Source organism: Martes martes, assembly GCF_963455335.1.
Source record: "Martes martes genome assembly, chromosome: 2".
NCBI lineage: Eukaryota > Metazoa > Chordata > Mammalia > Carnivora > Mustelidae > Martes > Martes martes.
The window spans coordinates 195,206,202-195,317,796 of NC_137889.1; the positions used below are offsets into that span (position 1 = coordinate 195,206,202).

Genomic DNA, 111,595 nt, shown 5'->3' on the forward strand with positions numbered 1-111,595 from the left:
ACCATTACTACTTCTTTGAGCATTAAAGAACAAGTAAAAACAAGCTACTTCTTTTGACAACTTCAGTCATCACAGCCTAGTCTGTGACACTGGCATTAAAAGTAAAAATGCATTTAACTATTAGCTGAAGTACACAAAGCCATATAATAAATATTTGATGTTTCAAATGTCACTTTTAAATTAAAAAAAGGGGGGGGCACCTGGGTGGCTCAGTGGGGTAAGCCTCTGCCTTCAGCTCAGGTCATGATCCCAGGCTCCTGGGATCGAGCCCCGCATTGGGCTCTCTGCTGGGCAGGGAGCCTGCTTCCTCCTCTTTCTCTGCCTATCTCTCTGCCTACTTGTGATCTCTGTCTGTCAAATAAATAAATAAAATCTTAATAAATAAATAAGTATTTTAAAAAGGGGGGATGCCTGGGTGGCTCAGTAGGTTAAAGCCTCTGCCTTTGGCTCAGGTCATAGTCTCAGGGTCCTGGGAGAGAGTCCTGCATCAGGCTCTCTGCTCATCGAGGAGCCTGCTTCCTCTTCTCTCTCTGCCTGCCTCTCCACCTACTTATGATATCTCTCTCTGTCAAATAGATAAGAAAATCTTTTAAAAAAATTTTTTATAAAGCTGCTGATGACTAGAGAAGCACAAAAGACACGGAAATTCATTGTTAAAGGTTGCCGTTTTCATATGCTGACACTGAGTTTAGAAACATATCTACTCAAGTACTGACCTAGATCCTGGGGATTTAAAAAATGACCACATGGATCCAGACTGAATGGGGCTCATAGATCTAGTGGAGGGAAACAGAGTAGTAGAGCACATAAATTAGAACAAAATGTTTCAATAGGGGAGGGATCAGAGGTATGGCTGGAAAGGTTATTTTTTGGCAAAACTGAGGGAGGGTCACATATGCCATGAGCTTTATCTTGATACTGAGAATCACTGAAAGTTTTTAAACAAGGATGTAGGTTGATAGAAATCATATTCTAGGAGGATATATAAGTCCTCCTAGATATATCTGATATATCTGATGATACTGAATCGAACATACAGCAAAGACTGGAAATAAGACTTATAAAGAGGATATCTGAAAGCCAGCCCTAACTAGCTACGTGGTTAGCTAGAGCACAGTGTGGATTCTGAAGCCAGATTACCTGGGTTCAAGTTTAGTTCTACTCTGACTAGCCTTACAACTTCATTTAAATTCTGTGTGTCTGTTTCTTCCAGCAGAGATTATTATAGTGCCTTCCTCATCTAGTTGAATGTCAAGAGTCTGTAACAGTCTTGGCACATAGTAACGGCTCTCAATGTTAGCTGCTGTTGTTGTTGCTACCACTATTGCTCTTGCTGCATAGGCCATAATTGAGATCAATTTAAGCAAATCTGGTGGTAGAATACCTTCAACACCCAGAACTCATGTCCTGAATAAAGTATCCTAATACCACCTACTTCGAGATTCAGAAAACCCTACCTTCCCCCGTAAGAAAATCCCCCAAAACTCCTAGACTAAGGCAAAAAGCGTATTCTGAAAAAACAAACAATCAAAAACCTGTTGGCCCTCATTACCTGTAGCTTGCTAATGCCTAAGGCAGGCATCACAAAAATGTAATAAATATTCAAGTTGATGATAAATTATAGTTGCCACAAATATAATGGTTAAATGTCCAATGTTATTCAGGATTTGTTCATTTTCTCTGGGGACTATTTTTCACTTTATTTTTTTAAAAGATTTTATTTATTTATTTTAGAGAAAGAGATAGAGAGAGGGTGTGTGTGAGTGGGGGGAGACACGGAGGGAGAGGGACAAGCAAACTCTGCACTCAGCACAAGCCTCATGTGAGGCTCCATTTCACCACCCTGAGATCATGACCTGAGCCAAAGCCCAGTCAGATGTTTAACCGACTGAGGTCCCCAGGCGCCCTGTTCTTCACTTTAATTGCCATAGGCTCATAACAAAACTACAAAGCTGTCTTTTCAGACAAACAAATTGTTGACCAAAAAAATTTCCTCACCTAAATGGTAAATAATTCTAAGATTAAGCCATGGATGATCAGACTATGGGAACTTCTGGAATTGAAAAACTGGCTTCTGAATGGTTCTTTATCAAAAAGATCTGAGCGTGTTGGACTACAGCACTCTCTCAACACACACAGGATACTGTAAGTCTTTTCTAAATACTTAGCCAATGTAATCTTTAGTATAAATAATATTAGAGCAATGTGATCATTCCCATTAAAAATATCAAAAATATTTTTCTAACTTCTCTATAAAAATACATACATTCTGGTCCTAAAGTATGGCCATAAATTCTCAAATAATTCGCAATAAAATTAAGCAGAAAAATTGGTATAAATAAAACTTAATTTTTATATATAATGAAAATTTAATACATTTAAAGCAAGGTTATAATTACAGTCCCACTTGGATGCAACATTCTTGAAGCAGTATTTCAGAATAACAATCTAGAGGCAGTCTCTCACCCCTCTGATCTCTCACAGCATGGGGCTTACATCACACACTGCTTTGTATTTTAATAATCCGTGTGCATGTGTTCTTTTATATCTGATTATAAATTCTTTGAGGGAAGAGACTCTGGCTAATTCATCTCTGGATCTACTACAGCATGTAGTATGCTGCTACAGTTAGTATGTAGTTAATATTTTTAAATAATAAAACCTATTAAAACTTACATTCAAAAATGAATTCTGTGCTTACCATCAGGACATAGGACTTTTACCCACATTTTTTAATTCATTAAATTGTATTCTATTTAAAAGGCTTTAAAATGCTTAAGATACCTTTGGCATTTTAAAAATATTTAGTTCAAAATATTACCTTTCTAAAAATTTGTATGATTTTTCTAAATGACACTATTTGTTCTGCAAAGAAATTGTACGTCACCCTTAATTTTAGCATCATATTGAAAGTTTAGATTCTAAGCCCCTACATTTGAAGGTGTCATTAATACTCTGAGTCTTTCATATGTAATATCTGAAAACGATAACCTTGAACTAGTCTAAGATTATAGGGCAGTCCTTTCATACTTCTAGCCCTAATAGTACTTCTAAAGACAAGTTTGATTAATTCTTCCCTATTCCCACCCTCTTCCTCAAATATTTTAATTTATGCTCTTGATTTCTGTCATCCGCCCAGCAAAACCTACCCTCTGGAAAAAGTCTGAAACTAATTTACACTGAAGAGGTAAAGGACTGATAACAGCTCAATGTGAAAGCCTGGTACGGGAGCCCTGTCCCAGGTTTCTGTGCCAGGCGTATGCTAACGGAATCTCCCCACGTCTCTGTTTCCACATGTATAAAACTAAAGTAGTTAGAATGAATGATTCCTAAGATTCATTCCTGCCCAGATTATCGCCTTTAAGGAATGTCTGCAGCCTCCTGCATCATTCATTTAGTTTTATGCAGCATGAGACAGACACGTAATCAAATACTGTAATTTCAATACTTATGCATTAAACGAATATTGATTAAACACGTATTCTGTGCCAGACACTGTACTGGGTGCTGGCAATACCAGTGTTTGCAGAGATCTACCAGGTGATGAAGGAGGAGGAGGAAACGACAACGAAGGACGTGAAGAGATGGACGAAGCAACGCTTAAGCTCGTGCAATTCAGCGAACACGTCCCCGATTCGGGCAGGAGTACTAACCCCGTCCTAAGTAAGGGGGGTGGTGTGTGCAGAGGCACGTCGAGTGTTTCAGTGTTTGGGCCGCTGAAGGCTGGGGGACAGGCTTACAGGTCACGTGCTCGCAGCACTTACCCCGATTAGAATTTGACGCACTTCGTGTGATTTGATTAACGCGTGTCCCTCGCTAGACCACAAGTTCCTTAACTGCGGGACAGCGTGTGCGCTTGTCCACCATCTTTTCCCAGAGTCTAACACACTGTCTCATGCTTAGTAAATGCTGAAGAATTAATTAAACAAACAAGACCCCCGCGAGCGTGTCCCGTCCAAACATCTTCAAGAGTGAGCTGTCCGTTGTGTACATACACCACATCTTCTTGATCCATTCATCTGTTGATGGACATCTAGAGGCTCTTTCCACAGTTTGGCTATTGTGGACATCGCTGCTTGCCATTTGCGACGCCGTGGATGGAACTAGAGGGTATCATGCTTAGCGAACTAAGTCAATCGGAGAAAGACAACTATCATATGATCTCTTTGATATGAGGAAGTGGAGATGCAAGGCGGGGGGGGGGGTTGGGGGGAGGTAGGAAAAGAAAAAATGAAAAGATGGGATTGGGAGGGAGACAAACCATAAAAGACTCGATCTCAAGAAACAGACTGAGGGTTGGGGGGGGGGAGGGGGGACGGGAGAGGGCGGTGGGGAAATGGACGTTGGGGAGGGTATGGGCTATGATGAGTGCTGTGAAATGTGTAAACCTGACGATTCACAGACCTGTACCCCTGGGGATAAAAACACATTATATGTTTATTAAAATAAAAAAAAATAAAAAAAAGAGTGAGCTGTCCGCTAAGAAGTCGCAGCGCCCTCTGCAGCCAACTCGAGCTGCAACTCCACCTGCGCACCGACACCCCTCGGAGACCCCCCCCCGCCCCGTCACAAATCACCACCATCACCGAGCCCTGCGGGCGCCTCGCCGGAGGTGGGTTAACAGCCTCCCCGAGGCCCGCCAGGATTCTCGAGGCCGGCGGTGCCGTCCGGGCCTCCGGTTATGGTGCCCAGAAAGGCAGTATTTGGACCCGCGGACGGAAAACCTGCTTCGCTTCCAGACAGACGGGCGGAGGGCATATGTAACAAGCGCAGTCACTGGGGAGTCCCGACACATCCACTCTCGCTCCCGGCCAGAAGCGCCCGGTACAGTCACACGACAGCTCACCGGACAGCCCCCAGGCCTCTCCGAGGCGTAGAGACAGAGCGCCCTCTAGCGGCCCCGGGCGACCGCGCCTCCAGATTCCCGCAAGATCCCGTCTCCCAGCCACGCCCAGACTCGCGAGAGGAGGAACAGAGGTCTCAAAGGGCTCCACGGAACGGAACTTCCTACGTCTAGTGTTTCTACACGGAAGGATCTTAATTCACCGGAATCGTTGGGCGTTAAAGGGCAAAAGCGAAGAGGGAGGTGCTCTTAAGGGGACAAAGCCTACCGGACGGAGCGGAAGTCCTGGTTCACACGCCGCACGGAGAGGATCCTGGGCGCCGGAAGGAGGTGGAAACTCCTGCCGCGGAGCGATTCGCGGGCACGCTGTCCTGGGCGGAGAGCGCGTGGCTGTTGAAAGAGGCGTGTGGCTGGAGCGCGTGGCCGTTCGCGGCGGTCGGAGGTTACCGAAAGCCTGACATCGCTGTGGAACTTGAGACCGTGAGTTATGGTGGGGAGATCCCGGCGGCGCGGAGCGGCCAAGTGGGCAGCTGTGCGAGCCAAGGCTGGTCCCGGCCCAGAGGACGAAAATGAAGACGATTCAGAATTGCCACCCTCGCCAGGGGACTCCAGCTACTACCGGGATAAGGTAGACGATTTCCATGAGGCCCGATCCCGGGCTGCCTTGGCTAAAGGCTGGGGCGAAGTGGAGAGTGAGGGGGAGGAGGAGGACGGTGATGAGGAGGAGGAGGTTCTACCCCTCGATATTGCTGATGAGGACGATGAAGATGGAGAGAGCGCGGGGGATGACGCGGATGACGATGATGATGATGATGGTGGGAGCTCCGTGCAGAGTGAGGCCGAGGTATCCGTGGATCCCAGTTTGTCGTGGGGTCAGAGGAAAAAACTTTACTATGACACAGACTACGGTTCCAAGTCCCGACGCCGACAAAGTCAACAAGAAGTAGAGGAGGAGGAAAGAGAGGAGGAAGAGGAAGCGCAGCTCATTCAGCGGCGCCTCGCCCAAGCCCTGGAGGAGGATGACTTTGGGGTCACCTGGGTAGAGGCCTTTGCAAAACCAGCACCTCAGGTAGATGAGGCTGAGACCCGGGTCGTGAAGGATCTGGCGAAAGTTTCGGTGAAAGAGAAGCTGAAGATGCTGCGGAAGGAATCACCAGAACTCTTGGAACTTATAGAAGACCTGAAAGTTAAGCTGACTGAAGTGAAGGATGAGCTGGAGCCGCTGCTGCAGTTGGCGGAGCGAGGGGTCATTCCACCCGGAAAGGGAAGCCAGTACCTGAGGACCAAGTACAACCTCTATTTGAACTACTGCTCCAACATCAGCTTTTATTTGATCCTGAAAGCCAGAAGAGTCCCCGCGCATGGACATCCCGTCATAGAGAGGCTCGTCACCTACCGAAATTTGATCAACAAACTGTCCGTTGTGGATCAGAAGCTATCTTCTGAAATTCGTCATCTGCTCACATTTAAAGGTGATGCTGGAAAGAAAGAACTGAATTCGAGAGCAAAATCCACCAAGGCCAAGCCAAAACCCGTTTCAGAGAGTACTGCTGCCTCTGCTGTTGCAGATATGTCTGATGATTCCGATCTTGAAGAAGAAGCTGCGCTGAAATTCTATAAAGAAATAGAAGACAAGCAGAAGTTGAAGAGAAAGAAAGAAGAAAATAGTGTTGATGAACAGGCTCTTGAAGATCAGAATGCGAAGAGAGCCATTACCTATCAGATCGCTAAAAATAGAGGACTTACACCTAGAAGAAAGAAGATCGATCGCAATCCTAGAGTGAAACACCGGGAAAAGTTCAGAAGAGCCAAAATCCGCAGGAGAGGGCAAGTTCGTGAAGTTCGTAGAGAAGAGCAGCGTTACACTGGTGAACTCTCTGGCATTCGTGCAGGAGTTAAAAAGAGCATTAAGCTTAAATAACGTTTTCATTTAGCTTAAGTTTTTTGGCAATAATTTTAGATCAATAAATTTTTGTCTTTAACTGGTGAAGTGATTGGATTGATATATAATACCTAACCTTAGATTTAAAAAATTTTTGTCAGCAGGGAAATTTGGTTTGTTGCTCAATTTTTTTGTTGTTGTTCTTTAATTTATCTTGAAGTCATACTTGGAATTTGGGGAGCAATACAAAAGTGCTTGGTAAGAGGTGGTGTGGAACAAAGTTCTCCAATATTCTGTCAAGTAGTAGCCTAGGAAAGTTTCCTGGGTGGTGAAGGAGCAACTGTCAAACTTAGAACACTTTTACAATTTTTCTTGTGAAGAGAATGCACCTTTGGAATCATCTTATTTGTAAGATGGCCTATAAAATAGTTCTGACATATTAATTTCATTTACCTAAGTGTAATTCTTGAGCAGGATACTTGTAACTAATAGGTCTAATGTCTGCTTAAGGATTTTGTACATTGTGTGGTAAAAGCTTAGGAATGAAGAGGAACTTTGGTTAAAAGTAGAAAAAGACATGACTTAATTATATTAATTGTGATCATTTTCTGATAGTCCTTAATGTGATAAATAAGGTAAAAATTTCATTTTCAGTACTGTACTGGTGTTGCTGTTTTACACTCTACTTGCAGAAAATTTGGTAGGATTACTGTGAGGTATGTGACAAGTTCAAGTGGTAAAAAAGAAAAAAAGTTCCATCTTCCCTTAGTTATTCTGGTCTTTAAAGTAGGAGGGCGATGCTGAGGTGGTGAACTTGAAAATATTTGGGATGACGCCAGGGAAGAAAATGACCAGCCTAGTGAAGGAAAGCATAAAAGATGTTGTAACTATGTCACTGTTCATTAGCTATTGTTAATTAAATATCTCTAGCTGTTAGAGAGAAAAGATGATCAGTGGATAATATTTATTAAACAATCACCATGTACCAGTTGTGTATCACCTCATCCAACCTTTATAGTAACTTTGTGAGGTGTGGTACTGTTTTGGGAATTTCCCTTGGGAGGATGCTGAAATTCCAGGAGGTTAACTTTATAAAGGACGCAGGCTTGGGATTTGGACCTAAACCATCTTAACTTGAGCCTTATCTTAACTTCTGGTTTAAAGCTGCTTCCTCAGCAGCACACATGTCAAATTATTTTATCTTTCGTTTTCTTATAAAGGGGTAGATTGGAAATAAAAGTCAACAGTAAGTGCTAAGGTACTTTTGTAAGCACTTTATTTATACTTAACATCCTTACTCCTCACAATTTTGGTGCAGTAAAATCTATTAGCCATATTTTAAAGATGAGGAAACTGGAAGAAAAAATAGCTTTAAAGATCATGTAGCTATTAAGTAGAGTCACGATTTCAATCCAGCCTTTCTGGCTTTCCTTTCCTGATACATTAGGAAAAGTACAAATTTTGCAGTTAACTTACTCGGGTGCTTTTGAGTTAATTACTTGATTTCCAGCTCATGTTCTTTATGGTACAACTATACTTACCTTGGAGAGGTGATGTAACAATGGTTAAGAGCTCTGAGACAACAGAAAGTATGTATTTTGGTTCTGCCCCCAATTCTTGGCACAGAACTCCTAAACCCTTGTTACTTCCTAAGTGATAAGAGCACTCGGAGCATTTTTTTGTTCTAATGAGGTGACTGGGTGGGCTCCTGCTTGGCTCTGGGATGGGGGCTGGTGCCCAGAAAGTTCAGGCCATAATTAAAAGCTTGGAATTTTCAGCCCTACCCCCATTCAACAGAGAGGGGAGAGAGGCTGGAAATGGAATTAGTGATTGATTATGCGTATGTGAGAAAGCCTTCATAAAATCCCAACAGTGTGAGGTTCAGGGATCTTGCAGGTTGGTGAATGCATCCACACAGACAGGGTGATGCACTCCAACTCCACGGGGACGGCATCTTCTGTGCTGGGCACCCTCTCACACTTCACCAAATGCATCTCTTCGTCTGACTGTTCATCTGTATACTCATATCCTTTAACAGGCGGTAAATGTTAAGTAAGTGTTTGCATGAGTTCTATGAGCCACTCTAGCAAATTAATTGGACCCAGGGAGGGGGTCATGAGAACCTCAGATTTACAGCTGATGGGACAGAAGCACAGGTAACAACTTGAACTATCCAGGTAGAGAATGTCAGAATTTAGTTAAATTGTACAATACCCAGCCAATGTCACAATTGCTAGGGGGAGGAGAGGGACTCACATCTGGTGTTAAGAAATACTGTGAGTGTGGTAGTATAAAGGAAAGAGATGTAAAACAGTTTTCCCAATTCGAGAGCAGACTAGTCACCCCGGGTTTATAACCCATTTCCATCACTTAGTCTATGAGTTGGGGTACATCTCTCTGTTCCTTAGTTTTTTTCATCTAAACTGGGAGAATTAGTAGCAGTGTCTGCTTCATAGAGTTTTTGTGAAAACATTAAATTAATAATTAAAGCACTTAGAACAATGCCTGTTACACAGCAATCACCTAGTAAGTTTTGGCTCTTAACTACAGGGTTGTGACAACACACCTCAGCACATAGGTGCCCAATGAATTGTAGCTAAAACAGAAACAGAGAATAAAGTATAGTATGTAAAAATGATTGAGAAATTAATATCCTCAGTTTGAAAGAAGAGGGGAGCATTCGTGAGCACATTAAGGAATGCAGAAAACCTAGCACAAGACAAAGGAAATGCAGTTGGAGGTTAAAAATATTTGATGTTCTATGTCAAATTTCTGCCAGATGTATAAAGTCATGATGAGGGGGAAATACTTTAAAGGAAGAAAAGCTTTCCATTTAGGAAAATGGAAAAAATTATGCCTGTTCAGTATTCCACCAAATACTCCTTCAGAGACCTCACAACACATTGTAAACATTAATTCATTCTGGAATAGCTAGGATATAGATGGTGCTATCCTAAGTACAGACATAAAAAATGGCCTTGCCTGGTGTGAATTGACAGTTAATGAAGTAACAAATTGCTGGATATAATGTTTACATCATCCAAATTTTGTATATATTTAAACATTTAAAGGGCACTGAGATGTGGGGGGTACCTCCTAACATGGGAATAACTAACTACTCAGTGTGATCACTTACCATAGTGACTCACTTTGTGAACTCAGGAGTGTCGTGGGTAACAGTTCCAATAAAGTAGATTACTGGTTTCTGGCATCCATCAATACAAAGCAACAACCTGTTAATTTTATGTCAGCATGTTAAGCTATGGGTAACTTAAAAATACTAAAATACAAGGAAAATACCAAATTAGCGATCCAGTGCTTTACCACTAACCAGCTGACTAGCTTTGAGTAGTCAATTTCTCTCAGCCACAGTTTCTTACCTATATTCTTGTGAAGGAATTAAATAAAAATAAATGTATCCTTTTAATTTTTGTGTAGAAATAAATTTGCTTCTCAGGCTTGTTTTTTTGTTTGTTTGTTTGTTTTTGACAGACAGAGATCACAAGTAGGCAGAGACGCAGAGAGAGTGGGAAGCAGGCTCGCCACTGAGCAGAGAGCCCAGGACCCTGAAATCATGGCCTGAGGCAGAGGCTTAATCCACTGAGCCACCCAAGCGCCCCGTAAATCAGAGTTTAAAAATTCTTTTAGATAGTGATCCTTTTTAACACATTTGCATTATGCCACAGAAACAAATTTAAAAATTTACCACCACCCAGGGGCACCTGGGTGGCTCAGTGGGTTAAAGCCTCAGCCTTCGGCCCGGGTCATGATCCCAGGGTCCTGGGATCGAGCCCCACATCAGGATCTCTGCTCTGCAGGGAGCCGGCTTCCTCCTCTCTCTCTCTCTGCCTGCCTCTCTGCCTACTTGTGATCTCTGTCTGTCAAATAAATAAAATCTTAAATAAATAAATAAATAATTTACCACCACCCAAATCAACAAGTGTTAACATGTATGTTTTAAATTTTGCCTAAAGTATATTTTCTTAATATCAAAGTTTTTAACTTAGTTACTTCAGCTATGCATTCCAGAGGTTTTCTGGATTCCTTCAGCTACACATTTTTGAAGAAGAAAAAATGATTTTTTTTCTTACATTTGCTTCAAAGCGAAGCTTTAAATGAGAGTAAATATTAAGAATCCACATTTTTGGGGCGCCTGGGTGGCTCAGTGGGTTGAGCCTCTGCCTTCGGCTCAGGTCATGATCTCGGGGTCCTGGGATCAAGTCCCACATCGGGCTCTCTGCTTGGCAGGGAGCCCGCTTCCTCCTCTCTCTCTCTGCCTGCCTCTCTGCCTACTTGTGATCTCTCTGTCAAATAAATAAATAAAATCTTTTAAAAAAAATCCACATTTTTTAAAGTATAAACAAAACAACAAAAAAAAAAACCTGGAGGAAATGAATAAAATGGTCTGCCTTAAGGCAAACAACATAGGGTAGCAAATAAAAGTTTGACCTCTGGAGCCAGACTGAGTTCAAATCCCAGTGTCACCACTTACAATGTGTCTTTGATCTACTTAATCTCTCCCAATTTCCTCACATTGAATAATGTATGATGTTATAGCCATTTAAATAGTTAAACCATACAATATACGTTTAGAACAGCACCCAGCAGGTAAGTGTTTAGTGTTAGTTAATATTAATTTTTTTTATTATTAATCCTAAAAAAATCACTTCCTCCACTTGAAAGAATTAATTTTCTCCTTGGTTCGCTCAGTACTTTACAAACCAGAGCACCTAAGGACGAGGCAGTAAGTTTAAGAAGCAGATTTCTGTGCCCTACCATCACAGACTTGGATTTAGCAGGCCTGGTGTTAATTCAGGGATCTGTATTTTTGACAGGCACCTCAGATGATGCTGATCCAGATAATCTATAGGATACATTTTGGGAAACACTGCCCTGGGCACACTGGTTTTAGGTTTCTCTTAGCCAATAACAGAGACATGAATGAAATTAATTACAAGAATGAAAGATGGGTGGTATTAACATGGGACTACAGAACCTCAATTGTAGTCCCATGAGAATCTGTTGACAGCAATGGACCGCCTGGCAGAACAATAACCTAGGCTCAACCACATTTTACATACCAGGAGTGGGTTCCTGGACTCTGAAGCGAGGAGTCCTTGGGCCTCAGGAAACCTTACACTAGAGACCTGTTCCTTTTATTTACCCTTAAGCGTTGCTTTATATGGCCCATGCTAATACATACACTAGGAGACCATCTTATGATGGGTGAGAGAGGGGATTATTCAAAATAAGCAGATAACTAAACAACTTTATTAGCACTCATAATTCTTTTGTACTTATTACATGAGCTCTTTTAGACATACAGTTGACACTTGAACAATATGGGGATTAAGGACACAAACCCACACCCCCATGCAGATGAAAATCCCGTATCACTTTTGACTCCCCCAAAACTTAATAGCCTACTCTTGACTGGAAGCTTTACTAATATATAGCAGTATAGATAGCAGATTAACACATTTTTATGGTATGTGCATTATATACTGTATTCTTTTTTTTTTTTTAAGATTTTATTTATTTATTTGTCAGAGAGAGCACACACAAGCAGGCAGAATGGCAGGCAGAGGCAGCGAGAGAAGCAGGCTCCCTGCCAAGCAAGGAGCCCATGTGGGACTCGATCGCAGGCCCCTGGGATCATGACCTGAGCTGAAGGCAGCAGCTTAACCAAGTGAGCCACCCAGGCGTCCCTATATACTGTATTGCAATAAAATAAGCTAGAGATAAGAAAATGTTACTAGGAAAATCCTATAGAAGAGAAAATACATTTACCAAACTGGACTGTTAATTATTGGAAAAATCCACATAGACGAGGCCCTGCACAGTTCAAACCCACATTGTCAAGGGGCAATCATACTTACATTTCTAATTACATCATATTCAAACCTACACATAAAGGGAAATTAAGGCCAAACAAATAAGTTTATTCCTTAAGCTTCACTTAAGTCCAACTTGTCACAATCACTTCTGTTCAGGGTCCCAATGGCACAGAGTTTTTATAAGATTTCAGGAAGAGGAAAAGGATTTCTGAGAACTACTAGAGGAGTAAATCTGTTATGTATTTTAAAATCGAGAAACTCAAAGATGTCAACTTTGGGAGAAGACTCATTGGTGAAAGAGATAGACACATTGAAGTTGGACTGATTAACTGCTTAGTTAGGATGCTGTGGGACCTCAAAACAGGCATGTAGCTCTTACCTAAGGAAGGCAGAGAGTTCTTTTTGAGTAGAATCTGGGAGGAAGAGTGAGTGTGGCAATATGGGGAATGCCAAACATTTTAAAGTTTATCCAGGAGCACCTGGGTGGCTCAGTTGGTTAAGTGTCTGCCTTTGGCTCAGGTCATGATTCCAGGGTCCTAGGATCAAGCCCCATGTCAGGCTCCCTGCTCAGTGGGGCATCTGCTTGTCCCTCTGCTTCTGCCCTTCCCTCTGCTCGTGCTCTCTCTCACTCTCAAATAAATCAATCTTTAAAAAAAATAAAAAATAAAGTTTATACAAAGGCAACAAGCGCAAAACAAGGTTGGAAGATAATATTGGAAAGGTAGGGAGGGGTTAGATCATGAAAGACCTTAGGTTGTATCCCAGATAAGGAGAAGACAAGCAAGGTTTTTAAAGAATCTATGCAACATAATTAGATCAACCTTCAGATAAGCTAATTACTCATTCTAACTGCTGTAGAGCAATGGAATTGGAATAGATTAAAAATAGAGGCAGGAAAACCAGCTAGGGTTGCAATAATACAGGCAAAAAAGAAGATTCCAATTAAAGCAGCGAAAACAAATTAAGGAACAGATTTGCAGAAATTTAAAAGAGAATTTGATGAAGGGATGAGAAGTGGGAAAACAGTGAATAAAGCCATAGAAGGCCAGAAATCTGAACAACCACATAGTTTCAGCAACACTACTGAGGTATTAAAATTCCAAGCTGACACAAAATTTTATAAGCTTCTCTAGCATAAGCCTTTGAACTCCACTTTTCCACAGTAAACACAAGGAACACCACTTTGCTCTTTGCTATTAACAGAACTTCATAAAAAAATATAATTACCAAACTCTTAATCAAAATCATCCCTCAACATGTTTTATTATCTCTTATAAAGGTTAGGCCTTCATCATAGACTATTTTCAAATACAGGAAAGTGGAAAAATGGAAAAATGCATCCATATTTCTTCCACCCAAAGAAAACTGCCATTGCTTGACCTGGGTTAAGTATATTGCTGAAGATAAATATATCTTGAGTGCATTGTAATCTCATTAAGAATATTATATTAAGAGTAGTGCTTATAGGGGCACCTAGGTGGCTCAGTCAGTTAGGTGCCCGGCTCTTGATTTTTGGCTCAGGTCATGGTTCAGATCGGGGTCCTGGGATCAAGACCCTTGGTGGGCTCTACACTCAGTGGGGGGTTCGCCTGAGGATTCTTTATCTCCCTCTCCCTCTGCTCCTGCCTGCTGTGGGCTCTCTCTCTTTCTCTCTCTCTCTCTCTCTCTGGGACACATAAATAAATCTAAAAAAAAAAAAAAAGTAGTGCTTATATTTCTAAGAGTTTTACAGATAAACATGGAGAGGACATATATATATTGACTAAGTATTTTTGTAATTAATGTTTTGCAAAAATAAGTCAGTGACAGTCATCAAAACCTTGTGATTCAAAAGGAAAGAACAGTGGACTCTACAGAGAGCTTTCACACTGAGGCTTTATATTAACTAATTGGTGTAAATAAATTTCTGGATTAAAATCAGAAGTCAAACATGAAGTCTTAAATTGAGTGTATAGTTTTCAAATAAGTTTTTCCCCAAGTACCACACAATGAAAAACAAACTACTCAAAAAAAACAGGTTTTTTTTCAAGATTTTATTTATTTATTTGACAGACAGAGATCGCAAGTAGGCAGAGAGGCAGGCAGAGAGAGAGAGGAAGGGAAGCAGGCTCCCCGCTGAGCAGAGAGCCTGATGTGGGGCTCGATCCCAGGACCCTGGAATCATGACCTGAGCTGAAGGCAGAGGCTTTAACCCACTGAGCCACCCAGGTGCCCTTATTTTATTTTATTTTTTTAAGATTTTATTTATTTGAGAGAGGGAGAGCACAGAGGGAGAGAACAAAGAGCAGACTCCCTGCTGAGCAGGAAGCCCGATGTGGGCCTTAATCCCAGGACCCTGAGATCATGACCTGAGCTGAAATACCTAACTGACTGAGCCACCCAGGTGCCCTTATTTATTTTTTTAAGTTTTATTTACTTAAATAATCTCTACATTACACATGGGGCTTGAACTCATGACCCCGAAATCTTGAGTTGCCAGCCCTTCCCCCTGAGCCAGCCAGGAGCATGGAAAACCTTTTTCTCGGAATCGTTACAAGCCTATACACAACACTGAAAAAGAAAAAAAGCAAAAACAAAAACGTTCCATCTGTTCCCAAGTAGTTTTTTTCTCTCATCACAGTTCTAAAAAGCTTACGCTAAAAGTACATCCATGATATTGATTTCTAAAAAGTGCTGTCACATATTCTAAGGGTCCATCCTTAAGATCACCAGAGGATTTCAAAAAAACCGAAGAAGGATGAATAAAAACAAAATGAAGATAAGTTGAAAAGCATCTCTTGCTTATTTCACAAGAAAATGAATAAAGCTGGATTCTTACAGTAGCTTGGATTTTGTCCCTTTAAAACAGTACAGTAAGATGTTCTGTGAATTTTCAAGAAGCAACATGTTTAGGCTTGTTTTTATAATCTTGGCTTGCTTAAATGTGTGCAGCAGCTGAATCAACCCTTATTGCACTGAAGCTGATGCAGAACTGTGATCATATTATTGATCCAAAAGCTAAAAGCATAAGCAACTAGGAGCTTGGAGTACGATCCACCTTTAAAGAAAAGGCTCACAAAGGGCCTTACCTATAAATTTTAAAGAACTCATATTTCAGCTGGCTTTCTATATTCATCACACTGCCACTTAATTAACGACATAAAACATAAATAGAACTGCTTTTAAATGCAGAGAGGCACGCACACACACAAAAAAAACAATTAACACTGCAAGATTCCACAGCTTGTCAGTGTTTTCTATACCTATAGGGATCTTGGCTAACTAGAGAGGAGAAAGCTGGAGATTCAGACCAGATAACACTTTGTACTTCAACTCGATGACGTCCTTGGCTGATTGTGATTTGTGAAGACTCTGCTCTTTTCTCCTACCTTCAATGGAGTTAAGTGTATATTCTTGTTAAATTCTTTACTGAAACATTGCAAAACATCTCTGTGAAGGAGCTGTAATCATACTTAAATTTTTCTGCATGCAAAAACAAGGTAAAAGATCCAGTTAAGGATGGACATTAAAACCATATAACACACCTGGAATCTTTAAGTTTTTCTCTTCGAGGTATTTTGCAGTTTGTAATTCCTAAAAGGCAAACGTGTCTTTTATCAAGATTCTCACCCTCACCAAGACTGAAATAAAAAGGCCAAACAGGGGCGCCTGGGTGGCTCGGTGGGTTGAAGCCTCTGCCTTTGGCTTGGGTCATGATCCCGGGGACCTGAGTTCGAGCCCCGCGTCGGGCTCTCTGCTCGGCGGGGAGACTGCTTCCCTTCCTCTCTCTCTGCCTGCCTCTCTGCCTACTTGTGGTCTCTGTCTGTCAAATAAATAAATAAAAATCTTAAAAAAAAAAAAAAAGGCCAAACAACCTCCCCAAATGCTAAAGATATGATGAAAAAGGTTTTTTTCCTCAGTTGAGTTTATTACTGAAAGTTATATGCTGTTTTGCCAGGGATAAAATATAGCTAATAACATTATAGCTAATAAGAAGATGAAGATCTTGTCTTAAAGGCTTTACCCATGTTTCTTATTTAATCTCCACAACATCTCTGTGAGTAAGTAATATAATAATTTTTACAAAAGAGGAATCCTGGCTCAGAGCACAAGTAACTTAGTCAAGGAGGCTGCAGCGCTGGGATCAACAGGTCAGGGAAATGCCAGAAACAGAAAAAGCTACAAGAAAACTGTCCGGCTCCTTGAAGTTAGCTTCTCCTAAACATTTTTTAAAATAGTTTTTGCTTACAAGTTTTTTGGTGAAAGATAGTACTAGAAGTTTCATGTTAATTCCTTGTAACTTCAAGAGTGATTTTCAGAGAATAACAGTAAAAAGGTTTATTTTCCTAGAGAAGTACAGCTTCCTCTACGGAGGGAAGGACAGAAAGAGAAAAGCAGGCAGGCAAAAATGTTCCACAACAGTGATTTTTAATTATAAGTCAACATGGATCCTACGCCAGCATTTTGCAACCTGAACACCAAGCTAATCCGGTAGGAAATCCGCGTGGAGGTTCACAGAACCCAGCGTAAGAAATAACGATAATAACCGGAAATCGTCTTTATTAGAGAAAGAAGCGTTTACTTGGGGGGAATTACTGGATTCGTCATCATCGAGTCAAACACTGAAAATAAAGCAACAGCGGCCAATGACTAGCGAGCCACAGGCACAATGGAAGGGAGAACCGTCGACCTGTACCAGACGCTTGTCGCATAAATTCTCATCGGTTTGGATTAAAATGCACTCATGCGCACCCAGAACACCCGAAAAACCGGGAGCTCAAGTCCAAGCAGAGACGAGATGTCTACAGGGCGCACATGACAGGGAACAAAAGAGGTGGCGGAACGCAGACACCCCCCTCGAGTTTCTCCCAGAAGGAGCTCAGAAATGAGAACCGTGAATCAACGGTTAAAGTTCGCGTGTGTGAAAGGCAAATGGTACAGTTTAATGCCCGCGGGGAGGGAGGCTCCTTTTTCAAATTAGCTTCGCCCCCTCGCCCACCCCGATCGCGGCGCCTCCGCGCTCCGGCCGAAGTTAGGCGGCAACACCGGGAAACGCCGCGGGCTCCTTCGCCCGGTCTCCCACCTTTCAAGCCCTGGGGGGCGAACACCCCTGACGGCCAAAGGGGCCCGGGCCCGGGGCGGGTAAGGACGCGGCCCCGTCGCCGTCTCCTCCCCTAGGGTCGGGAGGGAGGCCCCCGCCGCCGGAGGGAAGCGGAAGGTGGGAAGTGGGAAGAGGAGGACGCCGCCCCCTAGGGGAGCCGCGCCGCTGGCTGGGGGCCGGGGCGGGAGGAGCCGCGCGAGGAGGCGGCGGTAGGGGGGCCGCGCCGTCGGGCGGGGCCGCCGCTCCAGCTGGCTCGGACCCCGGCAGGGCGGCCTGTAGACGGCGCGGCGGAGCCCAGACGCCGGCCCGCGGCCGAGGAGAAAGGTGGCGGCGGCGCGGACGGGACGAGGCGGCGGCTCGCCGCCGTGACCCTCCGCTCCCCTGCCCGCGCCCGGGAGCGAGTCGCAGGCGGCGGCGAAGGAAGGAGCGAGCATGGCTGAGACCTCGCTGCCACCCGCCCCCGGCGCGGAAAGTTGCAGCGAGGAGCCGGCGAGGGGCGGGGAGCAGCTGCCGGAGGAGCCGCGCCGCGCTCCAGCCGGAGGAGCGGACCGAGAGGGCGAGGCGGGGCCGCCGCCGGCCTCCCCCGCGGGGCAGTCGGAGCCCGGCTCGCCGGTGGCCGCCCCCTTCTTCCTGCTCTACCCGGGCGATGGAGGCGCCGGCTTCGCGGCGCGCCCGCCGCCGCCGCAGCAGCAGCGCGCCTGGAGGACCCCGCCGTCGCCGGGCTCCCCGCTGCCCTTCCTGCTGCTGAGCTACCCGAGCGGCGGCGGCGGCGGCGGCAAGCACCGTGAGTGGCGGCGGGAAGGGGGGGACTCGGCCGGGAAGGGGGCGGGGGGCGGGGAACTGCCCGGTCCGGCCGCCGGACTGTTTACCTCCGCGTCTCCCCAGGCCGCGGGCTCCCGCCCGGCCTCCCCTCCCCTCCTGGGCCGGGCGCTGGTCCTCGCCGGCCTCCCACGTGCTCGCCGGCTCCCGGCCCCGGGTCCCAGGCTGGGAGCCGTCCCCCGAGAAGCCGAGGAGGGGGCGGCGCCCGGAGACCCGGCGGCCGCGTGGGCCCGCCTTGGGAGGGCTCCCGGCGCCGCGGCCGCCGAGTAGGTGTGGCTGCTGCGCCGCCGCCGCCCGGGCGGCCTCGGTCGTACCAGTAAAATTTTTACGAGCGTTCACGCCACGGCCGTAGATCCCTCAGATTCGTCCCCCCGCATCGGGAAGAGAAATCGGGACCAGTTCCCGAGATGCCGAGAACGGGATGTGTGGCTTGGCAAGGGCCGCTCCCGAGATTGGAGCGTTCGGCAGGAAGAGGCCTCCACCTTTTGGCTGCACTGACGCGGGAGCCCTCTGACTGCAGCGGACCCCACTTTGTGCTTTGTCGGTCAACAGATGTTTATTGCTGCTTGCCGTGAGCGGGACCCTAGAGCGGGCGATGTGTATAAAAAGACTGGGAAGGAATGTGAAATCTGGTTTGACAAGACAGGGTCTTACAGTATGAAAACGTGGCTGAAGATACAAGGCGTGCCATAAATGCCAAATACTTTGCTGTGTGAGTTCCGAAAAGGGGGAGAAACTTGCTTAAAGGGATGAGGGGATCTCTCTTTCCCAGAGACAGAGCTGAAGGTTTCTTGGATCGCCGCAGCAAACCTTTTAACTGCTCCACACAACCTAGAAATCCCGACCTTGCCTTTTCTAACCCCCCATCCATCCCCTAGGAGAAGATTAACATTAGTCGAATATTTTCTGTGTGCATGTGCTGTGATTATCAGAGTTAATCCTCACATCTCTGTGAGACAGATAGGATGCCACGTTTTCAGATAAAGCTAAGGGCCAGTGTTATTGAGTGACCTGTCCCAAGTCACAGCCTGAGAGAAGGAATGTTGACCCAGATTCCCTGTCTACCAAGCTCGTGCTCTTGAAGCAAACCCCAGACTTTGGAAACTGATGGCGTGGTTCTCCTAGCTTAGGGGCCATTGGATTCAGTTGGAGGTAGTAGTCCTGTGGGACCTTTTCTGTATTACCTAGAAAGAGGGCCAACACTGACCACTGACTAACAGCCTTACTGAAACCATAGTTTGTCTGTTGGAGTGGTCTGTGCTGATCTCCAGATGGGAGTCTAATCGAGGTAGAAATTAGTCCTTTAATAAGCAGAGGAGGTGGAGATAAGAATATTGACCGCGGTACTTTCACTTTTCTAAGGAATCTGCTTTCTAGTTTGTTTATTTAAGCACAGCCCTTTTTTATCCTTAAAATTGTATTTCTGTGTAATCTGCCTATTAACTATCACTATAGAGTGAAGACAGTCCTATCAGTTCTTTATAACTCTCAACAGTTCTGGTACAAAGTTTGACAGAAGAAATTTTCACCTGTTGGCCATTGTCATTTGTGGGGATTAGCTGAATTTAGGTTAATTTATTTGATTCTTCCCCCTATTAAGGGTTGGCTTTATTTTTCTTTATTAGAAAATTAGGGCCTAAGGGGCGCCTGGGTGGCTCAGTGGGTTAAAGCCTCTGCCTTTGGCTCAGGTCATGATCCCAGGGTCCTGGGATCCAGCCCTGCATCGGGCTCTCTGCTCAGCAGGGAACCTGCTTCCTCCTCTCTCTCTGCCTGCCTCTCTGCCTACTTGTGATCTCTGTCTGTCAAGTAAGTCAAATAAGTAAATAAAATCTTAAAAAAAAAAAAGAAAGAAAGAAAGAAAATTAGGGCCTAAGCATGATCAAGATCAGGAATGGAAGACTTAAAACTGAAGTTTCATACCTGTGATCTCTTAGTCTCTACCTTACAGTAGTAGTAGTGTATTAAAGTAGTTCTTGAGTTTTTATTTTTATCTTGTTATTTTATATCTACTTCAGAACACAGTCATACTTGGGAAAAGGGGTACTCTGTATATTAATTACAACATTTCTTGGTGCTCAGTGCAATATTACTTTCTATGATGTACTTGAGTATCAGAACTCTGGGTCTCCTAAGGCTGTTGACTTGAGCAACCTTAGAACAGTTGCTTTTTTTTTTTTTTTTTAAGATTTTATTCATTCATTTCACAGACAGAGATCACAAGTAGGCAGAAAGGCAGGCAGATAGAGAGAGAGAGAGGAGGAAGCAGGCTCCCCACCGAGCAGAGAGCCTGACGCAGGGCTCCATCCCAGGACCCTGAGATCATGATCCGAGCCAAAGGCAGAGGCTTTAACCCACTGAGCCGCCCAGGCGCCCCCAACCTTAGAACAGTTTTAAGAAGATTTCTCATTTCAGTAGCCAGGGCAGTACTTGGATTCAACGTCGACACCCAGTGAATGTTTGCTTACTCAACACCTAGTTTTTAACTCTTGCTAATAATCTATTTGCCAAAAGTGCATAATATATAATAACTGTGAGGTATTGTATATTAAGTCAATGTCATCTTTTTATTTTAAAAATCTTACCTGTATTCAGAGATTTGAAAAATTAACCTTTACATTTGAGTTCAGAAGCTTTGTTTTGAATGACACTGATAAAGAAGAGCAAAAATGTGGGGGGAGGGGGGAGAAGTAGCCTAAACTTTTCAGAGTTCATGATGTATAGTGTTTCAGTGTAAAATCCTGCTAGATATAATGTCCATAAAATATTCAGCATGCTTGAAGCAATATGAAAGAAGGCTTCTGATGTGCCTTGTTGGATCATGTCCCTTTCTGAGTCTTGGAGTGCTAATCTGGTAAATTTTGATGCTTCTAGCTTTTAAATCTCGATGCTTTAAAAAAAAGTACTTGATTTATAAAGATCACAAGTAACGCATAAATCTTCTTATTGTTTAAATGTTTACCATGCAAGAGTACATTGAGTACAAAGTACAGTTTTCTCTGGGGGGGGCACCCCCACCCCCATTTCTTTTCAGAGGTTATCACTTCTGAGTTTGGTGAGTTTTCTTCGAGAACTTTTGTGTGCATTCATAGACAGGTATGTATTCATCTTGCATGAGGCCTTTTCACCCTTGTGTAGGAACTTCCATACAAGTTTCTCATAAACTGTATATGAAGGAGCTACTTTTGTGCCACGATGCAGTACTTTTAATGCCTTCCTTTTCCATCCCAACTTTTTTTTTTAATGTGGTCATGCATTTATAGATTTTTTTTTCATTTCTTTTCAGCGTAACAGAATTCATTGTTTTTGCACCACACCCAGTGCTCCATGCAATACATGCCCTCCTTAATACCCACCACCTGGTTCCCCCAACCTCCCCCCCCCCTTCAAAACCCTCAGGTTGTTTTTCAGAGTCCACAGCCTCTCATGCTTCACCTCCCCTTCCAATTTCCCTCAACTCCCTTCTCCTCTCCATCTCCCTATGTCCTCCATGTTATTCCTTATGCTCCACACGTAAGTGAAACCATATGATACTTGACTCTCTCTGTTTGACTTACTTCACTCAGCATAATCTCTTCCAGTCCTGTCCATGTTGATACAAAAGTTGGGTATTCGTCCTTTCTGATGGAGTCATAATACTCCATAGTGTCTATGGACCACATCTTCCTTATCCACTCGTCCCTTGAAGGGCATCTTGGTTCTTTCCACAGTTTGGCAACCGTCTCCCATCCCAACTTTTGAAGTCTTCTCATGGATGGCAGGATGAGTAAGAGACGGCTTCTTGGTGTTGAGGAAGAGGCACTCCCGCTGTGCACATAGTTATCAGCTTCTGTTGACACTTACTCGTTCCTTCTTCCAACTCCCAGAGCTGTAGCAAACATTGATGTTTATGACAGTGACATGCAAATGACCTGCATCTTGCCCTTGTCTTATCTAATTACAGCAGTGTACCAAAAAAAAGAAAAAAGTCCAACACAACAAAGAAGCAGCTTTCTTTCTGTATTTGTATGTGCTGTTTTGAGATGATGGAAGGGACTAGGAATAGAATAGAAAGAAGAAAAAAAAATGTGAAGTCCCGACAGCATTATTCTGATCACCCACTTGGAAGTTCAGTATACCTAACAGTGAATACCTTGGTTGGGCCCAGGAAAGTTCAGAGAATGAGGCTTCTGGAAACATCCACAGAGCACTTTAAGAATCCATGATTTGGGGAAGGAACTTCTCGTTTATGTATAAACGCAGGAATGAGTAAGGGAAGAAAAAAGTGTTATGTCTAGTTTATACACATACACACAATATAAAAATATATATAGATGTGCATGTGCATATGTTATTGTGTGTGTATATGCATATATTTATTCATTGATTTTAATTTATCCTCCATGGACACTTCTGGTTTTTTGTCTCTCTTTCTTCATCAATTAATAGTATTCCATAAAACACTACACATGGTCAGTAGTTGAATACACATTAATCGGTTCATCTGCTACGTGGTTTTTTTATTTTTTTTTTAATTTTGAAAAGACATAAGTACTTTATCCTATTTTGTAAGTATAGAGGCACCTGCTCAAACTCAGAAGCCCTGGGGGTAGGACTGAACCATCAGAACCCCAGCACTTTGAGCACTCATCTTTAAACTGGTAGATTTGACAATGGCAGATTGAGTTGTGACTTTTTTAAAGACAGCCTTTTGGTATAATGAACGTAGAGCAGAGCAGTGTCTCAGTTTACAGTGCTGTGATTCACAAGTCTTCAGCTCTTTTCCAACTATATTAAGAATGCTTTCCCTGAAAAAAAAAAATGCTTACACCTGTGTTAAGGATCACTATCTATAAGCAGATATAAACACCCGTTAAAAAAAAAAAAAACAACCTTCAGAAATGTAGCATCTTCTGACAGTATTTAATTGTAGGTTAGTGACTACCAGAACTGGAGTTTAGGACTCAGGAGTATTTATTTATTCATTTATTTTTAAAGATTTTGTTTATTTGTTTGACAGAGAGAGAAATTACAAGTAGGCAGAGAGGCAGGCAGAGGGGGGGGGGGGGGGGAAGCAGGCTCCCTGCTGGGCAGAGAGCCCGATGCAGGGCTTGATCCTAGGACTTGAGATCATGACCTGAGCTGAAGGCAGAGGCTTAACCCACTGAGCCACTCAGGTGCCCCAGGACTCAGGAGTATTTAAATAGCTAAGGTAGGTCCCTTCCACCCATAGCTGCAGTGACCTGAGCTGAGGTGGGGGAGCTGGGTCATGCCCCCATTTCCTGTGTCCTGTGGCTGCGGTACCCTGTCTGCTGCTTCCCCTTCCCAAATTGGCTTTTACCACCCCTGCTGCCTAAACTTTACCAGTTTGTCCTCCCACCCAGGTTCTCCCCTTCTCTCCTGCCTCCTTCCTTTTGTTTGCTCCTCTGGTCTGGCATTATCAAAAAGTCAGAGCACGCTCTGAGATTGACAAGGCAATGATTTCAGAATACTAGAGGTTATCTCTGAGACTTTGTTTTGACTGTTCCCCTCCTGATCGTCATCGGTTGAGTCTTATAGACAGAGTTTTCTTTTTTCTTATTTCTGATCTTAGCTTCATTCTGGATACTGGAGGATCCAAAAAGACTCCATTAGATGAAGTTTAACTGTAGTTCTCTAACCCAAACAACTTTAGATAAAGAATGTGAGTAGTAAGATAATAGTAGTACTTAGCAGCAGCTGCCATTTATGGAATATTTCTGTGTACCGTGCACAGAGCTAGAAAGTTCACATGTATCGATACTTACCGATTTTTTTTAAAGATTTTATTTATTTATTTGACAGACAGAGATCACAAGTGAGCAGAGAAGCAGGCAGAGAGAGAAGGGGAAGCAGGCTCCCCGCTGAGCAGAGACCCTGATTCGGGGCTTGATCCCAGGACTCCGGGATCATGACTGGAGCCGAAGGCAGAGGCTCAACCCACTGAGCCACCCAGGCGCCGCAATATTTACCGATTTTTTAATTTCATAATATTTCCAGTGAGTAGAAGTGCCAATACATAAAACTACTCTCTTAACAATGAAAACTGAAAAGAAAAAAATGGGAAGGAGGAGTAGTCCATGTAGAATTCATATACATAGATGGATACAACATGTTTTTCATCAGAATATTTGATTCAGTATCTCTAAGTAACTTTTCTAAATTATTATAAAATACAGAAATTCTGCTAGAGTTACCTTGGATTTAGAAGTTGACATTGTGGAGACACAGATCCTGTGGTTTTAGGGTAGTTCTTACCTCAAATTTTAGCACTTATCGGAATCACCTGGATGTCTTATTAGCACAGATTTCTGGCCTTATCTCCGGGGGTATTTTGTTTATTTTTTGTGAGGTATAATTGACATATGACATTATATTAGTTTTGCACATACCACATAATGATTCAATATTTGTTTATAATGCAGTTTTTTAAGTGAGGTACAGAGAATGAATTCATATTCCTGCATAGTATGATACTGTAGTTCATGTTCTTAATCATTGTATGCTCCCTCAAATCAGTTTAGGTAGAAGGCAGTAAAATTTGCTGAGAGAGAGCAGAGGAAGGGTGGCAAAGCAACTTTTAGGGCTAAAAGACTAGTATTGTCCTCAAAACATATTCACCTGACTTATTCTGTCTTGTATCTTTTTCCTTTTTGTTTGGCTTTTAAAAGAAATCTATGTTAACGAGGTAGAATCTTACAAAGAAGCTAAGGGAACATATTTTTCTAGTGTAGATTATAGATAGTAAAAAGTCTGGGAGGATGATGGTGAGAGTGTAGCAGAATTAACTGGGTGCTATTTCCTTGTTGTCTGGTATTTATGGAAAGTCCTTAAATAATTAAGAGCATTGCCCAAGAGATATACTGCCTCTTTATCATTGTACAAAAGGTAACATGTAGCCATCATAAATAAAGGAATCCCATTTTATTTATTTATTTATTTACTTACTTACTTACTTATTTATAAGTAAGCCCTACACCCAATTGGGACTTGAACTCACAACCCCAAGATCAAGAATCACATGTTCTGAGCCAACCAGGTGCTCCAAGGAGTCCCATTGTAATGAATTTTGCAGGATATCACACCTAAACCTTATTAACATGGAAACTTCTTCCTGTAGTGTGAAGTGGCTTAACTATTAGCTTTAACATTTATTTTGGGAAGTCAGTCGAGTATCATAAGCATGGCTTGAAATTAGGAGAAATGAAATGGTTTATTTTTTTTTAAGATTTTATTTATTTATTTGACAGACAGAGACTACACGTAGGCAGAGAGAGAGAGAGAGAGAGGAGGAAGCAGGCTCCCGGCTGAGCAGAGAGCCCGATGCGGGGCTAGATCCCAGGACCCTGGGATCATGCCCCGAGCCGAAGGCAGAGGCTTTAACCCACTGAGCCACCCAGGCACCCCAAAATGAAATGCTTTTAGAATTTTAAAAGCAGTCATATTTGAGAGAGTACCAATATGGTCCCCTCCTGTACTATAGCTACATCTGAATAATTATGAAAGGTTCCTGGTCTTCCTAAAACATCAGTCAAGGGCTTCTGGCCAAGCTGGTATCCCTGTTTGCAGGGCCCCTCTTCATGACTGACTGGTTCTACAGTTGCTCCATACCAAATAGACGTGACGGGCAACAGGTGTCAGAGGGAGAGGCATGGAGGTGGGGCAGAGGTGGGAAAGTGTGAAACGCTCTAAAACAGAGGAGAAGAGAAACTGTCACACACTCAGCAAGAGGCATGTTGAAAGCAGAAGTTGTTTGAGCAAGCTGCCTTTTAGAATGTGGTTCCTCTAACTTTAAATCTGTTTAGGGACTCTCCGAAGACATATGCATCTGTTTCCCCTGCCTTTTTTATGAACTTAAGAAATCTGGTCATCTGATACGAGTGGTAAAATTCTGACCCATCGCTTCCTTACTCAAGGCCTGAGAGATGCCCCAGCGTACCCTTTGCTCACATTTCCTTTTTGTTTTCCTCTACCTCAGTCCTGTGAGCATCCCACCCCCCCCCACCCCCTCCCCCTGAATTCTCAAGCACTTACAGTGATGGTAATGGCTGGTATTTATTGACTGCTTACTTTGTACAAAGTGCCATGCTGAGCATTTTATTCACATTACTTCCTTTAACTCTGAAGTAGTTAATATTACATCTGCATTTGCCATTGAAGAGGCAGGCACAGGTGGCGCCTGGGTGGCTCAGGTCGTGATCCCAGGGTCCTGGGATCGAGTCGGGCTCTCTGCTCAGCAGGCAGCCTGCTTCCCCGTCTCTCTCTGCCTGCCTCTCTGCCTACTTGTGATCTCCCTTTCTCTGTCAAATAAATAAATAAAATATTTAAAAAAAAAAAAAAGAAGAAGAAGAAGCAGGCACAGAAGCCAATAATTTGTCAAGATTACTCAGCTCCCAAGTGGTGAATCTGGAGTTTGCTGTGGGCCTTCTGGCCCTACAGTCCACATGCTCTCAGCTTCCTTCATCAGCTCCACTACTGAAATCCCATCCTAAATTGAAGGCTCCTTTTCAGACAGCAGCAACCCTCTAGTTTCTCATTCTACTCAGCAAAGCCCTGCTTGCTAAATGAATAAATGAATGTGAAATCCACAAGTCACCCGTTTGATAGAGAAAATAGTTATATATGTCAACAAAACACTGATAAGTCGTCTGTGTGTCAAGGACTTAGGAATTTCTTAAAAACCTATAATTGCCTGTTTCTTGTCTATTACCTTGTTCTTCATGTTTATAGTGACTAACACATAGTAGGTGCCCTGTGCATATTAAATGAATGAATCTATTATGTACAAATGAATAAAGCCTGTGTTAGAATGACTTGTGTATTGGGGCATAAATACAGCTTGATTTTGCAGAACTTGGGGGTTTTCATGGTTAAGGTGAAATAGGAGGGTGAAAACATACCATTGCAAGAATACAGAGTGCTTTGGAGGTCTATATTTATACCAGGTATCTATTGAGACTCTGATATTTGGTAGGTACTAGTTTTAAGCAGATGTATAAAGAGGTGTACAGAGCAGGCAAGGTTCTCAAGGAGCCCATGATCTTTGTGAAGCTAGTTATTTAGTTTTATTTTATAGCTGCGCAAATTGGGACAAGAGCAGGATGTATTTGCCGGGAATATCTACTAAGTTGCTGGCAGCCTTACATCTGTAGATCATTGCCTGTGGCACTTGGCCATGAAATTGGTTTTTGTTATTAAGGTAGGAGTTAGTTGGTCTTCGGCTGGTTAATTTTTTTTTTAAAGATTTTATATATTTATTTGGCAGACAGAGATCACAAGTAGGCAGAGAGGCAGGCAGAGAGAGAGGAGGAAGCAGGCTCTCCACCAGGCAGAGAGCCCGATGTGGGGCTTGATCCCAGGACCCTGGGATCATGACCCGAGCCGAAGGCAGAGGCTTTAACCCACTGAGCCAAACAAGCGTCCCATGCTGGTTAATTTTAACAAGTGAAAAAATTATACGTTATGATACTCCTGGTGGTGTTTGTTTCTAACAAAATAATGATAACTCAGCTTCTCAGTTATGATCATTTTATAGTACTTATTACCATTCTCGGTTAATACTTCAAAGTAGTACTGAGTCATTCAAATGTTATAAACCTAAAATTGTAGAAATCTCAGCATTAGAGGTGGACATAATAGATTTTTGTTTGAGAGGGGGAAGGAAGTGAGAGGGAGGGAAGTGGGAGGGAGGACGAGAGCATGTGAAAAAATCATGATCATTCAACTGAATAATCTTATAATTTAGGGGCGTCTGTGTGGCTCAGTCACACAGATCAAGAGCCTCGGACTCTTGATCTCAGCTCAGGTCATGATCTCAGAGTCACGAGATGGAGCCCTGTGTCGTCAGGCTCACACTGGACATGGAGCCTGATTAAGACTCTTTTTCTTTCCCTCTGCCCCGCTGCCCTTGTGCACTTTCTGTCTCTCAGGAAAAAAAAAAAAATCTTATAATTTAACAGAAACATCTGTACCTTCCACCAGTGTCATCGTGATGGTAATTTATCAAAGAAACCCTGCTGTGCTAATAGCAACTAGTAAAATGTGGGGGGCTTGGGGGTAAGATTTTTCTTCTTAAATTGTAAAACTGTGATCCAGGAATCCTTGGGAAGTAGAATTTGTGAGCTTTACAAACAATTTAGTTGCACAAGTTGATACATTTTTAAAAACACCGTTATGTGCAGTATAGAAACTAGATAATAGGAGGAGACAACTACCTATAAAAGAAGTAAGTGAAATGGTCTCTTACCTTCAAATCTTTTAAGAATTGACATACATGGGGCACCTGCATGACTCAGTTGGTTAAGCAGGGGCCTTCAGCTCAGGTCATTATCTCAAGGGTCCTCGGTTCAAGCCCTACCCCGCCCCCCCCAGTGGGGGAATCTGTGGGCTGTCCCCAATGAGGGACCTGTTTCTTCTTCTGCCTCTCCCCTCGCTTGTATTATGTCTGTCTCTCAAATAAATAAAATCTTAAAAAAAAAAAAAAGAATGTACATACCTACAAGGAATCTATTTCTGAAAAGTCGCTAAATAACATCATTTGAAACAAAAAAGATTAGAAATAACCCATATATACTCATCAGCGTGAAAATGGATCAGAAAATTCTTTACACATATACAATGGAATATTACCTCATAATACAGCAGCCAAAAGAATATTGCCTCATAATACAGCAGATAAAAGGATAGTGTGCACCGTAGCTGCACACTACGGTGTGGATGAGTCTTTAAAAATGCAATGTTGGGGCTCCTGGGTGGCTCAGCGGGTTAAAGCCTCTGCCTTCGGCTCAGGCCATGATCTCAGGGTCCTGGGATCGAGCCCCGCATCGGACTTTCTCCTCGGCAGGGAGCCTGCTTCCTCCTCTCTCTCTGCCTGCCTCTCCGCCTACTTAGGATCTCTGTCTGTCAAATAAATAAATAAAATCTTTAAAAATAAAATAAAATAAAAATGCAATGTTGACTGAAACCCTTTCTGTAAAGTTAAAAGAAGATGAAGCTAAATATATTGTTTAGGTATCCATATATTCATAATAGTATTTTTAAATTTTTTTTTCATAGTAGTGTTTTTAAAGTAAGATAATGATTTACACAAACTTAAGAAGTAATTGCCTCAAAAGTGGAGGCAGGAATTCAGAAGAGAGAAGAGCACAAATTCAGGTTGTTGGTTCATTTCATCAGTTGGGCGATGGTTCTGTGGATACTGGTTATGTTTTTTAAGAATTAAAATCATACATTGGGCGCCTGGGTGGCTCAGTTGGTTGAGTGGCTGCCTTCTTCGGCTCAGGTCATGATCTCGGACTTCCAGGATCGAGTCCCGCATCGGGCTCCCGGCTCCTTGGGGAGTCCGCTTCTCCCTCTGACCTTCTCCCCTCTCATGCTCTCTCTCACTCATTCTCTCTCAAATAAATAAATAAAATCTTTAAAAAAATAAAAAAATAAAATAAAATCATACATTGAAGTTGGCTATTTAAAGAAGTTCTGGAATAAGTCATTTTAGAAAATAATTTCCCCCTTCATTTACCTTTTCACACTACTGATTCTATCAAGTGTTCTTAATAGGCCCTATGTTAGCAGATGAGGCGGGAACTTGGTTATTTTCAGCTCTTTTCCTCAGGTGGAGGTACGGTCAGTAGTGTATTCTTCGTGGTGATCAGGAAGAATTTGGATTCAGCACACAAAAGGAGAGATCTGTGCTGGGTTCTCAGTGTCTCGGAAAATACTTACTATAAACCTGACCAGAATGTCAGTGGAATATATAGTTTGTAAAGTGTGAAGGCTAATAAAAATTTCCTCTTCCTCGAATCTTAAATTTGTTGAAATTAATATTTGGGAAATGTTATGGGGATGGTGCCTCGTATTAAATTGGTTTTGCTTTTTGTTTCGTTTTTGTTTTCCCTAATTAAAATTTAATCCTTGGGTTGGAGTGCTGCCATGTCAAGGTATGAAAGAAAACATGGACTTTGGTTTGGGGAACGCCTGAGGGGCACAGTTGGGGAAGCATCCGACTCTTGATTTCGGTTCAGGTCATGATCTGAGGGTTGTGACTGAGCCCAACATAATGGGCTCTGTCTGGAGCCTACGGCCTGCTTGGGATTCTCTCGTTCCCCCTCCCTCTGCCTCCTCTCCTCCGAAAGGCAGATCTTGAAATCTCAGATATGCTGCTTGCCAGTTGTGTGATCTTGGACCAGTGATTTGGCTCAGCTTTGGTTTTTTTGGTATGTAAAGAGGGGATACCAGTATCTGCTTTGCAGGGTTCTTGTGAGGCTCTGATACAGTATTTGTAAAGGACTTAAAGGAAAATAGAGGTTCAGTACATGATAGCTACCTTAAATAATAATTTTTCCACATTGTATAACAGGGACATTGAGCGTGACAAATCAGTCTTCCTCTTTTAATAGTAGCTGAGTAAATATTCTTTAAAAGGAATATGACTTCTGACTTTGACATGTGAATCTCATTTGCTTTGAATCAATTACAATGTGGAAAATTTGAGCTGTGTAAGCAGCTAGAACATAGTATTATTCAGATCATCACCTTGGATTTGAATTTCACTTAAGCCTGTTAGTTCCATTTTAGGGCCACAGGCTACACCTCAGTCCTCCTCACAACTACCTTACAAATATGTGCCTTTATTCACAGGTAAGAGCAAAAGAGAAAAAAGTTCCAAGGTTTGTCTCACTGATAACTTAACGGTACCTTTACATTCTAAGCTAAACAATGTTCAGAATTATTTTTATTAGTTTACAAATAGTGCCTGTTTTCATAGTGAATTCTTGGCTTGTGAACAATGAGAAACTGTTCATGCTGAAGATTCCGGGGTGTTTACCTGCGAGCGGATATGCTTTAGAGAGTGGAAATACAGGATTTCCTTCTCACCCACAGTTCTTATTTCTGAAATGACTGCTAATACCTCCTCCAACTGATAAATGGGGGCAACTAAAAGCTAGCTCACGCAGGAAGGCTTTTCTTTCCCTTCAGCCTCCCTCCTGGTGTCTTCTACCTGGAGAGAAAGACCTTTGGCAGGAATATTGACCAGGTTTCTCTGCTGTTGACCGAGAAGTTCTTGTTACGCTGGTGTGTTGTAATCCATCCCTCTGTGTTCAGAGTGACTAAATGCTTCCTGGTTGGTTGGTAAAAAGATTGTCATGGTTTGTGACAGGCTAAATGCAGGTATTGGTGGACCCAGGACATGTCCAAGTATTCAAATTTCTTCTTGCTTTCACCGTTCTGCATCTTAAGAATGTATCAGTGACCTACAGTGTTGATGTCATGTGTACAGATAGGCCGGGCTCTTTGGCATTGTGATTCCCGGAACTATTCAGTGTAAGTTTAATTTAAAGGTTCTAACGATTGCTTACGAGATTTTGAAGTATTGCATAGCTTAAAGTGAAACTATAACCTATTCGCCTTAAAGTTTTAATGTGTAAGGTGGAAATGTATATGGCTAGAAAGGAATCAACCCGTAATTAAATGTGAATGTGTTAAATGAAGACTTGTGTTCAGGATTTGGATTCATAACTCTGCCTCCTTGGAGAGGTGACCTTGTCTTACTGCTGCGCACCCAGTGCCTGGACTGCTGTCTGGCATGTGGAATACTCTTAGTGAATATTGACTGGAGGAATGAATGAATGAATGAATAGCTCTGGGTCCAGATGTAGGAAAATGGTGGAAGAGATTTAAATAGAAATGGACAAACCTAGGATATTTCGTTTTCCTTACTGGCTAATTTTCTTCCTAATTGTAAATGATCGTATACGTATATACATTTTGACATTTACCAGTTTGCTTTCCCTCTACCAGTATGAGAAATGCCTGTTTATCTACAGAGTCTTGTTTTTAGCATTACTTCTTTGAGATCAACCTCAAATTAAGAGGAATCATTTATGAAATTTTAATATATATGTAAATGTAATATATCATGCAGATATATTGTATATAAAATACAATTACAATAATATTCAAGGAGAATTTTTTTGAGTTTTCAGAAATCAAAGTATCCTTCTGATAAGAAATCTCTAGTATATAATAAATCATCTTAGGATATATTTCTTGAAGTTATAGGTTTCTCCTTAAAATCAGATCCTTAGGGGCACCTGGGTGGCTCAGTGGGTTAAGCCTCTGCCTTCAGCTCAGGTCATGGTCTCAGGGTCCTGGAATCGAGCCCCTCATCAGGGTCTCTGCTCAGCGGGGAGCCTGCTTCCCCCTCTCTCTCTGCCTGCCTCTCTGCCTACTTGTGATCTCTCTCTCTGTCAAATAAATGAATAAAATCTTTAAAAAAAAAATCAGATCCTTAAATAGAACAGACACTTGTTTTCAGTTGTCCAAAACATTTTCAAAGAAAATCTCAGGGCCCCTGGGTGGCTCAGTGGGTTAAAGTCTCTGTGTTCGGCTCAGGTCATGATCTCAGGGTCCTGGGATCAAGCCCTGCATCGGGCTCTCTGCTCGGCGGGGAGCCTGCTTCCTCCTCTATCAGGTAAATAAATAAAATTAAAAAAAAAAAAACTTTATCATGCCTTATCTCGTTGTTTATGTGGCTCAGAAAGCAAACACCTAACTTTGAGCTACCAAGGTATAAATGCCTCATTGGATAATATAGTAAGTAGATAGGTGTGTGGGTGGGTGAGTTGGCTGGCTGGTTTAAGAGAATATGATAATATGCCCTTGGGATATTCCAGGATGAGAGGCTTTTAAAAATATAACATAGCTTTATCTTCTGACTAAAAACATAATACAGGGGCGCCCAGGTGGCTCAGTCATTAAGCGTCTGCCTTCCGCTCAGGTCGAGATCCCAGGGTCCTGAGATCGAGCTCTGCCTCAGACTCCCTGATCGGAGGGAAGCCTGCTTCTCCCTCTCCCACTCCCCCCCGCTTGTGTTCCCTCTCTCGCTGCATCTCTCTCTGTCGAATAAATAAATAAAATCTTAGAAAAGAAACATAAGACATACTTCATGCAGACACTTGGTAAATACAACAGCATCAAAAGGGGGAGGGTGCCATTAATTGGAAGGGATTTTGCTTTTTTACCATCAAGTTTTTTTCTTGCATTTCTGTCCAGTCTAGAAAGTCAGGTTTTTGTACCTTGGGGAAAGAAATTATAAATGCCTTAGAGTATGATATTTAACTTGAAAATCTGCTTTAGCTTTTTTTTTTTTTAAAACACCGCCTTTGGCAGAGTAAAGAATTTTAATAGCTAGGTATATGAGAATAAGAGATTAGAGGTGAATTATGTACCTGTTAAATTAACCTGCCTCTTTCCCCATCTTTGCTACGGAGTACTACCCAGTGTCAATTGTCTTCCCGTTATCCAGGCCCTTTATCCCGGAGTGAGGGAATGGATGAGGATCTGTGCATTGTGTTATGTCTGATCACAGTTTGACTAGCACAGTCTGGAAGTGGGTTGTACAGGATGAGAACAGCAGCCTAATTGCTCTCCCTGCATCAGCAGCATCTATAAAGCATCCTGGGAATTGCTCGCCCCACGTTCAGAGCAGCTGGTCACATGAGCCCGGATTTTCAGTTCAGTTCATTAGTCAGCCATTTTGGTCAACACCCTGCTTACTGCGCACAACCAATCCTATTAGAACTCAGCATCCCGGCTCATCTGAGCAGATCCTGGAAGTGATTTCTGCAGTTCAGGATTTTTTTAAGCTAAATTGAAAATATTGGTTTATTTTTCGGGGATTTTTTTTTTTGTATTTTTTTTGTTTTTTTTTTTTTCTGCACAAAGGAGGATTTTTCACTTACTCATGCAGAGGCCAGTTTTTTAAAGCCAGCTAAGGTGGCATCGGCTGTGCGGGATTTAAAGCCTATAGCTCAGCTGAAAAAGGAGGGGGAAGGGAAGATACAAGGAGAGAAGCTAGGAGAAGACCAGGCATCATCTTCTTTTGCTATGTGCTAGGAACTATCTATGAGAAAAGATAGTACAGAATTGTTTATCTCGAGCAATTGGTTCTCAAACCGTAAGGCATTTTTCCTTGCGTTTTGTTTTAATCTCCCCCACCCCTTTTCTTGAGAGCTTTGTTCCAGAGCTTTGGATTTGGGGTTTTTTGGTGAGGAGGTTTTATTTATTTTTGTTGGGGTGAGTGTGTGTGTGTGTGTGTGTGTGTGTGTGAGTGTGTGTGTGTGTTGTGGTCCCAGCTGAGTCATCATGTCTGCTCTGACGCCTCCAACCGATATGCCAACCCCCACCACTGACAAGATCACACAGGCTGCCATGGAGACCATCTACCTTTGCAAATTCCGAGTGTCTATGGACGGAGAATGGCTCTGCCTGCGAGAGCTGGATGACATCTCACTTACACCTGACCCAGAGCCTACCCATGAAGGTATGGTCAGACCCTGTCCACTAGTATCTCACTAGCATCCTCATTGTTACAGTAGGCTGGGAGGGTCAGGGATAGGTAGGAAGAACCCATACTCTAACCTGTTAGCAACCACGGAAACCTTTCATCTTTACCTACTACCCAGTTCCCCTTCTCTACTCTATGGGGAAAAAATACTTTTTCCCTGCCACGAGGTATCCTTTCAAAAGATGCTGGTGCCTACTTAGAGCTCTTTGTCTTTAAGCCTCTAAAGAGAACATTTGAAGTCACTTATCACATTTGGCCCTAATTGATAATGAAGAAGCTATTAATACTGATTATGTACTAAGATATTATGGAAATTGCAGTAATTCTTAATAAAGTAAGTTAAGACAGCATGACTATAAGATTGTACATGACATAATTGAGACACTTGGTGTTTTACCACGGGGCATCAGGGTATAATGTTAAACAGGCTATGATATCTAGAAATTATTTGGTCAGACATTATCTTTTTGTAATAATATGGACTATAGATGAGAAAGCAGTTTTACATTCAGTGCTTATTGAATGAATATGGATGCTTTAAAAAGGATAATGCCTTGAAAACGTTAAACATGATTAATAAGGTAATCCCTACCCATGGGATCTATTGGCCATTGCTTTTTTATAAGTTATTTGTGGTAACTGTGATGACCCATGTGAAATTTCCACGGTCAATACCTTTGAGACTTTTGTGGTCGCTTAACTTGTGACTTTCTCCCAGAACCTTTTCTAAATTATCAGAGGTTTTCTGCTTATACCCCTTAATTCTCCTAACTCAATGCTGTAAGGAAGAAAATTAATTTGAGTCATAGATGCAAATATTTTTGTTTCTTATGTAGCTTCTTAGCTAGTGTTTATTCTCTAGCTTTAAAATAATGGAGACAGAAATGTTTAGAAATGAGGAGAAATTCTTTATCAACATCTGCCTGGTATTTAGGCATATCTGCAGAATAGAGGGCAGGAGGTGAATTGCACATAGCAGATTGGGTTAGGGAAAAGTGGTTCCTTGCCCTTGACCTTGTATTGCAATCTTATCATGACTCAGATCACACCCTTTATTCCGAAAAGGATTTTATTTTCCCATTTGGGCTTAGCCTTGAGAAGGTTTTAGAGAGGATTAATTTCACAGAACACAAAGTAGTCATTTTAGTGTGTCTTTAAGGACAGTATTTAAGTAGTTTTTAAGGCCCTTTGCATCTTTTCACGATTGGTTTTTCAGTTGGGCATCTTCCTTTGGCTCTGAGTCTCAGACTCAGAACATGCACAAGGGTTGGAAGACATCAGCTGGAATTCCATAGAATGCCAGTATTGTTTAAAACGGCCTCCAAAGGCTTAAGAATCTTAAGGGAAGAAAAACAGATTTTTAGAAGGCTACCAAGAAGTCTATAGCAAACGCCTCAATTTTCATATTTTGTTTTCAAAAACAGTCTCATCCTTATTGAGCAGTATGAAATATGAAATACTCCCTTAATTATAAAACCCAGTATACCAGTGTCTCAAAAATAATTTTCATCAGTGTCTCAAAAGTACTTTTTATCAATTTTAGTACTTTGACTATGTATTTGTTTCTTGAACAAGATTCCTATGAGTGAGCAAACTAGAGCTGTTTGGTTCATGTAAGCAATTGTAGTGGCGCTGTATGAATCCTTCAAGGGGGAGTCTGTGAATATATATATTCATTGGAAAATATACCTGAGCCCAAACTAAGCTCTATGTGGCACATGCTTTGATGGAGGAAAACAGACCAATAGGGAGTTCTTGACGCCTTAGAACCAACTATAGAGGGTGTGGGGGAAAACAGAGAAATGCTGTCATTGAATTTTGGAGTCTTGCCTTAGATTGGACAAGAGGAACAACAATTTCAAGTGATTAGAAATGGAAATAATAAAAGAAAGTCCAGGCACAGGAAGGCATCTAGGTTTAGTGATCTAGGAAACAAGGCGGTGCTTTACGGGGCTTTTATTTCCTTTCTGTGCTGGACTGACTCAGGATGTCTGAACAGTCATTTGGACTCAGGAAGTGCCTGCTTCAATATTAGTACCGGTGGTAATTATTAGGTATAATTTAGCCATCACCAGGCCAGTGGTAATGTGAATCTCACCTTGTTGACAAAACCGAGCACCTGGTGCGAGGACACACAGGAGTGTTCACACTGTAGATCCCAGCTGACTCACTGAGGGAAAGCTGTCTGACCACACAAATCCTGCAATGAGGTGTTCTGACTCCCACGAGAGAAAATGGGCAAAAAGCATCATATACCCTTATAAGACGATAATCTATATTGTGTGTGGCCTCAGCAATCGAAGCTTTGCAGTTTCCAGCTTTTGTTTCCTGAAAACGGAGCTCCCACCTCTCACTGTGTACCCCAAAGTACAGGCCTAGACCTAGAGTTTCTGCCTAGCTTAACCCTTAAATGCACGGGAATGGAAGCATTCATTTCATTATTTCAGTGCTTATTGGTAGTCAAGGAGGTGATCTTTCAGTACACTTTAGATTTTTTTTTGAAGATTTTATTATTTATTTGTCAGAGAGAAAAAGAGAGAACAGTGGGAGGCAGTGGGAGAAGGAGGCTCCCCACGGGGGAGCCGGATGCAGAACTCGATTCCAGAACCCTGCGATCATGACCTGAGCCAAAGGCAGATGTTTAACTGATTGACACCCAGGTGCCCTTCCGTACACTTTTTTTTAAACCAGGAGGAAATCTACGAATCTTTGATTTTAAGTAGATTTCCCCTAAAGATAGGAGCCTAGGACTAATTCTACAGGAGAGGAGAGGGTTCAGGAAAGGCTCCGTTCAATGAGTAAAACTGGGCTACACACTGTACATAACAAGGCGATCATCAGGCAGATGTAGGCTGAAGGGGGACCATTTCCAGCAGTACCTGGTGAGCTGGAGAGTAGTGAGTAGTTGGCAGCGGTAACTATCTCATTGTAGGTTAGGAGGATTAAGTGAGATAGTTAATGAAAAACACCCTATAAACATTAGTTATGTGTGTAATAGTTATTCACGGAGCCATAGCTTGAGCTGCAACACATTCTTAAACACACCACCAATTTAATGTATATTTGTTTTTATGGCTAACTCTTTGGAGCAGTCAAAACTAGATGTTTACCAGATAGACTAAAGTAGTAGTGAGTAAGCTTAAATTCATGTTTTAGCATTGTCCTTTCTCGGACCTCCATAAACAAACAAACAAAAACTGATTAAAAATATAAATCAGTTATCAAGCAATACTTATTTTCCTTTTAACCTTTTACAGAGCGGGAATCTGATGTTGAGAGACAGTGCACACAGATGATCAATTTAATACAATAAAATACACCATCTAGTTACAAAGACATCTGTAGGCTTTGAAATTACTTTTTTGACTTAGAAAGCTTCCTTTTCAAATGCAGATAATAAGAGACAGACTATGGACGAAGTGGTCTGTTGGGCAGACGCGGTGATTTCCAGGTCAGAGAGCCGTGTGTGATGGCAGACTTCATCCGTGCTGTTCCCGAGTAACTCTGCAGTGTCCCTGGCGCTTGCAGGTTGCTTTAGGGTTCATCCCAAGAGCAGGCGTTACTGTAATATTTAAAGAGATGGCTTATCTGAAACATCTGCAAGTGTAGTAGTGCTGCTGCTCTGTATGCAAGGATGTGTTTTGGTCTGTCTGTTGGTCAGAAATATTTATTGGCCATCCCTCGATGCAAAGTCTGCTTTTAGGGACTAAGAAATTGATAGCCCTTCACGCTTCCCAGAGGACAGTGTGGGTGCAGATTGTGGGTACAGGTTTGTGGTCAGGTTTTTCCATTCAATAGGAAATACTTTACCAATAAGACATAATAGGGAATACTCTACTGATAAGATAAAATAAGCAAGGAAAAATCCCCTAAAGATGTAGTGGAAGGTGTTACTCAGTGACTGTGGGAATGTCTGGTGCTGAGATAATCCCATTGACATTTACTAATAATGTACTTTTACTCATTGATATCACTGCACCCTAGTATAACCCTATCCTGCTTGGGGAGCTACATATGTTTTCATGTAAAAAGTGCATGTCCCGGGGCGCCTGGGTGGCTCAGTGGGTTAGAGCCTCTGCCTTCGGCTCAGGTCATGATCCTGGGGTCCTGGGATCGAGCCCCGCATCGGGCTCTCTGCTCGGCGGGGGGCCTGCTTCCTCCTCTCTCTCTGCCTGCCTCCTCCTCTCTCTCTGCCTGCCTCTCTGCCTACTTGTGATCTCTGTCTGTCAAATAAATAAATAAAATCTTTAAAAAAAAAAAAAAAAGTGCATGTCCCAATGGCCATTTTGGCAGGGAAAGCCAAATGGCTATTTACCAAGAAACTTCATAGCATGAATTCACTGTAGTCTAGTGCAGGGCTTCCAAACCTAGGATTCTTGATCCTAAAAATCATACATAAAATTTTATATCTGCATTTTTTTTTCTGGAAGAAAAATCTTTCGTGTCCATTAGAATCCCCCCAAAGGAAAAAAGTAATACTTAAAAAATTCAGTTTTTTATCATGCAGACCCTTGGTCCTTTATTCAACATACATTTAAGTATCCTACTTATCATTTATGCCCCACACTATCGTAAGTCCTAAGGTACAGCACAGTGAACAAGTCCAGTCCTCTGTATTTTCTGGACTTACTGGCAAGTGGGGGGTGTGGAGTGGGGTACTTCAAGCAAGTAGAATGATAGTCGTTGCAGTACGCTGGTACAGAGTCAAAAATCTTATTCCAGGGAAGGTTTCCGATTGAAGTAATGTTCAAGGTAAGACCTAAAATATGCACAGGAGTTATCTGGGCATAAAGTGGAGGCAGTAGGTATTGGGGGGGGTGGAGATGGTGAGGAGACAGTACTCTCAGAGACCCGAATGCCAGAACTGAAAGATTTATCAGTATATATTTTCAGCCCCTTTCCGAATTTCCTTTCCAGGTAATTTTCACCTCTAGCCAGAAATATTAATAAAGCCATATGTTCTACTAGGAACAAAATATTAGAGGTAGGGATGAAATAGCAAATTTTTTTTCTCCTCTGATTGTGCATAATGTTAATTTTTTAACCATAAAATCTTAAGTGTTTTAACAGTGAATAAGTGTATTATGTGTGTGCATTTACTCCTATACTTTACCAAAATTAGCATATATTTAATAGTATAACATGTGAATTTTAATAGCCCTCCTACATATAAGACTTAATAATAATAGTCATTTCTCTAAATTATTAGAAAAACAAAACAACTATTACTCTTATTTTATAAAAAAAGTATCAGATTTATTTTGTAGATGGTTTCATTTTTAAATTGGAGCTGTTGGACACTTCTTGTAACAAAATTCTTTATCGGAAGTACGAAAAACAGTAATAAGCTATTAAATCCTGAACAAAACTGTGGGGTCATCCATTTATAAAAAGCCATTCTTAATGGTAAAAAGTTTAAACCAACTATTACTCTTAATATTGGATCCTAGTAACATGCAAATTTGTGAACAGACTTTCTATTTTCACTTATTTATATGTGAACATTCTCTTATCTTTTTGATGATAAGCATGTATTTACTGAGAAAATTTTAAGCATGCAATGCTCAATGCTTCTTCTGTGAAACTAACCGAACTTGATGAAAAATCAAGGCTCCAGTTATTTTTATAAGTGAACATGTTAATCATATCAAAAGCATCACTTAACTGAACTATATAAATTAGCTCTTTTGCATTAAATGCAACACATGTATACACACAAGGCATCTGGCCATTACAGTTTTCTATTATGGTTAAACAAGCAAAGAGTGCTGCGTGTGTTGGGGCGTAAAAGAAGGATGTCCGTGTTGTGTTCCACTACAAAGTCTTTAGTTTTGTCTTTCATTCTCATTTCTAAAACTGCAAGGAACCAATAATGTCACATCTAGATTCCTACACCTACTTGTAGCTTTTCTCCAAACCCATTTTTCTTCCTATACTGATTCATTCTTCATAAAATTGCCAGGAAGTCTTTATGAAAGCAAACTTTTTGTTCTTGTACAAGAGCCCTATTTCGGGCAGCCTTCTCTATTACATGTAGACTATTCCTGAAAGGAGGTGATGGGGTTGTCATGGGAGGAGACGTTATCACTTACCGAGTAGTGATTTTGTGCCAAGAACTGTTTCCTCTAAGTAGTAGGTATGTAGTATCTCATTTAATCATTACCATAATCTTTTGAGCCAAAATATTATTATTACCCCCCTTTTACTAATTGACACTTGGGAATATAATAAGTGGTAGAGCCACCATTCAGCCAGAACTCAGTCAGTGTAAGTCCAGTGACAGACCTGCATGTAATCAAGGACATCTTCCCTGGTGACATATTTCCAGCAGTTTTGCACACCATTGTTCACAGCATTGGCCAGCTTAAGTCCAGTGAACATTAGAATGAGGTCAAAGCATGTCATTTGGCGTATGCTTGGTGATTGCCATCAATTAAACTGGAGATTATAGCTTTTATCCACTTGTTTTCTTCCTTGCACTCATTTTTATGAAGTGCATGAAAATACTTACATGATTAGACAGATACTACCAAACAACGAAAAGGGCACATTGATGAAATTGTCCTGCTGGCAGGCAGGAAGGACCTTTATGTGCTAAAGTATCAAGTGGATGTACGAAGTGATGTGGAAAGGTGCTTATGGTAAGAGAAATGTTCATGATTATGGATTGTTTGAAATAGTCACTGCATTGACTCCTTAGTCTTTAAAGGCCAAGTATTTCCATCCCCTTTTTTGGGTAATTTTACTTACCTGGTGTGTTTTGGTGTGTTTGTTTGTTTCCAAACTCCCATTCAGTACTTATGATTTCAGCCAGCGGGTTGATTCTCACTTCACCAGGACTCTGATTATTCTTTTTTTTTTTTTTCAGCGTAACAGTATTCATTGTATTTGCACCACACCCAGTGCTCCATGCAATCCGTGCCTTCCCTAATACCCACCACCTCGTTCCCCCGACCTCCCACCCCCCGCCCCTTCAAAACCCTCAGGTTGTATTTCAGACTCTGATTATTCTTGATGTTACACTGTTCCCTCTTGAGATCCTGCGCGCTGGCATCAAATCTGGAAATGGAAACCCCTTGACTTCCTTCATCCTCCACAAGACCTTCTCTAGCACGTGCAACCCTCTTCATCTCCTGAATCGTTGGGTACTGTCTGTGCCACTTGACTGAATGTGCTTGGAATCATTCTCCAATGATGAACTTCAGTCTGTGTGATTCCTCCTTTATGAAATTACATAGAAAGTTCTTTGGGACAGAACTTTTCTTTTGCCTCCTTCAGAAGGCCTCATAGCACTGTGTACCGTTTATGGTAGCTGTCCAACGACACAGTTTGGGTGAACTCAGTGATACCTCCTAACCCCAACAGATAATCAGTGGTGAAAGAAAGGATTATTAAAATACCTTCCCTCCATTACACACAATTTATGTTATATTTTTAGTTTTTTTAACTTAATTTTTTTAGTCATTTATCTTCTATTCCAGACTCACTGTATCTTACCTAGAAAATTGAAGTTTAGTGTAACGTAATAATTTGTTATTGTTGTTTTCTAATATATCCATGAATAATACTCAGTGCTGATGAGAGTATAGGAAGACTGGGGCATATATGCTGGTGGGCATATATACGTTGGTGCAGACTTTTTGGGAATCAGTTAATCACTGTGAATCAGGAGCCTCAAAAAATTAAGTTCCAGTGATTAGACCAGACATCCTTCTTTAGGAAATAATAGAGATACTGATTCAAGGCACAGTTTTATGATGTATAGTAGCAAAACCTTAAAAAGCAGCACAAGTATAGCCGAACTGGAAAATGGCCCAGTAAATTCTAAAATGTCTGTACAACAGGCACTAGAAATGGTGCTGTGGAACAATATTTAATGGCATAGAGTATTGTTTAGAATGTAATTTTTAAAAGCTGTCTCCCAAACTACATACGCTGCGGTCACAGTTTGTGTGAAAGGGAGGGGTACACATTCACCACAAGTAAAACAAAATGTACCAAAAATGTTAAAAGTTATTCCCTCTGGATAGTGGAATGACAGGTGATTATTAGGATATCCTTTTAACTTCTTTATGTCTTCCAAATACTCTACAAGAGGATATATTACTATAATCAGGAAAAAATGCTATTTTTTTTTAAAGCGGAAAGTAAGCTTTTTGAAAACTGTAGGTGTGCGGTCACCCATCTGCCCCATACTTAGAATACTTTCCAAAACAGGTTCACAGATCCACGAAAAGGAGCAGTTGCCTGAAAGCAGGGCTACTGCTTTGGATTCTGTCGTCAGTGTCATTTTTGTATGTGTCTAATAGATAGTTTGAGTTTTTCCACAGCATAGGCCTGTGTTTATTTACTGACATGCCTTGTTTTCAGAGCTCGGTTTCTGAAGGCTGCATGCAGTGCTCAAGGGGGACCACAGGGTCTAGACTCAAGTGCATTCAGTACAGTATTTGATTGATTCTTTTCCGAAGGGTTCGGAAAAGAAAAAGCCAAATTGTGAGGATTCTGCTTTTCACAGAATCCCGTTCTTGCTGTTTGCTTTTGATACGGCGCACCTTCCGTAATCTGCCCTCGGTGAGATTGCGGGAACGTTTGCGGCCAGCGGCCTGGACGGCCTCAGATCTCCACCGTCAGGGTCTCCAGCCCGTGACCGCATGGGCACCAGGCAGTCCGTGTGAACTTCTCCAAGTGCCGACGCGGTAGCTTTCAGTACCGTCTCAGAAGCTTTACTGGGCAAAGTTCTTTGGGACAAAGTTCATCCCTTCTTGTTGCTCTGCTGTGGAATAGCTTGGCTAGTCATCCTTTCAAGGTAAGTTCTGCCCAACTTTTATAAAGTCCTCTCTGGGAGAGAAATCTCAGCAGAGCTGTGTGAAGCCTCAGAACCGACCGTCAGCGGTGCTCTCCGTAAAATCAGCTTTTCCTGGGGCGCCCGGGTGGCTCAGTGGGTTAAAGCCTCTGCCTTCAGCTCAGGTCAGGATCTCAGGGTCCTGGGATCGAGCCCCACAGTGGGCTCTCTGCTCAGCAGGGAGCCTGCTTCCCCCTCACTCTCTCTCTGCCTGCCTCTCTGCCTACTTGTGATCTCTGTCAAATAAATAAATAAAATCTTAAAAAAAAAAAAATCAGCTTTTCCTTCCCGTTCCAGTTCCTTCCCAGCTCCTTCATGCCCTGCGCTGGGGTCTGCTTCCCTGCACTGTCCTTGATCGCACCTTGATCGCACCGTCTTTCCTCCCTGTTGGTGAGCCTTTCCGGACCTTTCTCAGAATAGAGCTTTTTCTTTAACCTTTCATTTGTGCCTTTCTTAATGGAGTTTACATTAGCTCTTCTTTGGGCTCTCGGCTTCCATGCCGGGTCATTTCCTCACACCCTAACCGCTGACGTATTTCTCATTTTCCAGATGTAACTCTGTGCCGGGTGGGTAACTGCTCAGTGAGGGAGCTCGGATTGGAATTCGGCTGCTCGGATTCCAGACACGGGGACCTGTGAGGCTTGGCTGGAAAGGGCGGGGGCTGTCATCTGAGAGTTCCCACATGTTCTCTGCTCCTCGGGTGTGCTGCATTTTGGTTTCTTGGCAGTGCCTCCGTTTGGGGCGGGGGGGGAATAGAAAGTATAATGAGACACCGTGTTCCATTATGGCTCCCCCAGCTCCCCACCAGTCCGCTATGCCTGCTATGAAGTACTTTTTTTTCCCAACAGAAAACAAGATCGGGAGCAGGAAGGCAGGGGAGGGGCAGAGGGAGAGGGAGAGCGGGAGATGCAGACTCAGCAGGGAGCTGGTTGCGGGGCCCCATCCCCGGACCCTGAGATCATGACTCGAGCCCAAGGCGGATATTAATCAACTGAGCCGCCCAGGTGCCCCTGAAATACTTTTGAGTACAGAGGAGTAGTATGAAAACCTGTTCCTTAGAGTTTTTCGCATTTGAGCTTTGCTGGAGAACAAACAGAAAGAGTTGATGAGCTTAGAAGCACTGGGTGGAGGGACATAGGAATAGATTTGTTGACACATTGGCCCCTAAGTACTTATTTTTCATTATAATTAAATATTCCCAAATAAAATGTATATGTCAGTGTGCTGAAAATAATGGAGGGTTTTTAAGAAAATGTATATGTTATTGTTATGTACAAATGTATTTATGAAAACAACTCTATTTTTCTAGTTATATAAATGATATATTCAAACTGTAAGAGTTACAGAATACAGAAGAGTATAAAACACAAAATAGTAAAATTCACCTAAAGTTCTAGCACCTCTGGATAACCACAGATAAGATTTAGTAATCAGATTCTCTTTTTTTATTAATATGTACAAACAGAGTTCACTTACAAGCTCACACAGATTTTACATATAAAATCGTATCATTTTTGTGTTGTGTGACCTGCCTTTTTTCCTCCGTAGTATCTTTCCACATCAGTAAATACAAATCTGTATCACCTCATTTAATGTCTTCCATTTTTTGGATATGCCATAATTTCTTTGACTTCCTTGTTACAACTTTTAGGTTGTTTCTAAATTTGGCCACCACTGACAGTTTGGGTACATCATTATGGTTATAATTTGAGCACTTTACTAATTTTCCTTTTGAGATATGGAGTTTCTGAGTCAAACAGTAAGATATTTTTGTTTTTTAGACACATTTCCAAGCTGCCATAAACATTAAAAAAATTTCTTTAGTAGCATGGTATCTTGAACTTTCATATTAGCTACTTTGCAACTCGTTTTTGTCTTTCCCTTCTGTAGTTGGTTGTGGTTTCTCGCAGTACTAAAATCTGAACTTTCCAAAGGAAACAGTTGTATATGTGGGTTTTTTTTTTTTAAGAACAATTGATTCAGCAGCTATAAACTGCATGATTGTATTTTATCTTTTTTCTTTCTTTAAGCTAATGACAATATCCTAAGCAGAAGAGAATGAATTTTACTGTTAAAAGTATAATGAGAAATTTCACGATTTTCTGTGATTGCTGGAGTCTGTTTTCTGGGGTGAAAGGCTGCTGGGATTTCTCCTTTCTTTCTCCTAGAGCTGTAAAACTTAGGGTGTGTTCTGCATTTTTTTTTTAAGATTTTATTCATTTATTTGACAGGTCACAAGTAGGCAGAGAGGCAGGCAGAGAGAGAGAGGGGGAAGCAGGCTCCCTGCCGAGCAGGGAGCCCAATGCGGGGCTCGATCCCAGGACCCTGAGATCATGACCTGAGCTGAAGGCAGAGGCTTAACCCACTGAGCCACCCAGGCGCCCTTGGATCTGTACTGCGTTTCATCTGAGAATTCCATAATGTCTAGTCCTGTGGGCAGCAAGCTTCCCAGTTGAGGGTATCAGACTCCTCATGTTTATTTCTTGCTATTCAGGCAAGGCAGCAGAGGGTCTACTGATGTGGGGGTCCCCCCTTTCCCTCATCCCCTCGGTCCCTATCGGCCCATGTCCTCCCCAGCCTTCCAGTGTCCCATAGCTGCTCACCCGACTTAGGAATCTATTTTATCTTCTCTTATCTCTCCAGTACCAATTCCTTTTTATCTAATGTCACAGTTACTTAGTTTTCCTCAAGGGCAGTGTGTCTAAGGATATTTTCTGTTTGTGATTTCTGTACAAACTGCCGTAGTAAAATCCTTTGCTCAGCCTACGTACTAAGTATTAAATGGCTCAAGCGTTGATAACTGTACCAAGAAAGCCTGTATTTCTCTTGTGTCTTTCTCCTTTCACACAGAATACTTTACTTCTAACACTTCTGGTCACCAAATGTGTGTGTGTGTGTGTGTGTGTGTGTGTGTTGGGGGTTGGAGGGAAGTTCTAACACCAAGCAATTCTGTGACACCAGCTGGGTGTCCTATAGTTTAACTCAGTTCTGACTCTGTTCACCTGGAGACAGTGTCAGATCCCACAGGTTAAGGGCTCAATCCCGCAAAACTGCCCCCACTCCAGATACTAATCACAAGTAGTAGATCCCCAGGTTACCCACAACTTCTGTCCAACTGGGCGACAAATCAGAGGCTCCCAGGACCTCTTTCCCTTAGATTCAGTTATTTGCTAGAACAGTTCACAGAACTCAGGGAAACATGCAGGTTTGCCATTTAGTAAAGGATATGATAAAAGGATGCAGATCAACAGCCAGATGAAGAGATACATAGGGAGAGGTCTGGGAGGGTCCCAAATGCAAGAGCTTCTTCCCGGTGGATTTGAGGTATGGCGACTGTTCACCATCTGGAAAGCTTTCAAACCCCATACTACGGGGATTTTGTGGCGCTTCCCCACATTGGCATGGTCAGTAGACTCCATTTCCAGCCCCCTTCTCCTCTCTAAAGAAGTGGGAAGTGGGACGGAACAGTCCAAGCTTGTGATCATGGCTTGGTCTTTCTGGGCACCAGGCCCCATCCAGGAGCCCATCCAGAGTCGCCTCATTAGAACAGAAGTGCTCCTAGCGCTCTTATTACTTAGGAACTCGCAAGGGTCCGGAGCCCTGTGTCAGGGGATGGGGAGAAAGACCAAATAGAGATTTCTCACTTAAATCACAGGATCGCAGTCGCTTAATGTTACTTTTTTCAGGACCATTTGTGTTTCTTTGCTGATGTTTTTGTTTTTACTCTACTGTGGGGGAAAGATAGATCTTAGCCTAAATTACTGGTTTATTAGAACAAAACCTCTTAGCATTTTTAAAAACTACGTTGGTAGTTCCTGTGCTAGTATTTGTATTACCAAGCTAATTGTGTATTATTAGTTTAACAGCACCTCCTCTGTTAAACCTGTCGTTTGGTCTGCTTATGTTGACTTGTTTTTTCCACCACGTTTAATACTTAGTTTAGGGTCTTTTTTTAAAATCCCACTCTATTTGCTTTCTTAATTATGACAGATATACTTAGAAGAGCCCAGCTTGTTAGCCAAATGAGAATACAGGGCACATGTTGGTTTCTTGTAAAGGGAAAGTCGACACAATACCTAAGGAGTAGCTAAGTACTTTAGCTCGCCTTTTTTTTTTTTTTTTCCCCATTTTTTATTTATTTTCAGCGTAACAGTATTCATAGTTTTTTCACCACACCCAGTGCTCCATGCAATCTGTGCCCTCCCTAATACCCACCACCTGGTTCCCCCACCCTGCCACCCCGCCCCTTCAAAACCCTCAGGTTGTTTTTCAGAGTCCATAGTCTCTCATGGTTCACCTCCCCTTCCAATTTCCCTCAACTCCCTTCTCCTCTCCATCTACCCTTGTCCTCTATATTATTTGTTATGCTCCACCAATAAGTGAAACCATATGATACTTGACTTTCTCTGTTTGACTTATTTCACTCAGCATAATCTCTTCCAGTCCTGTCCATGTTGCTACAAAAGTTAGGTATTCGTCCTTTCTGATGGAGGCATAATACTCCATAGTGTATATGGACCACATCTTCCTTATCCATTCATCCGTTGAAGGGCATCTTGGTTCTTTCCACAGTTTGGCGACCGTGGCCATTGCTGCTATAAACATTGGGGTACAGATGGCCCTTCTTTTCACTACATCTGTATCTTTGGGGTAAATACCCAGCAGTGCAATTGCAGGGTCATAGGGAAGATCTATTTTTAATTTCCTGAGGAATCTCCACACTGTTCTCCAAAGTGGCTGCACCAGTTTGCATTCCCACCAACAGTGTAAGAGGGTTCCCCTTTCTCCACATCCTCTCCAACACACGTTGTTTCCTGTCTTGCTAATTTTGGCCATTCTAACTGGTGTAAGGTGGTATCTCAATGTGGTTTTGATTTGAATCTCCCTGATGGCTAGTGATGATGAACATTTTTTCATGTGTCTGGTAGCCATTTGTATGTCTTCCTTGGAGAAGTGTCTGTTCATATCTTCTGCCCATTTTTTAATATGATTATCTGTTTTGTGTGTGTTGAGTTTGAGGAGTTCTTTATAGATCCTGGATATCAACCTTTTATCTGTACTGTCATTTGCAAATATCTTCTCCCATTCCGTGGGTTGCCTCTTTGTTTTCTTTTTTTTTTTTTTTAATATTTTTTATTTATTTCTTTGACAGACAGAGATCACGAGTAGACAGGCAGGCAGAGAGAGAGAGGGAAGCAGGCTCCCCGCTGAGCAGAGAGCCTGATGCGGGGCTCCATCCCAGGACCCTGGGATCATGACCTGAGCCGAAGGCAGAGGCTTAACCCACTGAGCCACCCAGTCGCCCCCTTTAGCTAGCTTTTATTTTCACAAAAGTCCTTAAAGAGTTATTTATGATCAGTAGTTGGGGCTTCAGGAAGATTTTCCCCCAAGAAACTGTAATACACTTTGTAAATCGGAGCCACCTAGCCTCAAGGAGACAGTGCAACTTGGTTGCATTTGTCTCTAAACTTGACTGTAATTTGGTTGTCTATAGTAACGACATTCCTGGAAAAAAACATGTATCAAAAAGAGAGCTCTCACAGCCCTGGACACGTAAATCATGGAGAAGCACTTTGAGCTCTTTCAAGCATTTCTTTTCTTTTCTTTCTTTTTTTTTTTTTTTTAATTTTATTTATTACTTGACAGAGAGAGATGCAGTGAGAGAGGGAACACAAGCAGGGGGAGAGGGAGAGGGAGAAGCAAGCTTCCCGCTGAGCAGGGAGCCCGATGCTGGGCTCGATCCCAGGACCCTTGGATCATGACCTGAGCAGAAGGCAGACGCTTAACAACTGAGCCACCCAGGCGCCCCTCATTCAAGCATCTCTTAAGAGAGAAGGAGGTTCAGCTAATTCCCTCATCCAGAAAAAAACGATGGAATTACACAGGGCCCAAGGCCTTATGAGAACAGCGGCCCCAAATCTTTATCCATATCAAAGCCAGGGCCCCTTCTACCAGCCCACACTGCCATTGCCACTGAGCAAATATTTTATAGTACTACCTAGATAGTCTGCTGACTTAGTCATTCTTAGACCTGAAACAGAAGCATAGCCCAGAAGATAGTTCCCTGAGCCTCAAATAAGCTATGCTTCCTAATTCGGGGCTCTCGTACAGTTCCAGCCTTGTCTCTTATCTCTTGACTTTGAAAAATGACTTTGTTCCTGTGCATCTCATGAGTCTGTTAGGTACAGCATTCCTAACCATTTAATCCAAGCGTCTAGAGTGGAAGGTTGGTCCTAATACTTCATCCCCAGACTCGCCGCACTACACACGGTGACAGTCCACTTGGCATTTCCAAGCTCTGCAACTCCTTTCCTTGTCAGTCAGTGTTTTGAGTGGGAACTGAGGCTGTTTAGCTAGAGTAACTTTAGAAGGTCCCTTTACTATTTCACATTTGCAGTATGCATTTCATATAGGTCTGATGGCTACAGCTCTGAATTATGCACCATCGATAGAAAAATTGTAATGCAGGCCTCTCTTCTGTAGATTATTGTTCTCTGAAACTTGTGAATAGGTATTGTATGACACAAAGTTAATATAGATTTTTAGATCAGGCAGAACATGCTCAAAAGCAACCAAGTAGTATCCCTACGAAAATGAAATGTTCTGGGAAAAAGATAAGAATTGTCCATGGTACTACCATCTTCAACTCATGTATTAGATACTTTCATTGTTTTAATAACTTGAACATATTCCAGAGGGCATAATTTTTTAAATATTTTATAAATCCTTCTTTGAGAAGATTATAAAAGAATATCACAGTATCCATTCTTTATTGTAATGAAATGCTGAGCATGTCACGGTAAGTAGAGAACAACTTTGGAAGGAGAAAAAAACACCTTTTTTAATCTTTCAGAGGAGGAGAACTCTTTTAAGTTGATTCCATCTCTGACACTCATAATTTTTAAGTTTGTTTAAATTTGTTTAAAAAGCATAACAAAAAATATATCTGATTGGAACAGACTGGGAAACTGCTGTAGTTGGGACATGGCAAGGGGAAAGTCAGAGAGACCCCTTGTACTCAGCACCCCTCCCTAACTAGAAATTCATTTTCCAGAGCTCCTCTGTGCACAGGTCTTGGAGGACCTCTGTATTTTGCTTTGATAACTAGGTAGACTTTTATTAGATGACAAATACAGTTTATAGGTAAAGAAAATGTAGGATAAAATAGGAATATTCACCTTACTGACTTTCACAAGGTCAACATAGCAAGTCTTTTTTTTTTTTTTAAGATTTTATTTATTTATTTGAGAGACAGATCACAAGTAGGCAGAGAAGCAGGCAGAGAGAGAGAGGGGGAAGCAGGCTCCCCGCTGAACAGAGAGCCCGATGCCAGGCTCGATCCCAGGGCACTGGGATCATGACCTGAGCGACCTGAGCTGAAGGCAGAGGCTTCAACCCACTGAGCCACCCAGGCGCCCCAACTTAGCAAGTCTTTAGAGTAAACTCATGTGATAGTTAAGAGTATATTCTTGTAATTCTGTAATCCTACGTAGTGTAAATCTGTAGCAGGAGATTCTACTTGAAAATGATATTTTAACATTAATTTACTTCAAAATAATAGTAACTAATGCTGATACTGTGCTTTTTCTACATGAAACACTATCTTTATTACATATATACCCACAATTGCAGAATCCAAAAAAGCTCTGAAAACCAAGCATTTTTCATAAATTTGCCTAGACTCATTTGGTGCTAAGACATGACCTAAATTTATTTGAGGCTATTATAGACCTTATTCTTTCTTTCTTTATTAGTTATTTATTATTAACTAAAAATTAACCAACTAAATCACAGTGATAATAAACTAGTGAGAAATGATAAATTCTTTTCTAAGATCATGATTCTGTGTTATTGCCTCAGACCCTATGGTGGTTTCTGTGGTAAACTTTTCAGGAAGGAAGGTTTATTGTGGACAACGTATCCTTTGCCTATTATGCTTCACCTTCTGACAATTTCTCTTTATTTACTGTGTATTTATACATAGGAAATTCACATGATTTTGTGTTTGCAGTATGAATATTGCAATAGTGTACAATATAATAGCTTGAGAATTACTGAAGGAGAAGCTGGTATACTTTTAAAAAAATTTCTATAGGTTCTCAAAATTTATTTCCAAACAGTCATCTTACAGCTTTAAGACACAGAGTACTATTATATTGTAATCTTCATGTTCTTTCCTGTCCTTTTGCCTCACGTGGAATATTCTGTGTACAAGAACATTGAATTTGTAGTAAAAGGAGAGAGTACTTTTATAAGTGATTTTATTTTGTCTTCAAAGTAGCATCATCTCCTTTATTTTTGACTTGGGGAAGAATTGGGATGGAGGGCTTTGGGAAAGGTATTTAGATTTTTCTTTGATTATTTTCAGAAGAGTCACTAGTTTGTATCATGACATTTGGCCTGAGTCTAAAAAGCATTCACTTATTTTCCAGCTTCACTGAAGTGGTCAAAACAAACGTTGAATGAAATCAACCTTGTGTGCACTTAAAAAATACCAACAGACTAGTCTTGATTTTCAGTGGAAAAAAATCTTTTTTACTTTTTTGTGGGATGTGCTTCTTTGTTTCCTCTTACTAGAAATTTTTAAATTATTTTAGCTTTGAAACAGATTTAATAGTCTTAGTTGATACCTCTGCTTAATGTCCTACTCCTCCTATGTTCCCAGCCCATTTCACTGTTAATCTCTGGGTTACGCTAAAAGCATTCTAGGAAATCTCCCTTTCAGTTATCCCTTTTGAAACCTTGTTTTTAATAGCACTTTTCTTTCTTGGCTTGCATGACATTTTATCTTTCTTTTCCTTTCTTTTTGCCGTTTGCAAAGACTCTTGGGAGGATTTGACAGATTTGGTGGAGCAAATGCGCGATGATACAGAAGGTGCGTGCCACACCAACATCTTTCAGCTTTTTCCTTTTCTCTTTTTTCTTTCTTTTCTTTTCTTTTTTTAATTTCTAACCACCTTTTGATTGTTTTCCATAAACCAGACTGTCTGCTTTAGGTTTTGTTTCTCATGGCAATAATTGGAGTAGTAAGAAATATTTGCCAGATTTTCCAAACAGGTGCCTCATTCGCACAGGGTTAGGCTTTTCAGAGTCTTGCATTTAAAATCTTTCTCCTTGGGGTTCCACGTACAATGTCCTAAGTACATGTTTATGCTCTTTTTTTTAGGATATTTGTTGATATCATGTTTTAAGGGGACTTTATTTCAAGTTATATCAAATTTTTCTATGGCTTTTTTTTTTCCATTTATTTCTTGGGAAGATGTAAATCTTTTTATCATTCATGAAAGTATTTATTCCTGTGAGTTCCACAGTACTCAGAAACAGATAGATCCCAGGAATCCGAAGTATCCAGACTGGAATGTTGTTCAGATTTGTAGATTTCCGTAGCATTCAGCACTTTCAGCTTGGTCCTGTAATAGCATTACTTCCAAGAGTAGCACCTATGTTCCAGTATAAGAAAGTTCCCCAAACCAAGAGTTGTTTCTTCTGTAATTGGCACCTAACTTTAGGGAGCTCGAGGTGATTTACATAATTTATAATAAAAATAGAAAAATTGAAGTTTGGCTCCACTTTACTGTATCATTTTATATTCTCCCACTTTGCCTGGGCCCTGAAGGTCCCCCAGCTTCAGCACACAAACATCCCCTGGCCTGTGTGCAGACTGAGTGGCCTTTTCACTGCCTGTGCATGAGGGCATCAGCCTCCTCTCCTGCCTTGTTCTTGCCGTGTTCCGCCCGGAGCATTTAATGCCTTCCTATCCCCGCTGCACCCTCCCCACGCCAAACACACCTGTCAGTCCAGATGGGAGCACCTCGAAGGAAGGGCTCCTTGACAGCTGTGGCCCACATTCATTTCTCCATTCACCAAGCCTGCAGGACTTGGAGTTTGAGCCTTTTTACTTGTTCTTCTTGTGTGTTTATCGTCCCTAGTTCAAGTGTAAAGTCCTTATATGTCTTAAACTTCTTGGTGTCCCTGTGAGACCTGGGGTGGTACTGTGCTCAGTCCCTTTGGTCATACCAGACAAGACTACCCATGCCCAGTAGTATCTCCTTCATCATTTTACTTCGAATGAGTCAATTATTCTAAGTGCCATCTCATTTCCTATAGTCAAACTGTGTCTTTATTCCAACTTTGATTCTGCTTTTATTGTAACTAGTTATGTATAATTCAGTGAAAAAATGAGTTTTATATAGTTGATTGACAGTGCATAGACAAAGGAAAACAAAGAGGAGGGTGTTGATTCATTCGCTGAGTAGCATTTACTGTTATGTTAGCTGCTGTTCTGATTATTTACCAGGCACCACACAACTGTAAGATTTTGATGCCTTTAATAGGCTTGGTCCTAAAGAAAAGGGCTTCATAAAAGCCAGCTAATCTGTGCCATTCTTGAAGACTTCTTCCCTAGGACTTAGCCTGGCAAAATTCCATTTCTTTAATACAAAGTACCACTTCAAGAATCAAGCCTACTGCGAGAGGCAGCCTCCTCTTTTTCATTTTGGTTTAAAGGCAATTTTTGTGAGTGATTATTGTAAGTAAAATCAGAAAGGGAAATAAGATGAATTGTAACCATATAACACATTAAAAACCCAGAAGTTGTGAACTGTCTCAATATTTTGATGATCTCAGTAGATTACCAGTCGCATAGTATATGGTAATGTTGGTCAAGGATGTATTTTCGGAAAAAAGTCTTCCTAGAATGTAGTTTTAAGAGAAAATTAGAATGGGGGGGGGGGGAATGGCTTTACTCATTAACTTTTTTGAGTCATTTCATCCTTTTTTTATTACCATTTTCTATTTCTCTTGCCTCATTTCAGTTATGTGAAATGCTAGTTTTACTGTACTGTTTAACTTAAGAGTTTTTATAAATGCGTACTTGCAACAAGAATAAACATGAGTTAAGGAGTGTTGCCCATGCGTAACACACTTAACAGCTCAGGGTCTAGGGTGGATCCTGGTTCCAGACCCTGAGAAAGCAGACGATGTATGTGGGCTCAGATCTTTTCAGGAGACCTTCACTGCTGAGCCGTTTTAATTCTATTTCTCATCTGTTACCATGGATTTGTCTTAACAGTTGCCTTTTTAGTAGATGAAGTGTTAACACTGGTTTCCAGCCTCCTGAGAATTTGCTTTTTAAAAATAACAAACTCTAGGAGGTTATAAATTAGAACTGTTAGCTTTTGGGTTTTGTTTTGTTTAAATTTTGTCGAGATTGAAGTTTTTTCTGGTGAACTGATTTCTTACGGTGGTGGTTGGTGTTACATTCAATGTGTCTGTAACTCTTGTTTGATTGACTATGAAGTGTCTTCTTTGGGTGGAAAGGTAGCATGCTTTCAACACTGATCCACTATCTGGCATCTTATCTCATTACATACTATTATTGATTTGTGTCTAAAATTTGGAAACTCACTAGAAAATTATGGAAATTAAGTAAAATAATAAAAGCACATAGTTTACTATCTTTAGTTTCTCAATAAATATTAAATTCCTTTCTATACTCATTACTAGCCTCTTAAACGGACTCTAAACTTGCAGTTACCCAGATTACTACCCATCTCTCTAAGCATTGAAATGGTTGGGATGTTACTTGAATAAAGGAAATAATATACCTGTATGAAGTATTATTTGATCAAGATTGCTTACTGGTTCCTTCACATATTTTCTTTTGGGTTAAGACTTAACATCTATCATCTTTAAAAATGGAAGGAACACATCTGAGAGATATTCTTAGCATCTAGCACTGTGTCACATAGTCATTCAGTAAAGGTTTATTTTAAATAACATTGTTACACTTATTTATGGAGAACCATAATAACTGTAATTTCTGAACACTTGACATACACAAATTTGTTTAGTCTTCAGAACCGTATTACATTTCGTAGATGAGAAACATGAGGCCTGCAGAGTCAGGAAAGGTTCCCAGTGGAATACTGCTCGGAAACAGAGAGCAATAAACCATAGATACACCCAGCAACCTGGAGGAATCTCTAAGCAGTTATGCCGAGTGGGAGGGGAAAAGCCATTTTAAAAAGTTACATACTACGTGATTACATTTATATAATCTTAAAGTGATGATACTTATATATATAAATGGAAAATAGTAGATGCCAAGGGTTGAGAGCGGGAAGGGGGCTGGAGGAAGTGGGTTTGGCTGATGGCAACATTGTGTCTTGATTGTAATTCAGAGTCGGTATCCTGGGTTTGATGATGTAGTTTAGTTTTGCATGATGTTACCCTTTGGGGGAACTAGGTTAAGGGTACATGAAATTTCTCTTATTTCTTACAATTGCATGGGAATCTACAATTATCTCAAAATAAAAGTGCAAGGCAAAAGCAAAGAGATAAGAAACTTTCCCAGGGTCCCACAGGGAAGAGTGCAAGTAGAGTTGAAACTCCCGCAGGCTGCCCCCAGAGCTTGTGCCCTTAACCACTACACCAAAGTTCAAACTTACTTGACTCAAGACCCACTGTAAAATATGTTTTATCAAAACTCGGTACATACATCATTTATTTGTATGTATCCAGAACATACGTTTTGTAAAACAATACATGACCTCACTATAAGGGACATAGTAAATTGATTGTATACTTCACTGAGGGGTGTGACCTTTAGTTTGAAAAATGTCCTAGCCATGCAGATAGAAGAAAAAAAGCTTTTCCTGAAATGACTCTATTTCAGATTCTGTTTCCAGCATACAATTATTGGCGTCCTCTAAATTGGGCCGCTAACCCTGCATCCTTCTCTTTCTCTTTAAACCCATCTCCTCTGGTGAAACCATCTAATAATTGTCACTGTTATCCCTATGCTAGTGATTATCCAGCCTCAAACTTTAATTTGCATCTACAGCTATGTGATGAAAAATAGCTTGAGAAGGCTTCCACGTAAGTGTCCTTTACCGTATTCGAAACCAAGTTGCTTTTGCCCCTTACCCCCAAACAGTTATTCGGTTTTTTCATTTTCATTTCCAGCTTCACAGGGCAAAAATCTTGGATTATTCGTGACTCTTCTGTTTTCTTACTGGGCACAATTCTTCATGGCCGGCAGTTTGGGTTCTCTTCCCCCAAATTCACTGTGCATTATCCTCTCAGACTCATCATCTTCAATTGTTGGTCATACTACTTCTCTGCTAAATCCTACCGTGGTTCCCATTGCCGGGTTCAAGTCTAGTTTAGAGACCCTGTGCTTTCCACTTCTTCCCAGGAAGACCTCCCCATTCCGGTCCTATTCCTTTCACCTGACTTCACACACCCATTCCCACCTTTTGGAATCCGTCCTTCCATGTTTCTGTGATTTCACAGTGAGGGTCTTCGTCCAGTCCTACAGTATATGGTAGTGTGTCATCTGGAGCACAGGTGTACAGTATTCCAAGTGTTAAGCTAAGGTTTAAGATGATTCCAGTTTTTTGCCCAGGTCTGGGGTTTATCCTACTTATAAGCTAAAAAATGACGCTAATATTGTTTCTTGGATACTGGCAAAAGACCAAAAACTCCTAGTCAGAGACCAAGGACCTTATTACTCATGTCACCGCAAGCAGCCTGAGCGTGTGTCTGTGCACACTTGTGTCTTGCATAAGAGCCCCACCTGGGAGACACCGTATGGCTCAGCAAGATGCTCCCCATCCAGTGGGTTCGTGTTGCATCTGAGGAATACTGAATTTGGAGAATCCATTGCTTTTATAGGAAGTGGTGAGAAAGCTTACCTCTCATGACTTATCAGCTGCCTAAACAGCCCTGACGAATGACCCAGGTTAAAGAGTGATCAGGGGCTTGCAGTCTTCATACAACCCAGTAAAGATGGGTAGTAGCACAGGAGTCCCAAGGAGGATTTTCTTTCCTAACATTTTTTTTTTTATTTGACAGACAGAGATCACAAGTAGGCAGAGAGGCAGGCAGAGAGAGGGGGGAAGCAGGCTCCCTGCTGAGCCAGAGAGCCTGATGCGGGGCTCGATCCCAGGACCCTGGGACCATGACCTGAGCCGAAGGCAGAGGCTTTAACCCACTGAGCCACTCAGGCGCCCCGTCTTTCCTAACATTTTACGGTAAAATGTAAAGATATGAGAAACTTCTCCAGTGTCCCTCAGGGAATGTGAGAAACAGATCTCACTCTTGTAGATCAGAGCTCTCGCTCTTCTGAGTCACAGTGGTGCCCCCAACACTTAAATTCTTTCTGTGGAATAAGTTGAGCAAAGCAAGGAACTCATGGACTTGCATTTATCTCCTAAATTTCTTATGCTGTGTCAAAACAAAGACCATTGACTATTGTCCTACTTCTAAACATTCCCAGAATTCTCGGTGTTCTTCTGTGGTGTTGAATTTGGGAACTTTCCAAACAAATTGATTATATTATGATAGGGGAACCCAATAAGGAAGAAACCAGTGTATTTTCATAGGGAACACTTGGAAAGGATTATAAATGGACTTCTTAATGATTAGAGAAATGGATGCCTAAAAGAAAAACAGTCTTTTCCTCTACTGCTCACAACACTTCTGACACCAATTATGTGGGGGGTTTTCCCACACCAACCAATTGTCCAATGTCTATTCAATTCTGACGCTATCTACCTGGAGTTAATGCGGATTCTGTGCACAGATTAAGGGCTCACTCCTACAAGGTACCGCCTCATTTCAGATGCCAGTTGCAGGGCTAGCTTGTTACCTCTCCTTCTGACCAACCAGATAGAGATCAGAGATTCTCGTGGCCCCCCCTCATAAGGTTTGGTAATTTGCCAGAATGACTCAGAGGCCTCAGGAAGAGTTTACTTGCTCGATTAGGGAGTGTTATAAAAGAATGTGATTCAGGAACAGCCAGGTGGAAGGGATTCCCAGGGCAAAGTACGAGGGAAGGAGCACAGAGCTTCCCTACCCCCCCTGCGTGCTTCACCCTCCTAGCACCTCAGTGCGCTCACCAGCGCGGAGGCTCTCTGAACCCTTCTGGTTAGGATTTTTATGGAAGTTGCATTACATAGGCATGATTGATTAAACCATTGGTCAGTGATGATTGAACTCAATTTTCAGCCCCTCCTCCCCTCTTTGGAGTTGGGGGGTGGGGTATAGCCGAATATTCTAACCCTCTAATCACATGGTTGTTTCTCCTGGTTAACCAGCCCCCACCTTTTTTTTTTTTTTTAAAGATTTTATTTATTTATTTGACAGAGATCACAAGTAGGCAGAGAGGCAGGCAGAGAGAGAGGGGGAAGCAGGTTCCCTGCGGAGCAGAGAGGCTGATGTGGGGCTCAATCCCAAGACCCTGAGATTATGACCTGACCTGAAGGCAGAGGCTTTAACCCACTGAGCCACCCAGGCGCCCCAACCAGCCCCCATCCTTACCAGTTTTCCAAAAGGTGCTCATTTTACCTTTAACTCTGGAGCTATTTCAGGCGCCAAGGACAAAAATCAAATATTATAACAAAATATGCTTCCATGGCTCTTATCACTTAGGAAATTTCAGGGGTTTTAGGAACTCTTTGTTAGGAATCAGGGATAGAAACCAATATATATTTATATAATGTGATGAGATGTGTATATATATATATATATATATATATATATAAAATTTTACAGTGCCTAAGAATGAGTGTGATAATAATAGTGATAATAATAATGGTTTGGAAACATTAAATTGCCAAATAAGCTCATTCTTTTCAGTGCTAATGCCAATCAAAAGGGATTTTTTTGGTTATGTGCAGAGATGAGAGAACAATAAGGAGGTGGCAGTTAAACTTTGATCTGAAGCAAGAAAAAATAGAACCTCTTTTTTATTTTTAATTATGGAATTTTTCAAGTATGTAAGGAGAATAATGAACCCTAGAGTTTCCACCACCCGGCTTCGCTAATTGTCAATATTTGTTGCTCTTACTTCATCTATTTCCACATTTTTGTTTCTGGATTTCCACGTGTTTGTTTCTGGAGTACTTACAATCCCCAGCTTATGATTTTTTGATTAGATGATGGTGCGAAAGTGATACACATTCAGTAGACATCATTCTTCAGATCTTGAATTTTCATCTTTTCCCAAGATGTAGAATAGTCTCCCGTGATGCAGGACAACAGTAGAGAAATATAGCTCCCAGTCAGGCCAGGCGGTCACAAGGGTCAACAGCTGAGACGCTTAAAAAAAACTATGCCATACAACCATTCTGGTTTTTTTTACTTTCAGTACACGATTTAATAAATTACGTGGGATTTTCAACACTTCATTATAAAATAGGCTTTTGTTAAATGATTTTGCCCAACCGTAAGCTAATGTGAATGTTCTGAGTACCTTTAAGGTAGGCTAAGCCAGACATAATGTTTGGTGGGTTACATGTATTAAATGCATTCTTTTTTTTTTTTAATATTTTATTTATTTATTTGACAGACAGAGATCACAAGTAGGCAGAGAAGCAGGCAGAGAGAGAGGAGGAAGCAGGCTCCCTGCTGAGCAGAGCCCAATGCGGGGCTTGATCCCAGGACCCTGGGATCATGACCTGAGCTGAAGGCAGAGGCTTCAACCCACTGAGCCACCCAGGCGCCCCTATTAAATGCATTCTTAACATAATCTTTTCACCTTAACAGTGGGTTTATTGGGATGTAACCCCATCATATCTTGAAGAAGGTCTGCTATTACTTTTTTAGGATTTATTTATGTATTTATTAGAGAGAGCACGAGCAGGTGGAGTAGCAGGCAGAGGGAGGCTCCCTGCTGAGCAAGGAGCCAGATGTAGGGCTCCATTCCAGGACCCTCGGAGCATGACCTGAGCCGAAGACAGTCACTTAACCAACTGAGCCACCCAGGTGCCCCCTGTTATTTTAAAGGAAACTCCAAATGCTATGCCTTTGCACTTGTAAATACTTCAGTATCACACCTAACAAAATTAACAATAATTTCCTAATATTACCTAATATTTACTTAGCCTCTCTTCAAAGGCTGCTTGTCTCAAATATTACTCTTTTCAGTTGGTTTATTTGAATCAGGATCCACACAAGATAAACACTATTGCGTCTCTTAAGTCTCTAGGGTTTTTTTATTTTTTTATTTTTATTAATTTTTCATACTGCTGTTTTATTTTATTTTATTTCTAACTTTTTATTTAAATTGCAGTTAGTTAATGTAGAGTGTAATAGTTTCAGGTGAAGAATTCAGTGATTCATCACGTACAACACCCAGTGCTCATCACAATGCGACTCCCGGCACTTACTTAACCCATATGCTCCCTCCTCCCCTCTAGTTTTTGTAAAGAACAGCTTTACTGAGATGCAATTCACATACTATTAAGAGTCTCACCACTTTAAATTGTACAGTTCAGTGGTCATTAGTATGTTTACAGAGTTGTGCATGCATCACCACTACCTAATCCCAGAATACTTTCATCACTCTATAAAGAAACCCTATACCCATTAGCATTGACTCCCTGTTCCCTCTTCTCCCCAGGTTCTGGTAACTACTAATTTACTTTTTGTTTTTATAGATTTGCCTGTTCTGGATATTTCATTTAAACAGTCATTAAATATGAGGCCTTTTGTGCCTGGCTTCTTTCACTCAGCATAAGGTTTTCAAGGTTCATTCATAATATGGCTTGCATCAGTACTTCATTCCTTTTTATTGCTGGACAATATTTCATCGTACAAATCACATTTTATTTATCAGTTCATCAGTTGATGGACATTTGGGCCATTTCCACTTTTAGGCTATTATGAGTAAAATTGTTACGAACATTCATGTACAAATTTCATGTGGACATGTGTTTTCACTTCTTGGGGGTATAGACCCAGGAGTGGAATTGCTAGGTCATGCTGGTGACCGTGGTTTAACCTTTTGAGTTTTCCAAAGCTGTTGCACCATTTTACATTCCCGCCAACAGTGCAGATGGGTTCTCCGTAATCTTGTCCACACTTAATATTTTCCTTTTTAAAAAAGGTTTTAAAAGTATATCCATATTTGTGAATGTGCAATGATATCTCATTTGCATTTCCCTAATGGGCATTTATTTCATGTACTTATTAGCCATTTGTGTATCTTTTCTGAAGAAATGTCTATTCAAATCCTTTGTCCATTCTTTTTTACTGGGTTAATTTTCTTTTATTGAATTGTAAGAATCCTTTGTATATTCCAGATACTGGGTATGATACGTAGATTTTTTTTTCTCCCATTCCATGGGCTGTCTTTTCATTTTCTTAATGATGTCCTTTGAGGCACAAGTGTTTTTTAATTTTGATAAAATCCGGCTTAGTTTGTTTTAATTTTTTTTTTCATTTTTTTAATCCGGTTAATTTTTTTCTTTTGCTTGTACTTGTGGTGTCATCTAAAAAACCATTTAGTCACATTCTGTAATCCTTTTTATATGTTGTTAGATTTGGTTTGCAAGTACTTTATTGAGGGGTTTGCATCTATATTCATAAGAGGTATTTTTAGTTTTTTTCTATCTTTGTCTGATTTTGGTCTCAAGGAAATATTGGTCTCATAGAAAAAGTTGGGAAATATTCTCTCTTCTATTTTTTGGAATTGTTTGGGAAGGATTGTTTTAATTGTGTTTTTTAATGTTTTAAATGTACATTTCAGTAGTGAACCCATCTGGTCCTGGCTTTTTCTTTGTGAGTTTTTTTTTTAATTACAAAATCTTTTAAAAAAAAAAAAGGATTTTATTTATTTATTTGACAGAGATCACAAGTAAGCAGAGAGGCAGGCAGAGAGAGGTGGGGGGAAGCAGGCTCCCCGCTGAGCAGAGAGCCCGATGTGGGGCTCATTCCCAGGACCCTGAGATCATGACCTGAGCCAAAGGCAGAGGCTTAACCTACTGAGCCGCCCAGGCACCCCACAAATTCAGTATCTTTACTTGTTATAGATTTTCTGTTTCTCAAATTACTTTTGGTAATTTGTATATTTCTTAGAAATTGTTCATTTTATTTAGGTTATCTCATATCTAGGCACACAATTGCCAATTAAATAATTATATTCCTTTATAATCCTTTCTGTTTCGGTAAAGTCGATTAATTATGTCTTCTCTTCATTCCTGATTTTAGTTATTTGAGTCTTCTCTCTCTTTCTTTCTTTTTTTTTTTTTTAAAAGATTTTATTCATTTATCTGAGAGAGAATGAGTGAGAGAGAGCATGAGAGAGGAGAAGGTCAGAGGGAGAAGCAGACTCCCCAAGGAGCTGGGAGCCTGATGCGGGACTCGATCCTGGAAGTCCGGGATCATGACCTGAGCCGAAGGCAGTCGCTCAACGCCCGAGTCTTTTCTCTTTTTCTGTTGGTCACTCAAAGTAAATGTTTGGCAATGTTGTTAATCTTTTGAAAGGACCAACTTTGAGTTTTATTGATTTTTCTCAGTACTTTAATGTGCTCTTTATTTCTGTTCTAATCTTTATTACTACTTCTTCCTGGGGCTTTCCACTAATATATATGTTTATTGGTTGCCCTTGAGGAAGCTGTCTGTGAAATTGTCGAATTATGATATGCTGGAGCTAGAAGAGTCATGTAGGTCGGTGCTCCTCAAACTTTGAGTGCACATACAGAAACCCTGGGGTCTGGTTAAAGTGCGGAACTTGAGGTCCTGCACAGTGGTTCAGTGGTACCATTGGAGCCCAAGGTTTCCCATTTCCAAAAGCATCCAGACAATGCCCATGCTAAGGCCAGGGCCGCCTGTTTGGTGGTAAAGGTCTAGTTCATCTGGTATCAGAGTCATCTGTGGAATTTTCTAAACCGTGTTGTTTCTCTCCACTCCAGGGATAATAATATGCGCCCCCCCCACACACACACTGGTGCTGCAGTGAGTCATTGTGATTGATATTGTGTGTGTTGTTTCCGTCAGATAAAAGAATTACTAAATAAGCTTAACCTTCTCACTCGACAGATGAGGAAATTGAGGCCCCAGAGAAGTAAGACTCCTTGCCTGGTGGCATATAATTAGTGCAAATAGGTGACTAATATCAAGCACATTAAGATTAGTGGGTAGATATAATCTTCTGATGATAAAGCTTGATTTTAGCAAAGTACAGCTTTGATTATGCTATCCAAGGAAAGGTAGCAGTGAAGTAAATTTGTTGTTAAATTTTCTCGACTTCTAAAAATAAATAAATAAATACAATTTTCTCAACTTCTTTAAGATTTCGACCCAGGGAAGATGTTACTGAAGTGAATTTCCTCTTTGGTACTCTCGAGTAGAAGTGTATATGATATTTGGAATGGCATTAAGGAGAATAGATAGCCTGCTTTTCCCTCTCCCACTCCCCCTGCTTGTGTTCCTTCTTGCTATATCTCTCTCTATCAAATAAATAAATAATTCATTTTTTCGTGATCTCTGCATCCAACATGGGACTCGAGCTTACAGCCCTGAGATCAGCGGTCTCGTGCACTACCAGCTGAGCCGGGCTCCCCATCCATTGATTATTTTCAAATGAGGATTGAATAAAAAGTTCATGATCCTCTTGTACAAATAAGTGTCATCAGACTAGTTAAATGGTGGGTTTGGGGGGGTTTTTTGTTGTTTTTAAAGATTTTATTTGTTAGAGTACGAGCCGGGGGAGTGGGAGGCTGAGGGAGAAGCAGGCTCCCCGCTGAGCAAGGAGCCCAATGCAGGACTCAATCCTAGGACCCTGGGACCATGACCTGAACCGAAGGCAGACGCTTAACTGACTGAGCTGCCCAGGCATCCCTAAATGATGTCTTATTACAGGATCTTTTTGGTGCTTTCAGTAATTTCTTTCACTATCAAGGATAACTCATTTTATACCCAATTTCATACTCTAAGAAATATTACAGAAAAAATTCAAGATAGATTTATTTAGGAATTATTGGTCTTCAGACATTCTGAACACAGAGTAAGCTTTCCTCTCTGTACCTTTCCGTTAGTTATTTTTAATCGCATACTAATGTTCTTAGGTATCTTTGGAAAAATTCTATATGACAGCTTTTGTTTCTCACATAGAATAAATTTTTGATCTGTCAGATAACCAGGAAGTTCTAAAAAGTAACTGCTTGTGCATACAAATTATTCCCACCTTGCCAAAAGTTGGGCACAGTATAATAATATTAACATATGTTAAATATAACTTAATTTTTCTTCAACTATTCATAAAACATTTCAGGATTTCTATGAATATTAGCCATTGCACTAAAGAGACAAAATGGGCTCTTGGGCAGATGATGGGTTTGCAGAACGGTGTGACCCAGTGTCACTCTTAGCTCTATGTCTTTGGGTTCACTTTTGTCATCTCTGTTAACTAAATGAGCCTCATTACTCTGTAAAATTCATTAAAATTTCCTCATATGGAAATCCACATTCTCGAAGAGCTATAAGGAAGATCTAGATGTTCTGCAAAGAACTTCGGTTTGCAAATCAATTTATATGGTTATTATTGTAACTGGAGTCATCTTTGCAGTTTCTTCAGTGCCCTGCTCCTGCTGTGTCCCCCACCCAGGTGCTTTGTGTCACCATCCGTCTGCCCACCAAAACTAGACACTTCCTCCTTGATACATTCTACCCCTAGAACGTCCCCCAAAGCTAAATCCCTCTTCTCCGCACAGCAGCGACGGACCGCTCTAGTTCACCCCTTCCTCCTTTTCTCCCCAGCTCTTGTGTTAGAACCTTACTTGCCCCGCAGCTCTGCATTCCTGCACCCTTCCAGGCCGCCGTCTACACGGCTATGGGAGCGGCTTCTCTGAAACTCAAATCTGTGAGCTACACCTCTCATTAAAATCTTTGCTGACTTTAAGGTAAAATCAAGACCTTAACCAGGACCCCTTAGCAGTCCCTCCTTTACCTATTTCCCTCATCTCTTCTCACAGTATTTACTCATATGCACCATAAACTTCTGACCTGTTTCCCATTTTATTTTTTTGTAGCGGGCCAAGGTCTTTCATACTTAGGTGCCTTTGCCCGACCTGTTCCTTTCATCCTGCTCCCTCCCAGCTCTACGTCTACCCCTCCTCGTCTGACTCATCCTGTGTGACTGAAATACATGGCACCTAATGATTTACTTTTTTGAAAAAGATTTATTTATTTTAGAGAGAAAGTGTGCGAGCGGGGGATGAGGCAGAGAGAGACGGAGAATCCTCAAGCAGACTCCCCGCTGAGCGCAGTGCCCCACGAGGGGCTCGGTCCCAGGACTCTGAGATCATGACCCGAGCCAAAATCAGAAGTCGGCCACTTAACCCACTGAGCTACTCACGCACCCCCTCAGTGGTTTCTGTGTATTAATTTTGTACTCTGCTACTTCTATAAATTATTGTATTTTTTGTACAAATTCTGTTCATTTGATTTTCTGGATGTAAAATGAGATCGTAGGAGAGCAGTAATATTTGATGCAGTTTCACAGGTTCTGTGCTTCTAGTTTCTTTATCTTCTTCACTTGGCGTTCCTCCACCGCCCTCAGTACAGTGTTAAGTAATAGCCATGTTAATGGATATTTCTTAATTTCCTTAAAGTGCTGCAGAGTGGGGGCACCTGGGTGGCTCCGTTGGTTGAGCGGCTGCCTTCCACTCGGGTCATGATCGCAGGGTCCTGGGATCGAGCCCCGCGTCGGGCTCCCTGCTCAGCAGAGAGCCTGCTTCTTCCTGTCCCTCTGCCTGCTGCTCTGCCTACTTGTGGTCTCTCTCCATCTCTCTAATAAATAAATAAATAAAATCTTTAAAAAAATGCTGCAGAGTGAATAAACATTTTATAAGCTAAAAACAAAACAGCCTTATCCTCTGAAAACTTAGATCCACATACTTGCCCTTTAAATATGAAGGGAAAGGGGATGGGTCAGGTAGCTTTCTTCTGTAAATGTTCCTGTCATGTCCTGTGTATACTTTTGTTAGTGTTCTTACCGCAGTACGTTTGCACTGCTTCTCAAACTCGTACACATCCAGCGGCAGAGGAAGTTGTAATAGGACTTACATACAACCTGCCTGATACTTTGCATCAGCATCACATCTAGCATTTTAGCCTTAAATACATAAAACTTATATTTGAGTCCATGGAAAGGGTATAGTTGACCAAATATAAAAACATTTTAATTTTATTTGTCCTGGAATAAAACTGATCTTTGTCGAAGGTGGGATAATGTTTATTGTGAAATTTCACATTTTCTCGTAAGCTGTCCTGTTTTGTTCTCCAGACATCCGTGTACCCAACTTTGATAAATAGTAAGGACTTCAGTGTCAGGAACTAGGTCTCTCATCTCTGGGGTCCCAGCATTAAACATAGTATCTAATACCCAGTAGATGTTTACTGTTTATTGAAAAAAAAACGAATGAATGAACAAAAGTTCACTTTTGGAATAATAGTGTTAAATGTTAGCATTGTTAAACATTTTAATTTTAGATATTTTTCTTGTAGAAAAATGACACTGTGAAAGTCATGCATTTTTAAAAATCATTTTCTGGCCTATACAATGTAACAAAACTTTAAAGAGAAATGTTTTATAGACGTGCCTGGGTGGCTCAGTTGGTTAAGTGTCTGTCTACCTTGGACTCAGGTCATGATCCCAGGGTCCTGGAATCAAGCCCTGCATCAGGCTCCCAGCTCAGTGGGGAGTCTGCTTCTTCCTCTCTTTCTCCCTTTGCTTGTGCTCTCGCTCTCTCATTCTCTCTCTCACACTCTCTCAAGTAAATAAATTCTTTAAAAAAAAAACTTTTTTTTAGGGGCACCTGGGTGGCTCAGTGCGTTAAGCCACTGCCTTCGGCTCAGGTCATGATCTCAGGGTCCTGGGATCAAGTCCCGCATCAGGCTCTCTGTTCAGCGGGGAGCCTGCTTTCCTCTCTCTCTATCTGCCTGCCTCTCTGCCTACTTGTGATCTCTGTCAAATAAATAAATAAAAATCTTTTTTAAAATTGTTTCATAGTTAAAAGTATAAAATATACAGGGAAGATCACATTGTAAGTATTCAGTACAATGAATTTTGACACACTCAGCTATTTCACGTAACTAACCCCGTATCAAAAACCAGAACTTTACCTGCCCCTCAGAACTCCTTCCATGCTGATTGTGTCACTGAAACCCTTTTTAACAGCATTTATTCATTCTGCAAAATCATTTTATACTTGAGTGTGATTTAAGATAATAACAAACCAACTGTATAGAGTATTTTTTATTCCAATGACAGGTTAGTGATTTAGTGATCATTACTACTAGCCAACATTACAAAATGTAAAAAAGAAATAATATAAAGTACTATTTTCAGTAGTTTGCTTTAGTACTAAATAGAAAAAGTAATTAAAATTATTTATAATGCCCGTACTCTCATATACTATTCAACACAAAAATTATGATAATAAGCATCAAGTAATAATCACTTTTTTAAAACTTTTGCATTAAATAATAATAATCAGTTAATTCTTTTGAGCTTTTATGCCTAATTTTCAAATTACCCTGATTTTTGTTTGACCTTCTTTTATTTGTTTATAGTAGTTCTTAATGGGGAAGAAGCCTGATTTTGTCTCCCAAGGAACAGGCATTTGGTATTATCTGGAGACATTTTTTGGTTGTCCTAACTGGAGAGGGCTGCTGACACCTAGTGGGTAAAGGCTTGGTTGCTGCTAAACTTAATTCACAGAACAGCCCCCCACCAAAAAAAGGGAATTATCTGGCCCAAAATGTCAGTAGTACTGAGGTTGAGAGCAGTATTTTCTAAAGAATGAGTGGGTTGTGTTTGATGTAGATGAGTTCAAACAGGTTATAGCGCCATACTAGTAATGTACAGATTATTAGGACTTCAGTTTCCCCAGGCATTAGCTCATCTTTCTCCATAGCTTATTCACCAGACCCCAAACTGATGTCTTGAACATTCTGCTAATGATTCTAAGAAGAATGAGATGAAGCAATGTAGAGGTATAAATCCATCACCACTTCTGGCAAAAGTCTCAAATCCAACTCTCTGATGACATTTCCTTGTCATCTGTTGGGAGGCAGTAGAGAATCTAGTTGCTCTCCGCAAACATTCATGCACGCTCACACACCTCTGTGCCATTCCTTCCATCCAGTGATTATGGAAGGTTGGAAACACTGGAGTGCAGGGTGCCCAAGTGGCTCAGTTAAGGGTCCAGCTCCTGATTTCTGCTCAGGCCATGATCTCAGGGTCATGAGATCGAGCCCTCCCTGGAGCTGTGCCCTCAGTGCAGAGTCCTCAAAATTCTGTCTCTCCCTCTGCCCCTCCCCCTCTTGCTTGTGATTTCTCTCTCTCTAAAGTATGTCCTAGAAACACTGGAGTGCACAGAAGTGCCAGTAACAAAGTAGAAAATTAATATCTGATAAAGCTGTTTTTCATGACTGTTTTTTAGGGGGGTAGATTATTGTGTATTTCAATGTCACCTTGTAAATTTGTTCTGGTCTTGACAAGTTGACCTGCCCCAAGCGAAGAGCCACATTTGAGGCCTGGCCTTAAAACATTTGTTGTGCGAGAAAGAATCAATGACAACATATACCACTTCTGACTTCTTAATAAAGCATTTCTCTGAAAATATCTCAGAGAACAGAACAAACCAAGATTTATGTAGTTGGAATTATAAATCTGCAAGTCCATAAACTTAATGAAAAGTAGCTTAGAATTTGGCATTTGATTCTGCTTATTCAACTGTGAAAGCAGATACAAATGAAAATATTTCATGAAGAAAATTAGGGACAAGTTGAATGAAATAATCTGTTTCATGTTGTAGCTTTTTTGTGTTACGGGTACATGGATTTTATTAGTATTTTTTGTCAACCAAGGAAGTGGTAAAATAGTTCATGGATGTCTGGGCCTTTTCTAGTTTTTAAAAATATGATACATTTGACCTTTGAGAGGATCCATTAGCTTTCATGTCAGATCTAGATCCAAATTCTGCCATTTATGAACTGTTTGGCCTTCAGTCTGTTAACTGTGTGGGCCTGCTTTACCTCTCTAAAAGAAGGGACGATATTTAATGATGAAGTCACAAGAATTAAGTAAGATAGTCCTGTAAAAGAGTGGCCAGCAGAGAGAAGGATAAATATCCTTTGGAGTCATTGGTTCATTTGTAAGTGGATTCTAGTGGCCCAGAGCATAGGTGTCGGGGGCAGAGAGCCCGGGTTTAGACTCTGGCTTTGTTGTCTCTTAGTGGCTGGGCTCAGGGCCTGGCTTTATACTCTTAAGCTGCATGTGTAAGTTGGCGCTCTCGGTCACTGTCTCACGGCCCGGTGAAAGGAAGGATTGAAATCATAACCGCCGGGAGCAACCCACAGTACCTGGCACAGGGTAGGCACCAGCAAGTGGGAGTTGTGAGTGCCTGGATTGTTCTGAGTCCTGTCAGATAAAATGTGGTACTTAGGGGTGCCTGGGTGGCTCAGTTGGTTGAGCAACTGCCTTCCGCTCGGGTCATGATCCTGGAGTCACAGGATCGAGTCCCACATCGGGCTCCCTGCTCGGCAGGGAGTCTGCTTCTCCCACTGACCTCTCTCCTCTCATGCTCTCTCTCTCTCTCTCATTCTCTCTCTCAAATAAATAAACATAATCTTTAAAAAAAAAAATGTGGTACTTAGTCCCTTTCCTCAAGTAGCTTATCACACTGTATGCTGAGTCTCAAAACTGGGGGAGCTAATACTGTTAATTATTTTTAGTTTATTTAGTAATGCTTCGTTTAAATAATAATGTAATGGGTGTGAGTAATAATACTAATAATGTATATAGTGTATTTGGAACAAAGTGTAAGAACTTTTTCTTTCTACATTGGCTGTAATTTTTAGAGCACTTGACAGACTGTGGAGAATGAGGGGTCAGGGCCAGGGTAGAATCATGGAGACCGGCGGGAAGGCTGTGCAGTAGTGAGCTGTGATGGGCACCCGAGGTAGGGTAATGGCAGGGCTGGGGGTGAGAGTATTAAGACTGTGCTGAAGACCTGAAATTGGATAAAATAAGTAATTTCACTGTTGCATCAAGAATTTTCCTAAGGAAGGGGCGCCTGGGTGGCTCAGTTTGTTAAGCATCTGCCTTCGGCTCAGGTCATGATCCCAGGGTCCTGGGATCGAGCCCCGCATCGGGCTCCCCGCTCAGTGGGGAGCCTGCTTCTCCCTCTCTCTCTGCCCCTGCTTGTGTTCCCTCTCGCTGTGTCTCTCTCTGTCAAATGAATAAATAAAGTCTTAAAAAGAAAAAAAGAAGAATATTCCTGAGGGAAACTGGCATCTTTCTTTTTTTTCTTTTTAAGATTTTATTTATTTATTTGACAGAGAGAGATCACAAGCAGGCAGAGAGAGAGGAAGGGAAGCAGGCTCCCCGCCAAGCAGAGAGCCCGATGCAGGGCTCGATCCCAGGACCCTGGGATCATGACCTGAGCCGAAGGCAGAGGCTTTAACCCACTGAGCCACCCAGGCACCCCATGGCATCTTTCTTCTTAACAGCAAGTAAAACTTGGCAGAGAATGTAAACCAGACAATACAGTTTGGTGCCACTGTCTTCATTCTCAGTAAGATACCAACAGCCCTACCGAGCATTGCTCTTGTACCTTCGATGCTAATGTCAACACAGTGACATGCTTTATTTTTAAATGTGCTGTTTCCAGTAACCATGGTCTGTCCTCTCTCTCTTTGGCTGTAGATCCTAATTATCTCATGGCTAACGAACGCATGAACCTGATGAACATGGCCAAGCTGAGTATCAAGGGCTTGATTGAATCTGCTCTGAACCTGGGGAGGACTCTGGACTCCGACTATGCTCCCCTCCAGCAGTTCTTCGTGGTGATGGAGCACTGCCTGAAACACGGCCTGAAGGGTAGGCGAGGCCCCGGGATGCAGATGTGCGCACAGCTGTATTCGGGCAGCACATCCCCAAGAAGAAAAGCGGTCTTTGTGGAGCCCAAGAATAAGAGGCTTGAATTAGTGATACTAACCTACTGGAATGCCCCCTGCATGGGCACAGGGACGTGGTTGAATTAAAGAGCACACAGGGCTTACGAAACACTGATCTCTAAATTCTAGAGCTGGAACAGACGTTACTGGTCCAGGACGGCCCTTCTGTTTGACAGGTGGAAAGAGGCCTAGAATGACCGCTAACTTGCCCAAGGTCACACAGTGGACTCTTGCTTTCGCGCTCTTCCACTTAACCGTAAGGTTTGAGGACAGGACCTGGTGGTGGTCTCCTTGCTTTCTTTCCTGCTCCTTCCCCAGTATCTAACAGCCTGTTTCTGGATTACGTATTCTTTTCCATTGGACTGTTTTCCTCACTAATACCATGCAGCTTTAAGGACTATAAAATGTTTTATTATATCGGGCTAGTTATAAGTTCTCCCTGAAAGAGAAAGGACTGAGTCTTGGGAAGTGGGAGGTTTTTTGATTGTCACAAAATGTTCCCTGTTCTGAAAGCATGAATAGTTTTAGGACTGTCTGGTAATCTAAGACTAGTTCCCTGAGAAAAAAGATTGAACGGATGAGAGAGAAGTGTGTGCACGCGTTTGTGTGTTTATGTTGCAAAGAATATTAAAATACTTCTTTGTTTTTATCACCTTAGCTAAGAAAACCTTTCTTGGACAAAACAAATCCTTCTGGGGGCCTCTAGAATTGGTAGAAAAGCTTGTTCCGGAAGCTGCAGAGATAACAGCAAGTGTTAAAGATCTTCCAGGACTTAAGTAAGTCTTTGAATTCTGTTAGGAAAACATTCTTGAAGACTCCTTGAAGACTAAAGATAATGATGACCATAATCATTTATTTCATAACAATCCAAAAAGAAAACTCTATTTATGCGTCAGAACTGTTGTGAGAGAGGCTGCTCATATCGAATATGAAGAGAAGTGTACCTGTGAGGGATAATTATTATTAACGTTAAAGAGATTGTATTCATGTTAAAAGACCAAACGTTTTCTTATCCTCTTAAAGCACTTGTGGGAATCGGTTCGAGTCTCAAGAAATTAGATCTAAGGAGGGAGTGTGCTAGACATGACTAAGAAAAAGAATGTTTGAGAGCCAAGATTAAAACAGTTGTCAAGTGAACCTCAGCTACAGACACTGGGACCCTGCCTCAGAACTTGAAAAAGAGTAGTAACCATCTTACTAAGTTAGGCTGGTTTAACTTTAATTTGATAGCGGCCTACATGGACTATGTCTGCATTACTAGTATGTGGGTACTTACGTGACCCACGCTAAGTCTCTGAGGATTACGAATGCTGATGCGATGGGACATTTTCACTTGGGCCTCCCGGAGTATCTGTCTTCAGATCGTAGTCTCATCCAGTTAACTGATTCTTCACAAGAGCACTTGTTCCAAACACGCACCCCCAGACCCACCAGCCCCCTCATTGCACCATTCATTCCACGCAGAATTCCTCACGTAGAAATGAGGTGGAGGAGGTCGTAGGGAGCACCTCAGTGTGCATGTTCTACTGAGGACTAGGAGCGAGAGGATGGGAATCTGCCCCACGGTGGCCCCAGCTCTGCTACTTTGAGTTGTTTGGTTCCTGTGTTTCTGTAGGACACCAGTAGGCAGAGGAAGAGCCTGGCTTCGTTTGGCATTAATGCAAAAGAAGCTCTCAGAATATATGAAAGCGTTGATCAATAAGAAGGAACTCCTCAGGTATGAACATCTTGTTAAACTTTGTTCTTTTCTTGCTGTGTTCTATATCGTATGAGGTCGAATCATAGAAATTTGCTGTTTTCACAGATCAAAAACTTGATTCGTGGCAATTTCATGTAGTTCGACTAATACCTTGCCCCACACCTCACACCCACATACGCACTCAAGAACAGATATTTATTTGGTACTTAATGTTCAGTCTGTCACTGTGGCACATATACAGGGTAGTCCAAAATGTGATACCCCCCCCATCAAAAACAAGAAAGGCTTTTGACATCTTAGCATGTACGCAGGCATGTAACATGAAATTTGGAAACAGCATACACGAAAAAATTTCCAGATGGATTATAGATACAAACAGGAAAGGGAAAAGAGTAAAACTTTTAGAAGAAAATATAAGGTAGACACCATTTTCTTAAATAAGACATAAAAAGCTCTACTCCTAAAGGAAAAAAATAGATACATTGGTCTACATTAAAATGAAGACCTTCATTCATCAGAAGACACAAGGTTAAAAGGCAACCCGTAGAGTGAAAGGAGCTATTTGTAATATGTATCTCCAACAAATGATGCATATTCAGGGCATGCGAAGAAGTCCTTCAATCCAGTAAGAAAAAGAGAGCCAATTAAATGTTAAAATGAGTAAAGGGTTTGAATAAGCATTTCACGAGAGAAAATCAAAATGGCTAGTAAACAGAAGAAAGGGGGGAAGGGGTCGTGGCTGCTTCAGTCAGTGGGGCGTGCGACTCTTGGACTCTTGGTCTCGCCGTCCTGAGTTCAGTCCCACGTTGGCTGGAGAGCTTACTTTATAAATACATATAGGGGTGCGTGGGTGGCTCAGTCAGTTAAGTTGCCTGACGGTTTCGGCTGAGGTCATGAGCTCAGCGTTGTGGGATGGACCCCTGCCTCGGGCTCCGCGCTCAGCAGGCAGTCTGCTTGGGGATTTCTCTCCCCTCCCTCTGCCCCTCTCCTCACTCATGAGCGCACGTTCTCTTTCTCTCTCCCTCTCAAATAAATCAATCTTAAAATATGTATGTACATGTACATATATACATACACATACATATATGAAGATACTTAAGCTCACTAGCTATCATGTAAATGCAAATTAGAATGACAGCGGGGTGACACCACGCCTCCACTTATAAATCAGATCTCTGAGGCAAATTTTGAAAAACCAATTTTTTAAAGATACTTTAAGATTGAAAAACTGTCCCTTGCATCTCAAATACAAATAAATACATGGGAAAAGCATAAACAGTGACCTCAGTGAAAATATCATTCTCATCACTTTTCTTTCAGCTGGACTAATATCTAGAGTCTATTCATGCACGTATTGTCTAAAATAAACTACCCAAGCCATCCGTTTTTGGGTTGTTTTTTTTTTTAAGTTTTTTGCTATTATTTTGGTACCCATATTCGACCGTGAGGCCAGCATTTTCTGCTTGTCTCAAGATTACATCTTCGGATTCTTGAGGTTTTATTATTGGTATTCTGTGGATTTCACTTACAGTGAATTCTATGAGCCCAATGCCCTCATGATGGAAGAAGAAGGAGCCATAATTGCTGGTCTCTTGGTGGGTCTGAATGTCATTGATGCCAATTTCTGTATGAAAGGAGAAGACTTGGACTCTCAGGTATGCAAAAGAGGCTCAGTCATCAAGCGTGTCTCTCTGAGTTCTGTTATCTCAGAATTTAGATGGATCAGATTATACCAACCAACTTAAGGGAAATTCTGTGAGTCATAAATAGGATTTTTATATTTTTGATGTGAATATAAACAACTTACTTTTCCTTCTAACTTGACTCATTTATGTATTATGAATGTTTTTCACATTCTTGTCTTGACTGTAATCTCTGTCTAAAATATTTTGTACAGACTGGGGCTCCTGGATGGCTCTGTCATTAAGCGTCTCCCTTTTGCCCAGGTCATGATCTCAGGGTCCCAGGATCGAGCACTGCATCAGGCTCCCTGCTCAGTGGGGAGCCTGCTTCTCCCTCTCTCTCTGCCCCTGCTGTGTTCCCTCTCTCGCTGTCAAATAAATAATTAAAATATTTTAAAATAATAAAATAAAATATTTCATACAGACTAAAATACACACAGAGCGACACACCCAGTCTAAAATACATACACAGGCGTGGCAGTTAACGAATACAGACTAAAGCTAAACTGTTTAGGTTCGGATTCTGCTGCTTTATTTTTTAGCTGAATAAATTTTGTAGTTAATTTCTTGATGCTTCACGTTTCTTAGCTGTAATACAGGGACAAAAAAAGAATATCTGTATCTATTTCATAGGGTTATAGTGAGGAATGAAAGAATTATTATATGTGATGCACCTGGTACAGAGCCTGGCACATAATTAATTGCTCAATAAATAAAGATATCACTTTCGCTCTGATTCTTTCTCACCCCTTCTCTGAAATACTACAGCAAATTTTTGTTACTTTATACTCTGAGAAAATGGAAGAGGAAGTAGGATATTTTGACCTCGATTTTAGAAAAGAAATAAGCTGAATAATAAAATAGCAGTCCTGAAAAATTTAGACATACTGCATCAATGAAAGTTTGGAAGAATAAATACCAAAATGTTATAATGGTCCTCTCAGGGTGGTTGGGACTATGGGTATTTTGTACTACTTCCTTTTACTTACCTGCATTTTCTGAAACTTCTTTAAGGAAATATGCATTGTTTGTAATTAGAATTTTTAAAACGTTATTCCTAAAAGTGAATAGGGATTCAGTAGCAGAATACTTGAGAGAAACCAAAGAGAAAGAAACTTTAAGCCTTAAATTTATAGTAAGCTTTCTGTTGACTTTCTTAGAGCCTTGTGTTGACTTGCACGACCTGGTCTTCTGGTCCTGTTGCCTTAACCTCCGTTCTTTACTTACTTTCACCCATTCTCAAGTTCTTGATATAAGTAAAACATTACATTTTCATCAAAAAAAATTTTTTAAATTCATTTAATTCATGACAGAGAGAGAGGCAGAGGGTGAAGCCGTCTCCCCCACGGAGCGGGGAGCCCGATGTGGGACTCGATCCCAGGACCCTGGGATCATGACCCAAGCCAAAAGCAGATGCTTAATGGACTGAGCCACCCAGGCACCCCATTTTCATCAAAAATTTCAAATAATGGCCATGACTTTATTGCTGTTTTGAATGCCCAGGAAGAGATATTGCGTTATGCCTTTTAAAAAAGTATCAATTTTATGTTAAATTTTGAAAATTCTCTCTGTAGGTTGGAGTTATAGATTTTTCAATGTATCTCAAGGATGGGAACAGCAGTAAAGGTAGTGAAGGGTACGTACAGAGAAAATTAAGTTTCTTTTTTCTTTAATGTGCTTTGATAGCATTTAAAGTTTACAACAATAGTGCTTTAACAGATTTGCTGAAAGAATTTCTGGTGATACAGTTTTCAGTCTTGTCAAAAAGACTGACTCTTGTGCTTGCTAAACCCTAAAAGAGGTTTTAGTGAAGTGATTTTCCTACTGTGTGGTTCAGGGGCTAACAAAATAAAGGGGTTTATAAAGGAATTCAGCGTTCCCTCTCTTGAAGTAGTATTTGAAAACATGGTCTTCTTGATCAGGAGGATTGCCCTCTCGGTTTTGTTAAAATGTGAAATATGAAACACGCATTTTGGACTTACATGAATGTTGACATTCGGGGTAGCAGAGTGAGGAGTATGTGGGAACCTGCACTGCTGTTTCAACTCTTGTAAATCTAAAATTATTTCAAGAAAGTTTTTGAAATATCCATATGGTCCTTAGAAATTAGACATCAGAAGCGTACTGCCTAATACTCTTTATAAATTTAGCAGTTGAAAGCACCATTAATCTGACATTCTTACCTTTGGACATTGAGCCAAGACTACATTGTTTGTTCTTTTAGTGCTAGAGATATGTGGCCTTGATTTGACTCTAATTGAAAAGTTTGGCTTTTTAACTTGGCTGTTACAAATTAGTTGGTTCCAGAAGTGAACCTCCTGTTTCCACTCTTTATTTTCTCATGTAACATTAAACACTTGATCTTTGTGAAAGCCTTTTATACCATTCACTTTGAAATAAAATCAACATTGAAAGGCAAAGATATGGCCTTTGGGGATCACAATTATTATGCCAAAATCAGCTTAATTTAATTCCTGTGACAAATGGAAAATTGTTGTTATAAGGAGTACTGGCAAAACTTTAGCTAAATCCCAGCCATCAGGGAGCCACGACAAGGCCTCCAGCATCAGGGACAAGCAGCACCAGGAGGCCCGCAAGAAACTCCCGGCAGCCGAGCGAGCAGCTTCGGTGAGGCAGAACTCGGCCCCGGAGAGTGCGGACAGTACTGAGGTTTATGTCCCTGAGTCCCAAACCCAACTCTGAGACCAGGAAGCGGGAAGCAAATAATTTTAAATCATTTAAAAACTACACACGCAAACTTAAAAAAAAAAAAAAAGAGAGAGCCAGAAAGGAAAAAAAGCTCTCAATTATGAGAAGAAAATTTTTATTTTTTAAGTGCCTCCGATAGAATGTATAGAATGTAATGTCATACCTATAACCGAAGTTATTAAGGTATGTAAACTGCAACAAAGGCCTTTTAATGTGGGGAATTCATTTTTAAGTATCTGAATCTTTTTGGAGGCGTTATACACCAGGTCTGTCTTTTGGTTCAATGTATCTGTACTATGGTTTTCTTTCTGTGTTATATGAAAAGACTGGGGGAGGGGGCTCTTGGTACTTCTAATGTTATTTATTTTATTTCTATTCCCCTCCCCACACTCTCCCTTCCCACCCAGAGATGGCCAGATTACTGCAATTCTGGATCAGAAGAACTATGTAGAAGAACTCAACAGACATCTAAAGTAAAGAACGAGTTAATACTTTTACTTTCCTGGGGATTTTATTGTGAAGGAAAGGAAGAGTAACAGTAAACGGATGAGCCATGAGGATCAGTTCAGGGTCAATTCAGCAAAAATACAGACTTTCTGCTTGCCAGGCACCAAGCTAGGCACTGAACTAAATGTCGTCTAACTGTTTTGGTGACCTCGAGTGAAAGGCAGTATAAGATTAGTATGTAATTATAACTCTAGTGATTAAATAAGTATGTTCAGCTAAGAATTCTTAAACATGGGGCGCCTGGTTGGCTCAGGGGGTTAAAGCCTCTGTCTTTGGCTCAGGTCGTGATCTCAGGGTTCTGGGATGGAGCCCCACGTCGGTCTCTCTGCTCAGCAGGGAGCCTGCTTCCCCCCTCTCTCTCTGCCTGCCTCTCTGCCTACTTGTGATCTCTGTCAAATGAATAAATAAAATCTTTAAAAAAAAAATTAAAAAGAATTCTTAAACATGTGACAAATGTTCTTAGTTCAGTAGATCCAACCACATATTTCAAGACTGAGCTTGAGCAAACCACTTAGTACCTTTAGATTAGTTGTATCATGTTGGTCCCTTGCATTTTTCATTTATACATTGAATTGATGGTATTAACTTACCCTCCCTTTACCATCACTACCATTAATTTACCAAGTACTCACTATTTTTCAGAACTGTCCAGAACATGAAACAGTCTGTTGATATTTTCAAGTATATTAGTGTTCTTGTTATGCTAAAGACTGTCAAATAATTCAGAAAAATTAGTATACCCATTAACTATTTTTCATAATTATATAGATAAAGATATTTATAAAGATATTATATTTAATATAATATATTATTATTTATATATATTTAATATAATGTATATTATATTTATAATATATAATATATATTTATAATATATAATATATATATTATATTTATAATATATAATATATATATTTATAATATATATAATATATATATTATATTTATAAAGATATTTATAAAGATAATTTAAGTAAAACCTATAACATGATTATACCAGTATCAATATAAATTTTGAGTCTTGGTTTCAACTAGAAAACTCAAGAACAATTTAAATATATTTTCTCTGGGGACCAAGAACTAATAATGACTACAGTGAATTACGGAGAGGTTAGTCGAGCAAAAATACACATTTGATAGTGAAATAAAAATGTGAGTTACTCTTTTCATGCCTCAGTTTCTTTATATTTAGGGATACCTGTTGCATAGGGTTGTTGAAAGGAGTAAATGAAATAATGCAAATAAAAACATCTAGGAAAGTGCTTGGTACATGGCAAGCCCTTGATTCAGGTAGCTTGTCATTATACGTACGTAAACTTTAGTTGAGAGTGCCCTGGATCAGCTCTTTTGTTTCACCCAGGAAGTGCTTAAGTGCAGAGCTCAGTGCCAAGGGTACAACAGGTACGATCCACAGCCCCTTGGGACTGTCTTAGAGCCTGCAAGTCCACCGTGAGTTGTGGACATTAGGCGACGGGGTGATACCTGTGATGCGTGTGTACACGGGTAGGGCAGGATGTTCTGTTTTTCAGGAGAAATGGTTATGTTTTTCTCCTCTTTGCAGTGCTACGGTAAACAATCTTCAGGCAAAAGTGGATGCGTTAGAAAAATCCAACACTAAACTGACAGAGGAGGTGAGTGTTTTGGAAATTCTTTGATCAACTTACAGTTTACTAATGTGCAGTGGTAGAAGCTTGTAGCTTGATTCTCATCCCTTGCTCACGCAGCAGACATTTGGGTCCTGCTTCTGTGCGAGAGCTAGAGCTAGACAACGATTTCTGCGTGCACTGATTGACGTGTGCCAGTCGGGCAAGGCCCCACCCTCATGAGCCTTATTTTCTCCTTGGGGTGGGAGGGTCGATAACTTGAAGAGTTATCGCTGGTGGGAAGGCCAGCGACCCCTGCTTGCGTGTCGTGCTGCTTACGAGTCCCGTTCGAGTCTGTCACTGGACCTCCAAGAGGCCCGGTTGCCTGCCCGGCAGATGAGGTGTTTACACTTTGCCTTTCAGCCTCATAGTTACTCTGAAGATCACAGAATATATACGGGAAAACCCTTAGAAAAGTCCCCAAATTAAGAATAAAAATTAACCTCGTGTTTTGATTCTGATTAGTAAAGAAATTTTTTAACTTGTCAGTGGCTAAACTACATTTTTTTCCTTTTATAACATTAGATGTTTCTCTGAAAAATCTTTTTTTTTTTTTTTTTTTAATTTATTTACTTGACAGAGATCACAAGTAGGCAGAGAGGCAGGCGGGGGCGGGGTGGGGAACAGGCTCCCCGCTGAGCAGAGAGCCTGACACGAGGCTGGATCCCAGGACCCCGAGACCACGACCCGAGCCAGGGGCAGAAGCCCAACCCACTGAGCCACCCAGGTGCCGCTCTATGAAAAATCTTAAATAAAATATTTCCGGTGGCAAATATATCTATATTTTAATCTACTTCTTATTATAACTATCCTCTTACATACCATGGCATACATTTGGTTTAAATAGAACCAAGTTCGGGCAGCAGTCAGGAAGATGCTGTTTTCTTTAGATGCAGCTTTCTTTAGAACATTTTCATGGTCGTCACTTTAAAACACCTTCCTTATTACTCAGTTCTGCGGGCTTCGCTTTTGGATGTAGATTCTTAAATTATGTTAAAACTTAATGGAAGGGCCCCCCGGGTAGCTCAGTCAGTTAAACGTCTGCCTTTGGCTCAGGTCCTGATCCCAGCCCACTGGCATCGCGTCCTGTATGTGGCTCCTTGCTCAGCAGGGCCCTGCTTTAACCTCTGCCTCTGCAGCTCGCCCTGCTTGTACTCTCTCGCTCGCTCTCTGTCAAATACATAAATAAAATCTTTAAATTAAAAAAAAAAAAAAAGTAATGGAAATGATCCTTAGAATTTTACCCTGCAAAGCTTTTGAAATACTCTGATTAGAAATGTTGCCCTTGGGCCACTTGCTCCTCTGTTGAGGCAACAGGGCACCGCAGGGAACCACGGTCTCTAGAATGCTCTAGAGGTCTAGAGACCTCTAGACCGTGGGCTACCTGCGTTTGTGTCGCCGCTCCGGCACCTGCTGACTTTCTAATCCTCGCCAGCAACTTCAGCCTCTATTTCTTGGTCATCGTCTCCGTAAAATGGGAATAATAAAGTAATAGTAAAGTTTTTGTGGGAATTAAATGGTGATACATAAGGACCCAGGCCAGTGCCTGATATTACCATAAGCGGCCAGTAAACGTGGTCATTAATTTTATTCTCTCAGTCACAAGACTTGTCCTCCTGACCTTGATTTATTTTATTATTACCAGTATTAATTAATTCATTTATGTACTTATTTTGCCAGTAACATTTAATTTCTTGAAACTTTGAATTTTTAGAGACAGGTAAAGCCCTGTGTGTAGGCTTTATAAAAAAGCGATCAGACAAATTAGATCTGCCTTTTCCCATTTCCATCTATTTTGGATTTAAGAGGGTCAGTAAAAAACAAAAACCAAAACCCCTTTTTTCCTCTCCTGAATTCTGAACCGGTATGATGAAATGAGAAGAATTAAGCAGGTGAAGATATGTAAATACACACTTTATTACTGGTAAAGCTGAATTAGAGACCCACTTGGATGTACAGCCATAGCTTCATGATACTTTTCTGTGATGTTAAGGTCTTGGGAGAACCTGTTTGAGGATGTCTGTGGATCTAGAAAGCAGGCCCCCTTGTCCAAAGTTAACTTTTTTACGCACTGTTAGGCCCATGGAGCGGAGAGGGCTACATGGGCTTCCAGCCCTGCTCCTCTGTGCTTAGGCACTAGAATGGGAACCAAGCAGAACCTGTGCTCCTGCTCGTGAGGAGATCGTGTAAGCGGAGACTAGCCTGGCTGAGAGGAGCCACTGAGTGCCCTTCCTACTCTCATTCAGGCTCTTCCGTGTTCTCTGGGGGGAATCCAGGTTAGCAGGTGCGGAAGAGGAAAAAGTGTTTGTACTTTTCTTTCCCCTCCTGTAGAATACAGATATAAACGTCTCCCTGAGCAGTATACCGCTCGTAGTGTTACCTTACCTGTTTAGGCGCTGAAATGACAGATCTCTTCGGTACTTAAAGGCATCTTTTAGTGAGAACTTTGGAGTTCCATTTCTTTACTCTTAAAAATCATCTATCAAAGGTCTTACATAGGGTTTATGAGTCCCCAGGGCATGACATGACCTCTTCATTAAACGTTTTAGAAATAGGTATTACAGCTAAATATAAGTTACCCATGAGAACACCCTTGAGGTAAACAATCTTAACATTTTGGTACTGAAAAAAGAGTTTACACAAAAAGCAGCAACAGGAGATACTTTTTATTTTTATCTAACCTAGCTTAAAAATACTTTTCCTAATTTCCGATACAATAAACATTTTCATGTGATTACAGATAACCTTCTTTCCTTCTCTAAGAATACACAAGCCTGAAAGTTATGTCCTAGCAGATCATGGGTTATCTTATCCTATTTACCCTAAAATTTACCCTAAATTTTTTTTTAAATTTTTTTCAACAGCTTGCAGTTGCAAACAATAGGATTATTACCTTACAAGAAGAAATGGAACGTGTTAAAGAGGAAAGCTCCTACATATTGGAATCCAATCGGAAGGTTAACCTTACTGGATTTATAAAATATTCCTAGAGAGTGTGTTAACGTGGCGGGGCGGGAGGCGGGAGAGGTTCTACTCCAGAGGACTGTTTGGAAGCATCAAGCACTTGCACTGTTTTTACTGAGATTCCCTGCGGAATCGAGTAATGATGGAGCTTACGTGGGCGTGAGGTTCTTCCTACAGATGCTCCCTGGCTTCACCGCTGTCTCTATCTGTTGAGAAATTTCAGGAACCGATCTAATTCAGTGTCTTGTTATGGACTCATGATTTGTACTATATTTAAGTGTTAACGTTTATTATATTGAATATACTGTTGTTTTCAGGCCATGTTACTACTTTGTAAGAAGTGTTTATTTAGTACCACTGGGAGTTGCCATGTAAATGAGTGTTCGAGATAACTTGATCCCTTAAGGTATCAAACTTTTTATATATGGCTACACAGATTTTTTTGCAAATCTTTTGTGTCCTGCACACTCCTAAGCAGTCCTAGGTAGAGGACATGATGTAACACTTTTAGCTGTTCATGGTGATTGAAGGTCCTGATCACCAACATCGGTGATTCCGCATGAAGTTATAATGACACCACTTTAGGGGCTGTTGGAGTTGATTGAGCTTCTAGCCCCTGTCCTTAAATGTTTCCAGATTGCTCTGGGTGCTTTCTCTCTGCTTTTATGATCTCACTGACATCTCTCCCTTCTCCTTGCTGCTGGTATTAGTGTCTCCCCACTGACTTTTGTCTACAGGCTTCTGTTCTTCTGTGATCTAGGAATCCAGATAGCTATGGTTATTAAAACTGTTCCGATAGAGTAAGCAGCTAGGCCCGGAGTGGGGACGAGAGTAGTTCTCTGTGAATAGTGGGTTTGACTTTAATGTGTGGGTGTTGTGAAAACAACTGTGACTGCTCAGAATTTTCTGATGATCTGCTTGTTTTTAGCTATGATCTCTCTGGATGGTTGGAGATTCCAAATGTGAGATCTCAGAAGAAGGAATATATTCCCGTTTGAACCTTTGGCCCAATTCACATTTTACAGTGAATGTCACTTTGTATTTAGAGGCTGACTTTTAAGACTTCTTGCACTGGATATGATAACCTATCTTAGGACTTTAAACAAAATGGCAAGAAAACCCAGTTCTGCTGAGAATTTTTTATTTACTAAGCTGCTTCATTGTCTTTGTTGTCTTTATTCAGTGTTATACCTGTTTAATTAAATATAAAATATAATTATTTTCCCTTACTAAATAACAGTGTCCACTAACTCTATATAGATTTTTTTTGAATCCTTAAATATATGTACTATTTTATTTATCTTTTCAAGGGTCCTAAGCAGGACAGAACTGCAGAAGGGCAAGCACTGAGTGAAGCCAGAAAGCATTTAAAGGAGGAGACACAATTGCGACTGGTAAATTTAACTTAACGTTTTAGTAGTTCAGTAACCCATTAAACATAAAGGCACACTTAGATGTTTGATCGTAACAGCCCAGGCTCAGGAACATTAGTAGTGGGCCAACAAATTTTTGTAGATTCTAAAAAACTGTTTCTCACTCCTTTTTATTTTTAATTTTGAGTATATTTATTATAAATATAATTAGACATAAAGGCAAATTTTCATATGGCTGATTTTTACCTTCACTGGACATTACTTGCATAAAACACTCTTTTTTTTCTTTAAGTTTCTTAAGTTTAATTCAATTAGCCAACATTAGTTTCAGATGTAGTGCTCAACACTCTTAATCAAAGATATTACCTTCTGTAGGAAAGGCTAGCTGCTTATTGATGAATACAGTGGATTTTGCATATAGGAAAACTGTAGAAAATTTCTAATTATCTGATTCAACTAAAATGGCATCGAGGAAGCCCTCTTAGTTAAGTCTTAGGGTGGATTTTTCCATATCATAATATTTGCTAAAGAGAATATTGTTCGTACAGAGAACAATGATACTTTAGTTGCTTCAGTGACTTTTTTTTTAAATTAAATTTTTTTAAGTATAGTTAACACAGTGTTCCATTAGTTTCAGGTGTATATTTCTCACTCTTTTTAACCCATATTCCCTATAACGCTTTCCCAGTCCATTTTCTGAGTATAAGTATTCTCAATAGCTAACGGGATTTTGCCAATCTTTTTTTTTTTTTTTTTTTCGGTTTTATAGTTTGTGTAATGAGAACATTATGTATACGGAACCTACTGTTTTAAACGTGGTGATCCCACTCCTACCCGAGTCCTCCTCCTGCAAAGATTCTGTTATGTCTCCTTGGAGGATGTATGTGTGTGTATAAATGTATAATAGTGAATAATACTCCTGTAATAGATTTTAGCCAAGGATTAGTACATTGATACATCCCTGGTATTGGTAAATGAACTCCTCCTGCAGTAGTGATGATACGACAGACAGAAGGATCTCCCCTCACCAACAGTGTCTCTCTCTGAAAATAGGAAGAAGCTAAAAACAAAGGCGATTCAGTTTCTAAAAATTATGACCACGTAACAGTGTATAGAATAGAATTTCAGATGTTCTGAGCAAACAGCAATATAATTTTAACATCCTTGGATTATCACTTTCCTTCTATGTGTTTATGAATTCGATCTCAAAACACTTACTATGAGGAAGATCCTAGAAATAATACATGTCAGCATTTCAGAAGCAGTCTGATTGAATCAAGCTAACCATGCACAGAGGGACACCTCAGTTAAATGGCACATGTATCTTAAAAATCTGACACAAGGGGCGCCTGGGTGGCTCAGTGGGCTAAAGCCTCTGCCTTCAGCTTGGGTCGTGGTCCCAGGGTCCTGGGATCAAGCCCCGCATCGGGCTCTCTGCTCAGCGGGGAGCCTGCTTCCTCCTCTCTCTCTGCCTGCCTCTCTGCCTACTTGTGATCTCTGTTGGTCAAATAAATAAATAAAATCTTTAAAAAAAAAAAAAATCTGACACAAAATTTTCCACATGCTTTTGTCACGAAAAGATACCGGTTTATTCAGAAAGGAAAGAAACCAAGCAAGTTCCTAGATACGCCCCAGGGAACAGCATGGATGGAAAAGGAAATTCAGGTCTTTATAACTTTGATCCTCCAAATCATGTTGCAGTAATAATGACTGGACCAAAAAGGGGGTTCATGTTACGTGATTATAAAAATTCAGTTACCATATCAATCATTTTCACTTATTGAGATGTTTACCCTCGGGACCCAGTGTATCTTTTGGGTTCCTTGGGCTCTTGACGACATCAACAAAATCCAAATTGAAGAGAATTGCTAAGTGCTTCATTTGGCACTGGCTAGGGTAGCACTTTCTGTACATTTCTATGATAGAACATGACACCGATTGTCTCGCTCTAATGAAGTGCCGCAAGTATGTGTGTATTTCAGACATATTAAATAGCACTATCTCTGGCCTACCAAGTTTTGGGGATTTGTAAATTATTGAATAAATGTCTTTTAATGATCCTAATTATTGTTCCTTTGTTAATATCTCTGCATTGAATGATAGCTTGTAGCTATTTTGCCCGAGTATTCAGACCTGAGAGTATTGGAATTTACACCTTTTCCTGTAGAATTTCATAGTTTGTACTTCGTTGAGGAAAGAGAAAATAAGCAGTTTATTTACCTTTGGGGGCAGGATGTGGAGAAGGAACTGGAGATCCAGATCAGCATGAGACAGGAGATGGAGTTGGCTATGAAGATGCTGGAGAAGGATGTCTGCGAGAAGCAGGACGCCCTGGTGTCTCTGCGGCAGCAGCTGGATGACCTCAGGGCTCTCAAGCACGAACTTGCCTTCAAGCTGCAGGTAGGGCCAAGGAGAGGGACACACTCACTGGCTCTGTAAACTCCCAGGGTTCCCTCCGCCCCTCTGGTCTCTCTGGAATCACGCTTGACGTACAAGAGGGAAGACTCACGTCGCATTTTGAGGCTGGCGGCCAGTAAACCACTGTAGGGATCAGACTGTCGTAGGATCCTGTGCTGTTCTGGAAAGCCATCGCTCCTTTTCAGATTCTGGTGGGGAAAGAGGCCTATTGTATCCTGTAAGATAATTTCTACACTCCAGCCTCCCCTGTCAACGGAGCTATATATTCCATTAGCTTTTTTTTTTCCATTCTTTATTTAAAATCAATTTTTAACGTATCGTGTACTAGTAGTTTCGGTAGACTTCAGCGATTTGTCAGTTGCACATAATACCCGGTGCTCGTCCCATCGAGTGGCCTCCTTAATGCCCATCACCCAGTTACCCCATCCCCCACCGCAATTTGTTCCCTAGAGCTAAGTATCTTTTATGGTCTGTCTCCCTTTCTGGTTTCGTCTTGTTTTATTTTTCCTTCCCTTCCCCTATGTTCATCCTTTTTTTTTTTTTCTTTAAATTCCACATGCAAGTGAAATCATGTGGTACTTGTCATCTTCTGATTGCCTTACTTTGCTAAGCAACACGCCGTTGGTTCTTACACTGAAATGATAAATTGATGAGCCTCGTAATGTTCGTTTCTGTGACAAAGCTGCACATAGCAATACTGATTTTAAACATTGCTTTTTGTTTTTTCTCCGTTTGGAAATTAACTGATAGATGAGCAGTTCTGTTTCTCTGTTTCACACTTACCATTAGGTTCAGAAAGCTGTGTGTGATTTATTTCAGGATTTTGTGTCCTATGGACATCACTCATATTTCTTTTCCGTAACAGAGTTCAGACTTAGGAGTAAAACAGAAAAGTGAACTAAACAGTCGTTTGGAAGAGAAGACTAATCAGATGGCTGCTACCATCAAACAACTCGAACAAAGGTAAAAGTGCTATTTCTTGAGTGAAACATCTTGGGCTTTCAGTGCTGGAAGAGAAGAGAATGCTATGCATTTGGCAGACAAAGTGTATGAAATTCTCCCAACTTAAAACCAGACATGCTGGTGGAAAGCCAGTTAAATTTTGTGTTTCTCTAAGGTGTCACTGAAAACATTTTTAAGGAACCTCAGGCTCTCGTGACTGTTTCGAACAGCAGAACAGTAATCCTCTTACAATAATCCCACTTCAGTGTCGTGTTGGAGGAGGGAGGCCCACAGGATGAAAGCACTTTTTAAAAAAAATTTTTAAGGTTTTATTTATTTTTGTGAGAGAGAGAAAGAGAGCGCAGTCAGGCACGCACATTGGGGGGTGGGGGTGCAGAGAGAGAGGCAGGCTCCCTGCTGAGCAAGGAGCCCGATGTGGGACTCGATCCCAGGACCCAGAGATCATGACCTGAGCGGAAGGCAGACTTTTAACTGACTGAGCCATCCAGGTGTCCCGAAAGCACTTTTAAATATGCTCGCAGTTTTTGTTTTATTCTTCCTCACCAAAGTCTTGGAATGCGCTGGTGCTGGTGATGCCGGGATACCGAGGGCCCTTCTAACACTTGAACTCCTTCCTCTCCTCCCTCCCATCTCCCTTCTCTCTCTCCTTTCTCCTGAGCAGTTCTGTAGTGTCCGCTGTCACCCTGCCCGCAATCTTAGATCTGTCCGTCTCCAGCTCTGTCCTCCTCTGAAAACCCAGCGTTGGGTTTTCATCCTCCGACCAGCCGTTTCCGTCAGGTACCTACAATTCAGTCTGCCCAAAACACAGCCTCTCCCTGTGCTACTTTTGTTTCTCTTTGGCTGAAACCACCTGTTTTCTTCGTGGTGACTCGGCTGCCAAGAGAAATGGCCAAGATTTCAAGACTGAAGGAGCCATGGCACCCATGGTCACTCTGCGCGGCCAGTCTGGGTTGCCGCTTTGAACCCCACTGATGACCCTTCTTTTACTTGAGCCAGAACGAGGGACTGCAGGCCCCTGCGCGCGCCTGCACTTTCTCCACCTGTTCCTGGCCCGACAGCCCCACCAGTTAGGAAAGCCCTCCCTCTTCTCGCTGCCTTGTCCTCAGATCCTTTCTTTACCTTCAGGCTCCAGTGCCGCCACCATCCTCTGATGCTTCTTCTCAGATTAATCTACCCCTTTGTCCTTGTTGGAATTCCCATAGCCATACATCCACACCTGTCCGTAATGCTCACTTGTCACCTTCTGCTTCGCGTTCCAGCCCTTTATGTGTGTATCATCTGATGAGAGTGTGAATTCCTCCAGGTTACTTAATGAATTTTTTAAGTTCCCTCATTGGATCTGTCTTAGTGCCCTGAACATACAAGGAATTCATTTAGCAGATGCGTGAATGAACAGATGAGTGGATGACTTCTTTTATTCAGATAAATCTTGACCAGGAAGGGTCCTGAATGGCACTGAATATTAATGGTAACTCACAAGTTAATTGCAAATCTGTAAATAAGTTTGAAGCTTCTGATTTGGCTGATTTTAAATAAAAAGGTATCAGTCTATCCAGAAAGTTCTCTAAGTGCTTGCTCGTAGCAGTTATATGTTTATGATTTAAGAGATTAATTTCGGTGTTCATAAATTGGGTTTTTGAAATGTTGCATAGAATTATTTTTTAATAGTTTTTTGATTTGGCATTTGAAGTAGACAGAACTAAAATAATGAGTTCTTCAAGTATTAAGCTAACTTATTCTCTTGCTATTTTTGTCTTTCCCGTTTATTCATTCTCTCATTCCCCTTCCACTCCATTTTTGTTTTTATTTTACTAATTTAGTGAAAAGGATTTGGTGAAACAGGCAAAGACCTTAAATAGTGCAGCAAATAAACTGATCCCAAAACATCATTAGGCATTTTGCATTTCGTCACCTCGCAAGTCTGATGTACAACTTAATTGTAAAGAAAGAAATCTGAAAGTTATTTCATTTAAGCTCTGATTCTACATAAAATGTCACCAAAAATCGACTCTGAATTTGTTGGACTTAAAAAACAACAACAACAACAACAACAATTTGATATCTAGGCCATGGGTTTTTTTCTTCTTTATTTTCTCCCTAGAGTTAGAACATTTAGTATAAGTTCTTAATTAATTGCCAAATAAACTTCAAGAAATTACTTTGTTGACCAATAAACACACCATTTAAAAAAAAAGGTTGAATTGACCAATAAATAAACACCATTTAAAAGTTGACCAATAAATAAACACACCATTAAAAAAAAAAGATTGAGTTGACCAATAAATAAACACACCATTTAAAAAAAAAAAAAAGCCTAGGGAATGGACACTCTCTGCATCTTTTATTGATGCTTTTACAGCTCAGTCTCAGACAGTACCGGATTCTAGGTACGCTGTCCATGCCAGAGAGCCTGCTCTGCCATTGTGATGTAATGGACTGGAGGTGACAGCCCTACGGACTTGGACTCTGCTAAAGTAGCTCTGTCTCCTAGGCCACGCCCCCTCCCCACGTTCCTTGTGTAGGTTTACTCCCCAAGCCACAGATAAGTACTTAGAATTTCACTACAGTTCTGTTCTCCGTAACCAAGATTGCTTGCAACTTTTTTGCCTTAGTGACTTTGGGGGGGGAAACAGACCCGCATCCTTACATTTCTTTCAAGTACGTAGAGATAAAGTTAGTGATTAGGTAACTTACGATAACATGATAATGTGGAAGCTTGGAAAACCCTCCTAACGTTTGCCATCTTCTACCTCTGCCATTTTCCTGCAATTCCACTTCCTATTTAGGTAGCTCAGAGAGGATCATTTTAATGCAAAAACTCGTCTCCTATAAAAACAAAACACAACACAACACTACACAATTTTCAGATCTATCCTGCTTTTCCTTTTGGAGTAAAGACAACAAGGCATAAACATAAGTGGTTTCCCACCTGTCATTTCTTGCTAGAAACATTTACTTAAGAGTTTCTATTCCTTTCTGTTCCGATGGGGATTTGCTAATGTCTCTGGGAAACTAACAATCTAATTATTAGAAAACCATTTCAGCGTAGGAAATAGATACATGATAAACTCTTTATTATTATTTAGTCTAAAAATAAAAATTTCCCGTAGATATCCATACATAGTAATTAGCAGGGCTTCTTTTTCTAAGTGACCACAGATCTACTCCCCTTTCTAGGCTTTACATTGTAAATAATCCTATAAATACTTGGATTTTTTTTAATGACTTTTGATTTGGGGGAACAGGCTTTACATAAGCTTTCATTCCTTCAAGAAGTCTTGACAAAAAAAAAATATTTTTTCTCATTTTGGTATGATTTGCAGCATTTCAGCTGCTTAGGTGGGAACAAAGATAACCCCCCTTTGCTTCCAGCTTTTGAAACTCTTTACCTTCTTGGAAAAACCAGAATTAAGAGAGTAAGGTAGATTTCACGTGTGCTTCTATAGGTCCTTACAGACTTGAACCAAAGTCAAGTCAAAGAGCATATGACCAACCTCATGGAATAAACTGTGCTCTTGAACTTATTTTAGTTCTTATAATTTTGCACCTTTTCTTATCTTCATCAGCCTTTTGTGGTGATGAGTTGCCTTTTCTATGAGCATTTGGGAAGAGTGTTCCAACACTAAAATAAAACATTTTAAAGACTACAGATAGTGTGCTTTCCAGTTCTATTCTATAGAGCCCCGGATGTTTCACCTCTTAGAACATACTTCTTTATAGGTGCAAAGTTATGGGATTTATAGAAGAAAGCGTTCATTAGAATTTTCCAGAGAATGCGATCAGGAATGTCATATAGGCCCGGTGCTGAGTTCTTTGTCCACTTAGTCACACACCACCTGGTAGGAATGGAAGAGGAAAGGGACGGCCAAACTCTGACAAAGGCTTTTCCTTAGAGAAAAACTCAAAGCCTAGGTAAGGGTTCATGTTCAATGTCAGTGATTTAATACAAATTGTGGGGTAGGGAAAGGACCAGGAAAATGTTCTCGTTCCACGTGTAAGAAGGTAGTTGCCCATTTGCAAGTTCCAGTTATGTGTGTAAAGCAGAAATATAAGGTACCAAACCTGTTAGGAAATGAACCCAAACAAAGAAGTGGGTTTGACTTTGATTACTGTGTACTTGAGGTTGGCTTTGGATATGGATTTTCTAAAAAGTGATGTTTTATTGTTTATCATCTAATGGCTGTAAACTGTAGTGCTAGAATAAAAAAAAAATTGGAAAATCAACTTTTCCTCTGCCTGGTTCACCTTCATCTTGCCTTTCTTTAGAGTTTTGTTTCTTCTCCGTCTTTTTTCCCCACCCTCGCACAATTTCTCCCCCTGTGTCCTGCAAAGCATTTTTTTTCCCCCTCTCTCTCTCCACACCTCTTCCTTGGGTTGCTTTATTTTGTGTTGTAAACTTGGTCTTCCTCCCCACCGTGGCTTTTGTTTTTTATCACAAGTTCATGTGGCTCACATCCAGATTGCGCCAGGCTGAGCGGGGCCGCCAGTCGGCCGAGTCAGACAACCGGCTCTTCAAGCAGGACTTCGGAGACAAGATCAACAGTCTGCAGCTGCAAGTGGACGAGCTCACCAGGCAGCGGTGAAGAGAGGGCGCCAGGAGCTCCCAGGGCGGTCGTGGGTAATTCTAAGGCCGGCAGCAAGAGAAGGTGGTCCCCTGAGCCAGCCCTCTCCGTTCTGTCTTCGCAGTGTCCTTTCTCTGGAATTAGCATTCAGGAAGCTTCGCATATATCGACACTCCCCTATCTTGTCAGCATACTTTGCGATCAGAAAAAGAGGAAACCGGAACCCAAGGCCCCAGATAAATAGACAGGACGAAGAGAATTAATAGCCCACATAACACTGATAAGAAATAGTATTCCCTAAATTTGCACTGTGTGCCACAGACTTTATGAAGCACTACACAGGCATCCGATCCTAACATCTTCCCACCAACCTGTTCGTAGGAATTGTCTTACCCCCCCCCTTCAGATGAAATTAATTAAAGCTTACACGCGTTCAGTTTGTCCATACTGACACAGTTCAACAAGTAAGTAGCAGCACTTTAAAAGTCCGTCTCTCTGACTCCAAGTCCTTAACCACTCTTCCATATTATCTGTCCAGTGAGACTCAATTCTTTGCTGAAGCCACTGACTTCAAACAAAGAGAACTTTGTTGTTGGATATAAAAGCACATGGCTGCCAAGGACACTAGTGGCTGACAGTAGAACTGGACATTGAACATTAAAGAGAGACCAGCTAATTAAGATGAAATGGGACAACAGAGTTGGTACTTTCAGGTTGTTTCTTGCTGAAATTCTGTACATAGTGTCTTAATTGTAGTTAACCCTACTAAACATCATTCAGTTGACTACAACTCTTTATTAAGAGTTAATCTTAAATACTGATATTCAGGGTGGTGACCTTCAGGCACTGGGAGATCTTAAAGTACATCCCTTTTTGAAGATTTATTTATTTATTTGAGAGAGAGAGCATGAGCGGGGGGAGGGGCAGAGGGAGAAGCAGGCTCCCTGCTGGACACAGAGCTCCACGTGGGACAGTCCCAGGACCCTGAGATCATGAGCTGAGCCAAAGGCAGGCACTTAACCGACTAAGCCACCCCTTAAAGTACATTCTTTTTTTTTTTTTTTAAGATTTTATTTATTTATTTGACAGACAAAGATCACAAGTAGGCAGAGAGGCAGGCAGAGAGAGGGAAGCAGGCTCCTCACTGAGCAGAGAGCCCAATGCAGGACTTGATCCCAGGACCCCGAGATCATGACCTGAGCCGAAGGCAGAGGCTTTAACCCACTGAGCCACTCAGGCGCCCCAAAGTACATTCTTAATTATCCAAGAAATAGTAAACATACTGTCTGTATTTTAGTGTTACTGGTTTTACTGTATTGTGTTTTAACACCTTAAAACCTGATTGTCCATAAATATCTGGTAACTTTTAATTAATCAAGTATTAAAATTTAACTGCTGAGCTTTAAGAAAGGGTTCGGCATTCTTTAGAGACTGTGACTGCAGAAATTCAAATTATGATCCTTTTCGTCTCCCGCCCATCCCAGGCACCAGCTTGAGTTAGAACTAAAACTGGAAAGAGAAAGAAGGTTACAGAACAGCAGGAGCATCCCAGGAAAGGGTTCTCAGAAGCCACAACCCAAAATGGTAATATTTGTTATTCCCTTGGTCATTTACTTAATTTTTAGAGGCTACCTCGTTGAGCTGGACGGTTTTCTCTCTGGCAACACCAGCTTAATGCTATGGCCTCGAGTATGTAGATGGCAGACAAGACCTGGAGTGAACACAGGCTTTGGTTCTCAGGCCACCTCTAGACGCTCTCTCTAACTTGATTTCACTTTAAGTAAGATTATTTGGGTGTCTTAACAAAAACTCATGTTCCTTGGACTTCTTCTAGTTAATACCTTTAATACTGTGATATAGTCATCCTTCCCAACTCTGAATTTCCCTTTAACAGAATTGTCTTAAATGTGGATTTGCTTCTGTATGCCTTTTTCAGAATCGTGAGGATTTCAGTTTTAGTATGCTCAAGGTACTTCTCTTGGGAAAATTTGAACAAGAGGGAAACTAGAGTTGCTTGGGGAAAAGAAAGGAATACCGAGTGTTTAAAGAAGAGCAGTAGAAGTTTCTACACAACACCCTTAGGAGAGAGACCCCTAGCTCCTATAGTGGTAAGAAAGCTCACGTTCAATGAGACCATCTCTGGGACCCAGGAAATTGGAACCAACCTTTTCAAACCATAAAATCAGAAAAGTATGGAATCCCTTTTGTGTCAAAGACAAACACAGGAGAAAAGTAGCTTCTTGGTTCATATTATATGGAACAAAGCAGGACAAATGTCTAAGCTTCTTATTTAGCATTTTTAGAGAAAGAGATGCTAGTTTGCTGGAGCGTAGCAAATAATAGTAAATAGAAATTTATTATGTAGTACTCATTACCACTCCTTTACAGTGTGCAAAATACTATTCTTTTGGCAGCACGCCATCTTTATTAGTTTAGTTTCGCAAACAGAAAATCTCCTTAGCCGCGCTCGCAGAGATTTACTTAAATGCTTGGCCTATCTTACCTGCTTTTCCAGTGAGCCCTTGAGTTTCTCAATCTGAAATCGCCCTGCAGTCGGGGTTCCAGGAGTGTAAATATTGCCCTAACCTCCTTTCCTTGACACTTGAGTGGTCTAAGAACGTACATTCTATTTTTGGAGGCTGATGGACAGCAGCTCGAGACAGACAGCAGTGTGTGCGCCACAGAAAGAATTTGTCCCTGAGAACTGGCCAGGCCTGGCTCACGAGCGTTGGTAGAAATGCAGTTTGGAACTTTGCATTGGTCCTTCAGAGTAGAAGTATCATCGAGTTGTATAGGCCGTGTAAGTTGTCATGACATCGTGGCAGCTGCTTGACGGAGCGTCCAGAGGATTACAGTCTGCGAGACACGGCGGTGCTCGGTTTTCCCAGTTTTCCAGAGCTCAGCTGGGAGCGAGGGTGGAGGCAGATAGAGATTTACAGAAGTAACTAACATACCCTAAGAAGGAACGGATACCTTGAGCTCACTTCGTAAATAAATCCAGTATATTCTGAATTTCCCTTGAACCTCAAGAGTTAAGGACGAAAATCTCTACTCTGAAAACCATTTGTTGCAAACGCCATCAGAGTAATTTGTTAAGAAACCACTGAGAGCGAAGAATGAGGGAAAGTATCTTGAAAGTTAAATTCCTCCCCTGACCAAAAAAGCCGCTTAGCTTTATATACCTAAGCTGAGACGGTACAGAAGAAAACGTCCGCAGTACCGTCACCGTTGAGCGTTCTGAATAACTAATAAATTGGGCTATTTTCTTTTGGCAGGATGGGAAACGCAAGATTCAAGAGGAAAATGTTAAACCAAAAGAGGCCCTGGACGAAAGCCACAGGTGTTTGTTAATAAAGTACTAACAAAGATATAAAGCTAGTTTGGGGTGGCGCAAAGAGGGCGAGTTGGATATAGACTGGCAGTGGCACAGACCAGGCAACGACTTGTAACAGTAACACTCCAGAAAGACATTTTGAAGGGGGAATGAATAAATCCACCCGAGAATACATACTAAACCACGCCCACTTAGTCCGTTTCAGAAGAAAGGTGATTAACCTGTCCACTGACTCTGCCCTGGTTAATCCCCAAATTCAAATGATCACTTCAGCGATCATTTCTCATCTTTACGGGATCGGTATCACAGAGGAACGAAGTACAAATCATAGCAATTCTTAGGTTCTTAAATGAACTCGAGTACGGCTTGTTTCCCCCACGTGCTACGTGAAAGGCAGCTCTGTTTCCAATAAATCCTCTTATTTTCTTTGTGTCCTTTCTCTTAAGGGTCTCAAAAAGCTTCACTTGATGCCTTTTTCTTAACTCTTCATCTGATCTGCTCACTATGAAAACCATAGGATTATTCAAGGAAGTTGCCTTTTAATAATTATTTTAGCAGGTAGAAATAGAACAAAATATTACACAGTGCCACTGCATTAAAAAACGAAGGAGGTCCAACTGTATAACATTCTGGAAGAGCCAAAACCATGGAGGCGGTGCTTGCCAGGGGTTCGGGGGTATGATGGATTTTTTAGGACCGTGAAAATACTTACATGAGGCTGTGATGATACATACGTGTCCTCCGATTGTCCAGACCCCTAGAATGTACAACACCAAGAGTGAGCCCTAATGCAGCGCGCAGACTGAGTGGTTATGATGTGTTAATGTAGGTTCATCCGTTGTCACATCGTTTACCCCCCTGGTGTGGAATGTTGATGTTGGGGGAAGGTGGAAGGGCAGGCGAGGTATGTGGGAAATGTCAGAACTTTCTGCTCCGTTTTGCTATGAATCTAAAACTGCTCCCAGAATCCGTCTATTGTAAGAACAGCAACGGCAGCAGCCAAGGTTAGGAATGAGAGAGATCCCGTAGAGGGGCTTGCAGAGAACTATACTGCATACATTTTGGCAGCTGTCCCTCTCCAGGCTTTGATGCCTCAAGAATGAGGTAGTGTGTCACCTGAGCAAAGTCACTGCTGGAGAAGATAAATCAGCACAGTTCCAACAACAAGACTCCTTATGCAGGTACTTGACCTCCAAGGCCAGAATGATTCCAAAGCCTTTACGTTTACTCCCTAAGAGCGCACGGCCTGACTGAGGACTGACCTTAAATGACCCTGCAGATCGGCATGGGCCAAAGAAAGGAACTAGAAAGGCTGTAAAATTAACGAGGCCTTAAAAGAGCCTTTCAGAATCAGCCCCATTCCAGACTAGAACTAAGTCATTTACAATCAGGAGACCTTACAAGCCAGCATCTGATTTCAGCCCTGGGAATATAAGACACTATCTTCTACCTTTGTAGTGCCCTGCAGCTTAAATAGTGTGTTTCACATTCATTATCTCCTTAAAAATGTAATTCTCCAGAAGAGAAAACTGGGAGGCACAGAGAAGTAAGATGGCCCACCTGGGCGGCTTCTGCTTCTCGTGTCTTCTTTGTTGAAGTCCTTTGCTCTACGTAATAGCTGCTTCCAGAGCCTGTCCTGGCCAGAGCAACAATCCTAAAACATGGCCAGGTTTCTTGGGATTTGAGTCCGAGGAACAGCTTGGACACCTGGTCACACTGGTGGTCACACTGCCCCTCGGTGGAAGACAGTCAGAACCACTGTGAGTCTGTGGTGTATTATCCCCCGAACTACTGCTTCTCTTAAATTCTATTTCAAATTGGAAAAATGAGGGTGAGCTTAGCTACGTCTCAGGAAGAAATAGTTCAGCGTGAATGGGTACTCCCGTGACAATCTCATTCATTCCCCTTACCCTGATTAATTTGCTAAAGTTGACATTTTAAGGACATTTGGAAGAGGGGAACTAATACAGGACATATAATGGGTAGATTTCTATAATATCATAACAAAAGATATTAAAATGAATAGCATTGGCCATTGGAGTTTTACAGGCTGGGATACAAACGCTAAACTCTTCTCTTGGTAGTAAAAATGAAGCATACAGTATAACTCCAAGTCTGTTTTTAAGCAGGAACTGTAATTTAAGTCAAGGATCAGAGTCCGCTAATATCTATCTAACCACCAAAATTTCCTCTCCTTAGAGGTCAAGATTAACAATTATGTCAACAATGTAAAAGAACCGTGGTGCTGCTTTTCCTGTGCTTTTGCAATGATTCACATAGAAATATAATAAGTTGCTGTTTTTTCCTGTTTTTAATTTTCCATTGTAGGCTGCCGTCTCACCCTGTGGATGAACAGGTAAGGGCTCCCCCCATTCTCAGACATCTCGAATGAATTCTGTAGTCACCTGTACTGTCCCTGGCTGTACACAGGCAGTGTGGAAAGTCAGTGAAGGCAGACAGGCCCCTGGGGCCCACCCTTGTAACAATACCCTTAACAAAGGTGCATTTGCCTGAAACTGTCGCCTTGCCCAGAAGTCGCAGAGCTCTGAGCAATTTACTAAGTAAACAGCAGGTCTCGATTCTTACTTGAAATTCTCTTTGCCATACTGTGGGACCTAAGAGAGCTCACTGTACCTCTTTCCCCTTAGTTTTTCCTTCCATAAAAAAGACTTATTGATCACTTGGAAATAAACAAATATAAATGGGTGTGAGATACTTTGCAAGTAAAATAGACTATGACAATTTGCAGAGAAAGAGGATAAGTGCGGCTGTGACTGAGCCAGCCCATCCCTCATCCATGAGATACAAAAAAAGCCTACTGCCTTCCATTCTTGATGATACAGTAGGACAAGAGAGATGGGACTTTTTTTTTAACTTTCTACTTTACACTTGTATCCTTGAATTTTCTTTTTAGAAATAAAATCACGTTACTTTTTTATAAAAATGAAAAGAGCTCCAAGAATATTGATGGGATCACCAGAGCTGTATTAAGGAGCTAGAACCATATGTAATCTGTTTCTTTGGTTTCCAGATAGTTTGTAGTGTGGTTCTATTAATTTTGTGATTTAAAAAAATGAATATTCTGCAAGTATTACTGTTTCCGGGCTAAGAGAAACTAACTGGCTCAATGTGTGGTTTAGAATCAGCTGCTGCTCTCTGAGAAGCCACAGACGTGTCAGCTATGCCGGGAAGACGGCAGCCGAACCAAGGTAACAGTGCTGAGGCCCAAACGGGTTCTTCACGGGGGGTGGCCCTTTCAGTACTAGGGACTTTGCTGTGTAGAGTACAGAGTGGGGAGAAAAGCAAAAGGAAGCAAGCATTTAATAAAATACCTGTTTAAAAAATAGGTTTTTTTTTTCCAGCCAGAGTAAGTCATGTCAGTAAATCCCCATTAAAATAAATATAAGTAATTCTTTAAAAATAATCTTATAACTAAATGTTTATTGAGTGCCTATTGTATGGAATGTGCCATTTCACGTGCTCGAGAAAGAGTAATGAACAAGCACGGACCAAGTCCCTGTTGTAAAGCTTGTCTCCTTTGTGCCATCAGTTTATGGATAAAGCACCTTGGGCTCAGAGATTTTAAGTACACTTCTCAAAGTTCCTCGGGTCATACGTGGCAAAGTCCAGCGGCAACCTGACTTTGGCCCCCAAATCTATACTCCTCCCTTCATCCTGCTTTAGAACAAATCAGATAGTTTGGGGCAGGAGGGATTCTCTGAATTGTTTGGAGAATCAGCCCTGCCGGGAAACTGAGCCCTCTCCACCAAAACCACTTGTTTTCCCCTTGGGTCCGCGGGGGTCGCTGGCAGAGCACTTCCCCTGGGCAGAGTGAAGGAAGTGTTCGTATACAGGGAGTGTTCTGATAGCCAACTCTTTGACCTGCTCACACTGCTGTCCCCCAGCGTGTCATTCGGTGCCCATTTCATTGTAGATGCTCAAAAATGGACAAATGACTGTAAGAAACAAGTGCTTGGAAGAGATAAGGAAATGTGCCCAAATTCTGGATTGCAACCTGCATGCTGCCATTTGTGATCTTGCTGAATTTTAGCGAGCAATATTATAGTATGACCTAGTCTTAAATTAGCAGAATCCAATAAAGACGAACCTGCCTCTCTAGAATGAGAGTTGGAATTCTAGACATATTTCCCAAAATAAAGAAACTGCTAATCTAATTCGGGCTTTTCTAAGCCATGCAGGATAACCGCAGTATGTCAGAGGAAAATTCCTCTCAGGCTTTCAAATAAAAGTGGCCCCCGACCTCTACTGCACCGTCAAGAAGATGGTTTGGGAGAAAGTGGCATTATTAATGGGGCCAATTACTCTTCACAGCCTTTATACAGGGACCCTTGGAGCTCTGTGGGCACCACCCTGTCACAGCTTTTCCGGTGACACTGCCAGAATGACCCACCTGCTGCCCCATTGCATGACCACAAAAGAGTCAAAACGCTTCATAAAGAGACTGATTTCCCTATAAAGAGGATACAGGGGGCTGTGCTCCTGCCGCACCGAGAGCCCAAAGGATGTACTTACAGAGCTTTCCAGGAAAGCGTGAAGTGCATCAGTGTATCAGGAATTAGACTTTCGGTTCATACTCAGCAACACGTTTAACCCAAGGCTGGCTGCGCGGCCCATCACTTGGCCACTCACTGCCTTATTTGGAGTGTTCTTAGATACTTACAAACTGATTTTAGAATTAGCCCACCTAAAAGTGAATGTAATGAATGAAAGTATTCTAAAGATACATTATTTGTATATTAAATGTTCTTTGGAATTCTGTGGCACTACTTCTCATTTAGATCTAAGAATGAGATGGTAAGCTTCTTCGCAGACAGACTGTGCTTGGTCAGATACCATCTGGCACCTAGCAAACATTCAGTCAATACTTGATGAGGCACTGAGCATTTTTCGTATTTGGCCTTCTAGAGCCCATGTATGCCCTGCGCTTCCGTTCCCCACCTAACCTCCCTCTTTTCCTCGCAGAATGTGTGTAAGAACTGCAGAGGGACTTTCTGTAATGCCTGCTCAACAAACGAACTGCCTCTTCCTTCAAGTATCAAGCCTGAGCGAGTTTGCAATCCCTGCCACGAGCATCTGATGAAACAGTATTCCACCAGCCCGTCGTAAGACTGGAAGCCGAGACCTGGACCAGTGTCTCCACCCATGTTAGATGTCAGGATCTCCTAGAGCCCAGAACTTAAGAGTCAGCTCCAGCATTGATAGGAATGATTTAAATGAACCGGGTCCAGGGAGAAAAGGCAGTGGTTGGGGGTGCTGGAAGGTTTGCTCAGTTACCCTAATGACTGTATGAATAAAAGTTACTCAGCTGAGCCTCTCTCTTCTAAATCTTAAACAACCCCACCTTTGAAGGCTTTATTTTATAGCATGTCTTTGGAGGAGCTATTTTTATGAATAGTGATAATACTGGCATAGACATAATAGGAGAGAGGGTCCATACAGATAAGAAAAAAAAAACAAACAAATGAAAATGATCATCTCCTTCTTTTACATTTGCAGATTCAAGGGGGAAAGATAAATGTTAAGTGAAATCAAAATTTAGATGTTTTATATTATCCCCAGGTGCTGCTAGACATAAACGGTTTCCTCTTCACCCCCACTTACTACCTCTTTAAAGTATCTCTACCAAACTGTGAACCCAAACTCAGGGAAAAGAAATTACAGAGTAATATAAAATTTTGAATGTACTTAAAACAATGTAATTTATTACAGTTTCAGGACCAGAAAGGTCCTGGCCTTACAAGGGTTTTCGGTATCAGAATAAGAGGAACATTTTGCCATTTCTCCACTTCATGACTTCAGAAATATCTGCCTTTTTCAGAATGTCCTCCTGCAAAATAGAAGCCAGCTCCCTTCCTAAGCCTTCCCTGCTCTCCCAAGTCATAATGACAACTGTGTTTTAAAGATAGGGTTTGAGTTTTGCAAATAGGAGGTATTGAAAGCAAAGGTTAGTCAGGTATAAAGTAAAACAATTTTAATTTGTCCGTGGCTGAGATCAATTAGCTCAGAATATTTATTTTCTTGAGTAAGGGGTACCTTTCTCTGAGCCAAGAATTAGAACTGGTAGACAGATTTTTTGGAAAGTGTGATACTTAAAACATCTCTTCATAACGAACCCTTTGGGGAAAATTGGGGGAAGTGTCTTCCACAGGGGAAGGAAAACAGTGGTATGTGCTATTTCGATTATGTTACATGTGTCTAGGTTGTTAATTACAATTAAGACCTAAGAAGATGGGGATTCTGTAACCGGTTTAGAATTCTGGGGTGGAGACATCCTGGAACCATCATACTTGATAAATTCTCCTCAAAAGGGTTATAGCCTGGGAAAGAGTTGTTATTCTGAAAGTCTGGCCTGTTACAGGGTGAAGCTGAGCTTTTAAAAGTACTGGGGAAAAATAAAATCTAATAATTCTAGCCTAGGTTGTTGACTATTTTTTTCCCTTTGAATAATATTGTGTGTGTGTGTGTTTCCCCATCTTATTTTTGGCCATCTGCATGTTCTCAGCACTGTTCTAGGTGCTACAGGTAATGTGGGGAATTATCCCAAATTAGCAAAAGCTATTTTATAATTCGTTTTGAATCAAATTGAAAAGAGGAGGCAACTCTGTACCTGGAATGTGAGGAAGAATAAGTAATTAGCCACTTGAGATTTTATTGTGACTTAACACACAAAGCCATTTAGACTTTTTCTTTTTTCTTCCCCCCCCCCCCCCCCGACACATCTCCAAAGATCTCTTGGTGCAGCTGTCCACAAAAGCAAGGGAACCAAGTCATGAATGCCTTGACTTCATGTTGGTTCTGTCTTCCTTAAAAACTGTGCTTTCCAGTATTCACAGTATAGCACCAACAAGAATACCATTCCTAGGAATAAACAAAGAGGCAAAAGATTTGTATACTACAGACTACAGACCATTGCCTAAAGAAATTAAAGATCACAACAAACGGGAGGACGCACCATGTTTATGGATTGGAAGACAATATTGTTAAGATGTCAATATTACTCAAAACCATCTACAGAGGGGCGCCTGGGTGGCTCAGTGGGTTAAAGCCTCTGCCTTTGGCTCAGCTCATGATCCCAGGGTCCTGGGATTGAGCCCCACATCGGGCTCTCTGCTCGGCGGGGAGCCTGCTTCTTCTCTCTCTGTCTCTCTGCCTACTTGTGATCTCTGTATGTCAAATAAATAAATAAAATATTTTTTAAAAAAACCATCTACAGATCCTATGTAATCCTATCAAAAACCCCAATATTTTTTGCAGAAATAGAAGCATCCATGCTAAATTCATACGGAATCCCAGGGGACACCCAAATAGCCAAAACAATCTTGAAAAAAAAACAAAGTTGGAGGTCTCATTTCTTAAGTCAAAACTTAGTACAAAGCTACAGTGATCAAAACGGTATGGTTAAAAAAAAAAAAGTATGGTACTGGCTTAAAGACCTAGACCAGTGGAATAGGAGAGCTTAGAAATAAACCTTTATATACATGGTCTAATGATTTTTGAGAAGGGTGCCTAGACCAGAAGGGGCTTGAAGGACAGTGTTTTCAACAAATTTGGTGAGAAAATTGGATGTCCACAAGCAAGGGAAAGAAGTGGGACCTCTACTGCAACATATACAAATATTAACTCCAAATTGTTCAACGATCTAAACAAATGAGCTAGAACTACGGGGGAAAAACAGGAAAAGATTCATATTAGATTTGGCAATAATTTATTGGCTAAGACACCAAAAGCACAGGCAACAACAACAACGAAAAGAACACGGTTGGACTTCCGTCAGAATTGTGGAGAAACTGAAACTCCTGTGTAGCTGTTGGTAGCGGTGCGGCCACTGCCGAACAGTATGCGGTTCCTGAAGAAATTAAAATCACCAGGTAATACAGCAATTCCCCTTCTGGGTATACTACACTCAAAAGTGAAAGCAGGGACTCAAACATATTTATACAACTATGTTCATAGCAGCATTTACAACAGCCCAAAGGGGAAGCAACCCAAGTGTCCACCGAGAAGAAACAATGCAGCAGATACATACAATGGGGTATTCAGCCTGAAAAAGGAAATTCTGACGCATACTACTACACAGATGAATCCCAAGGACATTACAAGTGAAACAAGCCAGTCACAGGACAGGTAGGACTCCACTTGTGTGACGTCCCTAGAGCAGCTGAATTCAGACACAGTAGAATGGCTGTTGCCAGGGGTTTGAGTTGCGGAAGATGAATCTGGGTTTGCACACAGTTCTGTCTGCTGAGGGGGTCTAGAAGCCAACACTTGGTAGCAGTGGGCACAACCCGATATCCAATCTTTCATTAGAAACTAAAGCTTGGGGCGCGTGGGTGGCTCAGTGGGTTAAAGCCTCTGGCTTCGGCTCAGGTCATGATCCTGGGGTCCTGGGATGGAGCCCCGCATCGGGCTCCCTGCTCAGCCGGGAGCCTGCCTCTCCCTCTCCCTCTATCCCCTGGTCATGCTCTCGCTCTCTCTCCTTCAAATAAATAAGATCTTACAAAAAGAAAAGAGAGAAAGAAAGACTGAAGCTTGGGTGTTGGGTTTTTTTTTTAAAGATTTTACTTGACAGCACAGCAAGGGGAGTGGCAGGCAGGTGGAGAGGGAGAAGCAGGCTCCCCACCGAGCAAGGAGCCCATGTGGGGCTCAAAACCAGGACCCTGGGACCATGACCTGAACTGAAGGCAGACGCTTAACTGACTGAGCCACCCAGGCGCCCCTAAAGCTTGGTTTCTAACACCATTATCCATTAAAAGGAAGCGGGGCTCTTTGAAGAAATGGCTGATGCTAGGTCTGGGACACCTTGTAATGCCAGAAAGTGAGAAAGTAGCATAAAAACCAAGGGGTCAAGGACATTGAAGGGATACAGTGGCCAATAAAAAGCTCCCAGTGGCCAAAACTGTTAAGTGTGAGCAACGAAATAATGTAGTATAGGATTATAAGCCAAAGTACAAAAGATCTGAGCTCCTATTAATACAAAAGATGATAAGTAAGTGAGGGAGAAGTGGCACATCTACACAGAAAATTTCCAAATGATTTTGTAACTATTTCTTCAAGATGAAGCTTAACTTTCCACCTCTTGAATACGGGCTGTGCTTAGTAACTTGCACAATCTAGAAAGGACATTTTTTTTAAAAAGTACAATATAGAAAAAGGAAAAAGGAAATTTATAGTCACCCAGCAAACCCTATCTTGGCCAGGTGATCAAAATTGATGTCAGTGATGAGGCACGCTGAAAACGTGAATCTTTAATAAGATGTAGCAAGAATGGAACCCTGGTGTTCTTCCTCACCAAATCCTATCACCCCACTCTAACCGTGAGAAAAACCTCAGAAAACTCCAACTGAAAGACATTCTACAAAATACCTGACCAGTCAGAACTCCTTAAAATTGTCGAGGTCGTCAGAAACAAGGGCAGAGGTTACAGAGGCACGATGACTAAATGTAATGTGGTATCCTGGAACAAGACAGACAGGCGGCAAAAGCCAATAGAATCTAAATGAAGTGTGGAATTTAGTTCATGGTAACATACGAACGTTAGTTGTGAAAAATACACGGTAGCAGTGTAAGAGGTGAACAATAGGGAAACCAGATGAGCTACATGTAGGAATTCTATTTTTCCAATATTCTTGTATACCTAAAACTACTCTGAAATTAGGTTTACTTAGGGGCACCTGGCTGGTCCAGTCGGTGGGGCACACACCCCTTGATTTCAGGGGTATGAATTTGCACCCTACATTGGGTGGAGAGATTACTAAGGAAAAATAAAATCTAAAAGAAAATTTCCTTAAATAAAAAGAGGGTACTTTCATACTCATAGATCTAAACTTAATGGAACTTAATTCCCTAAATGCTGTTTATTTCCAAATAGAATTTTCCTCAGAATGAGGATTTTAAGTCAGATTTATAGCTCAGTTTAAGTCAAGTTAATAAAAATGTATGATGAAACTTTTAAAAGAGAATTTAACCATTCTATGAAAGGACCCCAGGTATGGACTAGTGATTTTAAAGTAGCTCTTGGGGTCACTATTATAGCTTCATTTTAGCTCTGCTCAACAGAAAAGGTAGGCCCTTTTTAAAGAATTGTATTTCAGAAGTGACCATATTTTGATTTATAACAAAACACCTTTCAAATAACAGCCTAATATATCCCCTTAACAGTCCCTCAAGTCAAATCTTAAGGCTTCTTAGACATTTGTTGGACATTATTGAATCTTTTATTCTTAACATCCCTGAGGACAATTAATTTTGTTAACAAATTACTTTTGTATAGAGAATTTTGTATGCATGTCAGTCTGCCTAATCAGAAATTAAATATTTGGCATGTACAATTTCTATACCTCGAATAAAAGGCAAATTTTATCCAAAGACAGCATCCTGAAACAAAAAGTTATTTAAAAAAAACAGAGCCAGTGACCAGTTGTAAGCATTGCTGAGGATGTTGGAGTCCTAAGAGTTAATAATTAAGCTTGGTAGAGAGCGAGCACTCAGGCCTCCAATAGGTAGACAGGACAGAAAAGCTATAGAAGGGGTGCCTGGGTAGCTCAGTGGGTTAAAGCCTCTGCCTTCAGCTCAGGTCATGATCCCAGAGTCCTGGGATTGAGCCCGCATCAGGCTCTCTGCTCAGTGGGGAGCCTGCTTCCCCCCCTCTCTCTGCCTGCCTCTCTGCCTACTTGTGATCTCATCTGTCAAATAAATAAAATCTTTAAAAAAAAAGAAAGAAAGAAAGAAAGAAAAGCTATAGAAGTCCCCAGGCAACAACATTGCCTTATCATTTTGGGGTGCTGCTTTTTGACACAACAGCATCATTCATATTCAATTATAAGGTCTATCAAAAATAATTTATTCTTTAAATAAATTTAAAGTTTATTAAAAGCAGGTTAAAGTTTTTAAAGTTAAAAGCTTTAAAATTTAGGGGCACCTGGGTGGCTCAGTGGGTTAAAGCCTCTGCCTTTGGCTCAGCTCATGATCCCAGGGTCCTGGGATTGAGCCCCACATCGGGCTCTCTGCTCAGCGGGGAGCCTGCTTTCTCCTCTCTCTCTGCCTGCCTCGCTGCCTACTTGTGATCTCTATCTGTCAAATAAATAAATAAAATCTTAAAAAAAAAAAAGCTTAAAAATTTAAAGCAGGTTAAAAATTAGCCCAATATTGTAACTTGTATTCCCCCATTTGCTTTCTTGACAAGACCAAGAGATGAATGAATACTACAACAGCCAGCCTATCAGAGACTGTGAATAACTCAGTGTGTCCTTAACTCTTGGTCTTTATTCTCAAATATCATCGTCAAGTAACAGAAAGGTTAGTTAGAACCAGGTATGTTTTGGGATCACAGGTCTTTGAATATACTTGAGAAATTTCACCTGCGGACTTCAAATTCAGTCTGGATCACTTTAAAGACTTTTTCTTAAATGTACCATAGTGATCCTTGAGAGTTTCACTGAGCCCATTCATATTCTAGTCTACACTGGCTTCCACGGCTTCACCAGGTACTTTCAAAAGCATTTCAGGGACGCCTGGGTGGCTCAGTTGGTTAAGCAGCTGCCTTCGGCTCAGGTCATGATCCCAGGGTCCTGGGATCGAGTCCCACATTGGGCTCCTTGCTCAGCAGGGAGCCTGCTTCTCCCTCTGCCTCTGCCTGCCTCTCTGTCTGCCTTTGCTCTCTCTCTCTGACAAATAAATAAAATTTAAAAAAAAAAAAAAAAAAGCATTTCACTACAATGGCCTAATCCTGACACAAAACCTAGCAGCCATAAAAGGAGAGACTTAAGAGACGCACCACATAGGGGTGCGTGGATGGCTCAATTGGTTCAGCATCCGGCTCCTGAATTTGCTCAGGTAATGATCTCAGGGTCGTGAGATCAAGACCCGTGTCACACTCCACGCTCAACATGGAGTCTGCTTGGGATTCTCTCTCCCTCTCCCTCTGCCCCTCCCCCACTCCCATGCTCTCCAAAATAATAAATAAGAATTACACCACACAGCGACACCTGGGTGGCTCAGTGAGCTGAGCATCCACCTTCGGCTCGGGTCATGATCCTAGGGTCCTAAGATAAGAGTCCCACATCAGGCTTCCTGCTCAATGGGGAGCCTGCTTCTCCCTCTGCCTGCTGCTCGCTCGCTCGCTCTCTGATAAATAAATAAATTTTTTTAAAAAATTTTTCAAAAAAAATTACACCACATAAAAACATTTTCTGCCATGACAAGCAAACAAAACGGCAAAGCGCTGAGGGGAAAGGTATTTAGTTAGCTCATTGCAAGAACAAAGGGCTCCTATTAAGAAAAAAAAAATCAAACACAATAGAAAAGTGGTCAATAAACATCACAGAAAGGTAACTGGCAAAATTCAGTTCATGGAGACCTTTACAGGTTAATCTTATTTCTTCAAATAAGGGCAAAAGAAATGGAAAGGGAAACATACAGATTAAAAGAAATAATAGGCACTTCATTTTCACTAAAGAAGATATCTGTATGGCCAACAAGCTTATGAAAAAATGTTCAACATTATCAATTGTCATGAACAGCAAATTAAAGCCACAATTAAATAACCACTACACACAGAATGGCTAAAAGTACAAGCTGGCACCTAACAGTGAGCATGTGGACCTACTATCCACCTTCCAGAATGTCTTACTCATGAAGCCTAGAAGACTAGGAACTAGATTTCTCAGAATTCCCTGCCAGCAGGGTTTTGCATTACATTCTGCCTATAAGAGACTCACACAAGCTTTGCACAGTGGGAGAGAAGCAGAACCCATAATATTTTTCCTTGCCACTGGCAAGCATGTCATGTGCTCTAGCAAACATTAGATTTAAGATGCTTCCAGAAGCTTCTGGTATTCCTCCTGTGAATTATTTCATTTCAGTGGTGAATATGTAGCTGAATCACCGTCAGCCATTTCCTGCAACTCCTACAAATCCTGATTTCCTGAAAGCCATCAGCAGCTTTGTTTAACCTTCATCCTCAAGGCCTTTCTGTTTCCTTAGCAAAAATTTGACTGACACATATTCCTTATAAGGCATGAAATCCATAGTAGAAACTTAAAATGAATAACATAAATACTAATGTAATTATTTTAGTTGAAAAGTAAAATTTTCCTTAATAAAAATATTAGTTTGTAATTAATTCTTTTCAATTAATTAGGATATAATTTAAATGTCTGGTTCTAAAATAATTTTATTTCAATACTTAGCTTTAATAGCTATAGGACTAAAAAAAGACATCTCACAAAAATATGTAGATAAAAATAGAAGATGTACCTCATTAGCTATGCTTACTAAATAATAATATGCAAGAAAACTATGATATGCAGAAAATTATGAAACTTTCTAGAACACTAAATAATACCCAAATAAAATGGAAACAGATCTTGTACTCTTGGATAGAAAGGTTTAATATTATCAAGACTATAATTTTCCCAAAAATAATCTACTGGAACTCTCACATTGTTGGTTTTACAAAATAGGATGACCACTTTAGAAAAAAGTATGTCAATTCCTAGTAAACTTAAAACTACATCTATCTTACAACTCAGGTTATTCAACTAAATACTACCCAGAAGAAATTAAAATGTAGATCCATAAAAAGGCTTGCACAAGAATGTTCATAGCCGCTTTATTCACAGGAGCCAAAACTAGAAACAGCCCACTGTCCATCGTTTGTTCATCTAAGTGAAAGGTTAAACTGTGGTAGTTTCCGATAATGGAATACTACTCGACAATGAAAATGGAACAAAGAGCTGAAACAGATGACTCTCAAAACATGCTGAGTTAAACTTTACACTGTATGATTCCTTTTATATGAAAGTTCTAGAATAGGTCAACTAACCTACGGTAAAAAAAAATTCTAACAGGAGAAAGGGATGGGAAAGTGCAGGACTTCACTGGGTAAAGAAGTTTTGTGATATGATGGAAATGTCCCAAAGCTTGCTAGAGGTTACACGGTTGTACATTAAACTCATCACATGGCAGGTACACTTAACATTTGTTCACTATAAATTTTACCTCAAGGAAAAACTCTACAGTATGTATTTCAAAAAGCTTAAGAGTTAAGTATGTCTACAACTTTGATATCTATAAAGAAATAAGACAGACTGATAGATGCACAGATATGATGAAGAAAGTATGATAAAATACTACTTGAAGAATCTAGGTGTAGGTGTACATATGTTTATAATTTATTCTTTTTTAATAATTTTATTCTCTTTTTTATGCTCAAAATTTTTTATTTAAAAATGTTGGAGCAGAGTCATAATAACCAACTGCAATGTAAGGACTGCTGTTTAGATCCTGATTCAAATAAAACTTTTCTAAAAATCACTTTTCAGAAAGATATTTGTGACAAGAAATTAGTATTTTTAGGAATGGTGGGTTTTAAGTCCTTTTTAAGAAAGTGATGCAGACTGAAATAGGGTCAGATGTTATGATGCTAGGTCCTGGATTTGCTTTAAGATTGATATGAGGAGATAAGTAGACAGGGATAACAAGGGGGGGACAAATGGGGTTGGGATATGAAGACAATTCACAGAAAAGGAAACCTCAGAAGTCTTAAACATGAAATGCTACCTCCTAAGAGAATACCACCGCAGTTTTTTTTAAACCAGTCAGATTGGCAAATAGATTGCTAATATGCTGTGTTAGTGAGGCTATGGGAAAATGGGCACTTGCGCTGCTGGTGTAAACTAAGAAAAAATAAATTATTGATACAAGTTTAATTTCAGATATAAATTACAAGTGCACATACTCTGACCATTTATCCTAGAGAAATTTGTGTATGTACAAAATGACATAAATTTATACAAGATAATTCATTTCAGCATTACAATAGCAAAAGATTGGAAACAATTCACCTGTTCACCAGTAATGAACAGGTTAAATTACATATATCCATACTGTACATTTTAAAAAATGAGAGGATTCTAAATATGGATATAAAATGATCTTTGGGATATATTAAAAGGGAAAAAATGGCACAGAATAGCATGTAGAATTATGCTATAATTTATATTTTAAAAAGAAATGAAAATGTCTATTAAATATTTGCTCATCTATACAGTAAACATCACTGGAAGTTTACCTGGAAACTGATGACAGGGTTGCCTGAGTACGGGAACTAAGTGGCTAAAGTGTAGGATGGGAAGGAGACTTCACCGTATACCCTTGCATCTCTTTTGAATTTTATTTTGTTCAAAAAATAAAATATAATTTACAAATCACCCCACCATTTATTTTCATGTCATCAAGGTTTAAGAACGAAACTAAACCTTCCTATATCCCTGTCCTAAAATTCAGTAAGAAAACCACCTAAAACCACTACGCAAAAGCTCTAAACAGACATCTCACCAAAGACAATACGCAGCTACAAATAAATACATAAAAAAGAGGCTCACCGTCTTAGGTTATTATGGAACCGCAAAATAAAACAAGATAGCCAGTGAACGCCTATGACAACAGCTCAGATTCAAAACTCTGACAACGCCCAGTGCTGACAAGGGCGAGCAGGCTGCAGGAACTCTCACTCACTGCTGGTGGGAATGCAAAATGACACAGTTACCTTGGAAGAGACTGGCAGTTTTACAAAACTAAACATAGTCTTACCATATGATCCAGCAATCGTCCTCCTTGGTATTTACCCACATGAGTTGAAATCTTATGTACACACAAAATCCTACACATGAATGTTTTATAGCAGCTTCATTCCCTTCCTGCAAACCTCAGAGAGTCTCATCTAGTCTGGATTGAGGGAAAACCTATTCCTACTACACATTTTTTTGTAAAGCCTCTGGAACTTGGGCCTGCCTCTACCTTACATCTGAGATACTCCGTTCTACTCCGTAACACAGGCCCTGCCAGTTCAATGTGAATGCTTTTACATGATTTAGGGGACACTCTTAAAACAATGGAATGTCTTAAATTACAAAAGGAATAGGGTATAACCCAAACACTCCAAATGAGAATCTGTTAAAGGACTGTTCGAGGCAGAGGCAGAGGATGCCCATAGGACCTGCTGACTCATAAGCAGGGCCATTGCCTCAAAACGGCCTGTGGCTGTAAGTGGCCGCCTCCTGCTTCCTCCTCCCCGCACCACAGTAGTAAGAAGGATTCAGAGCCCCCCCACTCCACAGTGGATTCAGTCTCTCTTCCCACCTGGCAGAAGCCTCACTCACCCAGGCAGAGGGACAACTCTGGTTCTGCCTCGTTCTCTCCTGTCAGTGAGTGTATCGATCAGATCACAATCTCCAGCAATGTCCTCCACGGTATCTATATGCTACTCATCAGACATCCCCCCACCACCCCTGCAATTCAAGTAGCTAGCCGCAGCAAGATGGCTC

General features: G+C 41.1%; 2 protein-coding genes across 6 annotated transcripts; both read left to right on the forward strand.

The window, feature by feature from the left end:
- Positions 1–5,125: 5,125 nt before the first annotated feature.
- UTP3 (UTP3 small subunit processome component) lies at positions 5,126–10,187 on the forward strand. Its single transcript, XM_080796127.1, has one exon. The coding sequence runs from the start codon at positions 5,331–5,333 to the stop codon at positions 6,762–6,764; it is 1,434 nt and encodes a 477-aa protein (XP_080652253.1). The 5' UTR covers positions 5,126–5,330; the 3' UTR covers positions 6,765–10,187.
- Positions 10,188–17,912: 7,725 nt separating this feature from the next.
- On the forward strand, positions 17,913–102,466 carry RUFY3 (RUN and FYVE domain containing 3; the record flags this gene model as incomplete). Of its 5 annotated transcripts, none has more annotated exons than XM_080797470.1 (18): positions 17,913–18,426; positions 71,145–71,318; positions 72,054–72,171; positions 73,011–73,112; positions 74,626–74,749; positions 76,351–76,412; positions 77,893–77,958; positions 79,554–79,623; positions 82,500–82,592; positions 83,910–83,993; positions 86,205–86,372; positions 87,256–87,353; positions 91,813–91,932; positions 93,400–93,499; positions 95,191–95,255; positions 97,578–97,605; positions 98,390–98,458; positions 100,233–102,466. In XM_080797470.1, 18 exons carry the CDS (start codon positions 18,075–18,077, stop codon positions 100,374–100,376), a joined length of 2,037 nt encoding a protein of 678 aa, XP_080653596.1. The 5 variants fall into 5 exon arrangements, with proteins under 5 accessions (XP_080653596.1, XP_080653597.1, XP_080653599.1 ...); XM_080797472.1 differs by lacking the exon at positions 17,913–18,426 and adding an exon at positions 34,599–34,776; XM_080797471.1 differs by lacking the exon at positions 93,400–93,499 and having other exon boundaries at positions 17,956–18,426; positions 100,233–101,684.
- Positions 102,467–111,595: the final 9,129 nt, after the last annotated feature.

Excerpts from the sequence above, each read along its gene's own strand:
- UTP3 (XM_080796127.1), top strand. The coding sequence starts at position 5,331 with ATGGTGGGGAGATCCCGGCGGCGCGGAGCGGCCAAGTGGGCAGCTGTG.